This window comes from Bombus vosnesenskii, unplaced genomic scaffold, assembly GCF_011952255.1.
Source record: "Bombus vosnesenskii isolate JDL3184/JDL3185 unplaced genomic scaffold, Bvos_JDL3184-5_v1.1 scf7180000013883, whole genome shotgun sequence".
NCBI lineage: Eukaryota > Metazoa > Arthropoda > Insecta > Hymenoptera > Apidae > Bombus > Bombus vosnesenskii.
In genome coordinates, this window is record NW_022883264.1 from 1,073,846 (window position 1) to 1,218,024 (window position 144,179).

The following is a 144,179-nucleotide window of genomic DNA, read 5'->3' on the forward strand; positions in this document are numbered from 1 at the left end:
ACACTCTAATGTACGTACCATTTCCCTGAAATCGACTGACGATGGCTAGCGGCCATTGCGTAAAAGTATCATGTATATTTGTATTTCAATTTTAATCAAATATTCATAATCGCATATGTAATATAATCGTGTATATATCGTGCAAAGATATGATTTTAATAGATCATTGTATCTTAATCAATGTAATTATCATTGTAATTCAATACGTACGTTCATATTACTATTTATAATGTATTGTACGTATGTAGTAGCATTGTTACTATTAATCGTAATTGGATTCACGTATTTGTGAAAATTGTAATGAATAGTAAAATCGACGCAATTCCACAGCCTAACCATACACACACACACACAGTGGAAAATACGTCGTGCACGACACACTAACGCAACGTCAGTCGCTAAAAGGTCATTAAGCTTATCAACTAGTCATCATGCACATTGCCTTTCTCCCACTCAAGTAGCACCTGGGCACGTAAGTGGGGTCCTGGCAATGAACATGGAAAGGGTTAAATCTGAAAATCCTATGCCAAAAGTATGATTAACAATTATATTTTGCATCTAAGCGGATAATGCTCTCAAATTTGATCTCAGTTTTAATAATTTAATTGAATTAAAAATTATTAAATAAATTTAATTAACAAATAAAAATTACTTTATTCTTCAATTACTTTATTAATTTGCAAACTTAATAATGTTAATGTTAAACAATAAAACAATTAGTTTAATTTGTTTGAAATAAAAAAATAATTTAAGATACTCGAAATAAAAAATGTGACTAATCTTGTCTATCTTTGTCTTTGTACTCTTAATGAATTATAAAATTATTTAATTCTATTAAATCACGCACTAATGACGTTAATATTACGAATTGTGTGTAAGAAACTATACCGATTAAATACTAAATAAATATTATCAATTATTCACTAAATACGTCCGCCTTTAAAAAAACTATCAGGTTGATCATCAAACACCGCGGCGTCCATCCGAATTTCGTGGCATTCTTTCGAATTTCGTAGCGTTTCTCTAATAGCTTCAAGTTCTCGTAATCAAACAATAATCAACACAAAAGAAGGCCAAAACATTAAAATAAATGTATAAAGAGAATAAATTATATTAAAATGAATCAACGATTAAATTGCTTCTAATAGTTTATTGTACGAGATAGCGATAAATACGACAATTAAAAAGATGATCGAAGAAAAGAAAATAATCGAATAGTAGATTATAATTAGATTATAATAAATTATTATATAGAAACGTACGTTAATGAAACGAAGTTGTAGAAGGACCTCTGGCGCGCAGTAATACGCAACGCACGACCGGTCGCTCCGTTCTCCGTCGATACAATGACACCGCGCGCCTCGATCGACATAGCAGTGTTCGATAGAAGGGCGGGGAAGAGTGGGGAGGCCCGCCGGCGAGTTCGAACCTGCACGAAAGTATGTTACAATCTCATATTACTTTATACATATTACGTATTACATTCAACATAGTAAACAAATAATACGACGCATTGGAAAGGACAAATACGCGTAAAAAATATATAAACACGAGCTGATGTAATCTAGACGAACAAAATGAAAATAAAACATCATAATATTATTATTACCGTAAAATTTACTTTTTCCTACCAAACAATTATTGTCGAATTATATTTCATTAATGGGCATAGTTCGATGTATGGGGAAACAGAGAAAGGAAGGAAAAAAAAAAGGAAAAGAAAATAGAAAACATAAGAAAGGGATTATCAAAGTAAAAGAAAGGGAGGAAAAAATGCATTGGGGAGTAAAGAGGAAAAGAATTCTTTCAAATAATACGTGATTTGTATTCCTCGATACAAATGATTTTGATTGAAAACTAATAATCGTCTATTTACAAACGAAAAATCACTGTAAATTGTACTACATTATAAATATAAAACGAAATGAATTAAGATTCTCACCATTTTGAAGCAATGACTTGGTGTTTTATATTAAATTTTTCACATTCACGACAAACTCTTAGCAGTTGCTTCCTCTTTCGAATACGACACCGCGCGAAATGGTTTAATTTCAAATTTTTATTAAAAAATTTACCACCAGAGTGCGCTTAGTTCAGGAACGTATCACGTACTATCAGTACCCGGATATTACTCGGATTTTCTAGAAATTTATTTCGATATCCATCTATTTGCATGGAAATACGATAAATCTCTATAAATTGTGTTAACATATTGCGAACTAGTCGTTTTATTGCTAGCTATTCCCAGGATATAATTAAATAATTTATCCTTAAATGACAACGATCAAAATAACGAAAATTTTTATGATCGGCTTGAAGCATTAGAATAAACACAAGAATTCTCACTAACGTGATTCGTCCGTAATATGTTAATAGCTGTGAATATAGAATAGTTTAAATTATGATTCTCACCATTTTGAAGCAATGATTTGGTGTTTTATATTAAATTTTTCACATTTACGACAAACTCGTAGCAGTCGCTTCCTCTTTCGAATACGACACCGCGCGAAATGATGAAATTTCAAATTTTAATTCGTATTTCTGCCATCAGGGCGCAGAAAGCTCAGGTACGTATTATATTCTATTAGTACCCTGATACTGCATTTTCGCGAATTATTTTCATACAAAATTCTATAAATCATGAAAAAATTTGACCTTTTTTCTAATAAATTATATATACTATATTACAATTAAATACGAGGTTTTGTAATAGTATAGATATCTTATCGATGAATAGTACTAATTTATGACGTAATTGAAACTTAAAATAAAAAAATGGGGAAAGGAAGGAAAGCAAACGCTTTAATTTTCGATTTACATAATAAAGAGTAAATTTATACAATCAATTACAGTATCATATAAATAGTGACGACTATACGCAACATTACAAGTATTACAATATTCTTACGCGTGTAGTAAAAAACATCATCTGCACTATACTACACTTACACGATACTTATCGTTAATATTTACAATGCTCCGAAGCGAGCGGAATTTCTCTCATTTTCATCGAGAAAAACGCTTAATAGCTCCAAAATGATTCGTGGAATCATTTGACAACCATAAAATGTCAAGATATTCAGAATATCAAGGCTTTTATCAGACATGCCGACAATTTATAAAAGATTAGAATGTGTAACACGGTCCATGGATAGTTACGACAATATTTACTAGTTATTAATAGTTATTATTTAAACTAATAAATTGATGTTAAAATCACGAAAAATGAGTCTTTATATCATTAAAAACTTTATATAATGTTCGCCAATAGAAAAGACTGTCTAATCTTTCTTCTACAAAATTTTCCATGATTACCTTTACATAGCAGTACATTATTTTAATTAATTTCATATTTTTTCTTCTGTTTATCCATGTACTATGTTATGAGAAGCAATAGATGACACTGAAATCCTAAGAATATAATATAAATTAAGAATCGAAGTACGAAGTGCTACCAGAGCATCCATAATTATTCAGGTGAACGTACTCACGAATGCAACACCATCAAATACAAAAATATCATCAATGAATTTTTCCTCGCTTGACACCGAGAGATCTGTATTTAACGATCATTTCTACGCAAAGGCACGTTATTCGAGTAGACATTATGCGCAAGAATTAATATGGCAAGAAGTTTATTAAACAAGTCCTTGTAAAGAACTAACAGACTTTTTTCTACTTTCCTTGCAATTTATCACTTTTAATTTAGTAGATTTCGTTGATTAATTTATTCTTTGATCGTTGATAAATTATTCCCTTTTACGCCAGAGCATTGAAGACAATAAGGAAATACTGCTGATGATAGTAAGAAAAATTGCAGGGAATACAATTCGTTGTTATATTGGTTAAGGCACTAGATACAATTGACGCTCATACTTCATTACAATATCGATTTTCGATTCCGTAGCAAGTGATACAAACATATTTTTATGTTCGTAATTATGATATTGTTACATTATATTTATTTATTGACAATAATTTTTGTGCAAAAATAGTTTTGTATCTCATCTATGTTTATTTTCGTATATCAAAAATAATCATTTTTATAAGCTTTTCATTACCAAAATTTCAATCTAAATTCCATTACAAAGTGATAAACACATTGTATGAACGAAAAGAAACTTTATCCACAACCTTTATTTGTAACTGAATAACTAATCAAACGAAAAGAACCTTTGAAACCTTCCGTAATTGAAGAAATATCTACTTGAGACAAGATTAATTTGTTCTTTCTTCACCTACTAAAGTAAATGTCTTCCAAATCTTACGATATTCATTTCATAAACTACTCGCACAGTTGGAATATTTATAAATATTTTTTGTATAATACGAATAGATCACATTCCTAAGTATAATATTACAATATGTTTCTTAAAAACAACCATTGTACACTTAAAAGATTGCAACATAAAAGATCGTGATTTTCATGTTTGAACCAGTACTCTGTCTTTATATGATGTCTATGATATTTGAAAACGAAATTTTTTTTAAAAGCTTTATGATACAGATCACAATAGAAAGTTGTTATACTTGAAAATATGTATAATCCATTATACAAATACTTCACATCTACGATCAATTAACGTAATACTTTATATTTGATAAGAATATAAATATTTATATAGTTCAAACAATAGCATATTTTGCAACCTAAGTAACCAACTATACATCGTAATATAAATTTGATAAAGTCAGTAACTACAATAAGCGTAAATTGATAAAAAAAAGTAATAGTAATGCAGACCTGCCCGCGGTCCGATACATGTATCAAAACACTTTTCCTATTCCATAATTTCATTATAAAACTACGATGATGGCCGTAGCTTTATATTAAGAAACGCTGGTATGTGAAAAGCATGTGACCGATATCAATGCTTTTAACGAATTTTAAATTTTACATCATTCCCTTCACTTCAAAGCTAGTAAACAATCTTTAACTTTACTACGAATGAGGGAAACTCATAGCATTAAGCGTCTTATCGGTGGACAGGTCTGTAATAATTTAATCCTAATAAACTATGGCTTTTTATAAACATATGTATAATCTAAAGTCTGTTGTTTTAAAAAAAAATATATCAATATATATATATATATATATATATATATATATATATATATATATATATATATATATATATTGATATACGTTTCTTACTTTTCTTTTACCACATCTTTTGAGTTTATTATAATACAATTATATTCTTAGAAAGAAAAAGATAAAAACATTATACTGTACTGTTATTCTAAATTCGAGCTTCTACATTTCCAGTGATATTATATCATGTACAGTTTTATTCAATTTCGACATTATGAATCGTTTAAAGAAACTGCAATCAGAAAGATTTAAATTGGATAAGAGCAAACACAATAAACTAAAGACAGTATAGCCGTAGTTATACAATTCATATTCATAGTTTAAAACTGCAATGATACAAGACATGGCAGTTGAACAAAAAAAATGTATCATTAATATTAATTTAATAGATTAGCATTACATTTCTTTAATTTTAAAAATGACGAATTATCTTCAATTTTAAAAACGACATATCTTCAGGCACTGCAATAAGGTCTGAGTACATTTTACAGAACAAGATTAAATGGCACAAAATTGATATTCGTACTTTCAATTCTAATAAAATGTATATAATAATAAAATTTGTGTTATATACCACTGAAAATATAAATGTTTTTCCCTTACTTTATCTTAATTTCGTTTGTCCTTCTAAGACAAGAGTTTTAATTATGCAAGTATGATAGATTAAAGTTAACGATTAATATGGTATTAGGTAACATATATCGTTAATATATGGTTATAAAATTGCTTAAAGAATAATTGGCAATGTACAATTCCTTTTTTGTAAAATTCCTTATGGTTTTTCTATTGGCACATGACAAATTTTGTATTCATTTGCTGAAGTTTATAAATGTGCTCCTCCGCATTTACCCTTTGTACGAACATTTTACTATTTTCTGAATTTTGAAGATTAATACTTAAATCATATTGCAAAGATATATCTTTGCAACGATATTCATATACTTTATATTTTCACATAAACATTTTACTGATCCCAAAGAAAAAAGTATGGTATTGTTGCACACTACTCATGCCCTGCACTTCAAAGATCGGATTTGTCCTGCATGACTTCCTCTGAACAATTTCTGGAGGATAAATAAAGTAAGGTCAAAAAGACTATAGTATGGAAACATATATATAAAGCTTAGATAAATACACTAACTCTTTCTTACAAATAAAAGTCAAGTATGCTTCTAATTTTGTATTTCATATTGTATCTAACATTGAATAAATTTGCTAAGATTTCGAAATATTATTAACCGAGTTGGTGGAAAAGTATGATGAAAAAAATTATTGATGACAAATAATGGATAAAAGTATTCTAAATCGGAAAATGTAGCAAGCGAAGTTGCCCTGCAGCAAATCAGCATAAAAATGTAAAGAATAAAAATCTACTATTGTTAAATAAATATGCATTAGTTAAGCTAAATATTAAATCATTATAAATGTTAACCATCTAATTAATGCTACAGGCACTAAATAGGCACAATTATTAGTATCATTTTGACAATACTTTAAAGTAAAACTAGGTACTTATGAATGATCTTAGCCTTAAAGAACGGAACAGTGGCGAACATTTGGTACAGCATGGACTGCAACGGACGATATAAATGAATTCTTTTCACAAAAACGTATATATACATTACAAGCACGGATACTAGCGAAGAACATAGAATCAAAGTGATTGTAAATGCAGCACTGTTTTTGCAAAATATGCAAATTGTGCTATACATTATGGTCGCCTTAAAACTCGCCTTAACCAATATGAGTATTTCAATCCATTACGTAAATTATAACAAGTATCCATAAATTTCCGTTTGAATATTTCTGAAACGACGAAATTTCCACGACACATTTACATGCATTGTATTTAGTAATGGTAATTTTTGCATTGCGCTAAACATATATATATATAACACTAGAAATTTCAATCCAGTCTTTACATTCATGAATGAACATACCAATGTATGACATATTATTTACGTATAAGGATCTCGCATATATGTATATGTAAATGTTTTCCAACACTAAACATAAAGTGAAGAGAGTTTAAGGCACATAAACAGTAGGCAAGTTGATCAAACATAGTTATGCAATGATAGCAAAAAAGAAAAATTGCATCATTTCTGATATACTAATTACAACCTTCTTAACGAAGCCATACTGAGGGAACTGCATTTGGCCTTTCGTGTCGGCTGAACCGACATAGGTGCTACTAGAACATCATCTCTAGATGGCGAGCCTGAACCACCATTACCCAGCTCCTGGAAAGACACACGAATATCCATTTATCCTATTTATATATACAATTTTTCTGTACATATATACAATACCAGGAGGGATTAAAACAATACTGATTTTACATTAATCACATTGGATAAACAAAACAATTTAAACACTTAAACATTTAATTCACACTGGAAGCAAAACTAATAGAGAATAAGAAAGATACTTTAATATGAAAAATAACATCATGCAACATTTGTAGGTATCATGAAGAAAAAATACTTCATACTTTTTTCTCATTGCAAATATATTTTACAAAAAATCCAAACAAAGAAAAAAGAAAGGATTCCAGCCTTGTTGATCTGTATAGCATGTGATAGATATATGTAAGCAGTAACAAAAAAAAAAAAAAAGAAAACGAAAATCTCAGTTAATACAAAATGCCTCTAATAGGGCAAAGTTAACTTAATAAAAATATAAATTTTTAGCTTTTCTAGAATCCATTTTAAGAGAATCATCTTAATCATGAATAGCATAAAATTAAGTTTCTCTATTTAATTTGTGACACGAAGTATTTTGATCCAGTCGAAACACTGTGTGGCGTCACATTCCTAAAAGGAATTTTATCTGTTGAAAGTAAAATTCTAGTAACCCTCCTCTCTACTCCCTTTCACGAGAGGAGACGTTAAATTGTATTAATATTTCCTATATATTCTAGAGCGAATATTAGTAAGCACTTCAATATTATAATATTTAGCTAATATTTAATAAAATAAACGCAATACGGTATACTTACGTGATAGAGTATACAAATTTATCCACTAACGTTATTTCCGCATAAGTAAAAAACAAATATCGTGAAAAGGACATAATTCGCACACATTATGGATGAATTAACGTATCTCATAAAATAAGAAACCAAATAGAACAACAAATTAAGATGAATATAAGAAAATGATGTATTATGTTGTATATACAATAAATTAATCTTCTCCAATATCTGCATAAATGTCTTAAAATAATGAAAATAAGAGATGAAATAAATTGTTTCAATGTTATAATATCAGATATTTACATAATATTTTTATAGAGATATACACAAGAAGAAAATATTGTAAACGGCAAAATGATCTTACAATTATGCATTCAAGCAAACTTCTATAAAAGCGATAGAAATAGGACGTGCAATTCGAAATTGAACGCGTTAATATTATATATATATATAAAAAAAATTTGATTAATATACTGAACTCATTTCAATATGAACAGATCAATATGAAAGAGACAACAATCTCCTGTCGTGAAATGAAAGTAAATAAGGAGAAAAGAAAAAAGAAATAGCATAAGCATATAATAAAGAAAGATGCATGCGATAATAAACTGTCAACTAACGTTAATATTGTTGCAACTAGCAAGCCGCATCTGTGCAAGTTGTTGACTCGCCGGAGTAAGGCTGTTAGTGGATCCGAATGGTGACATCATTGTTGACATTGCTCTCTTTAATTTGCTTGGAGTTTTATTAAAACTAAACGCCCTGCCAACTTTCATCCGAGTACGAGATGCGAACCTGAAGAAAAACAGTTGTTACAAACTCATTTAAATTTTAACATTTGCACAAAAAACAAAAGCGATATTGAAATTTTATTTTCCTTTAATAATTTATTCAAGTGCATAAACTAAAACGACTTCTTTCAATAATATAGTAATATTTAATATATAATTAAATGGAGGAAAATAAATTTTCAAGCAAACAAAGGAATTAGCGAACTTAAATAAAATCCCAAACCGTAATAAACCAGTTCAAGTAAATATTACACCATAATAGTTACTAATGAGCATGCAAAAATTGAATTATAGTAAGTAATTTTTTATTTTGTTCATGCTAAAGTATTACATCACAACTATAAATCTATATTACAAATGTAAGAGTAATAAATATAGGGCTTAATTGCGAGGTTACAGAGTCTTTCCAAATTATTAAAATCTTTTATGGCTTATAAAATAAAAAAAGTAATTATAATTCATTAATGATACATAATTAATATTAAAACTTGTACCACTAAGTAGGTGGTGCTGAAAATTTAACCCCTTAACGACTAAGAAAAATGGAAACTTAACTATATAAATAGCAACTATTTAGATTCATTACTCACTAAAAAATATATCTTTCTTGGTCCAATATTATAATTAATAAAACATAATTTAATATGCAGCAATTTACGTATATCAAAACTTAGGAAACTAAGAAACTGTAAACTTAGTAGTCATATAAAATATATCTTTACTTTGGTTCAATGTCTATTGAAAAACGTAAATACTGCATACGATCGTAGATATCGCTATATCACAGTCAGTAGTGCTACCAATTGTCTTAATTTAGGATTTTGTTGTACCATAAAAGCTATTACAAATCCTAAGGAAATTACATACAAATAAATAGCAAACAATTTAAAGCTAAAATGCCATTCAGTGTAATCACTAATATGTATTATTCTTTTATTAATCAACATGTAGAAAGTCTGATGTTCGTATAAAATATGAAATCATCGAGGGGTCAAATAAATAGATATTAAATATTTTAATCGCATATTAATGATTTTAAACAGGCTGATAATATTCAATATTATGCTTGAACTGGTGAAATTTTTTGTGAAGTTATTTAATTTTCTATATTTTTGCACTAAAGAATGCGATTGATTTATTTAAACAAGCGGGGAACAAAGGACCAAAGCGAGTAAAAAAAAAGATAATCAGCCTGGTGCGAAAACTGACGGTAGTGGGACATGTAACGTGGTTTCACACATGCTATTGAGTAGGAACACATACGGGTCCATATACTCCAGGTAAAAATTATGAAATAGGCTCCTGCAACCAAACGAGTCGTCGCCCCATTATTTTTTGTTAACATGCAATACAGGAGAAAAACAGTTTAGAACGACTGATAAATCTTCCCCTTTACAAATATGCATATTTTTTCTATAAAAATGTCTACTTTATCGAATAGATTCATACCAATTTTTGTATAACATATAATACAGATATAGAACACGCAAAGATCTTATTTTTAGCATATCCTAAATATGAATATAATAAGAAGATTCTATATGAATATGTGGACTATAGTTCAGCAAAACTTAATAGCAATGCAAAAAAGTATATTATAAGCTAAGCTATTCTAGGAGCATAATACTAATTAATTATATATTTATCATTCTTATATCTAATAAATTTCTTTAATCTATTTATATGAGAAGATCATCTTTTAGAAGTGCTTCTCTACAAAAAACTGTAAGTACTATTTTTATCATATCTACAAACACCGTTTTTATCTTAAATAATGTTTCATTTACAATATAATTTCTTTTAATTTTTGTTTACAATAAAAAACGGACTTACAGTTATAAGAGAGATACTATCGTATGCGATGTTAACGATATACGACAGGTACCAATTAAGTTTCAACTACTTACTTAAATGCTTTACTTAATGTTCCTAATGCTACATCGCTTGTATCAATTTCAAGTTGATGCGAATCAAGACTTATCAGGAACGTATCCTGCAAATATAGAAATAAAAATACTATTAGTAATAAGCTGCAAACAGTAATAATATATAAGCAAGATGAATACTAAAACTTACCGCATCAGCTTTACACACTGTATTAGCCATTTGTCTACACAAGGTTCGTAAATAATTTGTCTTATTTACTTCCTCATCAGTAATTGTAAATGAAAATAATTTTTCCTTTAACTCTTGATTACTTCTCACCATTAAAGCAAACACTTTATGACATTCTAAAAATAATATACATAAAACAAAAAGTATATTTTTCATATTTGCTCTATCTTACTTTATTTGACATATACATTTTAAACTCTTCACAAACATTTCATAAATCTTTACATGTACGAAATATTTGATAGTGTTATAAATTTTGTAATCATGTTTTTCTTGTAAAATAAAAAAAAATTACAATAAAAATAAAAATAAGAAATTTATATCTATTACATATTTAAACACAATTTAGTTCATTATTAGTTTATAATATTGTTTGTTATAAACTTACCATCCGTTTCTCGAATATCAACAACCTTTTTTATCGTACTAAGTGATAACATCTTAATATGTTTATAGGGTTTTCCTTGACTTAGTTTAGTTGTATGCAATCCATTTGCTGTATTAGGACTTTTTAACGAATTAAAAGCCTTTGACCTTTTCTTGCATATTTCGAGAGTATCGGTAAACAAAAACAAAACTAAATGATCCCCACGTCCACTTAAACCCTCACCAAGTTCCATCACATCGCATTTGCCAATAAATGATCGGTGTGAAGAAACTAAATGCGGTGGACAGTTGTCAATTTCGTTAAAAATATCAAACATAACCAATTGACCTTCAGTTTTTCTTTTATCCTCGTTTATATAGGTCATAACTTCTTTAATACTGCTAATTGATAACTCCAAAGCGCTATGATCTGGATTATTTTTATTTGTATGTTTAAGGATATCTGCAAAACATTAATATGTAAAGATATTAATTACTATGCAAAATTTATTACTATCTGAATTATTTAACTCGTTCGGTATAAGCATCAATTACAGTCAGTAATTGCTAAATCTACAATCGAGTGTCGACTTAGATTCACTCGCATGAAATGCATATGCATGGCAGAGTGTTGACTACAATGGACAACCGTAAATATATGATGACTAATAGTGATCAAATATTAGATAAAAGTATCAACCATGAGATAACACTATGCCACAAACGATCAGAAGAGATAATAACTTTAATAAGTACGTATACTTGCCGTTTAATAACAAACTAATACTGGGTAACCTTTGTACTGGTTTAATTAACAGTTCCTTTAAACTTTGTCTGCCACATTCAGGTTTCGTCTGACAAACCTTCAGAAAAGCATGAAATCGTGGTTTGTTTTGATCACATTGATCGAGCATTTCCTTTGTATTTTCGAAGAAGTTGACATACGGTGGATACGCCTTGACTAGGTCGGGAGCGAACTTCAGAAATATATTACCTATACTATTGTCCTCCATCCAATGAGTAGTGCTGTATCTCAGTTCTTCCAACATTTTTTTATGAACTTCATAAATAGGTGGAAAATTGCCAAATATAATTTTAGCTTCTGTGCAATTTAATAACTCGCCAGTTGTATCTATAAGATCTTCTAGTGGAGATTTAAACAGCTAGAAACATAAATAACGTTACAAATATGTAATATTATATGTATAATGTTAATTTATTGTTTGTTTCAGCGTAATATATAATGAGACAGATCTTACCGTCATAATTGTACTGAGAATACCAACATAATTAGATTCTGTTTGTACTAATTCTAAGAAAACTTGATGACGCGGAGATAAATTTTTCCTAGAGGTGTCTGTATTAACAGCTTCCACTTCTGGAATATCTGGCAGTTATTAACAATTCAAATTTATATTATCTTCCCCTTCATATGGTTCATATTAGGTATTATCAATATTTAAATTATGTATATTGTTAGTATAATCGTGTTAAATGAAATATAAAAATACAATACTTTATTTAACAAAAGAAATGAACCACAAAGGAAGGGAAGATGTACTTAGTAGGACTGTTAAAAAAATATTAAAATAATTGTAATTGTTAGTTGTAGGATATTTTTAAACTACATTTATCAAATCTATAATTATGTTTTATAAACAACTAACCATCAAGTAATGGTTTGTCTGGACTCGTTGTACAATCAAGAAAGCTTCCACTAACACTTAAATGTCCTGCATCACTGATGCTGGATCGTCTCTTATGCAATGCTGGAGAATCTGCACCATTTTGAACCAGACTAGATAAAGTTTCTGCTAAGCGTTTACGTTTTCGTCTTGTAGATGCTGTACTTGGAGTAGCAGCTTGTTGACTATCACGTCTAACTGATACAGTTGGTGATAGAACGGATTCCAAATACTAAATGTAAAATAAATAATTGAGAATGAGAAATATATAAAATATTTTAATGAACTTACATCTTCAAATAAATATTCCTTTTCGTCAGCTGCACCCTCATTCTGTACAGACGTCCAAAACCACTCTGCTTTTACGATATGTGCTCTCACAGAAGCTAAATCTGGTAATGCATTTACGTTTGATTCATCTACAACCTAAGATAATAGTAACTTATTATAATTCTAATCTGTTTATATTTACCATGCCTAATTAATACAAACAAATAACGTATATATATATTGAAACATATAATACACAAATTTTATTTATTTCTTTTATAATATAACAAGGACATATGCTATATAAATTGTTAAACATTTATAAAGGACGAAATACTAATTATGCAATTCGTTATTACTACAGATTAAAGGAACACACTCTAATACATCACAAAAACAACACAAAAATAACATTTCTCTATACTTAAATTACTATATCCTAGTACTATATATAACAAAACATTCATAAATAATTTCTCTAAAATTAACAATTTCTATTCTTGCTAATTATAAGTTTTTATTTAGTGTTAAAATACCCTAATAACCTCGTCCCTACATGTCTACAACTTGTCATTTAGTGGAGCAAGTTATTCCATAATTTAACATAATACCCATTAAAAAAATAAAAGTACCAAAGATAATGGTTTGTCCTTCTGTTTGTCCAATTTTATATGATCATCTTTCAGAATGTGACTTTTAGGAGACATATTTAAATAACTTTCATCTGATGCAAAAGAACTTCTTGAGCCATATTCAGAAGTTGATAATTTTGCTACCTTAGCAGGAATGGGCAGGGGACTAGGTAAAGGAGTATATTTTTGCTGTTGATGAATTTCTGGAATTTGCTTGCATGGATTAATAACCACATACTGTTTAAGCATTGGAGAAAAATTTAAATGACTAAGTTTTGACAAAATGGAAGAGTTCAGTTTACATGTACTCAAAAAACCTTTGTTTTTTGTCATTGGCATAGATGAATCATACAAAAGAGAATCATTAAGTTCTAAATCATGTTGTCTTAATAAATTAGGATGAGAATGCATTCTTTTTAATTTAAACTTTTCCAGAGAACAAATTTTATGAATTGTAATACAAGATTTAGCTTTTCGCCACTTGATATACCGTTTAGGAGATATAATCTTTTTGTTAAGAAAGAAGGAATTTCGTGCACACTGTGTATTCTTACAAAACTGTAACAAATTAGTTTTTCTAGTAGAATACTGCTTGTTTACATGTTGAGTAACCTTCTTTTTACATAATGTAGAAGAGTTAAAATTATATAACCCTTGTTGAGTGCACACATTTTTATTACCAGTGTTATAATTAGAAAAAGCATTAAACATATTGTTCTTAATTCTTTTATCATTACATAGAAATGAAGATGATGAAGATAAAGACATAGAATGCATATCCAACATAGTAGATGTAACAGGGAAATTGCTTTCTTGTAATGCATTAACGTCATTTGTTTGTATTACATTAGACATACTAACACCAGAATCAGCTCGTCCTATAGAAAACTCAGACATAAAAGATTCATCTGACAAACTTGGGTAATCATATAAATTATCATCCATACAAATTGCTGAATCCTGACTAATATCATTTAATATAGAATAAGCACACTTATTTTCTTTAAGTTCAAAATGTTGAGGAACATAAGAACAGAAACAATGTGAAAAGTGTCTCGTACTCAGTTTTTTGGTTAAATTTGTATTATTAACATGGAAAGTATGTGAAGAATTTATCAGTTTTGTGTTAGGAATGGTATCAGTGTATGGATTATAAAAAGTGAAGGAAAATGGTTTTGTTTTTAAATAAGGATATGGAATACAATTAGGATTTTTAGTATATGGCAGCGTGTCAAAAGTATTGTTTGATTTCTTGTACTGACGACTTCCTAAATCTGTTACCTAAAGGATGTATTACATATGTTTGTTTTACATATTTTATACTTTATGAAATATGTAAAATATTGTATTGTATAAACTTACCACATGTGTGCAATTTGGATCATCAATTTCTGTAGATTCACCTCCTTGTTGTTGTAAAACCTCACACATATGACGTTTCTCTTCATCAGGAAAACCAAAGAAACATACTTTTGCACCGAAAAATGGTTTTAGCTTATAAGTTGTAATCTGCACAAAAATAATTATATCGTATATTAAATGTTATATATATTAAATGTACCAACGTCATTGGCAAAAATAAATAGTAAGAAATGGACAGTAAAATATTTGAATATAGTTATTAATATAATTATTACCAGTTCTTCATTATTTCCATAACTGGAAATATCGTCTTTGGCATTCCATAATGCTGTCACCCACTCCATAGACATAATAGGGACCCGAAATGTAACGGCATATCTATACTTATCTCCACCACAACAATTAGCAATGAGATGCGTCACCTTTGCACCCATTTCTTTCCTAATACTTCCACCCATATTGTGAATCATATTAATCAACTTGGTCTATGATATTAAAAATTAACATCATAATATTTCTATTATCGTAATATGTAGATCATAACCTACATTATATCAATTAATAAGATGAAACTAACCAATTCATCCTTTTTCCTAAATCCAGTAAACACTACTACTGTGCCTACCATGGCTTGTGTATACATTGGTCTAGTAATACTAGGTAATGAGTCCTTTTTTTCTGCCAACTGCAGAAGTGCTGTTGGTCCCAATATTCTACAACGTGTTAAATTAAACCAACCAAAAGTCAGATTCTTTTGATTATGTTTCAACATGTTACAAATTATATGAAATTAAATATGACAAACCTATGTGCACTTTTATGAAGAGCATCATATTCAGGTCCCTCGAACTTCTTTAATATAAAGTAAGTACAATATGATGTATCTTCTACATGTTCTAAACCAGTTTCAGATTTGAGAACAGGTACGCTAAACTGCTGAGCAGCAGCACCAAGTGCAGGATCATCACCAGCTGCACCAATCAAGCATATCCTTTTCTTACGTGGTATAATCAGAGCTGAAATTTAAACAAATTTCCAGCTATCATTAGTAAAATTTAATGAAACAATACTACCAATAACATTTTGGGTCAAGGTTTAATATTTTACAAATATTTCATCATTTACATAACAAAATCAATAATTTAAATTTAAAAAATTTATTTTTAAATTTAAAAAATTTATTTTCAGTTACAAAATGTATTATGAATAAAATAATTCAAATTAAGAAAACTAAGAAAGAAGTAATTATTTTTATGAAATTTAAATTATTAATATGATATTATTGATTATTATTTATTTGTTTATAATTCGACAATAATTTCACTGTTTAAAATATTTTAAAGACCTAAAGTCAAAACACACAGTGATTATAGCTACAAATACCTAAATTTATGTGTGTATGAATCCTAACTGCAATAAATACACAGAAAGGGCAATAAATATTAATGGCTTCTGTACCCATAGATAAAAGGTGCAATAAACCCCTATTGTCTCATGCCTAATCTCATTTCATATAATACCAACCCCTATTATCCTATATTATATTACAATAGAACCACAAATAATTGTATGTAAATAATGGCTAATCCTATACAAGAAATATGACTAGAAAATGCAAAGCGTAAATATTTTCCCTATATCTATAAACTACTGATACAGAAGAAATACTTGGAAAAGATGTACTGAAATACTTTTGATGATTTCATTTTGAAAAATGTCTCAAATAATTCTGTTATTAAATAATAATAAAGAGAATTTTATTTAGTTATTTATTATTTATCCATATAATTAATAATAAAAAATATTAAAAATGAAGTGAATATAACTAAAGTTTTGTAGAATAAGTAAAATATAAATAATTGTACTAGTAAACAATGAAAATAGTATTTAATATGTAAAAATTAAATTCTTCATTTATTTAACAAACAATCACTGACTGATAACATAAGTTTAATCAAAATATTTTTAAACGATATTGCTTTCAAATATGTGTCTATATATTCTATTAGTAAATAATGAAAATAATTCGTAAGATGTAATGTATAATAAATAATGTATCTTAGATGACAGCAGATGATTTTAACCTTAAAATGACACGAAGATAAATATTAAAGATAATTAAATTCAAAACAAGTATATAACGAACTGTAGGGAAGCTCATAAAGACATTTCGGACTACCAAATTTCTGACGTAATTTTGGAGAATAAGTCAAGGCCAATTTTATAAGAAACCGTTGACATTCATCCCGCGTAAAATTCAAAACACAATATAAAAGTGTATAAGAGAAGTAGAGGATATGATACGTCGATTTATCTATGGATCAGAATGAGTGACAGATATAAGACACAAGCATTGTCGCGTGAGTTTTGATAAAGAGTGAGGTAGGGTTAGTCCATACAGGTGCCTATGGTATATGCAACGATTAACAATGTAGATCAATAGCTAAACATAATAGTAAAGATGAAAATATTAGCGAACTTACGCTCGCTTCTAACTGCCTCTTCACTATTTATATCACTGATACTGCTGTGAACACTTTGCTCTTCCATTTTGGCCGTTAGTTACAACATCGTTCTTCTCGTACGCTCTTCTTCGTACTGATCATTGAGAGCGCCTCCTACGGGCTACGAGCGAATCCAGTGAGAAAAAGGACCCGGAAAAATAAAGAAGAGCAGAGCTTGATGGCACAGCATATAGCGCCCTTGAATCTTATAGACAAAACACAAGTTCAAATCCTGAACAGGGTTCCCTTAGGTGTATTATTTTCACGGACCCTACAGTACATAAGATTCCTCAGATCTATATATGTATACGTATACATGTATAAGCATATGTATATATATTTGGATATTGGCACCAAACGACACTTTTTACCATCAGCATTTATTTAAAATCCATTATGAATATAACAGTCGAATAATCCACGGTTCTTCTGCTAAATTCGCAAGTGTCATAAAGTGGCACAGAAACGTAATTATCAGTAGTGCCGTGATTTTGCTACTTATCACCGTTTCTCGCTCGACATTCTTCTCGCATCTATTACTCACTGATTGCCGAGATTCTGTTTCTCTTTTCCTTCCTGTAACGAGGACACACAATAAATTTCACTCACTTCAGATTGCTATGCAAAATTCGCCTTATCTCTTACAAAGGGATTGATAAGTTCAAATTGAAATGAAATTTCAGTGCGGTATTAAACTATGATTTATAAGATTCAGAAAGGATTACGTATATAAAAGAACCTAAGATGGGAAACAGTGGTGTAAGAACATTTCGCAATTTTAAATATTGAAAACTAACAATAACTATCAGCTAAAGACAACACGCGCTGTTAACACTGCTGATATTAGTGTGAAGTTGATGATTATACTAGATCTCTATATATCATTGCGTATCGCGTAATACCAATTATTTTTTTACTATCGCATTCTTAAATTGCACAAATAACAGCAAATTGTAAATTATATAATGTTTAATTTGACAAGGGCGCAATATAAATTCCAATTTAACAAAGAAAATATTGCAAAATTAAAAGTAATTTAGATTATGGCATTATTAGATTTCTTTCCAAATGGATGGTAGCATTGACAAATTTACGCTACCATTTTTCAAGCGTTTAAACTTCTGAAACAGTAAAACTATAACGATTAACTATAATTATAGCGACTCAAAAGCAATATTCAAAGAAATAACATACAAAAAATGATCGACACAATACAAAATAGTCAATACAATTAATGACCTATTATCATTTTATCATTTATGATATATATGTACGTGTAAGTAAGATGACAGAGATCATGTACCTTTTTCCGTAAAATACGTAAAAGTTTTGTGTAATAGTAAAATAGTGCTACCACGCAATTTTCATATGTTTTGCGCTAGTATACGCAATAGATTAAAATATATTGCACCATAACATATAATTTATGCAAAATGTTATATTGTATTTGCACACTTTTCTCTGACAATGTTATATAAATCATTCACATTGTTGATAATCTTTCAGTTCTTTGATTTTATCTTATGAAATCATTCTAAGAAATGTATTAAAACGTGCGCCCTCAATGTTCGCCGAAGTAGTTAACATGTTAATAAAATAGAATAAAATAAAATAAATAAAAGTATAATGATATCCGTCGCTAGATTCAGTTTCCTCTTCCTACCATTAACTACCTTCATTCACACATTTATGCAATACCAAATCTTTATGTGGCCTCGTGCATATCAATCTACACGTGCATTCTAAGAATCAGATAATCAATCCTACTATCGATAACTTCCGTTTAATTCACTGTCACCTGACACGGATCTCTCATGGAAATTCTTCGCTCTTCCACATTCATACGTTGTATCATCGTGTCTATGTGCATGTCATCATGTGGATAAAAAATATTATCTTTTATTTATCTCTTTTACTATTCTAGATATAAATACATTATATTGTAATATACATTTATACATATATAATTAACATGTATATTACCTTTTCCATGAATTAGAGTATTGCGACATATTTATATTAAAGGATAAAAGAAAAATACAAGTGCTGGAATCAGACAAATTTTTAAACAATATAGCAATCTATATATATACTAATATACAAAACTTACAATTATATATTATATAGTTAATTAGTATTATTCGATTTAACTTACAACTTGTAATGTTTCATTGAACAACTTTTACTTTTTCTGTTATAGAAATAATATGGAACATTACTACATCTTGCATCTTCATTTAAGTAAATATAATTTCTGTCAATGTGGATACTAGATTTTCGTTTCAAAAAATTAAAATGAACCGTCGAAATTACATAAATTCATTTTATCGATCGTAAAACTGTGCGTGTCTAATCATTCTTGAATGTATTCGTTAAAAAAAGATATCGAAAGTATGCTACATCTTATCACATATCATTACATGTTACTAATTTATGCATCAGTTACATTGGGAAGCAAACATTTAACATACTTAAAAATCTTCTATGACATACTTGTGATGTACTATTTTATATGCATTTAAATAAAAGGTGTCAAACTCAGGCACGATTGGTACTTCTTTAAGAAACAGAAGCGCTTAAATGTATACGAATTTATATACATCTCTTGTTTTTTAAATCTTTCATACATTTCATGTTAAATTTCAAATTTATATCTAAAATCCATCTAATACATATTTTATCCCTGGAACTATATGCTATTAACAAACTTCCTAATTTGCATGTTAAAAATTACTTTATTGTGGATGCTACATACCGAAAATAAGAATAAATATCTTTATCATATATTTCATTTATATATTAAAAAAATATTTTATTCAAATATTTCATAAATATAAGAATATTATAAAACTACGTTATGGTTTAAAAATATAAAAGTGGTTGTACCATTCCAGGGTTATTATATCTGGATATATCCAAATAAAAGCACCATCTTCAAAATGATTTCTATGTGGTATATTCTTATTCAAATTAAAATCCTATATTCATTTTGATTAGTTTTTATTCATTGATTTTTATCGAAATCTTACTACATATTTACTATTAAAAATAAATTGCAGATTTGCATCTTTCTTTATAAATATTCTTTGATTAAACAAGAACAATTATTTATAAAATTAATATATTTGAATTTGTATAATCCTATTCAAATTCTTTAATACCCTTAATTAAGTTCATATTCAAATTACAAACAAATTAAGTTCATATTCAAGTTCTTCATTTTCTTCATATTTTCTTACTGGCATTCTACTAATAATATAAGGTTTATGATATAAATAAATATTAATTTCATATAGACTAACTTTTTATAAACAACACTAAGTATGTTCAATAAAAATATGATTTAATACTAATTACAGCGAAGGTACTCACTGCAAATGTATAGTACATAAGTAATTAATTATGAGGTAACATGTATAAAAAATGTTATATAAAATTAGTAACAAAAGAATTGAAAATTATTAAAAATTGTTGACAGAATATTTGAACCACATATTTTTTTGCACGAGGTGAAAATATGTCTTTTAACTGTTAGTAGTTCTTATATAGCATGAAACTCAAAATGAATGATGAAGTATCGTTCAGAATATAGGAACTTACTAATAATACAACAATAACGAAACTCTTAAGAATAGTTGCAACGAATGTTTTAAGTTATCTGTATGATTTCTCAATATTCGTGCATATATATAATTTAATTAATATATAATAATCCATGGCTGGATTGAATGAAAACATTATAACAGATAATTTTATATCGTATATAGTATGAAATCATACCATAAAAATACTATTAAGCATAATATTATAATCCATATCTTCAAATCACATAGACGCAATAAAATATTCTTAAACATTTTTTGGGACATTGCACGATATTTTTGGTCAAAATAAAGAATGTGTTTTTGAAAAAAAGGATTATCATTTGGATTGCAAATTTTCTTCTTCATCATCGCTGTAATCATCGCTTAAATAATAGTTACTCTGTGAATATTCAAAACGGCCAGTCTTTTTTGGTGGTGGACTGCAACATAAATCATATAAATTAATTACATTAGTTTGGATTAATCATTAAGTAAATAACATTTCCATATTTAATATTTACCACGTACTCAAAAAAAAAATATTTGTGATAATACCAGACAAGTTATGAACTATAGATATATTATGTACACAGAGAAAAGGAAGAAAGTAAAACACATTTTTTTACAACAAGCATTGGTTAAATTGTGTGTTATTGCTTAAAATTTATCTAATGTATTTAACAGTGAAATTATATACTAACATAACATGCTGCAAATGGATGGTGTGAAGTATTGAAGGTTTTCATATAGAAGCAGTACAGAATGAAGTGGTGTTGCATGTTAGTCAATTGACTCGAATGCTGTGATGTACCTTGTCTGATCTTCATCATTATTGCTGCTATTACTGCCATTCGGACTACCATCTCTTTTTGGGCTTGCAGGAGGAGATAATGCTTGCATCAAACGTCCTTTGCTTTCATTCCAAATCGTTGACTGCAAAAAGAAAGAAATTAGAAATTCATTAAAATTTGTATGATTCGTAGTTTCTTATTCTAAGAATAAACAAAAAACATTAGATTAAATACATATATATGACACCATTGTATATAAACTACAAATGTACAAAGAAGATATTTTCCTCTATACTTATGCACATACTGCATTGAAAAAAGCCTTATGAACAATTTAGGTTAAAAAGAGTAATTATATATCAGTTAATTTAAATATTATTTATTCTTTTATAATGGATATAACTCTATAATGCATATCTCACAGTATATCATTAATACTGAGTACAAAGTAATTATCAAAATAATTAATCCATAAATACTACCCACCAATCGACCTTCTCTTCCAAACAAGAGTAGAAAAGCATCAATAAAGTCTCGAGACTTTTCTTCCCATTTGCTAATCATATCCATACGTTTTTCGCCAATATTCTCCATCACCCGTTTACCTTTATCTTTTAAATCATCAAACTTATTTTGTAAGCGGAATTTCTTTTCCTGTAAATATATAACTTATTCGATGAAATATCATTGCTTAAAAAAGATATTGCGTTTAAAAAATATATACTTGCATTGAGAAAAGAAACATTAAGTTCTTTGGCACTGTAGCCTCGCGCAAGATTTCTTCTTACATAAATGTCATAATCTTTAACTATTCTTGCAACAATATCTGACGTTGATACTCCTTCTGTTCTTTGCGTAGCCACAAACATACCTTTAGCTTTCAGGCCTGCATAAACATCTGTACTATCATCTGTCATATAAGGTATATCATCATGAGCAACAAAGTCAATCTGAAAAATGTTAAATGTTGAACTATTTTAACATTCGACAAACATGTTTTTAAAAAAATAATTTACAGTTAATTTTACTTTATGTTTTGTAAGAAATTCATCATCCAGTTCCCAAGGTGCATCCCTAACCACCTCATCTACATAACGACAATGTCTTACTGCATCATATCTCTCAACATCTGTCATAACTGTCCTTCCCTTTTTACTATGTGTTAACTGATCATTACAAACTAAAATAATAAAAATTGTTTTTATTAATGTTATGCAAAGTTCATGTTACATCTCAAAATTTTGAAATTTATTTCTTTACCTCCCACAATAAGATACACATTAGGGAAAATATTTTTTGCTTGTAAAAGTTGTCGTGCATGCCCTTGATGAAATAGGTCATAAATACCATCTGCATAGACTCTGATTTTCCTAGGGGCTATATTATTACAGATTATTAGCATTATATGTATTATTAAAAAATTCCTATTACCTAATTTCACAAATATCTAATTCATTTCTACTAACCTTTACTACTTCTTGCCATTTTCAATGTAATACGAATATTATAATCACATGCATTTCTTTCGGCAAGTGCTTCTGGATCATCACTAAAGGGAGCCTCCTTACAAATTGACTGCAATAAATTCAATACAATGTAAATTATACAATAAAAATGAAAGTGAGGTATGAAACAACAAAAAAAGGGATATAGAAAAATTCATAGAAATTTATTAAAAACATTATTTCAATTACGTTTTTGAAAAGTTGAATATAATAAGTAACAAAAGCCTACTTAATCATAGATCTTTAATTTGTTTGATTTTAATAATAATGAAGACAAAATACTTGTATTTATTTTTAGAAACAAAATAAAAAATAAAAATTTAATTGTATTACATATATTAACATAAAAATTATTAAAAAAAAAAAAATGTTTGACTCACTGGAAGTTCTTTGTGGGAAACAGAAATTTCGCTATTATACTTTTTCAGCGAAAATTGACCTGACTCATTATTTGAATTCCTGTTGGTCCCCCAAGTCATTGTCACTAGCTGTTAATATTATGAAAAATAAATTTTCCATAAAAGAACAATACGAGTGAATTTATTTGTCAGATATGTATACATATGTATAATCTACCTGCTAAATTTCTTTAAATACAGATTATTTTAAAGATCTTGATGTTTCTATTAGGAGATTAAAATACTTTTTAAAATATATATAAAACTTTTTCATATATTAAAAAAATAGATTTGCATTGAATTTAATGTTGACATACTGTCTGCTAAATATTTCAGTACAGAGAATATGTTTCAGAACCTATCTTCACATACTTGTTCATGAAGTATTTCGATAAGACTATTTAAATAATCAAGTATTCATGGTATTATATTAAGATAGATATGCTTATGATCTTGCATAATGTCATACCATTATCATAAATAATTTTTGCTTCTATATTATCTCTTCATGATTAAAGATAATCCCATAGCCCCAGCAGAATTTGTATGTAAACTTTATTCGCATGTACATGTGTAACTAGCACATAGGTATATGAGATATGTATTTCATATATATATATATATATATATATATATATATATAAATATATATATATATATATATATATATATATTAATATAAAATCTTGAATATAATAAACATTATATTAAATCGGTAAAATACCAATTAAATGATAACGTAGTACAAACAGATTGTATCTTCCTTATTGAACAAGTACACTTTCAATAAATTTTGATTATAAGTAATTATAAAAATTAAGTAGTACTTACAGGATAAACAGGCGAATCTTTCTTGGAGCAAGATGCATCCTCTCCATTTTGAATATTTAAATAAGTTGTAGAATTCAACATAGTTTCTTCTCTGGCACGCTTTCTAGACATTTTTTATTCTTTCAGTGTTAAGTCCATACAAAACCTATTGAACAGAAATATGCCAATTTTTAATGATCCTATTGTTAATAAATAGATCACGTGTACATCTTATTATTGCCATTAGTGATGTAAAATGTTACATAAATGATATATGTTATATTTTACATCTGTGTGTAACAAAAGATAAGTATGAACTTTAACAAAAGTCACAGAATCGTATGTACATTAATATTCTATCTGAACTAAATAAAAATATATTTGCACATACTTCTGATAATACTTTGTAAAACTGTAATATCAAAATTAAAAATAGCACTATTCGAATTCACTTTCATAAGCACTACTGTATTTTTAATAATATTAATTTATAGATATGAGTTAATAATCTACACAGAAATTGACAAAAGTTTACCTGGTTTTCATTAGTTACATTAAAATTATTGGTCAATACCATTACTATAACTTTAGATTACAAATCACTATGTTTATAAAATATTCATGAATACTCGTATAATCTCCAAGGAATAATTAGAGGTGTGCCGAATTATTTCTGAGCTAGTCATGTTCGATGTTATTTCATATTATTATTTAAGAAAATTTTAGAAGTATAGGTTTAATGCCTGTAAAGCACTAGCATGTTGCTAAACTGTGTTTAAAGGTTAAAAAAGGAGAATACAGAAAACAAAATATAACCAGAAACAACGAATCAAAAATACAATATTTATAGCGTAATTAACAATTTAATCATATGATAATCGTGTAGAAATAAGTAACTTATTCATTGGACTTTCTAGAATTCATCGTTATGTATACTGTCTATCTTATCATGTATTCTCTTTTTAAACTTTTGTAAATTCCAATTGAACGAACGAACCTCTTCACGCCCTAATTTCTGTACACACGATGGTAGACTAATACAATAAGGAATAGGATATGACGAAAAATCGAAGAGTTCCGCCAAAAATTTAATAAACTCGTAAGGTCTGTTAGGTTTCTCCGTGTAACTTTTACAGCAAAATTTAAGAAACAAATTTGTAAAAATATTTAGAGAAATTTCACATTCTATGCTAGTGCCATGTACTACTAAATGGCTAACGCAGCAAACGCTGGCCACGATACTTGTGGATACTCTGCGCATTGCATGCGTTTCAGTATGCAATCAGGGGCGGTATAACAGTACTATGAACCCTAAGTATAAACGAGATGGTATTTGTGCGTGCGTGAGTTCTATATAGAGAATAGAGAGTACGGGAATTACGAACGAGGACAAGAAGCCGTACCAATATCTTTATTTAAATCTAGTTTCCACGATTACCGAAAATAAAACCATGAAAATTTATGCTCTAGATTATTTTCAACCGGAATTCTTTTTTATTTTTATCTTTGTCGCGAACGTAAAAGTTGTACATCAAATTTCTAAAAATCAAATATTCTTAAATCTAATTATTAAGATTGATTAGGTTTCATTAATACTAAGTAGTATTACTGGAAAAATTAATTCTCGACTAAAACAATTTAGTTTGTTAAATATTATATAATGTCGATATTAATATTGTATTGTAATATATTATTATGATTGATTAATTTTGATTACTTGATTGGGATTATCGACATTCCGTGTATATAATCATCACGTTATGAAGAAGTATGAAGAATAAATATTTAACAAAATATTTTTTTTAAATGCGCGCAAAATATGGTCTAGAAATAGAAGACATAATTCGCATTTTATTTTATAAACATACGTTTTCAAAATGATACTATACACTTCTCGACTGCCAGAGGAAGTAATTGATAATTATAAATTTTTAGAACACGATCAATTAGAATTCAGTTTCACACAATAAATATATCACTTGTAATGCATAAATGTGCACCGAACGTGTTTGACGATAGAATGAACGCCGGTATGAAAATGAAAGGAGAATAACGGTGACGTAATATCGGATGATCACAACGTCATACAATCATACTCTTATTATCACATGAGTACAAATACATTTCCAATTCTATACAATTATTTCCGACAAATTTAATTGTTTTAATACATATCTATGAACATAATATTAAATTAGTATATTATTACGATACGAGATAATTAGTTATTACGAATTAAGTTATATGTATTTTGTAGGATAATTTAAAAAGTTATAATTTTGAATTGATATCTTATAACTGAAATGTTTATTTATATTATACATATGTAAATATATAGTTCATGAACACATATGTAAATGATACAAATTAAAATAACGAAAATTTCCACGTATCGAATAATGAATAAATTTGTTGTAAATTCATTGTATTCATCGTTTATTTTTTGATAAAATCAAATATTTAAAAATAATATTCTGTTCCCTTCGTTTTATTTCATAGTCTAATGTTTCTTTATATAGTAATGATTGATTCATATACGTATATAGTATATACATATATAATGATAATTGTTTTACATACGTATGTACAAAACTTTTGCGTAATGTAATCAAAAAATTAAAGATTTAATTGTATTTATCATTATCGCATGTATTTTATAAACTCCTAATTTTTTAGTTATTGAATTTAATAAAATTTTCTGTCATGCAATGTTTATAACATGTCCAATATATAACATCAGTCGAAATATATCAGCCCTGAAAAATTTTGTCACTCAAATACTATTTATGAGTGATTTATTACATAAGCGGAACATTGTAGATGAAATATTTGGAAGAGATTGAAGTAATAGACGTAGTATCTAAATTCTGATAAAATCGTAAGGGAAAATTACTCAGTAATTAGATCATATATATATATATGTATTACTTACATTTGATTATTTTACGTCCGAAGTAATTTCCAAAGACATATTTGAAGTTTTCGTTTAGCTTTATATATGTATCATAATAATTATTAAATACCATATAATAAAATGTTTCATATAAAAAAACATGGAATATATTTTGTTTATTTACTTCTAGTACATTTATATATAAACAGAAAGGTATTTAATTAAATAGATATTTTTTAATGAAAATAAATTAACGTTATCACCGTTTTCATTTCTATGTATGATATTATATAATACGTATCTAGATTTAAATTTGATTTTTTATATTGCTAATAATAATCTTATATTTTAGAGTATAAATTATATATGTATAAAATTTAGGCAATGATTTGATTATGTTTTTTTCTGTTAACATAAAACAAATGTAATGTAATGTAATGATGATTATCATTTACGATTTATTTTCACACAATATTATTTTTCACATTGTAAAAATTTCATTTCTATTTCTTATAAAATACATGATTTGAAAGGTAAAGCAAAACAATCAATTAAAAAGCTGAGATTTATTTTAATGAATAATAACTTTAAAATAATCTCTATATAATTATAAGAATTATAATTTTACTTTTTTCATACCGATTTTGCTTCCACATTTTTTTTGTCACAATATGTCGCATAAACAGTCCTTCAATAATTCTTAATGAAATGTTTACAATCGCACATTGCTTGTATCTATTTCACAAGATCTTTACGTTGGTCTTCATGAAATAATTAATAAGGCAGTGCCTACCAATCATCAATAATTACATTTACGTAATTCAACTTTGCGTACTTAGTTTTAATATTCATATACTTTGATATATATATATATATATATATATATATATATATATATATATATATATGTATGTATACAAATAAATGTTCGACCATTCTATTCTCTTATATACCGTAATAAAAGAAATTTTGGAGGAATTTTGTTGAAACTAGTCGCAGATTTTACTTGGAATATATTTTCCATTGCAAATCTGCATGCAATAGTAAATACCATGACAATTATTGTGTACAAATAAATAGCAACGAGAACAGGAAATTGTAACATTACTCCACTCAATCATTTTTTTTCTTTTTTTTTTTTACACCACTGTTCTTAATTCACATTGTTATTACACAATAACCGAAAGAAACGTAATGCCCAGCGTTCATTCCTTTGAACTTACTTTAGTAATATGTCTTGATTTCATCGTCATCTTTTATTTCTAAATGATGCGATAATAAACTGTAAAATTACAGCTAAATAAGCGTAACAAATCAATGTAAATTAGCTGTAAAGTTACAAGATCAAATATGTTTTATGTTAAACTAAAACTTATTTAAATTTATTAAAATTTATCATTCTAATACAATCCATTGAATTAGAATTTAGCAAATAATTTATTATACTAAAACATAAAACATCTTAAAGCAGTTCATTACGTTTCATTTAAAGGCATTCGTATACAGTTCCGTATAACTTCAACGCTGTAATATTATCGATATCATTATTAAATAACATTTACTGTACCTAAATTTAATAATAAAAATACCTAAATCACAATATATTACGCCATCATTTGATGGCAATGAGTTGGTGTTTTTCCAGTCTATTTTTCGCATTTTTATTATTCTGCCAAAAAAGTAGTTTCAGAACGAGAATAATTGGGACGAAGAGATCGCAATGACAAAAGTGTTAATTTTTCGATACTCGTAGAATAAAAATGGAGTTAATGATTACAGATACTATGCAATTTACAAAGCATTAAGAAAAAGAATAAAAGCAAAAAAAAACAGAGAAAAAGATTTTAGCATCGTTCGGCTCGCAATGGCGGGAAATGTAATTTTGTTTTAATCTTTTTATATTAAAAATAAATTCATATCCGTTTGTTACTTGTGTTATTTTTATGAAGTAAACAAAGATAATTAATATAAAAAGTTTCGTCAGTGCGAACTCACTTGTGTGATTTAATGAATTTTATATTGTTAGATTTATATGTAATGTATCACACTTTATCAAGTAATAACAAGTACAAGTTTTCTTGTATGTAATTTGCAATAATTCCAAATAGTACGAAATTATTGTAGTAGAAACTATTGTATTTACTAGTGAAATACAGTCAACAAATATATGAGTTATATCAAATAGTTACATACAATTGTTTTTCTTCATAATTAGGCTGGCGAAATTGTTCCATAGGTATAATGTAGCTACCTAAAATCTGTGATTTCTCCACAAACTTTATTAAAGCAAATGTCTGTGTGTTTTTCGTTTTGTTTTGTTTTATATTAAAGTGTTATGGTTGGAGAATAAAAGCAAATGGCTAATTAGTAGGCTGTGCACGAAGTGCCTCATGCAATGCTTGTTGTTGATCTGCAGTTAATGCATTTATGCATGCCTGGAACATAGACTCGTTGTTCTGAAACAAAAAATAGATTTTTTAGAATGTAAATATGTTACATTAAAAAATGTATCTTGTATAATATTCTTCATGTTGCATTTGCTTATACCTGTATTTGCCTAACAATACTAAGAATTCTACCCATAACAGGATTATCTGTCGATACAACATTTTGGCAAAATGCTTCTGCAAAGAAACTTATTAACCGAGGTAAGTTTGCATTATTTGGTCCTAAAACTATTACATGGTTTGCTTCGATTAAATCACATAAATATCCATAAACATGGGGTGCTTCATCTCTGTCTTCTACCACTGGTAGCCAAGAGACCCTGTAGTGATACATAAGAGATTTAGAAATATTTGATTAATTACGCGTAATATTTATAAATTATCATATGAAAATCAAAACCTTACCAATAAGGTAGTATTTCGTCAACATTGATTGCTTTATTATTATATTTAAGAATTTTTGTAACTGCAGATATAGCATTTTCAGTAGGATTGACATTTTCAGGTGATCTTGATTCTGGATCGTTTATAACATCCATTAACCTAGGCAAAGCCTCTGCGCATGCTTGAGCGAACGCTTCTCCTCCGTACTGCCCTAAAATGCCACAACCATAAGCTGCTGCTTGTCTTACTTCTGCTGATTTATCGGATACGTATTGTATCATTGGTCGTAAGAAGTATTCTTGATATTTTGCACATTCGGGTCCGGCAAATTCTATTATATCGTCAAATACACATAAAGCCCATTGATGATCTGACCAAGGTCTTTCGGGGCTTAACAATTTAACAAAATGTCCACAAATTTGATCAAAGTAAGGGAAGAATGATGACGTATGAGTAGTAAACAATGCGTGTAAAATGTCTGCTATTTTGCTTAGAGTATATACATCTTCACTGTCTTCATCAGCAAGCTGTTCTTCAACAACCTATAATGTGAATATAAACTTCAAGCTATTGACATCAACAGTTAAATTTTATATTAAATCTTTATACAAAGCCTTACTTCATCGTAATCTTCATCTTTACGTTTCTCCAATCTAGCTACTGCTCTTTCAAAATGTTTATTAAGTAATTTATCTAATATACGTAACAATTCAGCCATGGGTTGTGCTCCTAAACAACCGGCACCGAGGGTTTCGATACATTTAGCCAACGAATATAATATTTCTAGCAGAACTTCAGGTTCAGGTTCTGTATCAATTGCTTTCAAGAGGTCGGGACAGATATACGCCCACATCCCTTCAAGATATTGTGGACCTGTAATTCAGTTATTACTCGTAGTTATAATACAAAGAATGAATTATAATGTGAGCAATTAATTATTTTGGACAATTATTAATTAACCTTTTATTTTTGCACAATCTAGAAGATATGGTAAACTTGCAGCAGCTGCTGTTCGAACACCATCATGAAAATAAAATTTCAACAGAGGAACCATTAGTCGTACTACTTCCTCTGCATAATCTGCAAAACCTTCCTTTAATTCACGTGCATAGCAAACTAACATTTCGCAGGCGGAAGCTTTGTCTTCTAAGCCAGCAGTTTTAATTCCGAAGTTTTGTTGTTCACCAAGAGAGATGAATTCCCAATCAACATCTTCTAGACCTTCCATATCTTCGTTATCTAGTACAGCTACTTCTGGTTTCATAGCTGCTGTACGTAAAACTGGACCCATTACCAATGGTAAATATTGCTCAAATTGTTTACCTAAAGAAATTAATTTTTACTATTTAAATATATCTTAACATACTAAGATCAACATTTTACCAGTTCAGATAGAAGTTTAATAAAATATAAAAGCTTAAACTTCATACCAAGAATTTTGCAAATTCGAGCCCATGCAGATATTAAATAACTAGTTTGTGGATCATCATCTGGAAGATCTCCTTCTGAGTGCGTTTTTAATAACATATCCATAACTTCACTAGCGTCTGCAATAAACTATAAAACCATAAAAGGTTTAGTTATATAACAATTTTATAAAAAAGTAACATTAAAATATTTTATTATAATTTGTCAATAGATTTAATATTATATCATATTTATTATACCTTTTCAGGTCCTACTGCAAGTCCTATAAGACTCACACATTCAATGGTTTTACCACGTAACATTTTATGTTCTTGTTGATTAGCATTTTGAATAATGTATTTTAGACATGGCATTAATCTATCATAATATGTTACAAACTGTTCTTCACATGTATCAGCAACAGATGCTATAGTTGTAACTACCTATAAGGAAAATAATAATAGTTTACAATTATACATGCACTATTCTAATTTGATTATATATAATCAATATGCTTACTTGTTCAAGGACAAGTTTAGTGCCTTTCTCAACTAACTCTTGAAATTTAGCAGTAAGAATCGACTCCAATTTAGCCATAATAGCATCTAAATATGGTGTTAATATATTTTTTGGGCAATCTTCACTGAAGTTTACGAGGGCTGCACCGGCATGAGCCTGAACTCTTGGATTCGCATTATCATCCAACACCATTAATAATCCAGGAATGACTTTGTCATGAAATTTTTTTTCGAATACAGGTGCAAAATCAGTTGACATTTGACCTACTGCATTACAAGCTGCGTATCTTACACGAGGATGCTAGAAAAAGTATGTAATCAATAAACAAGAAAGGGTGATCTCGTGCAATAGATAAACATGATGTATACGTATTACATATGGAGTGTGTGTTCCATGACTATGGTTATTTAATAATAAATAACCAACTCTCTCCCGAGAACTTCGAAGGAAGTATATTAATAAACATACTGTCAGAACGACAATGTATAAATACCAAATCCTTCGTTGTACTCTACCATGAACGTAACGCTATTATATTTATGTCCTAAATATAACTGCTGACTCGATTCATGGCGTTTAAAAAGGATTTCATTATGATCAAACTTACAGGATCTTGTAAATATTGTATAACTCCATCCATGATTTGAGGTAATATTACTTCCATTTGTTTATGACAACCTTCACCAACAGCTGATATTGCCATAAGAGCAGCATGCCTACGAAATAAATTTTTGGTAACATTTATTACTATAATTTCATAAGCTATACTTAGTAGATTTTCGAAAATATAAATGTTTGTTCCATGCCTATGACAGTAATATTGAGATATTACTATCAACTCTCTTATTTAAGAACACCCATCGAGAATCTCGAACTTCATATATCAAAACGATAGACAAAATTGAGAATAATCCCGATGATTACTCTATCACAGATGTAACGCAATTATATGCACGAAATACACAATTGCTGACTATTCTGTGATAATTACAAGTATTGAAATTAAATCAAAATATTTTTAAAATATTTACCTGTACTTCCAGTCACTGTTATTTAACATTGACGGAATATTCTGTACAATTTGTGGTAACATAGTTTTACCACCTAAACCACATGCTAATCTGTCTAAAGCACTTTCAGCAACGACATTATTACTGTCATTGTCATCTTCAACAATTTCATCCGAAAAACTCCATTTTTCATCTTCTTGTATATCTGTCATCATTTTTAGCACCAATGGTACTAGAGATGCAATATATTTTCCACCAACTTTACGTACCATTGCAGGAGCAGTTTCTGCAAGTGTAACTAATACTTCCAATGCTAATTGTCTCCATGAATCAATCATATCATCATTTGAAAATATTTTCATACACATTTCCATTATAGTCTCTAATTGTAATCTCAAAAATTTGGGTGTTGATTCCGCTAAATCGATCAAAACTTTTAAAAGAGCATCATCTGTTTGTTTTTCTACCGATTGAGCAATTACTTGTACAATTGCTGGTAGTAGTTCTGAGAAATGATTCTGTATATTGTCTTCTTTATCATGAAGAACGATAAAGGCTCCAATTGCTCTTACTGCTTGAAATCTGACCTATAGTAAATATCATTGGTTATTATACCATTGAAATAAAATTTATGAAATAAAAGATATTGTGATTCTATGTAATAACATATGAATTAATAAAAAATGATACAGATAATATAGAGTAAACAAAATTTCAGTTAATTTTTGTATGCCCCGTATCTGTCTGTAAATTAAAACTTAACAAGTTACAGTCATCAGAAGGCAATCTTCTTATAGGAAGAAACTATGACGAGGAACTTAGCTATTTGTATCCTGTGTATCATTCTTCCATATGAAATGTTGAAAATATAAAATGAATTTACATTTACATGCAGAAAAAAAATATGTTTTACATTACCTCATAATTTGCAGAGTCCATGATAGATTGCTGCAACATTTGTTTAATAAGATCAAGGTAATTAGCTTGTTGATTTCCAAATACACCAGGGACGGATCTATATATTTGAAATATGTATGATTTATATTATACAAATTATAATCTAAAATGGCATTATTTTTACAGTACAAATACGATAAACTTACGTGAACATTCGAAGAGCATTTTCTTTCAATGCTGGTACAGGACTATTTGCACATTGGAATAGGAACTGCAGAAATTCTGGCCACTGATTATTACCATCTTCATCAATTAAATTTCGTGCAACTTCAGCTGCAACTTCACAAACTTTACGTCGAATAGTCTCCGTCTGTTCACTTTGAACAGATAATAAAATTTGCTCTCTTAATTGAGCTTGTGCTTCTGGTGGAATCTAGGCAAAAATATATCTATATAACAACTGTATTTCCACAAGTACACAAAGACGCTGATGTTATATACATTATGAAAAGTAAATTGTATACTATATGACATGTGTGTAACTACTTATTGGAATACTTCATGCAAAATATTTCTGATGTTTATTATAATAATAAGTTTAAAGCTAATATTATGAATTGTCTGTTATTTGATGTTTTAAATTTAATCTATGTCCTAGCAATGGAAATATTTTATGCAAATCAATGTATCAATTTTGATAAGTTGTTGGAACATTTATTCAAACAAACATAGATTAAACCTGAAAGACATACATAGAAACTTCAATATCTTTCGTTAGGAGAACTAGAACTTAAAAGTTATAAGATATTTTAAGGCTGTATTGTTTTATTTAAACTATATTTTTCAAGTTTTATATACATGTAGTAAACATCTAAAAATTATTTTATTAGGTACTTTTAACACATTCTGTTTAGTACTTGTTAAATGCTCCATTATATATATAATATATATAATATATATATGTATATATATATTATATTTTATACAAATAATATCGATTTAATAAGTGAAATAGGTTTATAGTTCATGACATACAATAGGTCACTTTATCATTGGCAGTAGTTGCTGGCATAAACTACAGAAAGTATTATATGATTAGAAATTATTTTAGTCAACAATTTGCTATATGTGATAGTAGTAAGAGTAGAACAATATCTCATACATTCATATAAAAATGTAAAAAATGTATTTATTCCAAATAAAAAAATTTTGTTTCAAATGTAACAAGCCTTCTTCCATTTTCACAAAAAATAAATATTCTATTTAAAATAAATACAAGAAAGGCATAATTACTTTAGGATAAAAATCCATAAATTCAGAAGCAAATAGTCGACGTAGCAAGACGGCAGCCATAGCACGCATTTCTTCTGTAAGGGTGGCATTGCACAAGGAGCTTAAAAGAAATGTCACCTTACTATCCACTGGGAGGTTGTTGTATGCCTCCTATAATATGAAATATATATACATATAGGTATGTATACACATTTATTACATAATCTAATTTGTCACAAATAGACTTTTCGGCTTTAAAAAGGAAAAGATAACTTATTATATTAATAAAATATTCATTCATGTTTAATAATTACTGCTGCATTTATAACTTAATGTTAATGAGAAATTACGGTAGTTATTTAGTGACCTATGCTATATACGTTAATAGTTAATAATTACCAAGAAAAAAACTTTAAAGAAAAAGAAGCACATGGCGCCTGATAATGACACGTTTTTTTAATGTTCTACTATATACACGTGTGCTAAATACACAATAAGAAAATTGGAAATATTATAATTTACTTTTAGTAACTATCTTAATATAGCTATAAATGCATGAAAGATTAAAAACGTTCGTCTGAAAGAAGGTATTTCTTCATGATTCAAACAGGTCCAGAAATGCCGGAATTCCAGTAGAAAATGAACGCGTGTAGGCGGGAAAGCGAAATATAGAAATTATGAATCCTTCTAGGTAATTGAGCTATATGTTACATGTTATTTAGTTTCAAATTAGACTGTTTTGTTTCCTAGTATTATAACAAAATTATATAAACATTGTGAAAAATCGTAAAAAACTTTGGTTAAAACGTGCATTCGTATCACGTTGAAAGTGACACGGACCTACGTAAAAGGTTCGAGGGGTGCATGCTACCGCGCGACACCATTTTGGATTTTATTAGGTTGTTCTAAACACTTGTCAGTATTCACTACAGTTACTAATCGTATCTACCACGCAACTGTTTGTATTAATGCTACATAAAAGTATTTTATAATAAAATCCAAAATAAAACAGTGATTTAACAGCAATGACCATCGAACTGCATCCACATGCAGATTCTGACAACACGTTGGCAACGTGCTCGAGAAACGAAGTATCCCGTTTTCTAGTATTTACGTTTTTCGGCAAATTGATATACGTAAAATACGCGTATGAAAATTAGGAAGTATATACGCACCTCTGCTTGCTTTCTGGTATCATTATCCGTGCTAAGAAGTGTGTTTAAAAGCTGTTGAAGCTGATCAAGGTCTGCCGCCATTGTCGCCGAACGAATGAAGTTACAGCGCACACTCGTAAGAGTTGATCGTCAATTAATGTTACCAAACTAAATTACTAAAATATTCCCAAATGTTTGCTGCCAACTTCACCATTTTTTTTCTAATTGAAGATACTATGGCTAACTAGATTTTATGTCACTAGAATCAGTTCTTTTAGAAAAGAATGAATTTTGATTGTTTGAAAATATTACTAAATTGAATTTAAAATCATGATTTCAGAGTATTTACAAAATTTCTATGTAAAACATTAAATAATATTTTACATTGTACATTATTTACATTGGATATCCTAACGATAGAAATGTGATGTACAAATTAAGATATTGTACAATTAAGTTATTTTGTTCAATAGATGTTTTCGTGTCAAGTAAGTCAAGAAAAGAAATATACTATTATAACAAAATAGAAAAAAATAAATACGGAACTAAAATGTTGCAATACGTATAAAGTTCATTAGGATGAATTTATTTTTATTTCTTTATTCTAATAACTAATGTGATAAAACCTTTTTTTTTTAGAAAACAGGTCATACAATTTTTGATACGAGATAATTGCCTACTGGTATCTACTTTCGTGTAATAACGAAACTGTTTGCAAATTTTGCAAACATTTATGCAATTAGGTCGATTTAAGAGGAGAGAAAAATAACGTGAAGGTAAGAACAAGTTTAATATTTTGTATAATGTGTAACAGATCAGATTTCGTGAAAGATTGCAGGACATTCAACAAGAAATGTATTTTTTTAACAAATTATTAGCATCTATCGTGTTATATGTCTTTTATATACGTTTTTAGAGGAAGTACATCGTTCATAAAATTATCTCGGTATTCTCGCTTTAATTATGATCGGTCGGATTTATTTCTAAACATTTCAAGTAGTAATTTAAGCTATGAAGAAAAATAAGAAAAATGTGTGCGAGCCAATATTTTTTGCAACTAAAATATATATTTAATCGAGTTATTGTAAGTCAATGCGAACTTTGGTTTCTGGAAAGTTGATTAAAATCAGATTAAATCAGTTTGATGACTATGTACAGCTAACACTTATTATTCAGTTGTTATAGTTCAATAGTTCATGGTTGCAGAAACATAATGCCATCAGAAAAATTGTGGAAGAGAAGAAATAACGGAAGAACAACGAGAAATAAACAGAGCACCAAGCCAGATATGAAAATTAACATTCATTTCATAAATATTAAGGACGGGAAACATGAATCGACGTTTTTTATTTTATAAACATTATGTTTGAAAAAACTAATCGGGAATTATGGTGAAATATATTTCACGGCGTACCGTCCGTAATGTTTTAATATAACGATAAGTATAATCATCTGAAATAACTTTTAAACAACTTAAATATTCTGTATGATATCGTACTATATATTAATATAGTATAAATTTTAGCTACTACAGTAGGAATCACAACTACTACAAATAGGAAATGTTTTCATTCTAAATATAATCACGAGATATGTTAACTATGATATTTTAACTTATATATACTATATATATAAGTATATATACTATATATATAAGTATATATACTATATATACTATATATATATATGGTTATATATAACAGTAGATCAGATCACATAATCACGCTACTGCAAGTTTTTTGGAAATGTTTCTTTCAAATCCTTCATTTGAAATGTCGGTACAATGTACGCACGTAATCGAGATACTTAATTTATGATATGCACATCGCAACACTACACATAGCTGTAATTGTTCGGTTTCTGGAAATATATGATTTATTATCATTTTATGGTATTAGAATTGTAAATCACAGTCTATAAAAGATTTGCGAAATTGCTTTATCACTGCATAATCTTTCCACACGTCGGATCCTCGTATATCGTGACCGAACGTAGCTCAATTATTACATCTATTTATTAGTAATTGCTGTTATACAATTCAACTGTATTAGAAGCTGAATAAGTAAATTTAGCATCATTCAGTCAGTGTGACTATATCATCTTTAAAGAAGCCGAAGTGATAAAATTGGTAAGAAAAGGGGAAAAAATGATTAAACAAGAAGGAAATCGACAACTAAGCGAAGAAAAGAAAAATTGCGGAAGTCAGATACGGAGATTTTATGCTGGCAAACAGATACTGCTTACCGGATGCACTGGTTACCTTGGCACCATCATTTTGGAAAAAATCCTGCGCACATGTACTGAAATCAGTAAGATTTACGTTATGATTCGAGAGAAAAAGAACATGGAAGTTAAAGAGCGATTGGAAAAATGCTTTGCAAATAATGTAAGTAGAGTAACTGAGATACAATATCAAAGAACTACAAAGAACTACATGACACTAGAGGGTGATAATAATATTGAAGAAAATCATTTAACATTTGTAAAAAAAAAAGTAGCATTCGTTAAAACTACCTGCTTTTCAAGCTGAAGTCCAAAAAGTAACAACTGTTACAATGAAATTATTTAGTGCTAAATTAAAATAGACGAAACACAGGATCTAGTCTGTGGTATAACTTCTACGCGCATGACATTATTAAAAACAATTATAAATAAATCAGCTATATAATTGCAATTACAAAATAATTCATATATCCTCGTACTATTTACAGATATTTGATACATTACGTGAATCAAATCCGAATTTTATGGAAAAGGTCGAGCTGATCTACGGTGATCTACAGGAAAGCGACTTAGGTTTATCGCCAGAAGATCGTCGGCGTTTGCTGGAGAACGTGAATATAATAATTCACAACGCATCGAACGTGCGTTTTGACGCAAAACCGTCCTATATTTTCCGAACAAACGTAATTGGCACGCAAAAGCTATTGGAACTAGCGACGGAGTGCTCTCGCTTGGAGATATTCGCTTACGTTTCGACCGCATATTCTAGTCCTTATAATATAACAATGGAAGAAAAATTTTACCCTCCTCCGGCTGATATGAAGCTGATCAAAGACGTGATAAAGGTCGACGAAGAAACCAAGACTGGACTTTCAGAGGCATCAATACGCGATATCGCAGGAAGCTGGATAAATTTATATCCCTTTAGCAAAGCCACCGCCGAAGATCTGGTCAGGACTTTTGGCATAAGAAAGTCGCTTCCTTGTATAGTGTACAGACCTAGCATCAGTATGTCAATCGCTTTATAGTATTTACACTCCTGCTTAAAAGTATCCCAGAGATTGAGAATATTTAGATTACTTACTAGTATTATTTATATCTTCAATAGTCATAGGTGCGCACAATGAACCAATCGTAGGGTGGATCGGAAATAGGAATGGTCCAATACTTGCGGCAAGGGCAGTACGAGCGGGTTTCATTAATGTGCTTGAGGTTGATGTGAATGGTTCTAGTCTGGATCTAATTCCGGTTGATATGACGGCTAATGGCCTTTTAGCAGCGATATGGGACTACGTCTTAAATAGGTATTTTATACTATTAAAATGACCCAAAAGATCGATAAGTAAACAGTATTTTTCATTTCTACATAATGAAACATTTAAGATGAACATGAATATTTCTATTAACCTCTTCTTCTTCTAAAGGGAATCGTCCGAACCACGAGTGTATAATTTTGCAAGTAGCGATTGGAATCCTGTTAAGAACAGTCTGCTGACAAAAACTTTAGTAACAGATGCACGCAAATATCCATCGTCCGAAATGATCCGCTATCCGTTCCTGATATTTGTTAAAAATGTCTATATTTTCGCTTTTCTCCTTACATTATTTAATGTTATTCCTGGTTTACTTGCTGACGCGTACTACGTATTTCGATGGAGGAAGCCAATGTAAGTCCTAACTTCAAATTCCAGTTTCTAGTTTTAGATAAGGACATCTTCCATGTTCGATCATGGTATACTTAATTAGATTATTTGTACACTCGTCCTTTTAAGGTAATACTATTAGATCGTCCGAAAAGATTCTTCCGTTTTATAAGGAAATAATGGATGCACAACATTTTCCGTTTTATATTATTTTATCGAATTACGTATAATCCATTTTGTTCTATCAAAATAAGGATCACAACGTTCGACCGATTAGATTTCATGCTTGTATAAAGATGTATCGTTGTAAACGACGTGTCTGTAAAAGAAAGACATATTTCGGACAACCTAATATCATCCTAAAATGATACTACTACTACTACTAATAATAATAAATGGTATTTGTTTGCACGTAGGTTTATAAGGCTGATGAAAAAGGTACTTTTAAATTACATAGACGGGAAAAAATTTCTAATACCTGATCGACATATAAAAACAGATAATACGAAGAAGATTTTAGCACGTATGGATGAGACCGATTTAAAAGAATTTCGTTTTGATTTATCAACGATAAACTGGTATAGTTATATAAATAAGAATTACATCATGTTACGAAAACTACTGAACGAACCACCACAGCCGACACCGGCGACAATGAAGAAATATCGATATTTGATGACATTACATTACGTCGTTGTTAGTTTAGCTGTACTTGTTTTCTTCTACTTTCTCTACTCGATAACATGTAACATCTTCTCATTCATAGGATAATAAACACAACACGAGACTTTTGTTAAACATGTCTTCTTATTTTTTTTACTTTCGCACGTGCTAAAGTATCGCACACTTTTTCACTGTATTATCGCGAAATAATAATGTTAGACTGGCTAATGACCTTGCACAGTTAATACGATTATAAATAACAATAATGTTAGATATCTCATAAAGTTATAAAATGTATGTTGACGTTAAATATGGGTTAAATTACTCGTCTTTAAAATGGGCAGAAATGGTAATCTTTGAAAACTGCTGGATAGTAGAGGATTTTAAGGATTGTAAAATATAACGCATAATTATATATAGAATAATACTCTTTATTGTTTTTGATAGTTTTTGTTGTTGTTGTCCATATCGTGCGTTATCCTCTTACTTCTCTTCAGGTTAATCGTTTTTTTGCGCCGCAATTTGTTGTTTGCATTCTTTTTCTGTTGCTGCTGATTCATTGCTGCTCGATATTTTGGTAAAACGGTACGCGATACAACGACACAACTTTTTAAAACAAAATACGAGAAACGAACGAAGAAAAAAGAAAAGATACACAACGTGTCCAACCACTCGAGAACCGTGCAATTCTTCGCATCGTGCACGCGCCGACCACTTAGGACTAGAGTAATTGCGATTCATGCTTCTTTTCTCTTTCCATCACATTTTTCCGTTCCTTTTTTTCCCTTTGTTCTTATGGTAATTGGCAAGCACGCGTGCAAACTAACGAATCGCGCACGCGGTTTGTATCAAGAATCCTGTTGTCCTTCGTCCTTGCGCTCCGTTTCCCACTAACCGCGTGAAACGCGCAACTATCGCCTCGCTTTCTCTGTTTTCTACTTTGCTTTTATTTTCCCTAAAGCGTGTATGTTTTCCTCTCGCGTTTCCGTTTGTTCGACGTTAGCTCAACTTTCCCTTTTTTTTTTTCTCCCCCTCTTTTTCCCCACATGTGTTTTCCTTTTTTAATCTAAAATTAAAACGTCTAACGCAGTCTTGCGACACGATACGAAAGACGGTTCGAGTGATCGGCGCACGTCTCGCAGATACACGATCGTGCATCTTAAAATTTGTCCTAGCTCTATTAAAGTGGCCGCACACGCGGCTCGTATGGCGAACGTACACCCATCGGGATACATCGATTTCAGGCGATTAACGACGCTAGTTAATTTCGAGCAATCCTATCATCGATACGACGACGAAGGAGCATTTTCGCCATGGAAAATCGCATCTGATACCGGAAAACGGCTTTATCGCATTTCCATCGATTCCTTGCTTTTTAAAATTTCCTACATTCTGTACTCGCCTTAGAATCGAACATCCCTCGGGAACGTGCATTCGCTTCACGCGCCCGGCGCCAATTCATCTTTTTCTTCATTTTTTTCTCTCTCTCTCTCTCTCTCCCTCGCTCGCGCTCTCGCTCGCTCTCGCTCTCTCTCTCTCGTTCGCTCGCTCGTTCTCTCATCTCATCTTATCCTTCTTTTATCTTTTAATTAATTAACTCTGTCTTTCTCTGTAACCGTCTTCTCCGCGCTACTATTTACAATGTACAATGTTGTGTGTTCTTTCCTCGTGTCCTAGGTTTGCGGTCACGGCGGGACTCTCGTAAAGTCTCGGAGATCCGTTACGATCTAGCTCTGGCTTGCCGTCACCCGTCCTCGTTTCTGCTTCTTTTCCCTCTGTCGCCCTCTTTTTCCCTTTTTTTTTTTTTTTTCATTTTCTCGTCGGCTATCTTTTTGCTTTTCAAACGCTGACCGCGGCGTCGTACAGCCTCGTTCGTTCGCGTTTCGTCCGAAAGAAAGGAAGAGACCGTTCTCTTTTCGCGTTCGGTTAAGGCGTTCGGTAAAAACGATCGATCATTAATAGTATCAATAATATTAATGGTATTAACGCTAATGATAATAATAATAATAATAATAGTAGTAGTAGTAATAATAATAATAATAATAATAAGAATAAGAATAAGAATAATAATAATAATAGTAATCGCACAAAAAGAAAAACAAGAAAAGAAATAGGAGGATTCGAGGACGTTGCGTTCGCAAGGTGGCCCACACGAGAACGCTGCTGTCGCTGCACTTCATATTTTACTCGTTCGCTCTGATCGTGTAGATTGCTCTTTTAATTGATTCTTCGTTAGATATCGTGGTAATAGGAACTTAAATCGTACATCTTCGCGACAGCCGAATTCCATTAACTCTTCGTAGGACAATATAAAATTTACATTTATTAATATTTAAAATAATAATAATAATAATAATAGTAATAATAATAATAATAATAATAATGATGACGATATAACAAAAACGTATGTATTTCTCTTTTTTTTTTTTTTCTTTTCCCTTTCATGCTAACAACGAACAGACGCACAGAAGAAAGCCGGATACTAAACGCTCTACAACCAACCCACCGTGTATACATAAATAAATTCGACGCAGAGAACGATGCAACTTGTCTGTCTCGTAAGGAGCGAAGAAACGCAACATTGCCGGCACTGTCGGCTCTGCATTCTTGTCCGTATCTAGCTGTCGTTATATACGTTACGCGCGGCTCATCACTCTTAAACGCGACGAGTGACGACAAATGGAAAGGGAAAGATCGACGGACAATGAGAGGAGAAAGAATTCGCGGCGATATGCGTACGACGATCGGACGCGATTATCTACATTGGATGCATACACACGTGAAAACAATCTGGAAGAGCATGTATCGTATGGGAAAATACGGATGACAAGAACGGAGTGGTGGTGTGTTTTTTCCGTGTGTGTATGTGTGTGTGTGTGTGTGTGTGTGGTTAGAAAAAGAGAACGAGATGTCTGGCGGGATATGCGTCTTACGAGCAGAAATGAATTTGAACAGGAAATCGTTGCGTGGGCCAGCCGCGAATCACAGCAACATCATCCGAACACGACAACGAGATTGCGCGAGTCCCCGTCACCGCTTTTTGTATATCACTTACCACGGTAAATATACATAATAATCTTATATATATACTTCTTATTTATATATAATATATAATAATATCTTATATGCGTATATTTTTCTTCACATTATACCTATTATATCATCTTTTATTTCCGCTTAAACGTACTTCTGCGCGTGTACTATTTATACTATTTACAACTTTTCATCTTTCATGCTCCTTTTCTTCCACGTCTTCTCCTTCTCGGTCGCTCGTTTCTTTTTACTTGCACCTCCCATCGGAAGAAGGTGTTCGTCGCACACCCATTTTACGTCATCCATCTTTTTTTTATCGCTTTTTTTTCTTAAAACGTTTTAACATTAACACGCACACCGGCGCACTCGTCGAAACGTACGTGTATTTAGAACTCGTATCGTCGTTCTCTCGCACGGTCACGCTTTTTCCTTTTTCCCTAAGCTGCGTCACGTGATCCACGAATTGAAACGAGAAAAAAAAACGAAAAAAAAAAAAAAGAAAAAGAAAAGAGAGAGAAGAGAAACGGAAAGGAAAAGAAAAACTCACGTCCTCTTTCGCTCTTCAACACGCTCGCCACTCTCGAACGCCGAACTCACAGTCACTCCTTCGGCACCGAGTCTTCGTTACGTGTACATGTACTGTCTGTGTAATCGCGTGTAACTTAATGTCGCGTTCGAACGCAGCGATGCTGCGTCTCCGTGTAAAAAATACGAAATTATTTTGTCGCCTCCCGAGTTCCTTTTCTTTTTTTTTTTTTTTTCTTTTTTACTTCTTTAACTCTCGAGAAGCGAGTCTAGTGTCGCGTAACGCGGTGCTTGGCATTCCGTTAAACGATCAACTCGACCGAACGGGATACAAAATGTTGCGATCGAGGGGCATGAGTATTTTGTTCGCGTACGCGTAACCAGTGCGCGGTTTTCTTCTTCGTATTAACGAAATTCGATACGTCAGTCAACGCCCGTTTCTCACATCTATCCGGTAGATTGGCTGGAATTTTGTTTTATCGGCGAGTACAGCGTGTATCGAAAGTGAAATTGTAAGGCGTCCTCCTCGTCACGGAACACCAAGCCGATGAGGTAGCGCTTGCGATCGCAAAACACGGAAAGGCGCATTTGTATTTGGAAAGATGCATCAACGCGATGGACGAATTTTTCAACGATGTAGCATACGTTGATGTATCTCGTGTACGTACGTCGCGTGTACGTTCACGCCAGTTCCCATTGGTACACCATGCAAGAAAACAACACCGACCATCTCCCTGAAAACGCTCCGCCGCACATACGCATCGAGCGCAATCTCGCGCAACGTGCGCTTTATCTGTGTGTGCATCTGTGTTGTGTATGCCTGTGTGTCCACGTATCATGTACATATGTGTTTCTCGCGTTTTAACATCTTACGCGCGGTCGTAGATAGGATGGTAGAACTCGAGCGATTCGTAATCCTAAGAGACGCAACAAGCTAATGAGAACACATCTCCTCTTCTTCCTTCTTTACATCTACTGACCGACGACGTTTGATCGCAAATTGTTACTTTCTACTATCGCCCTTCGTAGTAAATTAAACGTCGCAGTCTTTATTCAACTTTTTGGTTCCAACGACTTTCCTTTCATTCGTGTACAATTTTTCTTTTTTCTTTTTTTTTTTCTTCTATTACGTACGATATTCGTTTTTCCGATAATATTTACAATGCGATCACAGTATAAACAGTTGTGAATGTACAAAACGTTTGATCAAACACCGGCCTGTATGACGATCGGGAAGAACGATGTTCTCATTGGCCGTTTTGAAGGAAGCTTGCGAACAGCTCGAGATCGATGCACGCGTACACGTTCTTCTCCTAGATCCTTCGCGCCGTTCAAGTAATATTGCTCGTTGTTTTCTTTGTAGGAAATAAGCGAGGAACGAATGAACGAATCGGATAGAGGCGAGGCGATTGGCGTAGCGGAAAGCAACGCGGGATAACGGCGTCGAATCGAGTACAAAAAGGCGTCGATGAAACGCGCGGGAGCCAGAAAAAGATTCGAAATTGGTAATACGACGATGGAGAATGATGGAAAACGAAAGAAAGAAACGATCGTCGGAACAGGAACGAAAAACTGAAAGCTGCCGAGGGTTGACGGTTCGTGTTAATCATTATTACACTTAGCACGTAGTGTTGCATCTCTATATACATTCAAGTACGTAGCGTATCTCGTGTATAAAAGTGTCCATTTGTGTGGTGGAGGTGTCGCGCGTGTACGTACGAGTTTGCTGTAACGGTATGTGTAAGTGTCATACATCATCGTCGGCTTAACACTCGATTAATTACGGTATAAATGAATTCGTGTGGCGAAACGTTGCCGGCTAGAGCTTCCCTTTCTTCGTTACTTGAATCGTCTTCCGTCTTCTTCCTTTCTTTGTCCGCTATCTCGCAAGGTAAATCAGTCGATTTATAAATTACTTTTTCTTATATTCGCTTTGTCGCTTGTTCATAGATTTGCTTTACACGACGCTTATCTTCGATTTAAGTATAGCTGCTCCGTTGGATTTCAGTTAGTGGACGTTGAGGACGAGATCGCGCGCGGATCGCCGTTCCTCTTCGCGAAGTGCGTATCGTCGAGTTTTACTTTACTTTATTTTACTCTTTTCTTTCGTTTTCTTTCTATCTTTTTTCTTCTCCTCGCTTAATAATCCCACCGTTCCACATCGTTCCAAATGAATCATTGGTCGCCTTCGTTCACTGCTCGTCGGCCACACTCTATTTTACAATAGTATTATAGTACATAATTATTAACGAGAGATCAGTGGCGCGCAGTGGCCTCCGCGCGACGACACGAAGGGACCGAACATTTATCCCGATTTCTAAAATGCAGGTACATTTGTTAGCATCGTGCGCCAGAACACAGTTACGCGTCTCCATCCAACGTATTTTCATCCAATGCTCGCACGTCCTCTGCAAGGTACCCGAACCGACAAGCCATATAGCTCGTACGAAGAATCCTGATGGAAATACGTTGGATCACGGTGTGTCCTGTTCACGACGTCAGGACGTATCTAGACTTCTTAACGAAGACTGCAGGCGATCCGTGCGAACTTACGCACATGTGTCTCTGTGTGTACAGAATTAAGCACCAGGGTGTGATCGTCCTAGCACCATATCGACTTTTCCGTGTACGAATCTGTATCTCTCTCTCTCTCTCTCTCTCGCTCGCTCGCTCGCTTGCTCTCGCTCTCTCTCTCTCTCTCTCTCTCTCTCTCTCTCCTGATGTACACATATAGTATCTATGTACGTGTATAAGAGCGTATACGGCGTGTACATGTGGTGCGTGTACGTGTATTAGTGTACGATATAGGCCACGGCGGTTATGTCTTACGCGTGTAAGTGTATCGTTAGTGTGTCAGAGTGTATGACATTAATTTAATCGTCGGCTGGATAGTCTTTCTAATCCAAAAAGAAAACATCGATCGATGATGATGGACACTCCCCGTTTCGATCGGCTGTCGCGAACGACGCCGGACGTCGCCGAAGAGTTCTCAACGTCAGCCGGCTAGGCGAGCGATATACGCATATCACGCTGTGCCGATGTTACCAAAAACAAGAGAAACAAAAATAGCGAGAGTTAATACGGTAGAAAGAAGAGAAGGACACTTTTCTATCGAATGTAACAATTAGATTATATTCTGTGTGCATACGTAGGTCTCTGTCGGGGTTTCGTGCCGCTTTATCGTCGTTGTTTTAAGGAGCCGAAGAGAAGGTTACCACCGATCCTCTGTACTTGTCCTATCGCCCGGCCCGGTGGCGTGAACATTGAAAGCTCTGAGACTTTTCCAACCCTTTCTCTCTACCTCTCTTTTTCCCTGTCGCTCTCTCACTCGCTTTCTCTCGCTCTCTCACTATTCTCTTTCTTTCTTTCTTTTTTTTTTTTTTCTGTTTTACTCTCTCACGCTATTCTCGCTCTTTCGTGTCTGACGTGCCGCCGGTGACGACATTTCGAGCGACTCGGGAACTGATATGCGCCGCTGAATTCGCAGGTGCAGCTGCAAAAACACATCGTTTCGATATAGTATAGCCATGCTCGTTTTCGAGGTGGTTGTTGATGACCGAAGGAGAGCACCCGACCTCGCGTTGTTCCATCGTATGAAAATTCGAATTTTTCTAATATAATTTGTACGTTCAAACGCGTGAATGTATATATATATACATATATATATATACATATATATACATATATATACATATATATATATATATAAAGTGTAAAACTTTTGAAGGAAACAGTTTCATAAAACAGTCTCGATTAATTCGAACGATTTCGAATGAAAATCATCCCGAGCAACGTGATATAAGGTATAAAACGTCGAATCGTAGTGGATAATTGGAACAACGCGAGATCAAGTTTACTCGTCGGCTTATAAATTGTAATCACCTCTGGTTGCTTCGCATTTGAAGCACTCCCGATGGGCCATGAATTCCGTGGCGGCTGCACCTGCGAACACAGGGTAACGCGACGCGTACCCTTTCTCTCTTTATTTATCTCTATCTCTCTCTCTCTCTTTCTCTCTTCCCTACAATCAGTAGACCACCCATGCTGGTTATCGGTATGCTACAAGTAGAATGTAACCGAGATAATCGATCGGTGCGTAATTGACACGAACGGTAATAAATAAGAAAAAGAAGACCTCCTGGAGAAACGCCGACCAGGCGTCGCACATATCGGAGAGGCGGGCGAGTACCTCGTTTCTGCGATTTGTGGTTCATTGCGAGTTTGTTGCCGCGCTTGTTTTTTTTTTCTCTTTTTGTTTTTATTTACTCTGCGGCATCAGCGGGTAAAAATCGATGAGATGACTCATCGATGTCAAAATCGGGGGCTATGATCCAACGCACATTAACGATTCGTGCGTACTACTGCTACTGCCAGTGCTGACGCAGGCGTTTCCGACGTTGCTACTAGCGCAGCTGCCGCTAGTTGGAGCCAGATGTTGCTGCTGCTGCTGCTGCTGTTGCTGCTGCTGTTGTTGATGATGATGATGATGATGCTGTTGATGCTGATGATGCTGCTGTTCCTGTGCCGTCGTACTTCTAAGGATATCGTCCGCGGACAGGGGCGTCAGCTTCCATCCAGGCATAAAGTCTAAATCTAGGTCTGGACCGATATCGACATCCAGTAACTCGTTGTTGTTCAATGGATCCAGCGGCGACTGACTCGAGAGAGACAGCACGCTGCCCCAATTGATGGAACGGCTGTCGTCGCTATCACCGATGCCGGAATCGACGTCTGTCTCGTTCGAAGACGTTGGTGGCATCGGGAACGGTGTTAACCTGCCCTGCTCAGGAGGTTGAAGTTGAGCAATCGGTGCCGGTATAACCGGCTCCATGGGCGGCGGACTTCTGTCCCTCTCCATCTCGCGTTCTAGATGCCTCAGTGTATTGCAGATGAGAACCGATCGATGAAGGCTCGGATCCGGAAATTGGCGATACCTCGCCAGCTTGCACATCGAAATATTTAAAACGGCTAGTCGCCTTTGTCTGTAACACGCTCTACCACGTCGACACCAGCTTGACCTCGAACCTTCGCAGCACCTCTCGTTCGCTCGATAACTAGAACCAAGCTCCAAATAACTCTTTCCATTTTCTTCTCGCCGTATCGTTGGCGGCTCGTAATGATGAGGTGCGCCCCACTGCGGCTGAGGCCTCGACAGTTGGCTGTAACCGTTGTTACCGACCGGGCTGCTAGGTCCGCGCTGATGATGATAGTAGTGCTGCGGATGATGGTGCAGATGCGCCACCGTAGACGGCGGTGGCGCTGACGTTGGCGTCGACGACTGCGGCTGTTGCTGCTGCTGTTGCTGTGCCGCCTGATGTTGTTGCTGTTGCTGCTGACTTGCCGATGTCGGCTGACAGGGATTTGTCTGCAGGCAGGGCGAACTCACTTCCATATCGTAATAAGATGCCGGCGTTTGACTCAGCGGGGGCGTGTAACTATCCTCCATCGCCCACCAGCTACCCTCCACCCGGCCTAACTTCGATGGGCTCTCGCCCATATCCATGTCGAACTCCATGCAGCCCACACCTCCCTCCAGTTTACGTTTTCCTGCCGTGGCCTGCAGACCCATCATTGCACAACTCTAAAAATAGATAAATTACGTGACATTAGTCTCTCTGTACAGATTCGTTTTTATATACTTCAAAATAATATAATATATTTTCATACGTCTCCATCTTCTAGCACAGTTCGATATTTGTTAGGACGTAAGCGTTGTAAAATTATACAGGTAACGACAAGAAACGATGATATTATTCGTTTATCGGAACAAATATGAAGCTAGATAGAGATATTCAACGAGAATCGAATCTTGTTATATGGGAAACAAAAATAGGACTTTGAGGTTTTTACGAACGGGGAAAAGTTTGAATAGGCTAGGGATTTTCCCTTCATAACAACTTAGTGACATGATCGCGAAAGACCTTGCCCAGTCTCGATACTCGGTTACAAACAAGAGTGTAGGCAAAACGACATGACTGCATGACTCAGAGGGTCGGCTCGCTGACAGACGTTGGAGAATGACGTCAGGCATCTCCCTACCCTAGCCTGGAAGAAGTCATCGTTGGAATGGATGATCGAGTGGGTATGGAAGAGAAGGGGGCCACAAATGGCGAAGGGGACAGGGGAGTGTTGTTACTCATGGGTTCAATCAGCAAGCATGCGGGCCCCTTGTGAAATACTCCTCTTCATTTTATCTTTCCCTCCGTCTTTGTTTTCCTTTTCCTTCGTTTCATATCCGTTCAAAGGTACATATATACTAACATATTAAATTTATCAAAGCGAAATTATTTTCAATTTTGAGGTTGATTAGTGATTTTCCTATATCTCTAATACTAAGTCTTACGCGTGATATTACTACTGTATTATAAGAACTAGATATTTTTCATTACTTTCTTTTATATGAAAATAAAATATGTATATACATAGAGCTTACACATATATAAATAAATATCTCTTGTGTACGATCCACAGTGATACCAACTATGAGAAACTTGATCGACCCATGCGACGAAACCCCAAACAAAATGATAAAGCACGTAGCATCGATGATTTATATCCGCGCGCATCCGATTTAACGACTGTACGGGTGAAAGTAAGTATTTACTTACTTAATCGTCTCTCCCTCCCTCAACTTTTGCTTACTGAAGCAAGACTACCAAAGGGGCAAAGAGAGCGACGCGAAAAACTCGAGAGATAAAAATCACGTGGTTGTGGTTGAGAATCGCTGACACTGCAGTTAGTTGAACGTATTGCCGTGGGATGTCACTAGCGACACGTTCGTCATTTTGTCGGATCCACGTGGTCTGCACATGACGTTTGATTTGAGAAAAAAAAAAGCAAAAACAGAAATGGAGGGAATGGAAGTCACGAAGAGCTGACCTATGGGTAGGGGATGCTCGGTGGCGTGAACGTCATTTAACAGATAATCGATGCGTTATGTTGTTCGGCCAATACGACGAGCCGCGTGTGCAACTGGCAAGAACAACGGTGACAAAAGGAGGGGAAAAAAAGTTCCGAGGAAACGAGCAATGCCATCAGAGACGATACCGCGAGCTCATGATATATATCCGTGGTTATGATAAAGTAAGTAATGCAATTCAACGTTTTCTTTAATGAAACTTTCGATTAATAGTATCAAAAGTATGGAAATTTGGAATAAAACGAAGAGTTTAAATATATATCTTTTTCGATTATGATGTTATCGGTACAAGAAATCAAATTACCTTTCATTAAAATAACTTCATCATCAAGAACCCTTGAGAAGAAGAAAGGCAGGCTTTCTTAGAAACGATTTATAGATTTCTAGAAGTAACTAGTTAGTACAGCGGCGGCAGCAACAGCAGCCAACGACTCAATCTCGACTCGACAGTGTACATCCGCCGCGGCGGCCTACTTGGAATACGACTCGCTCGCGAAGGTTCTCCTTCCAACAGGGTCGACCAGTCCCGGAGCTCTCCGAGAGACGATTCACGGAATCGCGGGGAAAACAATGACGGATTCGTATCCGCAAGCTTGATTTCGCCTTCCATCACGGTGAAAACGTGATTTTTCTCAGGAAAGTAATTCTCGCTTTGTCGATCAATGCTTTTTCCAATATCCTTATTTGTCACGCTAACAACCATATGTGTTCTACGATATAATATTCGGAATACTTGCGCTATCTTATACTTTTTTTTGTTGAAACACAGTAATTCATTTCATTGATATAGAAGAGCGCAGAAAAAAAGAAAGATGACGAATTTCCAATCTGAATGTTCTATTTGCGAAATTCTACTTTATCAGCCGTGTTATTCAGGTCGCCAGTAGATTTTGTATCTCCTTAAGTTACATTAGGCCGTATTAATTGAAACGTTTGAGATGAAGATTTCAGTGAACGCGCTCAAGAATTCGACCAACGTCCTTACAAACAATGTTTGCGAAACATGGTCCGGGCACTTGTTGAATCAAGACGGCCACCGGGTGGTTGCTGCGGGGAGTTACCGCGTAACGGATTAACTGTGTGTGGTAGAAATGCACGGCTCTTAACTGCCCATAAATCAAAGTCAAGAAGCATCCTCATCCCACTCTCTTTTCCTCTCACGAAATATTTAAGGGTTGCGGTTCGCGCGGCTCACTTTCGCAACTGAAGAATCTTTCGAGCCTCATCTGAGTTAGAGAATCGTGCCACTGATTTTCCGAGGGTAAGTGCCGGGAAGTTGCTTTCATTCGTTTTATATCTCTCCTTTGAAATTTTTACGATGCAACTATTTCGAATAATTCGATCGCGTCAATGAAAATTGCTTCGGATTGTAAAATATAACGAACGTGTTTGGAATGAAAATATTTTTGTACTAAAATTTTATAAAATTACAAACACACTTCCCCGTCTTTTATTCGTATTCGAAACAGCTTTTTTACTTTTATTAAATAACGTTGAATTTTTTCACACGAATGCCATCTACCAGTGAATGCCGTAATTAACTCGCAGAGACAAGTTATTTCGAGGTTAATCAGATAGAAGTACGTTCAAAATAGCGTATATTTCCTAATATCATAATCCGTTATAATATTCTTATTATTAAGCGACTTATCGAGAAACGCGACGAATAAATTATCAAATTTGTTAAATTACGTTTAACTTGAGTAAATAAAGGAAATAATTTGTCGGATTTTATAACAGTGTCCCTTCGACTAATTATCGTTAAATACGTGTCATTATATCGACAAATTACACAGAAAGTTTGATGACAGAGTTTCTATAAACAAATTTGCTCCAATTCCTGTTTTATCGTCAGGAATGTAGGTCAATGGAATAAACGTGAGAGAAGTACCAGAACTAGAAAAGATTCATGACGACTGTGCTCGCAATAAGATAATGTTCACTGCGTGAAGCCTATCTAGACTGGCTAAAGCATACGCATGAGAAGATTAATAAAGTCAGCTTTTGCGTCACTCTTTGTAAAATCAAGCGAAATTCCACTTGACATGTAAAAAAGATTGGAAATGAAAAATGAAAATATGAATAATGGATAACGTAAACAAAGGTAAAAATAATTGCTTTCAATAGGGGAAATAAAGAAATTTCTTTCGGCATACGTATATACAGTAATTGACACGTGTCTGTAATTTGAATAACAGATTGACAAATACGTTTACTTTGAATGAGTTCTACTCCATTTGATTTCCTACGACCAGCCCGAGCAAGCACAGAACCAGAGAAGAATCAAAAGTAGAGGAGGTTTGTTGTGGATCCGGCTATGCCTGACGATGAGGTAATGTTTGCTACACGAGTCAAAGCTATCTAGTCAGCCAAAGAACGAACACACACGAAGCCCCGCTCAAGCCACTCGGAGCCCCGTAGATAAAACCAGTCAGTGTGTGGCGTCGTACATTCCTAAGGTTATATGTGTGCGTGCTAGACATATACAAATACATGGGAACGATGATACTGTAAGATCGAATACTTGAATGCATTTTTGAATTCAAATGCTCCAGAATTTTCGGTACGATATTAGCTTTGCATATTTAGCGGCGGAAAATAGTCGATTGCTCTGCTTCTTTGGAGGTTAGGTCAATAACTCGATCGTACCAACAAGAAATGCAATAGACTCGGTAATCGTTTCGAAGGAGCGCGCGGAAAGAACGAAATACGATCGAATACATTAAAAGTTCAAATGTGGAAGGAGGAAGAAAAAAGGGAAGAGATAATGATACGAGCAAAGTCGAGGCGTAAAATAAGTTCGCAGTATATTATCTTTTATGTTTTGTCGAAGGAGTATCGGTTTAAAAAAATGATCGTCACGCGATGCATCGCGGAAGCATTGTAATTTTGCTCCGCCTCGTATTCGAAATTGCATAGTGGATAAATGTGATCGAGCCGCGTTGCTGCGAAATTTCTGCGCTGCTCGGCCATCAGAAGAACGACACATCGAGGCGACGTTGGTGCCGGCGGTCGGCAGTCATGACAACATGACGTCAACCGGCCGTGTGTTATTTTCGAAAGGGGACTCGAGCGACGCGACGCCTGCCGGCGAGATCGCCAACTACGAAAAACAGCTCGACAACGACGTCGCGCACCACGGTATCGGGCCAAGAAATAACAACGCGTACGATATAGCTTGCCGTGTTATGATTATCGAACGCAATTCCGTCGGGAATATTTAAATAAATGAGAAACCAGCGAGCGTACCCTTGGATAAAAGATTTTCGTTTTTCGTATAGAATTGACGAGCAGCTTTCACATTTCTTTAACGAATAATATTATCGCCAGATATTGTCTACTCTTTATCCGTCCATTTATCAACGACGTGCTGTATTATTTATAGGTATGATATTCTGGATAATTTTCCACGATCAGTGCAGTCGAGCAAATTATTCAAATAATTTGAATTATATTAGAAATTACATTCTAACAATCTCAATCTGACACATTTACGGTACTCTACATTTATGAACAAATTTATTCACAGTTTGCACGATATAAAATTATCTAATAGCATTTCAGCGATCAAAAGAAAGGGAAAAATCGTAATATATCTTCCACGTGAGAATAAACTCTGCTCGGAATGACTTTGTTCGTCTCGGCCGAGTCATTCGTCGAATCTAGCTGTGGCAGAAAATTTTTCGAAATCGAGAATGTTCCTCGTTTCAGCCATGAATTATGCAATCGTCGAATTTCGTTTCGCGATATGGCGCAAGATCTTCTTTGCCGAGCGGCGACGTTTCTTCGAATTCGACTTCGAGTTTCGCGCGTACGATCCTGGAAGCTGTCTGAGCGCTAGCTAGCTTTAACGGTGTAAAGTCCGCGGCAGATTAGCGGTACGCTATCTCGTCGAACGGATAAGATTGTCGGGGAGCAAGCCAGTTAGACTTAGGTTTCAAGGACTCGTAAACCGCGCTCATCGTCGTGAACTTTGAAAAACCTGAGATTGTCGGGCCTGGCGTTTCCGAAATTAGAAAATTTTCTTCTTTTTTAATTTTTTAATTAAACAGAATTTAGAGACGGCGAAGATTTTACTTTTTCGTTTTATCGATATGTAAAAAAAAAAAAAAAAAAAAAATTTAAGAAATCTGATAGCTTTGAAACGGATTTAAATTTCTAGCGCGTTTTACGTGTTGCATCCAGATTTGACTTTTATGTTTCGCTACGTGTATGCTGCATGCTAGTTTTATTTTTATATGCTCGTCTATGTACTTTGGATAGAATAGTATATTGAAACTGTCTTAAAGTAGTCGGATGTTTTCAGGAAATAATCAACCATGGAAGAATTTAAATTCGGACTGAAGAAACAAATGTTACAAAATCTTTACTTTTACCGTTAAATAACAATAATAATTATAGAAAAAGACGACCTGATCGCTGCGTCATATATATCGATCGATGTAACAGAAATATAAAACGAAATGATCACGCAGAACAAAAATGGCGTATCGTTACTTTCACTTTGAATTGCTAATTATTGTTGCGATATATTTTTACAATTATCATAATTGTAGAGAAATGCCATTGAAAAATTGTCACGTCGTGTTATCGATGGATATATAAAGAGAGTGTAAAAAGGGGCAATTATACAGAAACGAGAGCGTTATGAAAGCTGGAAAAAAATGTTATAAAACGCGATGAATATATTTTTATTACGCTATCGTTACGATTCGTCAGAGGATTCGAAAACGACGACGCGTTTAAATAAGACGATCGAAAATCGATACCAGAGAACAGAAGACTGAAATTGTATATAGTGGTTCGCGTGCCGGCCAACGAAAAACCGAAAGCCAGCGTATATCGCGACTAGACTGGAGCGAAACAGGCCACGGCAGGGGGTCAGTTTACGACCTTTAAATGAGAGAAAGAAATACGAGAAGCAGCGATCTAGAATCTACACGACGTTTATTGTAGATGGCCGAAAAGTACGATGAATAAGCGTTATCCTTCGCGAACATGATCCTACGTACATTTTATGCTTGGGGCCACGTGCCCGATTCATTGATAATGGAGAGGGTCGCACAAAGGGGGACAAAGGGTGAAAACTACCTTTGATGCATGTCTGCGCCGATAGATGACGATCTACTCGCTCATCTGTCCATCACCCTCTAAATGCAAATTTTCCTACAATTACCATTGAGCGTTGTACTCGAAGTAGCGCTATACTGTGTACATTCAATGCTAGAGAGTACGTTCGTATAATAAACGTGGTAAAGTACGATGCATAATTTTAAGCAACTTGCACAGAAAAATCTCAAACAAGGTACGTATATGCGCAGTTCTCTGTTCGAATGAACGGATCTGTATGTGAAATTTATAGAAAAATAGCAATTTGAACGAAGCATAAGACGTACAGGTATTTGCGCACGAATATATCTTCTGATTAAAAAATGCTTTGGCGTAGACTCAAAGGGATGTTAATAGCTTGTAATTTTCATGCGAGAATTATTGTTACAGCGTGCTTGGAACGTGGCTAAATTTCCCCCGCCTCTCAACTGGAACAACGATTCGAGCGCTTCATCAACGTCTACAAATTTTTTCAAAAAAAAAAAAAAAAAAAAAAGGAGGCAGAAAAGATCGGCATCGTGGCTACACGAAAAACGTCGCTCCCGAAGAATAGTCCCGCGATTGTTGACCCAGTTTCACGGCGCGCCGTGTAACATTTGCAACCGCGAAAATACGAGTGGTGGTGCGCGCCTATGGGTGTTTGCACGCCGCACGCACAAACACGCGATGCATTTATAGCGCGCGCCGACGTGCACACGTACACGGACGAGTCCTGCGAGTCTTGTAGCCCGCGTATCCTTTGTACGATATAAACGTATATACGCTGCATGTACAACTTTCACGATAAATACACTAGCCTATATACCGTGGTCGTGACAGCGAGAGGAGAACGTACGCGCGCGCTGGTCCTACATTAGGGGATGAATAAAGGAAGGTCTCCGAAAAGGGAGGGTTGCCGCTTTCCCTGCTTGCAAGCGGTTCTCACTACCCCTCGATAATACCGCGTCGTATAACAGAAAAACACCATAGGCTATTCACCGTATCTTCCCTCCCTCTTAATTACGATGTCGTATCTACCAATTCGAAATTGAAACGATCGAAGCGTTTTATCATTCTCATTGGCCCCTATCTGCCTTCTCCTTCGTTCGATTCAACGTATCGTTCGCTCGTTGCGCACTAACTTTGTACCGCCTGTACTCCACGACTTGGGCAACTTCACCTACCAAGGTAAAGGGTAAAAAAGGGTTTTCTCATTCCCATCGGCCCACCTTCGTCTTCCCTCGTTCGATTTAAAACACTTGATCGTTATTCCACGGCGGCCTGTATTCCGTGAGTTCATCGTTACGGCTCTCCCAACATTTCCACGTATCTGGAGAAGCGAAAGAATATTGGGTAGAGTATGTTCGGTAAGGAGGAGGATTTCCTCTTTGGAAAGTAGACGATGGATGGAGGGTAACGCGGTATTGCTCGCGTAGTAAGACGTATCTTCGAGGCGCGCGACTGTTATCGAGGGAAGATCGTTCTAGGAATTGTCTGCCATCTGTGTTCAGTTTCTTCGTTTCCTAACTCCTGGATGTACCAAAGTACAGTAAACTGTAGCAATGGAAAAATAGGATGTAAAATTATACGTATATTCGTAAAATTGTACGCGTGTAGAATTATACTTGGTGCGATTTAAATTCGCGAAGATGAATATGGCTAGAATAGCCAAAGTATCTGAAGTATCCAGTTAGCTCGCACTGTGGCGTCGTTCAAACTTATTCAAATATCACCACACTTGATATTCTCGGCGGAAGGGCCTCAGGAATATCGTTAAAATAACCTCGTGCCTGCGAATTTAAGGATTGCAAAAATCTCCAATTTCATACTCGCACGACTAGATCGCTGATCGAAGTTCCAAACAGAATTAAACAAACAGAACCTAAACGACGATCCATTGGAACCGCTAAGCATTCCCAGACTATCCCGAGTATTTTATACATTTTCGCGAATTGTGCGTACGCTGTTCGTTCTGGTACTTTCGAATCTCAATAGCAATGACCAGACCGCGCACTTTCATGCAAATTCACGCGCGTCTAGAAAGGTAGAACCTTGGTGAAAGACCGCTTTGCCGAGTATTGCCGGGAAGCGCCATGCTTTGCACGTTTTAGGTATTTTCGCACTAAGGCGCGTTCGCTGCGATTTTTCCGCGTATCAGCTTCCTGCGAGCGCGTGGAACTCCTCGGTCCGCTAACGACACGTTTGGTCATTGAAATACGGTGGTTTTCAGATCGGAGATGACTCGGACAATTCGATGGAAATAAAAGATGGAAGAATCGGCGAGGTTGCACCGCGCGGAGCGAATGTGTCGTCGGTTAGGTTTACGCTGCGCGCAGCAGAAGGTTGAGAACCGATGGCACGTAATCTAGCGGGGCGCGCGGCATCTGCGGTGCCCTAAACGAAGGGTCCGGCACCCCGAGCACTCGGAATCGTCGGGAGAAAAAGAGAGAATAGGAGGGGGCGGACGGGGGATGGAAAATTGGAAGAAGCACGGGGGAGCAGAGCGTAGAAAGGGAAATGTAGTTGGCTTCTTAACGTCGCCCCTACCAACGTCGAAATAAAGAGACGAAGAACGAAGAAACGATATTTCAGCACCCTTCATCTGGCCTTCGTCGAGGAATCTGGCTGCTAATTAAACGGAAGGAGAGATTCGAACGGAGCAGCTCCGGCTAGACGCTACAAACTGTCACCCTTTTCTCCTTTTTTACGTTTTCCGATTTTCATCTCGTCGAATAAATATACGTAGCCTCGTCTACCGATCCGAGGAAGACGCTGGCGCTTTGAAAGATGCGAAGCGTTAGAATCAAAGGTGCGCGGATTGACCGCAATTAGGGGCGGATGAGCGTGCGCGGAGAAGACGAAGAGCGGGAGGAAAACGTGAGAAACGAGGCGGGAGAATTTAAGATGAGAAACGTGGAAGAAAAGCGCGAGAAGTTTTCCATCGGCCAACGCGAACATATTCGAATCAGCGTGCAAAGTTCGATGCACCTGCTGGACGCATCGGTGCAATCCTCTTTGAGCTGGTACCTTTCGTCTGTTTCCTTTGAGAGTGGAACATAAACATGATCTGTGTAGATACTTAGCTTTTCGGGTAACGGTTATTACGGGACAAAACTCGGAAGCCTAACTTTAAGGTAATCAGGAGCAGTAGGGAAGCTACGACGCTTCTATTGTATTTACGGAAAGGGAAAGGAAGATACGCGATTGTATGAAAGAGCGCAGTGGTTCGTTACTGCTAAGGATATCGACTATGAATTTGCATCACGTTCGAAAGGCATTCTGTTTCCAGTCGGTTGTTGCTAATCTTATTGGCTCGTTGGAAGAAAAGCACCGACCTCTTCCTGTCTCGACGCGAAAGAACATCTGAAACGTTTCAGCGCCTTGCTAGCAAATTGGCCGTTCGAGGAGCGAATCGGACAAACGCATCGTCGATAAGCGAGACGCTGGCTGGCGGCGTCGAGCTGTTGGTAATGTGTAAAATACGACTGACATTAATCGGGACTAATCGTGAAAATCATATCGCTTTTCCACCGTTACCAATATATATTTAAAGACGGCGTATACTCGGTCGGAAGACAGACAGGATCGCTGGATTTCGATTGCACGGGGAAACGAGTTCCGATAAATCTGTTGGAAACCGAGCTGCAACTCGCGGAACTTCATTTAAATCGGTAAAACTATTCCATTGCATACCTATCCTGCTCTCCGTCGCCCCGCGGAAACCGCACAATCCCCTCGACCGGCAAAAATAGAAATCGAAGCGTTGAACCCGGTGTCTAAAAGCAGAAATTGCAATTTTCAACGAAACCCTCCGCTTCAAATTACTACGAACGTTAAACTATTCCTATCCCTTTCGCGCAAAGTATCCGGACAAAATCGTCTATCGCTGCGAGAAGACGATAGACAGACAGAGGATACGATAGAGAGACGCGTGTACGGAGAGTGGATTCACCTGACGCGACGCTCTCCCGCTGGTTGCTCACTTTTGTTACTTACAACTTATAGCGCAAACAAAAGAGAAAATAAAAAAAAAAAGAAAAAAAAAGAAAAAGGAAGGGAAGAAAGAGGTTGTTCACTTTCGAGGAAGCCGGTAACTACGGGAGCCGCGCGTACAGCTGTAAACACACACGTGCACGCACACGCGGGTGGCTACCTTTGTCGTGTGGGAAGAAAGCCGTACAGGGATGGTTAAAAAAAGAGGGGCCATATGGCAGACAACGGCCAGCACCCTTGTGTGTGGGAGCTCTCTCCCTTTCTCATGCACTTTTTTCACCCCTCCGGCCTTTTTACGCGCAGCATCTTCCTGCTTACACGTGCACACAGTGCGACTCATCGTTCGATCCATTATCGTGGCGTTCTCGCGCGCGGATCTCCATTTCGATCGATGGAAATCGCCAGGCGAGGCGAACGACGTCGTCCTCGATGCGTCCTTTTCCTCTCTTCTCTTTCGACCAGTGTCTACTACGGTTTCGTGTAATTTCTGCCGCGATAAGTAAAAATAGATGGGCAAATAATTAGGGTATTTGAGGGTTAACGCGTTATAAACGTAGGAGGATCAGACAACTAGAAGCGTTAGAATATTATGGCAATTCGTCAAGTACTTTGGCTTCGTCGGTTAGGATTGAAAAATCGTCGACGATTTTGCTTCTTCCTAACGATATTGATCGGCTTCGACGACGCTTGATCGATTCTGTTCGCGAATTCGAACGAATGACACGCAAGTGCGTTTATGCGAGTTGGCAGGATCACGCGCGTTAAAAGTATCGAGTAGATTTTCGTTGTGAGCTGCGACGAATTTTTATGAATGGCCCTCGGGATACTCGACGGGTCGTTCGTAGTAACAGAGTAAACCCGAGATCCTGGCGCCTTGAAATATAAGACGATTAAGCAAACTTGTCCGGCGTTACGAGTTTTTCTTTCGCCTTCGACCTTAGCGATTTCCCACACGTAGAATTTCCTAACTCTGGACTTCTCGTCGTAAATAGTCCAATAAAAAAGCCGACTGGTATGCTCAATATTTTATCGAATATTCGCTAATTTATTCTATTTTTAAATTATGAATTCAGCGAAAGACACATAGGTCGGTGTTTCTTCGATTATTTCGTTACTTCCGTCTCTAGTTTGAAAATGATTAAACTTCCCTGGAAACACGACAGAAACCTATTTAATTTCACAGACGGAGAAGACGCAAGAAATGGCGAGCTAGTAAACGAGACAGGAGTACGCGTCGTTCGTATCTTGGTTGCTACAAACCAAAGTTAACGTTCGCCTAAGTGAACATCGTACTCCGACTGGCCAAAGGACCTGCGGACGTAAACCTACATCTCCTATCGATCTGACAAACATCCACCTGGCTAGACCTTTCGACATTTCGGTCTCAACTCTCACGCCCAAAATAATCATTAGCCTCGGGCCCCTCAAGCATCAGAACTGCCACCGGCTGTATGTTTAGATGACGCCAAAGTTTACCGGCCGTATGTTTGGATGACACCGAGTTTAGATAGGAACGCGCGAAGGCGTGAAAGGGGTGAAAGCGTGAGCGCATAGGACGCGCGAGACGCGAAATCACGTAACCGATTGGTACGCGGACGGAACGCGTTTCTCGAGCGCGAGGTGGAAACGAAGCGAGAGCACGTGCATAAGAATCGCATTGCTGCGAGCGCGGGCTCATTCGCACAGGTGTGAAGTACGCGATCGACCCGATGATAATAATTAGACGGAGCGAGAGATGGGCGAGGTCCGCGAGAGTGGCGAAAGAGGAAGCGCGGCGTACGGTTCGGAACCTGTTCGCGGTGACGAGTGGGCGCGTTGGCTCGAGTTTACGAGGTGGCCATCGTAGGACAGTGAAAGAAGAAGGGAACAGGATGGTTACGACGTGGCAGGTGCCTTCGCCGGCCACGCTAAATAATACACGTGCGTCTCTCTCGTGTGCTGAGTTCGCGAGTGGGACGGTCGCAAGGTGCGCTCGAGCCGAGTGGCGAACAGGTAGGTTTCGCGTGACGAATCCTCCGCGTACGGGCCACGCGTACAAGTTGCAACAGGGTGTTGTAAATATAAATCACGGGTGTTACGGTTAGAAGGGTCGCGGCAACTTCAAAGTTGCACGTCTTACGAGGGTTATCGTTCGACGCCCGCTTACGTTGAACGATACGATGAACGAGTCATCGACGAACGTCTACCCCTGGTTGTTCCTTGTTTTATGCGACGAGTATCGTACGAACTTTCCCCGAACACGTAGAAGACCGGAAGATGTTGGATGTTTTTGGACGCGACCCACTTTTGTTTCCGCGGAGGGTCGACATCCAACTCGTTTCGTCCAACGAAACGAGATCTTTCGAAACGGAGAAGGGACGACGAGAAGGTTTCGAGGGTCGCGAGAGTGCCTCGTGTCCCATACGACGATTTCCCTGGTATTTTCGAACATGTTTCGCTCCTTATCGATCGATCCGTGGAATTAATCGTCGATCACGAGAAGAGACCTCGCGCGAACATCGCGTCCTGCCGATCTAAGAGTTCGGATCGTCCATTCAAGCAGTCTCTGCGACGAGAATATACGGAGCGCGTAACGATCCTCTGGCTCGAATTTCACCCGAAGCGTGTAATTTCCGGGGCTTGCTTGCGTCGTTGCGTAGAAGAACATTATCAGCCGCGATGCTGGCCGACACAGCCGAATAAAGATTACGCGTTAATCAGGGTTATTAGGATTTCACGGAACTGTGTTATCGCGGCGATTGGGAGCAGGTATCGTGGGGGAGCGTGCATGTTTCGCGCGAGGGAACACCGTGTACACCGGCGAGAATTGCATTTACGACGATCGAGAAGCACCTGATCCCCTCGATCGATTCACCTTGCTTCGCCAAGCGGCGGGAATACATCGATGATCGCGTGGCAACGCCATTGTTCCGAGTTCCGACCATCGCGAGCACGCGACAACAGCCCCTGCCAAGCTGCCAAGAGGAAACGGAATTGATCGGTGCGAAAGGCAAGTGACGAAAGTCAACGAATACCCGTCCGCCGATAAGATAGGCTTCTTGATTCAGTTTGAGTCATATCACTTATCTGTTCTACGTCGTACATCTTTGCTGACTAAACGAGCTCGATAAAGAGGCGTTATGCAATGTCCCGCCGCACGGAAATCTGGATCCAGCGAATGTACGTACCTACGTACCGTTTGCTTGGGTCTCTTGATCGGACCTGTTGCTTGACCAGCGACGTTTAATATTAATCGAGTACACGACTCTACACCATCCCCGTCTTCGGCCACTTCTTAAGCCCGGCCGCGATTCTCAGATTCATTAAGAATCCATCTCGTTTCAGTTGCAGCCGAGCAGAGGATCTTTAATGCCCTAACCTGTTGACCGGCTCGTTTCTTAGCCGTTTCTACGATTACGTGGCGCGAGCTGCTCGTCAGATAGCGTTCTACGTCCCCGTAGTAATCGTCGTGTTGTATGACATTAGGTTGTCCGGGAAATTCTTTTCCTTTCTTAAGGGCACCATATATGCGCAACGTTTTTTCCTTTACATGGGATCTGCTTTTTTTCTTATCTCGCTTTCGAATTATACGAATGGAATTTCGTTCTATCGGAACGAAATGGATCGCACGTGATTCGATAAACCGTATAGAACAAGGAAACTGTTGTGCATGTAAAACGAAACGGACAACCTAATAAGTCCTATTGAAGTTGTAGCTTAAGACTCCGTAAAACTAAGTACGAGGGTTCGTCAAACTCCCCGGTTATATACAAATTCGTCGGCCTGGTCTATAATTACGACGAGTATGCGTAAGAAGGTTGTTAATGGAGGGCCGAGAAACTGTCGTTTTGCGCGTTAACCGCGTTAGAATTTATAATTCGACTCGTCCCAGGAAGATCCCTTCGTTTCTCTATCCAGGCAAAATTCCTGAAGAAATGCGTCTGCCGATGAGGGTACGTCCTCCGTTCATCGGAGAGCTTCTTCGTACCTGAGACCAGGTAGAAATCCGTGCCCTGGCCAGGGGCTCCGCGTTGTCGAATGACGAGGGTCGGACATTGGGCCGCATCAGGGAAATCATTGTCTTTCCCTTTGAGAAATACCCTTCGGTTCCGCTACGCGGCCAGTGACTCTCAAACTGCACGACGTTCGTCTGCCTGTTGCCGTATGCCGGTGTAAACGATCGATAATTTGAGCACGATGTTTTCGTTTTATTTTCGATGACCGGTGATCTTGGCGATCTCGCTAAGCCAATTCCTGCGAGGTCTTTAACCCTGCGTTATTTCCTTCACTTTCCACCTGATCCTATTGTTCTATCGTTGGCAAATTGCTCGCGTTTCGAGGAAGCTTTCGGGCAAGTTTTCGTTTCGATCTTTCGGCCAAATAAATTTTAAGAGGAATCCATCTGATCGGAATCGACATATCCCTATCGTATCTATGATATTTCTGGAGGAACGTGGCACGCGCGGACGATCAAATGGACAAAATGATCCGAGGAACATGGTTGAGAAGATAACTCGATCGGCGTTGATAATATGCAGGATGAATCGTGCCGATTGCGAGAAGCGAGTACGAGGCCTGCCGCAGAAGACCGTACGAACGATCGATCGGTCGAAGAAAGGAAACGGGATTTTTTGGAAGAATGGCCTGATTGCTTTGGCTCCCGGAGAGGCCGGGGTTTACGAGATTGCCACCGTGTAGATAATACCGAGCGGTTTGCGGAAGGAAACGGTAGCGAGGTTTTTTGTGCCAGCGGTGTGTGTCCCGAATTTTGTAAGTCGATGTTTGTGCCGAATATCGTACGGAATTATTGCAGTTGCGGCAAACATAATGAGCCAGCAGAAACGACGAACAGCGACGTGGGCTCCAGGAATCAGGCACCATGACCAGTCACGTATTCGTCATAATGTAACGAAGAATTGAATGTAACGGGACGCGTCATCGAGGTACAAACAATGACTATACCTTCGTGGAATCTGACGAAAGCGAAATTTCTCTAACATCAACAATCGACCTACGTTTCCTTCGTGATCCTCCGTTATTCGACTGGAATACTCGAGCCTGTCTACCCATTCTTCGTCTAACTCCTCCGCGAGCGAGAAAAAGGAAACCATAAGTTCTAGAAATCAAACAATTACCGATTAGTTCGCTCGATCGAACCTGATCGAGTTCAAATCATTTCCTATCGTCTTTAATAGCAAACAAGCAAATATACGAGTACCGAGTGTATTTTCCCCGATCGATCTATTACGAAATTTTTATTCATCGTGTAAATCATCCACATATGTATACGCACGAAGCATAAATTGTACGTAATTACGATGAACGATATTAAAGAAGCAGAACTGAAATTTCCTATTTCCGTAATTATCTTAAAGCTGCTCGATTATATACTCGAATAAATACTCGAGCGAAAACTGATATCTGGCAAACGCACAAACCAAAAAACAACAAATTTCATCTGCTCCGTCAGAGCCGAAAATCCAAGACGTTGCCGGTTAATCGTAAAAGAAGGAAAGTAGAAAACGAAACAAGATTAGCAATAGTTGTAGAATTTTATGGACAAGCTACAAAATGGAAAGCAGCAAGACGGGGCCCAAACCTTGTTCCTTGGTCCCTTAGAGTCCCACAGAGACTATTTTTGGCCCGTATTGTTGGATTTGGGGTAAGCCCGTATATACCCTCGGCAGGCAAACGAGGGTTGGAACCTTTTATACGGCATAGGGTCGCCAGTCGACTATCGGTCCCGGTTTCTTTTGTCTGGCTCGTCGAAGCGACAACGGAGAAATTCCCCTCATTGAGCGAACCGACGACCGTGCCATACTTGTCTGCCTGCCTGCCTGCCTGCCTGCCTGCCTGCCTATCCTATGACTGATGACAGCAGGTCAACGCGTACAGGACGTCCTCGGCGAGCGGAAACCAACTTTTACCGACCTTGCCACTACTGTTAACAGGAAACGATTGATAATGACGAGCAGACAATGCGATAGCTCCGTTAGAAATCTCGCGATTGTACTAACTTCTTGCAGGCTGTTCGTTCGGGACATCTGGCGAGATCGGGAAGCTTATCGATCGGCAACTTTGGAAATAATGGCTGGTCGTAGGAAACGAGGCAAATTCTACGAGGAAGATCGATACGAGTATCGAGTTGGCTATCGCTCGTTGCTCATAGGAAAGCAGCGGAATCGCAGGAAAAAGATCGATACGAGTGTGGAAAAAAGCCTTGGAAGAGAAGCGACTAGCCGACAGCGAGGAATCCGTTGTTGTGCGAGTCAGGATCGCGATTACATAATAGCGGCGAGAGCGCGAAGAACGACACGCCGCGTGGCAGCATCGAAACAGGAAAAGATCCTAGAAAATGGCGGTGGAGAGCGCGAGGCGCGCCTGCGGCTCATCAACGCCGGCGCGTCCTCGTCGCGCGTCTCCTCTCTGGCCTCCTCCTCTCTGGAGAAGCCAAGTGGAAGAGTTTACTGTTAGCCGGCACACGCAGTATATATAAGCAGCGTGTCTAAGCGCAAAAGCTTCGTACGGGATATATATCGGCTGTGTGTAGCTGGTCGTGCGACCGGCCAACGAGCCAACCGAGCAACACACAACCAGCAGCCATCGCGCGCGTTCACCAGGCTAGAGAGCCTAGCTAGGCGGCTGGTTGGGTGTTGGTGAAAGGTGTGGCCGCGTTGGCTACACAAGAAAACGAGAATGCGATATTCCGGCTGCTGGTACACGATATTCACCGGCAAATACGCAGAGCCTGGAGAAACGCGGGGAACCGACTCTCCGGGCGTAATCGTTCTCATCCTGCAGCCTGATTGCTACTACCCCTCTTCTCCTTCTTCTTCTTCTTCTTCTTCTTCTTCTTCTTCTTCTTCTTCTTCTATCGATGTCGATGCTCGGACATGCATCGAATGGAAAAGAAGGAAAGGCGAGAGGGCAGAGATAGGTGGGACAAAAGGAGAAAACGGAGAGAGACATCGATCGAAAAGAACGACGTCTATTACACGGATGTACAGGTGGTCAAGAACTATCCAAGGAGTACCGCTTAATGGGATTCAACGACCTCTCGCGTCTCTGTTCAAACGCCAAGCGTCATCCTGTTGATCCTTGCAGGAGGATATGCTTGGTCGGTGTGTTTCGAACGTTCGCTGTATTCAGCGTCACGGTCACCACGTTCTAGTGACGCTAGATGTACGTCGATGGATGGCCTTGGTGGCTGTGATACGCAGTTTTTTGCTGCGTCGTGAGTTCCACCAAAAATCGCTTCTCGAGATGTTCCAAGGCGACCAACGATCGAGCAACTCGCGGCGACTGTAGCAAGCGCGATGAATCGCGAGAGAAACGAATCGTTTCCGACGACTATCATCGGATCCACGAATTCCTGGCTTAATTAGAACCAGTTAAACGCAGAAATTATGCAATACGCTTTCGTCGGAAAAAGAAAGTCTTACGAACCAACATAGACGCGATAGAGGAGCCTTTCGATTTCAATAAAGGTTAATAGAAACATAGAAATTGTGTAAACTGTATGGTCCGGTTTATAAAACAGATGGCTACGAATGTATTTTCGCGTATCAGAGATATGGATATATACACTGTTACTCTGTTAAGTATACATTGTAACCGGTGTATTTGAACAATTCATGTCGGTCCGTACGTCTTTACGTTGGATTATCGCGGCGAAGGCAGACTTTCCGCGTGATAAATCCCTGCGAAAGAAGGAAGAACGCCAATGGAAGATATTCGCCTGTAGCGGTACTGTCCTTGCACGATCGCCTCGAGCAATACCGGCCCGGGTCGTAACTGTTCCCGTATCCTGCCTCGGCTATTCCTAGCTCCGTGTCGAGCAAAGTGCAACTACATTAAGGAGATTATGAGATATTGAAAATGACGACGAATACACGCGGTACAATGCTCGTCTCGCCATTCAATGTCGTTTTATCGCGCCGGTGCGTCCGAAAAATGATGAAAAAATGCAGATTCGTAGATGTTGCGTTGCTCGGCTACTCGGAACGTTTGATTTCGTTATGTCATTCAACTTGGAAATATCGCGATGCCCAAGGTCGCTCACGATATCGCTGACTGATTAGAATAAAAAAATATTTGCATTCTATCGGATTACGCCTTCCTTCCGAAGAGACCAACAAACGTGTTCCCATCGGTGGATATTTCTTCACAGGCTAAGAAATACGCTCGTGTAAACGTTGGCATTCTCGGAATGTTTCGCTGTAGGGTTATCGCAACAGCGAATTATCCAGTGAAATTACGCGTCAACATCGTTACATCGTTATATTAAAATCGATTATTTTTTGAAAGGAAACGGCCAGCTCCTGTTTTCACGTACCGTGTATCGTTTTCATAAATATACCTAATTATACACCTAGATGTTAAAAGATCGTTCTGTCACGACGGTCCTCCTGTTACACGTTGATTTGCATCAAGCGTAAAGCTTGTTCTCGTCTTTACATGCACCAACAACATCTCCGATACTGGCTCGAAGACCGTCGAGTATCGCGAAGTACAGATAACAGCGTATGCGTCAATAACGCGAACATTGATGAAGTTATATCACACGCGAGACCAAGTATCGTTGTATTATATAGAAAAATATATATTTATATAAATAGCTAATAAGCGATATATATTTGAGAAATGGCATCCAGGTTGAAGATAAAAGGTTGCAGGTTTGCTTTCACATTTTACAACAAAAATGACCGACGCTGCAAAATTGACCGAACACCGATATAATGAAGCTCGACTGGAGCGAAAATCGCTTGCATAAGGCGGACGGTCGACACGAACGCCCGAAGAACACGACACCAGCCAAGTGTTTGTTGTCAGCATGTCTACGGTAGCCGATGAACGTAAAAAGAAAAAGACAACTGTCCCGCCGATGTGAGAATTAAAAAAAAAAAAAAAAAAAAGAAAAGGAGAGGAAAACGTTCGTTGCGCTGCTGGACTTCGAATTGCACGATTAAACCGGTAACTAATTTTTTTAGGCGAGACCGATATTTAGATATTCATTTTTCGATATCTGTTAGTCGGTACCGTCTAACAAGACGTCTAAGAGTTATGTACGGTTACAGTTGAGTACACGATAAGTTGGTTTTACAATGTTAGATAAATTATAAAATTTATGTGTAACGATAATTGTATTGTTTGCTCCGAGTAATGCAAGCTTCGTTCAAACCTCTTGAGAATTCACCGCATTTAACGAGAATGCGTCAAGATAATTCTCGTAATGAAAATCGTAAGAAAATGTCACGAGTAATTAAGAAAATAAGTGTTTGAGTAAAAACCCTTTTTACAAATGCCCTCGCATTTCCGTCGTATAATAATATGTTCGTGCTAATTCGTACGATTTACGGAAATATATTAATTCGTAATATCATATAAAAAACTGTATTTCAGAAGAAAGTGATAAGAGATTATAAAAATAGGATAGAAAATCGAAATTCGAGATTACTACGCTAAAAACGTAATAATACGAAGGCTAACCCGAAGGGGTTAAACAGAGCCCTACCTACGGGTGTTACCATCCCAATCGCTTTCCCCACAACTATATACGTAGTAACATGAAACGCGTCTGAGATGCGATTTCTCCGATTTTATAAACACGCAGGCTCGTCGTTCGTCGCTTTTAATCGTCATCATCTCGTGTACGAATTAAGACGAACCGATCGAAAATCATTGAAACATCTGACGATACGAGAAGACACGACTGGTAACGATTCGAATTTACGAGCGTGTCAGCCACGCGCGCAGGGGCAAGCAAAACAACGAGACAACGACGACGATACGAAAATAAAATTCGTCCCATCGCTGCACGACGTTCGCGGCTCGTTCTGACGGCGCAGCCAAGGTTACGTGCGACGACGAACCAACGAGTCTCCTCGTGAAAGTCAAATTTGTAAAGCGCGTACACACATGAGAGAGCGTGTGAGAGAACGTGGCAGCGCGCGAGCGCGCCTTCTCTCCAAGCGAAACGCGAAGCCGAGGCGGCCGCAGCGCCAGCTGGCGGCGCGTGAGCGCGTCATCGTTTTTTCGACGCCGCGACGAAGCAACTCGCCGCCACTGCCGTTCCTTCAAGGCTGCGCCGTTACGGCTGACGTCTCTCGGCCGCTGCTTACCGATCGCTCGATCCCGACGTTGGTTGGCAATTAGCGATGGGGAGTTCGTACGAGTGACGCCAAGAACGTAAATCTTGTGATTCCGGCGGGGAAAAAGCACCTCGCTAGGATTTCGTTGGAGGTTATTACGGGAATGTCTAGTTATTTTCTGCGTTCAACTAGTCGCTTCGAGCTTTTCGTTGTTGATGGACGATCGATACTTAGAATTAGATGCAGTTGACTATGATAAACGCACGTCAAACGCAGGATTAAACTGTTTTCAATAACGGACTCTAGCGGTAACGTTCATCTATTACAGAGCGTCTACGCGATAGACATCTTTACCGTGTACGATGTTAGAACGTGTGTGCAAAAGGTTTAACTTCTTTATTTCGTTAATTTTATCTAATTAGGGAGGCTCGCTAGATTATGAACATATGCCTACGAGTCTGACTTTTATTTTTAACAGAAGAAGCAATTTCACGAACGGCAGATGCGAGGATAAAGTTAAGTACGATAAGTGCGAGTGCTGGACTTCTCTTTATCGTTCTCGTCCCGATAATATAGGCTACAGATATAGTAAGAATATCGCGCGATGTCGTACGTTGGCAAGATATGACGAATGTATCGATGCGAGTCTGAAATCGATGCAATATATCTCGGTATATGGTAATATAGAGAAGTTCTAAGAATGGCACAGATATCGTGGCATCTGTACTCGACTCTTCAGTTTTTGATAGCAATGTTTACGCTCAAGGCAACACCGAAATAGCGTTACATCGTTGTCAATAGCGTTGATAAAACTCAACACTCGATGATACGACTAGTAGTACAACAGTAACGAGAAATAGGCAACAGTAAACGCAGGCAATGTGGACAACGTAGACGCTGAAGACTGGCTCTGTCCCGCTGCTGCTGTTACTGTTATTTTTAACTCGACGCCGACGCGTCGAGTCCGTAGTCTAAAACCGTCTACCCTCCTTCCTCCCTGTACTCCGCCAGATCCAGCAACGAGCTTCTCTTCTCTACTTCTTCACCTTCTACACGAGCACGATAGAAAGGACGATCAGTGAAGTAGGCGTTTCGAACGGTATTTTCAAAATGAGGAATTTTCTACTTTCGGAATTAAGTAAAGATAAGAAACATTAATGGAAAAATCCATTATGGAAAACCACGGTAATGAGTTGCCCTAACTACGTAGTTAGCCAGTTTTTAAAACTTCAAGTTCGAGAAGAGTTCCTATTTTTCTTTATAAGTTGGATATTAATTATATATTAAGCGCTGAGGAAATTACAACGTTAAAAAATTTCCTTTCATGTACGTACATAGTCGCGATGAAGATTATTCCTTATTGATTTCGTTCAATTTGCTAATTCTCTAAGAATAAAATGTAAATGTAATAAACGGGATTACCATATAAAATTACTGCGCAGAAAGGAATTTATTAAAAAGTTTTAGTAGCAACGTTCGCCACAAAAGAGTACCGCGTGAGCGAAGGAAAATTTGTTTCGAAACCCAGTTTTCCCGCCAGTCGACTCGACAACGCTGGGTAACCAGAGAAAATCAAGACAGAACGAAACAGCGCGATACCCGCAACGTGAAGGAAAGAGAGGAGACGAGAAAGAGAGACCTCGAAACGTGGCAACGCAGCGCCAGTGCGTTGTAGACTCGGTTCCGTACTGATACCCACGCTCTGAGGTCTCGCACGATGTCGCTCTTGCACCGAGCAAAATACCTCTACACGAACTTTCTACTCGCAAGAATGGGGTTGTTGGCGCAACAATCGTACAACATATCAAGGGTGCACTTTTTGATCTCTTATTTAATACAAATTTATAATTTCCCCTTCGACCGAATACCATCAACATTTCAAGGTTAATAAAATAATATTTCATGAAGTAATAGCTAAAAATAGATGATAAAATTAACTACAAGTTCTAACCTCATGAAATTATATCATCCATCAAAGACGTTTATTTTCTACTTTTTATATTAAACGTGGATACTTTAACGAAAATTATTCAAATTATTTTACGATATTAATCGAGTAATTTTACTCGTTTCTATCGAAAAGCCTATATACATACTTCGAACAGAGATGTTTCAAATACTAAACGAAATACTTTTCTTCTTGAAAAACAGAGTTGAAATTTGAAAGGCTCTACCCAACGTGTACCACTGTTTCTTCGACGTTGGCTGGGGCAACTTTCTAGTTTAGCTGACGTGTATGTGTACGTGTATGTGTACGTGTACGTGTACGTGTATGTGCGCGTACGCGTGTGCTCCGTCTCACATGGTTGTAGCAACATATGCGTGTACGTTAATTGTGTGCGTATAGGGAGCATGTATGCGCGTCCGTCATGTTAGCATGTGTTTCTTTTTCTCTCTTTCGCGCACGCGCGCGCGCGCACACGCTCTTTTGAGCGTGTGGAGGAAAACTGGTTCCAGGAGAATAGAGCAACTGCGCCTTACCAGCAACAGCACGAGGAACGAAAGCCTCGACACCCTCGCGCGTGAGTTTAACCTCGTACCCGTATATACCGTGATCCTTTCCACTCGTGAATATTTGGAACGTCTGCAAGGACGTACCGCAAGGTGCCTTTCAACAACGGGTCGCAGCTCGACTCCCTAACAGCAACTACTACTGTTCTTGGATTTCTCTCGTCAAGTTTCCCCGTTTCGTAAAAGAAACACGTTATATAATTGTTCATTATACGTAGTAAATATTCTAGACTCTAAAACGATTCGTAAATTCGAAAAGATATTTAAGCTGTATTTCGTGAATGTTGACTCGTATAGTTAACGGTATAAAGATTAAATTGCAAATAGGTGCTGATTTTCTCTCGGCATGCATTTTGCAGTGGAACATAATTTCTGAATTTTTTACCTTAAGATTATAAATTTCCCCGGGCTTCGATAAAGATTAAAAGTCGATAAATATTTCAGGAAATTTTATGCAAGATGATCGGCTACGATATCTTGATGCAAATTAAAAACGAGCCCCAGCCATGGAAACTTTAATAGATATGACTGTTTTACCGACGGAGTTTCTTTTCTATTATCAAGTGCTTAATAGGGAAGCATTTCTTTTTTACATGCTATCATTTTATAGCTCCTCTCTCTCTCTCTCTCTCTCCCTTTCTCCCTATCCCTATCCTTCCTTGCGTGTGCTGATACGTATACATACATGTTACTATATATATTTTATATATATAGCGTCGCACAGAGCGATGGTGCTCTCTCTGCAATATACGTATCCTCGTTTGACTTTGGGGTAGTTTTACCCTCGCGGGCGGCCAACGGGTTGATTGCACTGGCGGCCCCGCGTTTGGCAGCTTTCTCGCTCGCTCCTCTCTTTTTCTCTTCTCATCCTCGTTCTCTCTCTTCCTCTAGCGATCACCCCTCGCGCTTCCCCGCCCTATTCCTTCCTGTTTTACTCTCGTGTTCCAGTATCGTTTTCTCTCTCCCTCTTTCCGTCACGATCCTGGTCGTTCTCTCTCTCTGTCTCGCCTCTTCCTCCACCTCTCTCTCGGCCCACCTTTCACTCCCTCTATTTCTGTCATTTCTTCTCTCTCGCTCGCTCTTACCCTCCGATAGTCTTTCACCTCCCTCTTTCACTCTAGTTCTCTCGTTCTCACCGACGATATGGCGAGAGGGTGGAACGAGCCGAGGTTTCCATGGCAACGCCCCATGCGCGCGAGTAATGCGTCCCTCTTTGTCCGACGCGTTCTACCTTCCCCTCCAAAGCCATCCGTCTCTTTTTCTCCCGCGCTCCCTACTGCACGGCCCCACAATCGCTCTTTCTCGCTTCTTCCTTCTCGTTTCATTCGTTCTCTCTCTTTCGCGCATACGCACGCGTACAGAACACGTACAAGGCACTCATACATACTGTAAACTCCGTCCTCGTCGCTCCAACACGTACAGGCTCGTTCACACACGACCGGCGAGTCCGTACGATATCGAGGCTTCTCGAGGAGGACGAATAACGGGCGCTCTCGAAACGAGGATTCCGCGATGGGCGAAATCGTCGTTGGTGCCGCATGCAAAATTGCAGAAAATGATGGAAGGACGTTAATGGATTCAACGGCGAGCAACGAAATAGCAAAATCGGGGAAGTCTTTTGCCGGTGCTTCTTTTTTCCCAATAATAATGGGCGTGGCAATGTATGTATAATTTCGCAATCGTTGCACGAACGAAAATTAATTAACTTACTCTTAAATCTTTCCAAATCTGTAGTCCTTGATCTATATATATATATATATATATACATATTATCTTCCAAATCATTGCACTTAACCTCTTTTTACATTAAACATCCAAAGCGCAAATATTTGCACGCCCTCCATTATTCCCGCGATGTAAGATAGACTTCCCTTTCATCAACATCTTAGTAATTTCCTAAATGAATCTTATCGGAAAAACGGAAACGAAGATTTTTGAACGATCCAGTAGAATGCCACGCTGTGTTCCGGGCTCCCCCCGCGGCGTATAGATTTTCCGTTGTGGCTCAAGTACAGTTGGGTTTTCAGAGAACTTCCAGAGAGGGGGCCCTGAAAAACGCACCTTCCTGAAACCGTCAGAGCGAGAGAAAAGGGCGAGAAGACGCGTCACAACAGAGAAAGAGACGACGACGCCGCCGATATACCAGCGTGGAGGAGAACAAGCGTGGCGCGGTCTGCGTTCATCATGTAACGCGTTGCGTAGGTGTGTTTCGCAAAAGTTTGCTTTACCCTACGGGTAAAAGCGGAATGAACCTCGTTAAAGAACTCTTCCCGGAAAGTTGCTAATTCCTGTTTTAATTTATTTTATAATATAACGTTAATAGCCACGCGTCCTTTCATCGGGCTGAATATATAAAGGGCAAGAGGCAAATCCGCGCGCCGCTTTTAAACTTCTATTCGCGTAATAAACCGGAGAAACGTATATTTCGTTCCGCGTGCTCTGTTTCCGGGTAACATCTCCCTCTGCCGTATTTTCGACAAAGTTCCAATTCGAAAATGATTTTAGACCAAGGGAAACACCGGTTGATGTTCGGATGAATGGCGAGCAGTACCGTGCGATATCTTGGGGGTAATTATTACCGGTGAGTGTAGGGATCATGTCGGCAATTAGAGGGGCTACCTCTAGTCGTGGTGAATCCAACAGCAAGCACCATTAAGCAAATAACCACGAGGCTACTACTACTCGTTACTTGCTGGTTTCGACTGTTAAGAGACCCTTTTCTCCTTAGGGTACTTTATTGCGCTACTACTTTTCTCTGTTCAAACTATGTCCTTTACCTGTGCATTATCCAATATATCTATATGACCGTGGTTTTTAATAATAACGTTGCAGACAAGAAGTCGTTAGTAAGCAGGTAACTGGTCTTGGTAATTAAGCGATATTCTTTATAGAATTGTATACCCCATATTACATAGTATACGGTACAATGATAATCGCTTATGTGAAATTATGAAAATAGCTTTACGAACGAATTCGAATAATATGTGTTATCTAGTGATTAGATTGAAGAATTTTGTACGTCTACGGGAAATTTGAAAGTGAGTAGAATTCACGCGGTATGTAGAAAGGCATGAAACTAAAATATAGTTCTCCGTTGTTTACATTTTTTTTTTATTATATTCATAAACATGTGAATTTGCATATTACAATTCCTAAAAATACTGCGTCTCACGACAAATTAACCGCGGCAAGTAAATTGGCATAAAATAGCACCGGGCGAAAGAGGAAGAGGTAAAATTTTCCTCTCGCGAGGCAACACCGAATCGCTGAATATAGATATTTGCAGGCGGAGTTTGAAAAGATCGGAAACTTACGGCGCTTTCGTCCCTCCCGTTCGAGGTGACCAAGTCAGTTGCACGATAATTCGCGCCAGTCCGGACTTCGAAAATGGCCTTAGAACGCGAGAGAGCCGCGATGTATCCTTGCGTGGTGGGCAAGGGAAGCGAGAAAGGGACAGGGCTACGAGAAAAGAGAGAGAGAGAGAGAGAGAGGGAGAGAGAGGGAGGGAGACAGAAGAGAAAATGAGAAAGAAAGAGCGTAGAGCGAGAGATCGTCCGATCCACGAGGAAGACGGAGGTATCAGTTACGTCCGTGTGAAACTGGTTTGGAAGGATGTGACGCGCGTGCACGCATGCACGCACGCATGCATACTCGTGGACGATTGAAAATTCCTTTGGCGCGCGAGGAATATCCTCTAAGGATCTTATTATAGAGGGTTCATGTTCACGGAAACTTATCCTGGCCTACTCGTCAAATTTAACGAGTATTTTCGATGATACGCACATACCGAGGATCGAGAAAGTCGCGTACGAGGATAACGTGAAGATTTTTGAAGTCTTAAAATATTCCAGATAGATAATCGAAGTGCCGACGGCGAACGAGGAGAGTGATTTTGTCAGGCGCCAGCGTACACTTGCTCAAATATATTGTTATCTCGCGTTGGAACCGCGATCTATATAATACGTATATACATATCGTGTTCATTTCGAAGAAATCGAATCATAAAACGCGCACGATACCGACTGGCAACCGGGTCGCGAAAGATATGCGCGCAAACAAGTTACCGGCTTAACCTGACCGAGGATCGACCCCGTCTCGTCGTCGGGGTCGCCATGAAAATTAAAACACGCGAAATTAAGCGTTTACCGGAGGAGACACGGTAGCAAGATAAACAAGCAAGCATTATCCGGTGACGATTGAAGAGCGGTGGCACCGCCGTTGTTCTCCGACCGGTCGAAAAATTCGAAAACACAAGTACGACAGACGGGTAACGGGGGCGGAGGCGTATCGGAGTCTCCCGACCTTCCTATCAGATTATCCTGTCGTCTGAAAAGAGACTGAAATTCGTTGAAGCGTCGGTAATGGCATAAACTGTATACTTCATGTTCAGCGACTTCTCTCGCGCGATATATCCAGCTCATTCTGAAATACAGCTGTACGACCGCACGTATTCACCTACACGCAAAAGCATCCAGTCTACTTGTATATACGTACGTGTACGTGTGTATATATGGTACATAGAGAGCGCCACACGAGAATCAGCCGTACATGCGGCGCGATATACGCCTCTATATGTATATACGTACATATATATATATATATACATACATATATATGTATATATGTATATATAAATGTACGTATATATGTAGGCACCTATATGTACGTAGCACGTAGCCATAGTTCGGTACGGCGTGTATAAGGGTTAGGGGCGTGGTGGTATGGGGCAGAAGCGAAACGATGGGGGATAACGGGGAGGCAGGAGGGTGAACTCGAAGAGAGGGTAGGGTATAGAGGGTTGTGACGGATAAGGGAGAAGTAGGGGAGAGGCATAGAAAGGGTGGATGAGGTTGGGTGGACGGGCAGATTGGGGATGGCGCCCGTTCGATAGCGAACGCACGTGGCCGCGCTTCTCGCAGCCGCCGTCGTGGCGCCAACGTCCTATTAACCCTCCACCCATCCGCCCACGCGCCCTTTGTCGCCTTCCATCCCCACCACCGCGCAATCCAACTACCACCACCACCTCCTACCACCCTCACCACTGCCGGCCGAGAATTTCCACCGTCGATTCGCGCAGGCGTCTAACTTACTTAAAGGACACTGACTCTCTCTCTGGGGTGGCCCGGTGGTAGGGATCCGTTTTTTGGGGGGAGATCAGCGAAAATAACGCTGAACAATTTCGGGAGGTACTACGGGAAAGTTTCAGCCACCGGGGTAGAGAGAGAGAATGTCTGGTCATTTTCAAGGTGGATGAACGTATTTTGATGATTTTATGTTTTGCGAACGCAGGCGGAGAGCAATTTTTCGAGCGGAACCCGCTGGCACACGGAGCGGCACCGTGCAACCAATCGAAGAGACGGTATCGATAATTGGCGGGTTATTTTCTGCAAAAATTGGGAATTATGCGAACGAATAAGATAAGTCGTCGCAGGTGAAGGGAAGCAACACCGATCGCGAGTACGGGATTATGTAATTTTCTCGCGTTTTCTTCCTGTATGACGTATCGCGCGAAAAAAGACGGATAGAATTACATAAAGCTGCACGTCTTAAATTTTACAGATGTTCTTTATAACCTAAAACTAAGATTTAGGGCAAAAAGATTATTTCATATTCATCCGCTTATTAATTTTTGGGATAAAATATTACAAATTATATTATACATATTATAAATGGTATATTTTATTAGAAAATTAGAATCGAATATTTTTTATATCTTTATTAAAGAAACATATCGTTGAAATAGCGATACCGCGACGCAGTCCCAAAAACTGTTCGCAACTAACTATTTATGTACATATATACTTTACATTTACATCAAAAATCTCGAGGCACTTGCAAGTATATACGTTGGACGGCGTTACGTAATCTCAATTTCCCCGTACCCCTCTACGCCTGCTATGCCACGTAACTGCTGCTCACGCTACTCGAACTTCGAAAAAAGACCGTTCTGCGTGGCAGCAGGTTTTGCTCGAGGATCGATGTCGACTATTCGCCGAGCGTTATCGAACGAGTGACCTGCGACAGCGTCGAGCGCCCTTTCGAAAACGACACTGACGGGGACGACTACGTTGACGTCGACGTACAGTCGGCAACGTCAACGCCGAGGTGGAAAGCCTGATTGCGTAACCTAGAGCACACAGCTGAAAGCATGTTGCTCGTGATAGTCTCCCACCAGAGCGCTTCGGCGCAAACTACGTTGGATGTAGCCTCGTTACGCGATAAGGCGTTCCTCGTGTGGGTGAAACGACGAGCAATATACGCGATTACATTTTGTGTCTCGCAGAAGCCGCACGAGGTTAGATTCGCGATATATTCGATGGAATGTTCCACGATTCGTTCTCGAGTTTCGTCCTTTTGCGAAATTTTCTATGTAATACGATACGAAGACAAATTCTAATTTATCTTATTGATCGTTTACGTTTATCTCATTGATACTTTATCAATAGCAGTTGATGATAAATGTGTAGTAAATCGGTCTGAATCTTGCTTCTTCGTGAACAAAAGTTCTAATTTAATCGAGACGAAACGCTTCACGGGATTCGTTGAATTTTTGAGACGTTTCTTTACAAAAGCGAAAAAGCCATGGGGGAACGAAGAGGAGGAAATCGTAGATAAGCATGCATGCGGGAGACAAAAAGAGAGCATGAGCGCGTGAGTCGTGCGTCGAGAGGAATTCTTGCGCAAGTATCCGGGTATTTACGCGTGAGACAAGAGTAGATAGCGCTGTGTATTGGTAATCGACTGTGTACGCGTTCGCGTGTGTGAGTATAAGGCACCGTACTGTGCTGCCACCTGAAAGGGAGTGCGCGAACTAGCGCATGTGGCTGGCCTTTCGCACGCGATTACGATCCAGTTGCGTGCATTACAACGTGAGAGAAGTTGTCTCGGATCCTGCTAGCATAACCTTCGATGGATACAATGTTTAAACGCAATAAAGTTAAACGTTATAAAATACAACGTACTTCCGACGAATGACAAAGGACGTAATTTCCAAAGCAACTTGTGCAACCTGTGCAACTTGTGCGCAACTTTTACTGCACGTTACGTTTCTATCTCAAAGCGGTACACTATCCATCTGCAATCATTAACGATAGCGATTTCTAACTTTCCTTCTAAACAGCGAACGAATATACAACAACGGATAAACATCTGTACGTACACCTATAGTTTCGATGCGCGTTGCATTTAAAAGAACCCAACTACGAATTAGATTTTGAGAATTTAGAGGAACGATAAATAGGAGAAAGCACGACAAGTGTAAAGCACGTGAGGACGCGGAGAGCCCATGCGGAGGCTCGTTGCTGCCGGTACGGCGGCCCCCGTTGGAATGCATTTATTGCTGAATGGAGAGTTCCTATCTCCTCCGTCCGTACAGTCTCTTTTTACCATCTCCGTCGCACCCACGTGGCCACCTCAAATTTACATATGATAAACAGACAGAGCAGTTCCCTCTCTCTCTCTCTCTCTCTCTCTCTCTTTCTCTTTCTCTCTCGGCTACGCTTATCCCCCCTACATCGTCGCCTCGCGTACAGAGAGACACACGTATCCATACCTCCAAAGGGAGTACTCGTTCCAGTTCGTACATGCACTTGGCAAGAGGGCGGTGCCACCTGTGTGTAGGCACGTGAATTTACAGTTGGCCAGAATGTCGAGGGGGGAAGCTGGGGTGGAGAGAGATGCGCAGGGGGAAACAAGGGATAACCTGAACCACGTGGCGATCTATTTGTCACGCGAAAGCGGCCACCGTCGGATCGAGTTAGCTTCCCGATGCGTCTTCGTTCGCTCGCCATTGCAACCACGACCATAGCCATAACCTATCATCGAATACCGCGTAAAGGACCGTGAATCGAGCAACGATAAAATTTGACAACTACATTCGATAGTGCGGTGATTAAATCTCGAACTCCAACAGAGTTATCTTGCCCGGCATTCTTCTCTACCCGATGTAACTTAAACCTAGTTACACGGCTGGTAAACAAACATAGTACGTCTTGCTCTGCTCATCCATTTCTGTTCCCCAGCGAGAGCATTCTCCTAGAGGAAAATCTGTGTTTCGCGACAATTGCAAGATGTAGACCGGCAGTTCTACGATTTATCGAAATTCAAGCCGACGTACGTATTCGCTGCGTGTATCTCGTACGCGATTGCACGAAGAGAGCCAACGACTGGCTTTCTCCGGATCGCGCGGAGGCAGCGTGGTACAGTCGCAAGTCCGTCGGTGTGGCGTCGCGGGAGGCGACTGACTGTCTAAGATCGTATACCATTCGATTGAACCGAATCGCGGAATCAAATGCGAACGACGGGGGAAGAACGGGGAGGAGAGGGCACCGCTGAGAAGCGAGACAGAGAGATACGAGCAGATAGAGAGATATATAGAGAGAGAGAACCGTGGAGGCACGTGCTACCCGAAAGGAGTGGTGGGAATGTAAGTTATGCGCAGCACGTGATCTTCGGAGATCCGTCCGGGCATTTCTTCGTTGGGGGGACGTTCGCACATCCCCTGCACGTTTCTCTACGTGCGCGCGTGCGTGTGCGTGTACGTGTGAGCGCCGCGACCCGACCGAGCAACAGACAAGGAGAGATGCATACGGCCAACGCGATTAAGCGTGAGTCGCGCCGGTGTGTTGGTAGCCTGGCGAAAATGTATACGTGTTTGTAGATCTATCTTGCTCCACGTGTACCCGCCGCTATATATACGGTTCGCAAGACGTTTCTGTATTTACCGACGTAAGCGTGCCAATTCCTGGCGATCGGAAGAACAAGCGGACTTTGTATCGGCTGTACAGAAGCACGGATGTCTTGGGGTAAAGCTAAGTGTTTTTGTTGCTGTACCGTTTGTTTTTACAGGGTTTATAGTACGAGTAACGTTAACGTTGTTACACGTCTAGTGTGTAAACGCGTGACTTATACGACCATTGCGAAGAGTCACGATCTCTTCTAATAAGAGTTAATAGAATCAAGCACGTTCGACGTGTTTCTAAACTGTATTACACGCGTACGAACGATCGTAATTAGCAGGTATACACGCCATTGTATTTCTATTTCTATTTCGAAAAGTTGACACGTCGCTGAGAGCAATTTCGTGTCTGAGGAACGAGAGTCGTAGCGGCGTTATGGGTAGCATCACGGCTACGTGTTTGCGCGTGTATATTTGAAGAAAGAAGATTAATTGATTCGTACCGAGAAATTAATTATTTTAATACGCGATTCTTACGACACGCCGATCCAGTGTTTAACTCACGAAGGCTCGCGCTCCGTTCTATTTAGACCCACGTCGTCGAGGGTTTCGTCGAACACTTCGAACTGTAACGACAGTCCTCAGCCGGCAAATATTTACCACAGATTCAACCAGGTGTTCTATTTCTATTTACGTGCCGCATATCGCGTATCTGGAAAATAATCACGAAGCGAAGTACTCGGGCGCCTCGCCGAAGAAAGCGGAGCCTCAACGATCTGCACGGTTCCGTACCAACTCTCAAACTTCGTTTCACCACGCGAGCAAAGAAACGATACGATCGTATAAAATATACGAAACACACATGTGTAAACATACGACTAAAACACTGACTGATACGTCAAGCCTTGAGAAAGATGGCGAGCGAACGACGCGCGACAAGTGCAAGCGAGCGTTCGTAAGTCACAACAAACAATCGTCCCAAGCATCGTTGGACGCGCGTACACGTTCGCGATACGAAGACGGTTTAACGACGCAGTCACATAAGCACGAATGAGCGAATCATTGAGACGTGTACGCGATCCTGCACGTTCCTCGAGGAGATTACGACGATCAGTGGGAAAGTGGATCACACACGGTGTACACAAGTACAGCACACGCGACTACCCGCTCGTTCTTTAAAATACAACACACGCCACGTGGTCCCTGACTGCCTCTATGTTTCCCTGTCGTTCTGTCGCGTTCTGTCTCTCTTTCATCGGTTCCCTCGCCCCCGCGGATTTCCACGTCCGGCTTTTTGCCGATAGGGAAGGTAAACAACCGTGGAGAGTGTCACCTGTTATTGCTCGTACGCAAATAGGCTTCATTCACGGTCAACTTCCATACACCGTGGCGTGTTCGCTGTGTAGCCGAGTCCCAAGCATGTACATACCTTGCAAGTTTCTCTCGACGACATTCAAGAGTCTTCCGCGCGCCCTCGCACCGAGAGAAACACGACAAGTTCAACGAGCGTATGTATATACCGAGTCACCTTCTTTATATCGCGAGCAGCCTAAGTATTCTAAGTACGTTTCATCGGCTCTTTCTCGAAGAGTAAAATTGCCCCTAGAATTTACCCAGTTTTATATACACATATATATTGTTGACAATATATATATATATATATTGTTGACATTAATGGAATATCGTAGCAAGGATATTAAGCGCAAGTGTAGTGTACGTACACCGTCGATTGCGATAGGCGGAAGTAAATATCGATATTCTCGAAAACATTTTCTATTATTCCTATTATTTCTATTATTCCATTTATAATTCCTAACGCGGAAAATCGGATCGTTGCACGACTGGTTTGCTTTAGTTTCAAGAGTAGTATTAGGCGACGATACGAACGTGCGAAATGCGAGAACACGCGGTACTCGACGAAGATCGTAAGCCAGGAAAAACAGGGATAATTCTCCCGCGTGAGCGTCGGCTTTTTCCAAGAGAAAAGGCTTACAAGAGGTTGCTGGAAGATCCTGAAATTAGGAAATCTGGGAAAAAGCAGGGGACCACGACTTCGACGTCGAATATCTGCGAAACTACCCAAAAGTGTCGCTTTCCCAAGCCTATCCACTGCGGCGATCTGTTCGGAAGACCGACGATTGCCGAAAACAGCTGTGAATCAGTCGCCGAGCCGATCGATCGACGAAGATCGGAATGGGATCGACGAATGGACGAGGACAAAGCGTATAGCCGGTTGTAGGACAAGAAGGGTGTATGTAGAGAAGCGAGGGGCGCGCGACCAAGTGCACAACGATCTCGCTGTGGTCGAAAGGGATGGAACGAGGCGATGGGTAGTGAAAGGAGGAGGTATGTACACACATACACACGGTGTGTGTAAACCGTTGTGTAGGGGGAGAGTCGACGGTGGTAGAAGAGGGCGACATCACAATGCATCGACGCACACTCCGACGATTCCTATATGTTGCCACGCCGTTAGCCCTCTCTGTCTCTCTCTCTCTCTACCCTTTCTCTCGCTCATCCACGTGTGTTTACATCGTACTTTACGCTATATAGGAACCGGTGGCCCCTGTAACGCGAGAGCCTCTCACGCATACACGTGGATCATCCTGCCTGCCTCCCCCGCGTAGAAAGTACATAAACTGTCCTCGTTCACGTCGATATCGTCAGCTGTTGCTTCCTCTGTTGCGTCGTGCAGACTCTCCTACGCGCCTGTATTATGTATCGCGACCAGTTCCAGGTGCGCACCACGCCGTCTCTCGTCGACTCGCCAGCCATCCACGAGAACGCAGGCACTCGGTTCGCGCTCCCATCGGCCAAGAACAGTCGGCCGACGTCTCTGCTAGCGACTAGCATTTTGCTAACGCTGCAAGTTTCAGATCAACTTGCAGACGCGCTTGGTAAAAAATTAATATTGTAGCGTTAAACATCCAGGTTCGTCAATGTACAGGTTTAAGTATTTTTCTTTCTTTTTCTCGCGCCCGATATTTTCTAGCTTGTGTGTACATTTTCAGATCTGATCCGTATGCGACCAACGACAGAAACGATAGTCGACCGTTGTCACGGTGTCGACGAAGCTTTGAAACGTTTCACTGAACGCGCGTGGTAGAAAGATGTTCGCAAAAGCTGTCTTACGTACAGGTGTGCGAGCAAATATTCGAATACTTTCTCTGGATTCTTACATATGAGCGTGTGACATGGGTGTTCGGATAAAATCCATTTCGTTGGTCGAAGCGCGCATTTATCGTAGCAATGGCTCGAGAAATATTAAGTAGATGCGGCCTGCGCCGGTGCATAGGAGGAACGACGCTGTTAATGGGACTTGGCGATTATATTGCTATCGATTAGCTCGTCGCTATTAGCAATAGGATTGTGAAGAGCGAAATATAGAGTCTCTAATTACTAGATAGCGTCTAATAAAGTTGCATTCGTTCATATCGAGTCTTGGTGAATTAATAGCCGACGAAACGAACGTCGAGCGAGAGAGCTTTTTGACAACAGTCCGGTCAGGCTAACGGTGCGACGCGTTATGTTTCGGCATCTTTGTATTTGATGTAACGGGATCGTATGTATTACGCAATTACATCGCAAGATACGTAAAGTCGACCGAATTGCACAGCGTCATCGCTGCAAAGTCGCACTGACATCACGTTACGGATGCGCCGCCGAGCCTCAGAAGTATTTCTAATACCAGGATCACACGACGACGTGCGTTGCATCATTAGAAACATAAATCTAGCGAATCGTATAACGTCAGAGCGGCGTATGAAATCGCGTCGACGTCACAACGCTAATCTACGGTAAACCTTACAAGTATTTCCGATAGCGGGATCGCGCGTTATTATGATAATGTACGTTGGCAAGATTATAAATCTTGCCGAATCACACGGCGTGTCACAGTGAAATTTCATCGCTAATCATCGAACGTGAAAAATACTTTTCGTGGGAACGTGGCCGCATTAGAAATGCAAATCTGCCTGTTTCCAGATCACCACGATATCGTATCCCCGATTTCTAACTAAACATTGGAAATGTGAATCCGTTGATTCGGATGTTGCTACTGTTACGAAATATTTATTTCTATCGCTGTGTCTATTTTTGGCAGGAAAATCCAGCGACTTTGCGAGGATCGCGTGATCAACGTGCAAGATCCTTGGGATCTCGGTTTGGGTTCGAACTTGGCTTTCGATGTTTTAAGGAGAAATACGTAAGGAAATTATTTAATGGAATTCAGCAGAAAAATCACGCACCTCGTTAACAGTTCTCTCGTATCTTCGGAAAGCTGAAGATACTTTCAAACTCCGCTGTCCTCCACGGTTCTATCTGACTCGCGATGCGCGTGATATTTCGACGGATATTAACACCGCTGTCTTCTTTATATTCCGCTCTTTTTTTGCACTACGAAAGGAGAAAGTTCGCGTACTTTTTGTACCTTCCAAAGTATTCCACAATCTTTGTGAACGGAATAGTTCAAACGAAAGAGAAAAGCCTGCACACGGTATCCAAATTTCGATTCGATGCCCTGCAAGATCTTCGCGAGCAGAATAGCATTTACGAAGATACGCGAAGCCAACGAAAACAGCGTCCGATCAACGCGAAAGCTACTCAGATGTAAGTATTGATAATCGTAGCTGTAGGCTGTAGAAGATGCTATTTTTTTTTCTAATTTAAATGCGTGGAAGAAAAATCCGACTCCGATCGCCGGGATTCGAACCCGGGTCCCGAACGTTCGTAACCTAAGGCGCTAACCACTGCGCTGTCGTCGTTTATTTTAAATAACGTTTATTCCACCAAGATACATTCTAATACATTTGGATATTGACTATGAATTTTGGAAAGATGCGTTAGGCAAAGACACGCGACGGTACGGCGTAGCCATAGTATGTTATGTGCCGGCGTTTTACATTTTTTGTTTTAATATAATCTTTGGATTTAAGCCGCCGGGGAGCGGAGCTTTTATGCGATTTTGCTTTTATTTGATTTTTTCTGTGCCGAAAACTTGGTCGCAAAACAGGACGCTTCGGTAGTCTACTTTTCGACAGCGCTGCCGTCGTCCGGTGTTAGTTAGCGACGAGTGGCGTTATTTGTGGTGTGGAGTGCCGTCACGCGCTACGAATCTGCCTATTATTCGCGTAGCACGCACGCCAGCTGCAAAATGCCAGCAAAGTCTGATCCCTGATCTACGCCAAGCCTAACGCATCCGCCCGCATCCGGAGAACACGCGAGAAATCCGGTTGGCGGGCGGCGTGTAAATGGCCCCGCGTCGCATTGTCCGCGACGTACACGGCGATGTACACACAGTTTCACGTGAGAACGCACACGCTTGGTCGCGGCGCGCGATTGTCAATGCCACGGGGACGCGCGCGACCGCCTTCTATTAAACGCGTGTGCACCGCAGCACACACGCGTCGTCAGTCGGCTGCTACTCGTTTCGGGCGTTTGGCGGGAAGAAAGAGGTCCGTGAACGTATTGCATACGTATGTGCGGCGACACGTGGTCCGGGGACGCTGTCGCGGTCGAGATACAACAGCCACCGAGCCCGTCATTCTACGTTCTACGTGTTTCCACTCGCTCGATTCGCCTTGGTATTCGCGCGGTCGTACACGGCCGGTACAGGCGGAAGCGTTTGTTTGCGAGAGAAATTGTCGGTCCGAGCGGAGAGACGCGAGACGATTTTAGCGGACGACGAGCGCTACACGATGGAGTCGCGTATGGTTGTTAATGGAATCGCGCGGTTCGAAGAACAACGCCGCTAAGCGGCAAATAATTGGCGAATTATCGGTTTAACTTGTCCAAGGCGACCAGCACGCGCAACTTGCTTCGTAAATATCGCAAGTACGGCGACCGGCGAACGATCGTTAGGGAATTATCCGAACCTTCGACAATATCGCTTCAAACTTTGCTGCGTTATTTCCGGCTAAGCGAAATTCCTTTCTCGTCTTTCCAACCGACACCGCGATCTGCGACAGTTTCTCCGCTATAGTCGCGATTGCTCGCTTGCACGGGCCATGTGCGCGATTATTAGGCGTTGGAGGATTTATCAGCGACGTTGTAGATGAGAAACGCGATTCCGAAAGATCGTACGGGTACGCGCGTGTGAATTATTCTTGTCGAGTGTTTTCAAAATATTTCTTACGCAAATATCTGCAAGTAAAAAAAGAAAACACAACGACGATGCTTTCTTGGTCTTAATAAGACTACCCTTAAAGAGGTTAAACGATTTTATCGGTCAGCTGCCGAGTGAAAGGACTAACGCGTGATTCAGGTTAGACGCAAAGTTATAAAAAGCTCGACCCTTTCACCACAAATTACGTATTTTTAGTTCGCAACTTCCTGTTCTATGTGTTTCCATATAAAATTGCGGTATACGCGCGCAAGAAAAAATTTCCCATTCAACCAGACAAATTTATTCATTTCCAGTTACATTTTCTTACAATATTCTTAAAGTATCGCGTTGATCGCGCGCGCTACGAACAACACATCGACGACAATTCCTTCTGCGTACAGGTACGACGCCACTTTATAGACAAACTTTGGACACAGCGTGTTTAACATACGAATAATTCAAATATCCGACGCTTGATTAAACGCATTACACGAAGACGACGAACCAGGGATATCGACGAGAGGTCGAAGAAAACGCGGATTCTTCGAAATTTCGGGCTGGCTGCGACGAGTTAAACATTTGGCGAAATATTCGATTCGTTATCGGCCCGGTGAAACGAGTCTACCGTTTGCTACGGTATTTCGTAGCACAGAGGCTGAAAGCTGCAGCACAGAGTAGATTCGAACGAGGACATATTGCGCGTAGTGATCGAACTATTATCGTGCGAGGAGACTTTTCGTCGTTCAAAATACATGCAACACTTTGCAACGCTTTCACATGCTACACTTTGACAGCTCGATAGAGGCTCGTCACAGGAAACAACCGCGTAATAAATATCGTTGGCTGATACGCTAAACGCGATTTGGCTCTCCCAACGTCTGCAAATTACGTCCAACCTCGTACGGGCTGTCCTCCAAAGAAACGAACGAAGAAAATAACGAACTACGGCGCCGCGCGCTTACATACTCGAAAAGGGATAAATCGCGATAGAAAAGCGGAGAAGGGGAAGGCAACGAAACGGATGGAAAAGCGAAAAACGAACGATCGCTGCGCAAAGGGAATTAAAAGCACCGAGTCGATCGAAATGCGAGAGAAAACGATCGTAAAATGCTAAACACCTCGGTCGTAGGAACAACGACCGCTGCGAGCGGCTTTCATTCATCCGGAAAACAATGAAGGAGGCACGAGCCGGTGATATAATTTCGAACAGCCGGTGAACAATGCCGGTACCGGTAAAGACCAATAAAAGTACAATGTAAGGGTGCTGCTGGTTAAGTGAAAAGGAGAATACAGAAAGAAAGAGTTGGCAAAGGGAGGGGCAGAGGGAAAGAAGGAAGAAACATAGCGGAGGGTTACGCCATGAGGATTAAAGGTTCAAGGCCGAATAGCAGCGGGATAAAGAGAAAGAGAGGGAGATCAGTGGGTAAACGAAGGACGGAAAGAAGTCGGAGAAAAGAATTCAGAGCCGCTGGCGAAACAAGGGTCGACGAGTGACACGGTTGCTAGAAGAGACACCTGCTCGCCTGACTTGTGCACGAGAGGAGTCTACTACGAGGAAGCCGCAATGAGCGGTCACTGGCGGACAGGTGGCATTATTCTTCTTTCGTTATATCGATCGAGCCATCTAAACGTCTGGACAAAGGGAATTTTTACGGGTCGTTAACCTTGTTTGCCGATGCTTCGGACGGTGCCTCGTGTCCAAACTTTTACCAATTATTTTCTGGCGCCGTCGGTCGAACGGATGAAAGTAACAGATAAATCCACTACGTCGGTGTAGGAAGGACGCGGGACGAGCCAAAGGTCGTGGAACGAAGGAGAAGGAAGGCGTGTTCTACGGGAGAGAGACCTTGGAGCAGCGGCCGCAGGACTCCGAGAGACACGCGAGGCGAGCAGCGCGCGATATAGAAGAGTCACGAAGCGAAGAAGCAGGAGAAGAAGCGTCTGTGAACTGGTCGAGAAGGCTGGATAGAGCGGGGAGAAAGGACAAGACAAGTAGCCCAAGCTGTAGTTCGGTTTAGAGCACTTTGGATTAGCGGGATCTAATAAGCAGGTTGAGCCGCGAGTTCTTAGACGCGAGTGCTTGAAGGCGCGTCGGCAATAACACGCGCGATACGAACGAGTCCAAGAAATATACTAGACATCGAGCATAAAGAACAGGAAGAAAAGAAGAAGAGCATATGGAACAGGAGACCGTAGGACGTGCTATTCCGCCAGTCGAGTCCCCTAAGCTGCCCCTAACGTCCCTGCAATCTACGAGTACGCGATGAACAACAACGTGGGCGGTTGTTCGCGATGCGTTTCACCTGACGAAAGCAAGTGTACGACGTAAGTTGGCGAACTAAATTCGCGAGACACCGAAACCGGTGTCCCCGTCGACCACAATTTCCATAGGAACGGAACGATCGTGCGACTCAACGTCGAGACGCTCTCGCCCCGATTAGAAAGGAGACTCTGTGTCCTCGCCTCTCAAGTCTGGTCCAGGCGAAAGTCTCGCAAAGACTGCTGCCTCGTTGCTTTCCTCTGTCGGTGTATTCCCTTCGCAATTACGAAACCATCAGCGGTGGTGGGCGTGAAATTCGCTCGTACAAAAGCTTCATCACCGTGGAAAGAAGCAAGGGACGAGAGAGAATGAGAGCAAGGGAGAGAAAGACAGAGAGGGAGGGGGCATTCTCGCGTCTAACCTTAACCTACCGCAAAGCTGTCTCTCACCCTGACACCAGTTCCAATGGGGCGATATACGCGCGTGGTTATCGGTGGCACCTTTGGGCCGCGCCAGGACGTACAATCGACACGTACGTACTTGTACGCGTACAGCGAGGGCTGTGGTACGTGTGTGGCTACTTGTTAACGGTTATTTTCGGCGGACAACGGTGGTAGATACTTGCAACTAGCCGGTACCGTTAACGGCACGTGGCCGGAATCCTCGAAAGTTAGACACCCGCTGGCAACTTTGATTTTCTTTTCTTCTCTTTCTTGCTTGCTTTTTACGCCGATGCCAGCAGGTTGTTATACAGCCGCAGGCAAGCGGCATTTATTTCGAATACTTCGCAACGGGCAATCGAATTAGACGCGTGAATTATGGCCCCGTTTCTTCGCTAAATCTCGCTACTGTTCCGCCTGGTTTTCGTTTCTACCAGCGAGAGAGAGAGAGAGAGGATGCTTAACCGGGAAACGCGGCTAATAAAGTGGAAAATTGACGCGATATGGTTGTTGGAAACGGAGCCGGGAAGCTTGTTTTCGAACGACGTGGAAATTCTTCCCGTGGTCGATGTTGGTCCGCTGCTACTGTCACTTCGCTTCTATCAGTTAATCACTGGCATCTTTTTTAACAGCCGACACGACGATCGACGGTCGGTTTCGGAGCGACGAATTAAACGTTCGCTTCTGATTTCACTTTGGCTACTTTGAGACGATAACAGCTTCCGCCGCGTTAGGGAAATGCCGCTAGTCAAGTGGAAAATCGACGACCGATAGCGGCAAGTTGTTTTCGTACAACCGTTCTGCAAATGTTCGTCTCTAGGTTTGCAATTGCTGGCTTCTTTTCCAACGCCCCGAACCAAGCGTTGCCGATTCAGTTCAATTAGTCGTTCCACGCTAACAACAGCTTTCGTTACATCGGAAATTAACGAGGACCGGTTGCAAGTCAGGCTGAAAGTTGGGACTATTCGATCGACTAAACGTTTTCGAGTGTTTCAGTCTCAGCTGTTCTTAACGCTTCTGGCTTGGCATTTGTCCTCGTAGCTTTGTAATTTCTACGTTGCCGTTTGACCACGCGATGCAGCCCGTCAGCACGCGTGCACAGCTCGTCTGGCAATTATGAAACCAGCGTAAAATGTACCACGACAAAACAGAAGAATAAACCAACTTTCCACTGGCATTTCGAACGTACGAAAATACGCGGCGAAGCATACGAACGCCGAATGTTTAACGACGACTGTTCGCGAGGAGGTTGGCGACGAGGAAGCCGCTTCGAAGAATGAAATTGCACGTACGCGGCGAACGTTTCATTCAGAAGTAGAAAATATCACGGCCAATAATTACATTACCGCCGAATGTCACCGTTGGCGAACTAAAAAGCGAGCGGGAGATAAAAAAAAAAAAGCTTGGTAATTAGTTTAACTAAACGAGAATACGCGTTTAACGGGCGTGGAAAAAATCTCGTATGAAACTGTTATTTCAGCGATACGGCGTCAATCGCAGTTGGTTTTAATTTTCGTGCGTAGGAAAAAAGACAAAAAAAGGAAGCCGACTCTCGTTTTCATTTGTAACGGCGCGTGACACGCCAACGGTTCCGAGTTCGTCACGTCGATGCGTGAATTACGGCACACACGCGCGCGCGCCACCGGTTGCGAATTTTTCAATCGGCCGCAGGCACGCCGGTAAAACGTAAACAAAACGGGACACAGAGTGCAACGCGGGCTTGTCTCTCTGCGCGTGTACACACGATCGACGACAAACGCGCCACGTGCTACGGTTGTCTTTGCATGGAAAGGGGGACAGTGGGAGACGCCAGACGCAACGTAACATTCGTAATTCGTGATTCAGCGATGTTATCAGCGGCCGCCAAACAGTGGCGTAGGTCATACTTGTATCTCGTCTCGTGAGCTTTTTTCCATAACGCGTGTATCACGCGCAAATCGTAGTGGAACGCAACGGGTCGCGTTTGTTCGTCGGCTGGGAAACACGTGAACCAACAACTCGTTGCTCGGTGTCCGCGCCACAGGTTCGTCGTTCTACCTACCTAAATACGATCTCTTGCGGACGCTGTCTGTCTATTTCGCCATTTTCAATTGACATTTTCACGCCAGCCAGCGGCCAGGCAAGCTGCAACTCGAGATTTCGAGAAAGACTCGCAGCTCTGAACGTCTGTTGCTCGAGCGTAGAATTCGATTGGAATCTGCCGATTTGCTTCGCGGATCGAGATAATCGCGATAAGCGAACTATTTGAAGCAAACCTTGAAGGTAAGTAAATTTGAAATTGCATAACTAGCGACGATTTTCTATAGAATTTGATTCCCGTATCAAATCTAGATCGATATAAACGCAAGCCCTTATCGTATCTCTAATATCGATCGTTCGAGTTATCCATCAACTGCGATCATCATACTCTTACAACGACCAATTCGAAATATTAAATTGATCCTATTCCACTCGTTACGTAACGAGTATCCCATCGTATCGGTAGATAAAGATCAGTTGACGCTAAAATAAGGCCTAAAGTATAGGAACGAAGAGGCTTCGCTTCGACGTATCGCGTAATTCCCAATCTTCTTTCTGTATTTAACTTCCCGTGGCGCTTCCGATCCACTCGTTAAATTCAGATATCGCGTTTTTCCAAAAACCGACGCTATCGCGAAAGACGGAGAACCAAGCGGATAGCCGGACTTCCGATTCCTATTATCTCGTTTCTGCTTGCGCGTTTTCTTCAACGACGCTTTGACGAGGATATCGTACAGAACCGCCGAAGAATTTCCATTTCCCTCGCGCTTCTACGTCGCAGCTCTGAACTTGCGACCAACGTTTCGGTTGGTTAAAGAAATAGAGCGTACTAAAACTCTCCATTTGCTTGGAATCTGGAACTCGCGGCGACTAGACCGGCTCGTACAACAGAAATGCAACTCGCAACAACAGCTGCTACAATAAAAATACACCGACCCTGGCGACGTACGATTTTTCATTCGCGCGATAGGAGTTTAGGATTAACGAGTGAATTCGCTGGACGAGAACCGACGAACGAATCTACCAACGAGTCTCGAGACTCGATTTTTGCCAAAGTCTCTCGGGATACGACAGTTGTACGTGGAAACGTAGGCGCGCGCGTACCGAGTTTCCACGCAGCATCTTATCGCGAGTGCGCTGTTCAGGCTGCATTTCCAGCAATCCGCGACTGTTTTCTTTCGCCAGACTGCTTGGCACTGAATGGCATGGTAACGTAACGCCAGGAATATCGAGTATGAATGAGACGATCGACGACCGATTAAACGACTAATCGCTGGTAGTCGAGTGTCACCGATCGCGGTTATAAACTCATTTTATTTATCTCGCTGTGTAACGTAAACCGATATAAGTGTTTGGAGTCGGTCGCAGGAACTGGCGGCGATAAGACGATGGCAGGATGGATATCTCGAGGAAACGGCAATTATTTTCTTTCTGCCTGGTAAACGATCGAATCACGCAATGCGAGACGCAGAATAACGAAATATAGTTAATAACAACGATAATAATATTTCAATAACTAACGTGGTCGCGTCGGTCTCCTTGAATTTAGAAGCGAAAAACAACGTCCATTATTATCCTTATCTTCGTCATAATCCGTTACGAGGAAATTTCTGTCTGCCCTTGTTTGCGTCCAACTTGCGAAAACAATTTTCCACGAGAAACGCAGACGTCCCGTGCCTCGTCCCTCGAGAATATTCCACGCAACGTCAAACCCTCGCGGCGACCAGTTTTTTCGCCATCAATCCTCGTTGCACGTAAGTCGACTGATATTTCGGTCTTCGCATCGATTAAGAAGCGAATTCCATTGTAACGATCTCGTCGACTCTCGAAGCCGCGTTATCCTTATCCTTCGTCGTCCCTTGCGTTTGCGCGCGTTCCACACCAATTTGTGAAACAAGGAATTTCGGTGAGAACATTGCAATGAGAAGAGGAAATGAAACCTCGTGCTAACTAGTTTCGCGACTGACGTGTGATACTCAATCGCCTTTTATTCCACGCACGTTAATCCTACACTTGGTGCAATACGATGAAAATATTCGTATTTTCCTTGTATCTTCAACACCGTGTCGGAGGAACGTTTCTCCGCTGCGATTTCTCTGCTTCTCGCTCAGACGAGGAATATACCTGCGTCGACGATTAAATTGCATATTTGCCTGTAACAATTTTGTTACGATGCTGCTTAGCTGGCACCGCGTAAACCTACATCGAACAGACACACTTGGAGTCGCTTAACCGGCCAGTTTTCCTACAAGTAACTTTCATTTACCTTCGATTGTTTCTGTCTCGTGCTAATTAACGTCAGCTGTCGTTTTCGTCGGACAAGCTGCTTCGAGTTGCTCGACTTTTGTCTGCAACGCAGCTTGCATTATTTTTCTCTTACTAGCGCTTCGTCGACGTTAACTATGGTTTCTATCGTCTAATCGGCCGAGACAAGATCGGACGCGAGAATCGGATGGAAGAGAATTTTCCTTCGAAGGCGATTTTCCACGTTCGCGCGGAAATATTTCCAAAGTTCCTGCTACGTGGACCGACGAGTGTCCGAAATTCTGGCGAAGCGACCACGTCGATCCTACGAGAGAATCGGACGAATGGTCAACGATCCGCATTTTCACTCGCGGCGTGCTCCAAATTCTTCCGCAAGCCGAACAAGCGCGAACTACTCGACTGGAGACGCGGAAGAAAAATGCGCGTGTGACCAGCCGGTCTCGGTAGATCTGGTTCCACTGCCACGTTGTGCATACGTAAACAGATCCGCGCACAAAGGAACCAACGGATCGCGCGAAGCAACGACAGAGAAGACAGGAGACAGAGAAAGAGGGGAGAAGATTGGGAAGGTGGAAGAGCCGGCGATACAGAGAGATAGAGAAGGACGTGCATACGCACGGTTACTCTGCATGCATTTAAAACGGGGACGCGGCCCGTAAATCACGTAGTAGAGCCTCGGCTCGTTGCGGTGCAGCTCGACGGAGAGGACGTTGCGCGCCACCGCCGCCACGTGGTTTTCGCGGCAAAACTATGCGGCCGCCACACGCCGGGCGAATTTATGAATGGGAGAAGCCTATTGACAGATCGCGCGTCGATAACTCTCTCGTTAATGGCCCGTGATGGTGGGTGAGCGGCTCGATGCGCCGCAGGAGGACGAGGAGGCGGAGGAGGAGTAGCTGCTGGAGGCCAGGCCGACCAAGGAGGGTAACGGGGGAAACTTGGACTCCGCTTTATGCCGCCGGTGCTCGCGGCACACGCCGTGTTCCCCGTTTGCTACCAGTCTTTGTCCTTCGCCCGCTGAAAACCTTCCACCGAGTGGTTAGCCACCGATCCTCCGGCTGGTTCAGCTTTCGCAATTTCTAGGTGACGCGGCGAGTTACAACGGAGATGCGTTACTCGAGTATTCCAGCTTCGGGCAACGCGGCGAGGTCCCTCTTGCGTCGCTCCTATCGCGGTGATTTTACAAGTTTAGGGATAGGAATCGTTCGTAGCAATGGGGAACCGATCCGAGACCCAGCGTCGATGCTTAGACCGCGTTTAAGCTCGAGTGAGACTGTACGGTCGGTCAGATTACGCGAAATCGAGCACTGGCTGAAGTAAAGCAAGAAGAACGTTCACCGTAGGCGGTTTGATCGGGCGATAATACGCTGGAAGAAGCGCGTGTTCGACGCTCGATCGGCGTTTGTCGGTCGAAGCAAATCACCGATACGACCTGTCTCCATCCGGTGCTTTCGATCGTCGTTTTATCTCACAGAACCGGAAAAAGTGCGATAACTAACCGTGCGCTGCAAATTAGGAATCGTTCGTTTATTCCGTACAATTACGACGGACAAGCTCGTAATCTCTTCGCTTATCGAATAATCCGAATAGATCGCTATTTTGAAAACCTGTTGACCGCGGTAGTACCGAGCAGCGAAAAACACTGCAGACTATATTTTTCGACGGAGTTGCTGCGTGCAGGTCTGTTTTCGTCTTGCTATTATCGAACATTCGTTTGATGTGGTTAGAAATCCGTGAAAAACGCCTGCTGCTCCACCGTGGCCATTTAGCGAACGATCGATATTAATCTACTATCGTAGAAAAAGGTTATTGCAGTCTCTCAAAGATAACTTTTCGCGGTAATGGTAAAGCGATGTAGTATAGAACACCGTCGTGTCGCTTTGTGTAGTTGCTAGAAGAAGAAGATTTCCGTCCCGTGTGATCGTGCTAAGTTCGAGCTAACCAACAACAAGATCACCTTACAAGTCTGTTCTATTCGAATCCCGACGAATCTTGGCCAGGTTGAAGAGTTTTTGGCACGTCCGGTTTTATTAAACACGTGCCAGAAATGTTACTTTAGCCGATCGTTCCGGTCGTTGATCTTTGTGCATTCGATCTACGATATCGCATAACCTAGAAATATTTGCGTACTTTATGAAAAATGTATCTTGTACGATCGAGGTATCGCGTTGGTTGTGTTTTGTTACAAAAAAATTGCACCATTTGCGTTAATAAATGGGAGGAAATTAATTAATTAATTAATTATGGACGTAGAGTAGTTGCAGAGATATTTTGGTTAGAAAGCAAATGTCAGAAATTTGTCTGCGTGTCGTGTGAGAAATAAGGAACTCTCGTACGAACATTCTGACGTCTAGGAACGTTATAACGATCAACGAGTATATGAAATATAATGATTAAGAGTAACATTCTACTTCGCAATTTTAAATATGTATGTAGCTGTACGACTATCATGAGAACGAAAGGGCTAGTCGAGAGACACAGGTGTGTGATTCCGAAATGTATAATTCCCTAGGATGAGCATGTATAATTGCGAATAAGTATTACACGAGTTTATGGAAAATCCTTCCACGAATAATCAACCTTATAACGCATTTGCCTCGGAAAAATAAAAAAATAGCCATCTGAATTTGCATCCAAAGCGATAACGATACACTTTGAGTAAAAAAAAAGAATCGCAGAATTATCGCAACTGAATTGAGATACTAATGATTGTAACGTCTGAAAATCGAATGTAGGTGTAAGATTTTTTTTTTATTTATTTATTAAAACTACAATCAATTCTCGCGTTGAGAATTTTCAGTAATTTTTCTGCCGTGGCTCAGTGACATGGCTGATTAATTATAATAAGTTAATACTTATTATACATAAGTATAATTTATAAGTAAGTAGTAGGTGTAAGATGGCCGTAAACCTTCGAAAATAACAAGAAAATGCTACTCTGATGCATAAAATTCTTCCATTAATTTGGATTTTTCCACGGAGAATAAGAAAACCGAGTCGTTCGCGGAAACGACAAGAAAACGTTATCCTTTCGCACAAATAATCGATCGATTTCTTGACCATGTCCGTCGTCGAGATTACGCGTCAGTTTTAGTCGATCGATCGGTCGAGCGTATCGAAAGAAAATATCTCACTTACATAACTGTACCAAGCACTATCTGTCACTAGCAAAGACGTTACTGTTTTCTGCCAATATCTTTGGAATCTCTGCTAGAGCTTCCTTTCAGTTGTAAAAAAGAAAAAATTATCACAATAGAAACATTCGCGAAAACGTGAGAATTTTTTCGTTTCGATTAAACAGTTGGTAGAACTGCCGTGTGACACTGTCCGACGGACGCGTTCGATCGGTACACTCAATCGCACTGGACGTGGTATAACCTCAAAAATACATAAAATCGTAGTACATTGTGTATAAGTTCTCATATATTCTATGAATTATTGAAATTCGACGTGAAAATATTCCAAGGATTGCATGGTGAAAAGGATACCCTTTCGTATACGAACAGAGATCAGTAGAAATAACTAGAAATTTGCGGAAAGATCACGTCGCCAAGATGTCTCTGAATACGGTATGATCCAAAGACGAAGAAATTCTTACGACGCACTTCCTGCTGAATAATAAAACGATAAAGGTATCAAGAACGCTGAAGTCACAGATTCGACCGGTTTTGTCACCGTCGGACAGAGTGCGGTCGTCACGCGAACGCGGCTGTTTCTCGAGATACGCCTATCACGCATTGGCATTTCACTAACACCGAGCATTTTAGAGCATGTTCATAGCTTGTAGGAAAAACCAATCCACCACAGAGATATACCGTATAGCCACCTAACCGATCCACACTGAATGTTCTGTGCTCTAGCTATAACCAATAAGGGGGCCAGAAGACAAAGGTTAAAGTGCAAGTTTTACAAATTCTCTATGCCATGACGAAATATGTTTCTTAAATTTCGACGACGATCCAGCGGTTGGAAATGTAGACGAATACAGTTCGGAAGAGGTTACGGTCGTTCGGTTGATCTAACGAAACCGGGCCATCAAATGCATTACATACATTCGGCGAGTGAGAAGGGAAAAAACTAGTCGTTCCTATCGCCTCCACGCGATCGGTGAGAGAGAAAAAGAGCAAAGGTAAATATATGCTTTTAAAAACATCCCTTAGAACAGAGTCGGGTTGTTGTCGTCGCGGTAACCATGACGACGTTGCCCCCTTGATGGTTGGTCATAATCGTGCCCCTTTCCCCCCTCGCCCGCTGCTTAGTGAACGTCGTACCCTTCTCCTTACTCCTCGCGACGCACAGGCGACGCTAGGTTTCCTCCACAGCGCTGGCCAAGTAAAGAAGAGGCAGCCAGCCTCGGAGCCTCCGGTCACCTTTCTCTATCTCGCTCTCTCTCTTTATCGAGACTCTTTCTTTGTCTCTCATATCGCGTGTGTATATATATACACACATATATATGTATATATACACGTTTCTCCTTCGTGCTCTTATTCCTTCCCTATCGCTGCTTCTTTCTCTCTCGCTCGTTACGCTGCCCCCCTCTCCGCACGTAGCGACCCACGACCCACCGTCGTTACCACAGCCACCTCGACCGTTCCCCACCTCTCGCCATCCTAACTACGCCACCCAGCATCGCGGCCGCCGTCCTACCTCCTCCACCTCTCCACCCCCAACCTCCTCTTACTCTGCTCCGCTGCTGCTGCTGCTGCCGCCTCTATACCCTCCTGCTCCCTCCGCCGCTCGTCCCCAAGCCCAAGGAAACGCGGGATCGCTTCGAATTCAAACTACTGAACACGAGGTTACCACGCGTCAAATCTGACACTTCGGCACGACGTTGATCCGCCGCTGTATCAATTTCTACACCATAGTGGAAATAGCGTCGACGACGTGAGACCTCGCCGATTCTCACGTACACAGAGTTTCCTAATGTTATGCTCCGAAAGAGAGAGGGAGAGAGAGAGAGAGAGAGAGAAAGAGAGTGAGAGAGAGAGAGATGACGAAACACGACGAAAAAATTTGCGGCGATTATTTGTATCGATTCCGACGTCGACGCATGAAAAAAGAATCAACGAACGAGTGTTTATGGTTTTTCTTAGCACTTGAGAATGCCCGGTACGATTCAATGACTCGCAGCCGACGGGCGATTAACACGGTTTCGCAGTATGATTATACCGGTTGATGCAATATTTTCGATCGATTTGTACGATCACACACAGGATGAGAAGAAATCGCAGAGGCTAGGTGATAAAATAGTTTCCACGGAGATTCATCGCTGTGTCTGCCGTTCGTGTGCGCCAGCCTTTCAAGGCGTTACGAGAAGTTAACTTTCAATTGCAAGTTGCGCTCGTCGCTGCGGGACGAGACGTTCTCTTCGGCGGTCAGAGTTGCGTGTAACGAATCGTATATCCGAGGTATCCGTCAACGAGACAGAAAAATCACACACTGAACCACTTGTACTAAGGCACGGTTGAAATACACGGCTCTCGTTCGATGGCTGAGAAACGTCGCGGCGAAACGAGGATAAAGTCCCTTCGCGTAACGAACACCGAACTCGAGGAACGGAGCAACGTATAAATTTTTCACAGCAAGCGACACACAACCACCTCGTAGCCGCTGTGCTGTCGTGTTCACGTAACGCTCTCTTGGCTGGCCGCACAAGAACGTTAGAGGCAGGCGAACACAGGCCGGCACAGTTTTCGAAAGGGGGAAAAAAAATTGATGGAGAAAAAAGAAAAAGAAACTGACGTAGCACTTTTCACTCACCTGACTAACGTCGCACCACATTATTATTTCGCTAGCACTGACGACAGCATCTTGGATCGCTCGTGTACCATACACAGTGTAGCGCAATGGTTTTTTGTTTTCAGTGAAGAAATAGTACGTGAAATCGAAGCTCCACCGTCGGTGTACGCTCCGTGAATACGCTCTGTTCGTTTTCTCTCTCACAGTCTCACGAAATGCACTCTCACGATCGCGGATACATTCGTCGCCGTCCGCTTGTGCTTCACGTTTTAGAATACCGCCTGTCTAGCTCGTCGAGTAACACCACACGATCACTTCGAGTGAACGACACGACTCTCACCGACGAGCCCACTAGTGACTGGTTGGCCATGCAAAGCATTACTGAATACTCTGACAACAGTTCTCGTCATGTACCGCCGCTCGGTTTTCCCCCGAATGAGTGTTCGACTGTTTCCGTTGAACTTCGGCCCACCTGCACTCTAGCACGACGGCACGGCACACAGTGCCGTAGCCTCGTCGCGTCGAGCCCTTTACTTCTCCTCGTGTCTATCTTCGAATCGCTTGCTACTATCTTCTTACATAAAACTTACGTCTTTTCTGTATTAAAAAACCAGTGTATCCACGCTACGAATTACACCGAAGTAGGAAAATAGCGTAAAAATAAAACTGCCCCTACCGATTTTTGCTATCGTAACTTTTATTAAAACAAACTGAATTATTTTTGATTCGTATCGATCGTTACATAACGTATATACTACGCGTAGGGATTTACGTTACATTATTGTTGTATCGTAGGAAATTGATATTTCCTAATGTCGGTGAAAAAAAAAAATTAAGGAAAAGATCACCTCTTGAATGAACGTAAATTAAAGGGTCCTGGCTATTCTCCAGCTTGTAAAGTTGTAATAACGGGAGCGTGGCGGGTACTTTAATGTTCGCGAAGAAAGTTTCAGAATTTATTTTTACACGCTACCGGTTGTCCGCGTGTTGTCGAAGTAACACGCGCCATTGTGTATATTTTGTTCATACAAAATCATGCGGAATGAATTTTATGAATATCGACGCGCGATCATACCGATGATTTAGATGTTCCATCGAATAATTTTTTTTTTTTTTTCGTGCGCAACGGCGCCGCCTCCGACAATACGAATCCATTAGAGCGTTAGCTAAATTGTTTCGATATATCTATCAAAATACGCGTGAGAAAATTAAAATAGTTCTGCGCGTTTCAATGATTTACTACGCCGACCGATTGGATTTCGAATTCAATAAATTATTTTTAAAAGCCATTGTACATCGAAAAGCGAACAGCATATTGTCGACATTCGACCGGTGGTAGATTTCGTACGGGCGGAAGGGTGCGTTCTATTCACGCCACGTAAATTAATTGTATAATTGATATTGAATATCCTCGGATTGTTTATGCCATTCAGGTTGCTCATACAAAGGAAATTCATTGTTTAAATGTATGATTTTGAAATGTGATCAATGCTTTTATATAACCTGATTTATATTCTGATTTATGATGCGTGTGTGACATTAAAAAACCGCAAAAACTAACTAGCATCGGTGGAACGCACTTGTTCAAGGCGGAAAACACGAGGGAAGGGGAAAGAGGCCACGTGCCCTTAAAGCCTTGCCAAAGAAAGTGAGGGTATGGTATTAAGATATTTAAAGTCTCTGTGTCTATAGATTTGAAGACCCTGTATGTTTGCATTTACTAAATATTCCTTTTTCGTCTCTTTCATAGAATTTGGCTTTATTTTCTCTAATTACGTACAAGATTCGTCGGAAAGCAGGGTGTTTTCATAGAAATTTTTTCGTATAAAACTGTTTGCACTAACACCAAGGTGAAAAATTGTTCTGCGCGAGAAAGTGCACGATAGCCTGGTCTCGCTCGATGAAAGTTACGGGAGAATGGATTGAGCTACGATGAAAAATTTGATCCAGCGCAAAAACTCAAAACGACTTAGGCCATTCGATAGGTACTACCGAGAACTATTTCGCGAAGCTCGCACTTCTGGCGTCGTTTATCAGCAAGTTTCTTACGTCGTTGCGGTCGAATCATATACTACTATCGAATGATATAAAATCCTAACTAAAAACCATCCAACTGTATCGTACAATTCCATGCCCCTGTAATACGATAATCTGAAAATTTGCTCGATTTCCTAATAGTCAGCGATTTATCAAAACGACCACATCGTACGATTCAATATTTAAAACGTAATCACGTACACGCATAAGCAGAAATATAAAAATTATACGTGTAAAAAATATTTCCCAATAGTCGCATAACGAACGTGTAAAATTATTTACGAGCGAGAAACTGTAATATTTTTAGCGCGATTGTAAATACAGAAATAATTCAAGCGTTCGATACGCAGTGGAAACCGTGGCTCGATTTCGATTTCGAGGCTACGAAACGGGGAACTCGTAGACACCGGGGCCCCCGAGTACGAGGGAGTCTGCCCAACGCCGTTAGCTTCGAAACCCGCCACTGACTGTCAGCCTGTATACGGCGAGCAGCGTAAGAGCGCTCGAAGGCCTCGGCTCTTGCGAGCCAGCAACGAGCGGCAGACAACGCCGCACGGATACCGCGCGCCACCTTCCATACGGCAAGCAGCCTAAGAAAATTCACCGCGAACATTTTTATTCGGTATCGGGTAAACGGGCCGCATCATCGGGACGCTTCGATCGCGAAACAACGGCGCGCAAACCGGCGCATCGATCGTCGATCGCTGTTGCCCGGTAGGCCGGTTAATTTCGGGAATTTTGCGCGACATTCCGTAAACAGCCCGAGGGGAGAGCGTGCTCGAGGCTCTGTGAGGAGCGTACGGCGGCGTATCGCGCGACGGCCACAGCCGTCGGCGAGGCAGTTCTAAGCGAAGTCGTTTTCTCCGTGAAGGCGCGGTGAAAATGTCTTCCTCCTCCTCGCCAGGAGGAACAAACTTCTTTCTCCCTTCATTGTTGCTCGCTGTCTACTTACATATATATCCGTATCTAAGAGTTAGCAGCGCTTTTCACAGACAGAGAGGGAACTTGGACTTGTCGTTACGCGCGTGAAAGTCCCTATGCGTCTATAACTTGAATTTCGATCGATTCCTTGGCTTCGCGAACGAGGATCAAGGCAGTGGAATTTCTCCAAGCGAGAATTCGTAAGAAAGACCTCGAAGTTTCTTCTCGTCTCGTTCGTGATTGACAACGACGAGTCTGACGACAAGTCAGTCGGTCAGGCAGAGATCGTTGTTTTCGGAGAGATCGAACCGCCGACCGTGACGACTCGTTTCATCTGGTGCTGCCGAGATTCGATACTCTTTACGTCGATCGAAGAAGGGAGAGTCCAGCGAACGTTTCGTCGAATTGTCGCGTGTCTCGTTGTGCTTGATGTCGTTTGTTATTGTTGATGTGGTCGTCGGGCGATTTTAACGCCGCGGAACGAACAGCTATCGAAGGAAAGAGAGGGATGGGAATATCGTAGGAGAGTGGGAAGGAGGAGTTTTAACTGGCGGCTTATTGCCGGCGCGAGAATGCGCCAATGATTCTGACCGCGGAAACGAGCGCGTACCAACCGTTTAAACCCGCTCACTCGCGTGCACCGCCGTATGTAAACGAATATACGTATGTGTAAGCGTAATACCTGTGCCGCGACAACGACGGCCAACGTGCACGAGGACTGAGGACAGTCGAACGCGTGGCTTCACGACGGAAGTAAAGCGCTAGTCGGGTTTACGATTGGTTGAGCATTGCGCGACAGATGAATTGTGGCCAATGAATGTCCTTGCTCTCTGGACGAGGCCACGACGACGTAAGCAAGCCGTATTTGAACATTATGAACCGCTTGCGTATCTACGAGACCACGTCGCCTGCTTCAAAGTTGATTCTAGTTGATTTGAGAAGCATCTGCGATCTTGCTCGTACTTTATGATGTTTCGATAGTAGCGGAGAGATTTTTTTACGAAAACTATATATCACATTAGCGTCAGAACAGCTACTACTTGTTACATTTATCGGAATATTCAAGCAAATTGTATTTTATTCAATATTTTATCTTGCACGTATATCGCGAATTTTTATATACTTCTATTAACGAGGTATTTAAAGTTACAAAAATGCACGCAACATGCAAAAATATTCAAAGTAAAGTAGCTGTTATTAATACTGAACGGGTGAAATGAAACTGTATTTATCTATCGAGAGAGACAGAGTGAGGTCTTCTATTTCCTTAGTTACGTTAATACAAATCCTCGGTTTACTTATAGATCGTATACGATGTGGATAAAATAACAGATTTCCCATAAAATAATTAGAAAATAAAAGCAGGAAGGAGCATCCAATTTGTACAAAATAAATTTTATCACGCCCATGACTCATCCAATGGACATTGATATTTACGTATCGGTTTTCCCACTTTTCATTACGATCCTTTGCATTTCGTGGTTTCTCTTTTAGACTCTTTTTAGTACCGATGATAAAATGATGTCAAAATTGGTCTGAACTTTCTTTTGATATGATTACTAAACTTTCTCATCTAAGAACAGAATGGCAACTAGACGTTGATGGTACTCGCGGTGGGGATAAGGAAACATCGAGGAACTCGTGGGGCGTTTTACGATCGTCTTCGAAAGCTGCGACTTCTGTGCACTTCCGGCCTCGATTCTAGAAGCACCTTCAGGCGGTTTTCTTTTCGCAGACGGGCAAAGATAATTCAGCAACCGCAGAAAATATCTCGATAGTGTACCATTTGATGCGACGACCTTTCTGCCATTATTTTGTCGAGAATTAGGGATCGTGTTATCGTCGTTTTGCAACTGTACTGTAAAAACCGTTCCTGCGATCTTCGTACGTCTTTCGTACGGTTTAACGTTAATCGTTTACCAGTATACGCCGTAAATTTCTTTCTTTAAGCTGTTACGGATGATATTAGAAAATTAGAAATTATTTTATAAATTTTAGAGCTGTATTTTAAGAACGTACGATCCCATCCATATATGCACCTCTTTTGTAACATCCTTCAGGAGAATGAACTTCTTTAGTGATACAGCGTAGATTCATTTGTACTGTTATACATCACATTAGAAATTATCGTATTGTACATGTATTATTTCAGATCTGCTGCGTACTGCGAGAACGAATAATGCAATTTTTATACTTATTCCGTATAATTTGATACTTTTAATGCAGAATTAAATCAACCAACGTATTAGGTATGTTCATTTCTTTAGGCAATTATAATTACGATGGTATTGAATTCAGAGTACTACAAGTAACAGGCAGCCGATTACTTTCTAAGGTAAAAGCAATGGAATGTTGATAAATTGCAAGTTTAAAGGTGTTTATGTTACAAGTCTTGCGGAAGTATGTAAGTGTGCCGAAAAAGCATCCAGGAAAATCGTGTTACGTTAGCAGTGCACCGACCGAGGATGCTTGGAAAGTCGGGACAGTTTTCCCGCTGTTTCCATGCAACCGGAAGTTGCTGCTCGGCCGCATTTCTCTCATCCTTAAATCTCTTTTTCAACCTTCTTCGATTTCTCTCCGGTTGATGCTTTTTATCTTTTACTTTTAAAATATGACTCGTACGCGCTGGCAGTTCATTTATCTATATTATACAACAACGCTATTTATTCTTCTGCGCTAATACACCTTTCTTCTTGAAAACTCAGATAATATTCGAACTTGGATTTCTTACACATACTCTATCGACTATGTTTCACATGTTATTTTTTATTAAATTTATTAATCAACCTAATCAACAACACCATGTTCAACGATCGAAATATATCGCGACCAGATGACGAACGAAAAAGCTGGAAAAACTCGGGAAGCGAGGCTTCCGACAAACGAAATCTAAAATCCGGTCGTTTAATCGCATCCACGCGAGCTAACGAATGCCAAAGGTATAAAATTATAATTAAATAATATCATTATCGATATTACGTAACCAATTATCATAATTAATTGTTAAAACCTCGATGTATTTGATTTTCGTTCTCATGGGCAACAGAAAGACTAAATTTTTCCCAATTATCATCCCTTTATGTTATGTACATATCAAAACCTACATCACAAACTTTCTCTCTCTTTCTCTCTCTCTCTGTATATACATACAGGGTGGTTGGTAACTGGTGGTGCAAACGGAAAGGGGCGATTCTACGCGAAAAAAGAAGTGGAAAATATAGAATACAAATTTTTCGTTCGAGGCTTTGTTTTCGAGAAAATCGACTTTGAATCGTCGCTCGGTACGCGCGCGGTATCTCACGCGTACGGATCTCATTGTAGATCGTTGTTTCGATGGAAAAATTTAAAAAAAAATAGAAATTTTTATTCTATATTTTCGACTTCTTTTTTCGCGTAGAATCACCCCCTTTCCTCTTGCACCACCAGTTACCAACCACCCTGTATAATTAACCGATAATTAGCGTTGATACGTTCTCTTACGTGTTAATTAAAACGACACAGTCCGTTTGTGTAACGATTAAGGTATATGTCGTTTTCTCATTTGTTTAAGCCGAATTTACGGTTAACGAAAATTTCCATAGTTGCATACCGCGCCATTGTATCGGTTTACACGGTGCTCCTGTAAGTTCTGTTGCTCCTTGTTTGATCAACTGAGACAGCCAGTCGCGATCTATCGAAAATCCTTCGAATTCGCGTTGTTATCCAATAGCGGGCAGCCAGCAGCTGGAAGCGCTTGGCACGGCCGAGTTAAAAACACCTGTTAACACACGTTCGGTTCTACGGTGACATCCGGACGACATCGACAGGTGTAAGTGTAAGTTAATCAACTAATTTGACAACTCGTGCGTGCACGTGACTTTCGTATACCTCGTACCCGCCCTAATTATTATTAATGGCCTGCAGCGTATCTCGCGATATTAAAGTCTACGGATGGATACGTTCAACGTTAATCCTAAGATTACCGCTTTAAGTAAAACACTCGTTAGCCTGACAAGTGGTCATCGGTCGTATCTCTTGCGATCGAAAAATTTACGGAGAATGCCCAACAAGTACGTACATTCGAAAGAGTAAAAGACACAGAGTACAATCGAGCGATGCAAACAGATCATTTATTTTCCTATCGCTGTCGTCGTTACGCGTAATCGTCGTTACTTCGTACATTACCTTCGTCCCAGATAGAATTTTTCGCGCGAATTTTTCAACTTGGAAAATAGATATCCTAAGATCGCTTTCCGCCGCTCGCCGCATCGGCACCTGCGACGATCTTCGAAATGTTCATTCACGTAGAGACTCTCTTCCTCTTCGACCTTGCCTCCAGACACGAGATCGCAATTAATCGCGATATGCAGCTAATCGACAGAAAGTTGAACGACCGAACAAACTGGTCGCCGAAGCACGCCAATTAAGTACCAGAATAGATAGAAAATTTGTACTCCTCGCAGGCGTCAAGATCCGCCACGGTTCAGACTCTCACGGTTTATAAGGTGGCGCGTGGGCCGACCACTATAAATTTGATGCAGGATCGTGGCCAGCAGCATTAATACGGAAGGACTCTAGCCAGGAATAAGAGGAAGAAAATGGCCCGCGGTGCGGCGCCGTTCAAAAGGGCGGTCACGCTAATAGCGACGATCGGATCCTCATTACGGATTCCGATCGTGGGTATCGATAAAGATCGGCAATAAGATCCCCCATTCCTCTTCAACCGGCGATCCCTTCCGCTTTACGAGCAAGTGCCACGAATTAATTCGGACCGAACCGTTTCGGATTAGCCCGGTAAGAAGCTTGGCAACTTCGCCACGGTTATTGACCGAGTGAATACTGTGTTTACATAATAGGCCCGGTCTCGGGATTCGGCTCTTTGTTCGTTCAATGGCCCCACATAAACAAATTACCGTGTGCATACAGGGTATGTAAAAGGGAACACGTCCAAAGGTGTTCATCTACGGACACTTAGATCGACTCGCCTGTGGAAAGTGTGGAAATGCCAGGTACCTTGAGAATGGGACGAGCTTTTCGAAAAATTAGGAGGATAATATGGCACTTTGGAGAATAATAAAATTTACCACAAGACCACTACCGTGATTCGTCTTTGTAGAGAAATCAAGAGGAAGCAATTCATCTCGTAAACAAAGTCAGGTAGAACGTGTGTTTACGAACGTCTATTTTTGTTGCTTTTACCGAATGGCGTGTAATCAGCCGTACGAAAGATCTCGAACAATGTAGTGTATGAAAGGAATTTCTTTCTACCCCGCGTCCTTTAATTATCCTCGTAAAAGTATGAATTTGAAAGTTGGAAAACTTGGCTAATAACATTAATTGGGCGCAAGAACTTGGGTCCTCTGTTCGAATTATTATCGCGTACGAGCTGCTGTTCCAGAAATTCAGATAAATGCAGCTCTACGTTAACTCGCGATCGGTATCAGATTTATGCAAATCAATAAGCCATTGCTCACGCGGCGCTGTTATTAGTCAGCCTGTGATAAATGAAAAATAAATATGGAAAAAGAAGAGAAGGAGAACGGCCGGCCGTGTCATTGAACGTGAACGAGCGGCGGCATGCATATAATTATAGGAGACATTTATTAATTCTTTACGATCGACGTAACACGAATTCAAAGCGATCGCATGACACAGGTCTGGCTCGATGAGACGCGCGCGCGTACACGCTCCGCCATTCATTCATGCGTTTCGCCAAGTAACATGTACCTATCGATAAAAGCGATGCAACTTATTATTCATTAATTGCTCATTGTCACGGACGATCGCGTAATTCCGCGGGGATCCCGCTTATGTAACCTTGTCGACGACCCCGCGGTTTCGCGATTAATTAATTCTTAACAGCTGGCCGTTAATGAGGTAGTAAAAGAAGCATCGCCATTGCCACATAGTCGACGGAGGAAACATATGGAGAACAAAAGATCGTTATTCCATAGTTTACGCTTAGAGAAAATTGCGAAAGATTTCGTGAAACGCGATCGTTTCAAACGCGGCGGTCTAAGTAAAGCGAATTAACGAAATAAGTGAAATGCGAAACGCGTGAACGTTTCATCGATCGCGCAACGCAGCGAGAGATTTAAGGACACGAAGCTTGGAAATTTCGAGTTAGAAACGTAATAGTTTATGCGTATCTTGGATTCGATACGGCCTCCGTGGAAAAATATAGAATGCCGCGTGCGACCTTGGACGCCGTTGCATCAATCGGTGCCGCTGCTTGATGCTTTAATTTAAGACTTCGCTATACGTGTACGTTGCACGGACTATACCGAAGGAGAGAACTAGCGCGATCGCGTCTTATCATTGTAACAAGGATGATAAGGAAATCTTTATCGCAGATAAGATTGTTGGCGAGTCTTTCAGTTGAAAATTATCTCGAATACATCGCTTTAAACGATTGCCAATACGTTTGCGGAATACGTTTATCGAAGAAATGAAACGCGAAGTTGAGTAAAATTTCTACATAGCGTGAGAATAAAGAGAAGAAGAAGAAGAATCGCCCGCACCGAAAGACACCGTTTTTTTTTTTCAAATTCTTCGACAATTTTGTAACAGCTGTTCGAAACAACGATACACGAATATTATTTATCTACAAATCGACGAGGTTGCGTTGCGATCGATCGGAGTTACGAGGAATGCGAAGTCTGGAAATTTATAGTACACTGACCATGTATTTATTTTCTCGTTTTGTGTAGAAGCTATAGGCTTTCAATCGCAATATTTGTATGATAAATATTTCCGCGCGTACGTGTACGAAAGTTGGATAATTCGAACGAGGAGAGCACAACGGATAGGAATTTATCAATTCGTCCGATGATTATCATCGTCGATCATTTAACAATTACCTACTCTTAAGCATTACGTAAATCTAAACAGATGTGTCATTGGCAAAGATGACGGTATAAATAAATTTTACGATGATGGCTAAACAACAACGTGTCTCAAAGAAAATAACAAGCACACGGTGAGATAAATTCGTATCGTCGATATCTCTGTCCTTTGGTTTCGATGTATGGGGAAGTCTCGATAAAAATTTTCATCCACGCATTCTATATATGACAATAGGAAAAACTTTGAATTTTTCTTGTCACCGGTCGCTTCAAGTGGTATTTTCTCGGCCAACTCATTAGGTCATTTTTCATCGTACTTTCTGCTATCACGATAAATGTTTCTTCACTCCTGATACGCATTATATCGACAGTACTCGAGCGTTATCAATATTCCGATACTGAAATTATAATTCAATATTGACACTAACTAAAGAGACTTAAATGAGAATTTCACTTGCTAAGTGTATATACTACGATGACTATTTCACTTCAGATATTTTGCGCACATAGTTTTGCATGCTGCATGCATTCCCGGCATTCTTATACTTTTAAATTTCACTTGTTAGAAATTCTTTCGTTTATTACGATATTTCGCGCGATACGTATCACGGCTTCTATAAATATTCAAGCGGCTGTTATACAGGGTGCTTGGTAACTGGTGGTACAAGCGGAAAGGGGGTGATTCTACGCGAAAAAAGAAGTGGAAAATATAGAATAACAATTTTTCGTTCGAGGCTTTGTTTTCGAGAAAATCGACTTTGAATTTTAGCTCGGTACGCGTGCACTTTATCGAGTCTCGTTATAAAGGATCTCAGTGTAGATCGTTGTCTCGATGGAAAAATGAAAAAAAAAAAAATTTTATTCTATATTTTCGACTTCTTTTTCGCGTAGAATCATCCCCACTCCGCTTGTACAACAATTACCAACCACCCTGTATATCGTATCGTATTTATTTGTATCAGATGGCATAGAAACCGGGCTCGGTTTTACGAACATAGTTTCTAAACATGAAACTAAGCTTGCAAAATTAAATCGTCAAGGGCCAACATTATTTATTTCCAATCTTTTCCAGTCAATTTCAATCGTCGTATCCGCGTAATATCTCTTAACGTGGTCGTTTCTTCCGCTTAGATTCTACAACTTTGTTCCATTCGAAGAAATTCAAGTGTTCGCGACATTATAGCAAACTGTGTGCATAAATGCTTGGCGCCTAACGCGTCACAGATTCTGCAATTTTACTCGATTTGAAGAAATCGAGGCGTTCGCAACGTCAAGCAATCTACGTACACGTTGCTTGACTCTTACTGACCAAAAACGATCGCTACGTAATAATCGATCCGATTTCGATCTCGCTGCCGAGAAACGCTCGCAATTTTTCTAACCGCGAGATCCTCTCGCTCATCCCTGCGTACTTTACGCTCGTGTTATCCTTAACCCAGTTGCTGCACGCCAGCAACGCGCAGCGCACACCAACGACTATCGAGCAGAAATTTCCACGCTGATAAACGCGTAGCAGGTGGGAGATTTTTGCCGCGGACTCGAGACGAGAACAACGGGGATGAAAGTGAAAATTGGCGCGAAGAGGAGCGCAACCGGGACGAGAGACGGATCGGGTTCACCTAAATGCCGGTACCAATTAATTCTGAGCCGGCGGAAGGGTCGACGTACCGCGCAAGGAGAGGAATCGTAGCCCCATAAAACAGAGTCTCGCTTCGCCTCTTCCTACTCCACCTACTCCGCCGCTCGCCTCTCTTTCCGCCTCTTTAACCCTGACCTCCCGTAAAATACACGGAGAAAAAGACTTTTCCAACGTGTACGCACGAGCGAGCTGGCCGAACTCATGAATGGACCCGCGGCTCTATTTACGAGCGCGCGACCTGCCGCTTTTATCGTCGTCTCCAGCCGCTCTTTTGCCACGGTTTTGCCGCTTTTGGATGCGCCACGGGGCCGGCACTCGGCTTTCGTCCCGCGCCAAATGCCACGGCGGCCAACGATGCTGTCCACCGATGATTCACCCTTTCTTCCGGCAGCGGCAATATCTTGGATCGGATTTCGATCGGACGTTTCGGACTATGCAGCGCTGTACGCGGATGAGCGACGAGGTTTGCTCACGGTGTTCGTGCCAATTTTCCGACGGTGTGTCGTTAACGCCACAACTATCGCACCAGTGGAAACGACCGGTTCTACGATTTGCTAATACGTGTTCCTTCTCTTGTTTGTTTAGGGATCACGGTCCCTGATGAGTAAGTACTACGAGAAATGTGCTAAGTAACACGGGATTGTTTTCGTAGCAAGGTAATAAATCAATAAACGCACAAATATTCTACCATTGTTGGTAGAGATATCTTTAAAGACCAGTCGTTTTCACTGGTTGTGGTCGCTTTGAAATAGCTTCCTCTTGACTCTGCGATCGCAGCGATAATCGTACTGTGCCGAACAGGTGAGAGACCTTCTCCTCGATTCCCGAGGTTTACGAAATTCTACGCTAACTGTGCCGCGTTGCCAACGAAGAACAGCACCGCCGTGGAAGCAACGTGGAACGTAGAACGCTACGTATAACAAAAGGAAAATCTTCCGTAGCCACTTGCCCGTTGGAACTGCGCTGCTGCCATAAAATGGTCGTCCGTTTCGCCTTACATCCTATCGTGTCGTCCCGCGAATCTGCTCGAAAGATGCATCAAATATCGTTCACGTTCGACGTTCGAGCTGGCGGAGAACACAACGACTCGTCGAACGAAGTTGCAAGCTGCCGGGGCGTGTTGTACTTTCTAGTCGAACGACCAGAAGCCACATCCACTTCGACGATATATATCCTGACCACATTGTGCGCACGTAAATCGCAAGGAAAGTGGGCTAAGGTGGAATCACCGTTAACGCTGCAACATATCGTTGCCCATAAACTTCGATCTGCATATCGTCAGCCAGTGCTATATTTTCGACTTCTTTTTTCGCGTAGAATCACCCCCTTTTCGCTCGTACGATCATTACCAACCACCCTGCATAATTATTCACAGCGTCGATAGCTCGTGCACGAGTATAACAGTTACACAGAGTCAGACATATTCTCGCGTATCACGCGCGTCTCTGGTTCCGCCTGTTAGTTCGCCATAAACCACCAGCCCAAGCGAAATTCCAAAGAGAAGCTGTTCGAAAACGCGTTGAACGCGTCAGCGCTGTATCAACTGTCCTAAAACGAATGTTCGAAGCTAACGAGCGTCTTGAGGCTGGCTATCGAACTTGGACGGCCACCGGCGTTTATTTGGCGTCGGTTTCGACTTGTCAACGGCGCTCGATACGAAAGTTCATTTACACGAGGCTCGAAGAGGCAGAAAGGAAAGAAAGAAACATCGTATTTTAAATATCCGTGTTGGCAAACGTTCGACACGAGCAACACGGCACAGCGGGGGTGGGGAAACAGTGAAAAGAAACGAGTCAGCGATGATGTGTCGGACGTCGCGCACGAACGGCCATTCATACGTCCGCAGAGAGATATTTATTGGGGAAAAAGAGAGAGCGAGAGAGAGAAAGAGAGAGAGAGAGGAAAAGAGGGAACGACCAGACGAGGATTATGTAATTTGTATCTGGGAGATTAGTTTTACGACACTTCGGTTCCTGTTACCGGACTCTATCCCCACTCGTTGGCGTTGCGGCGTACGCACTGTCGCGTGGGCACGCGACGTGAATCATTGTTCGTCGGAATAAATTAATGATCCAGACTGATAGCCGGAGCGTAAAGAGGCGCCGGGTGTCGTCGAATTTGTCGTAGGTCGGCGACACGAGCGTCGACGTCGCTTCAACGCTGTCTCTGTCGTCGTTCAACGAATCACTCGGCTTATCTTTCGCGATTTCTTTCGCTTTGCGGAAAAAAGGAAACAACGTTGATTCGATCGTTGTTGGCCCTTCGACGGGCGAACCTCGCAGCGTGACTCGGCCACGGTGTCGCGTGGATTTCGTCCAACCCTTCTACACCGTCGAACGAAATTAGAAAGCAGATTTTCTTGGCGTTGTAAGATACGCGTCGCATCGACACCTGGCTGCTGATCAGCGACAGTCTCGGCTCGTTATCCTCGCGTCGGATTTCGTGCAGGAGCCGAGGTAATTCTTCGAGGTAATTTGCAGCGCCTTCGAGGTAATTTAGAGCATCGTAGAGCAGGCGCGATCCTTTGATACGGCGAGGTGATTTCCATTGAACTTGTAGTCGGCATACGGTACAGCGTGTTGGCTTAACTTTTCTCCCAACTGTTCCAAACGAGGAAATCGTATCGCTTTCTATCAACGACGTAAACGCGCATCACAGAACAGATGCCTCGTTGCTTCCTATAACGTTTACTATATTCGCATCACACGCTTTCGACCCACGTTGTTCCGCTTTGGACAAGCGCGTTTAATCGCACGCAACGCCGTTTACCTTTTACCCACGTTACATCCTCATTTCCACTTATTCCATGGACGAGCGTCGAGTTAGACGCGAGTTGGAGAAAATTCCCGCGATGACGCAATCTTTTAATTCCTTCGGCCGAGATTTACGCCGAATTTTACGCTGCTGCGATGAAAATAAAGAAAGGGAAAATTAGAAGAGCGGCTCTGACGCGCTTCCACGCTCGTACACGCGCGCGTACGCGCCGTGGCCGTGGAAAGAACGCGAGGAATGCGATGGTAACGACGCGGCTCGCATAATCGGGGCCAACTTGTGCCATTGGAGTTTTCTAGCGGGCCGAGCGAACCCATTGTTCGCTACCGGCATAACGATCTCGAGTGATAGCGCCGCGTGAACGAACCGCCGTCTCGCGGCGCGGCAGCCGTGAAATTTGACGTAGGTCACGGCGGATCCTTGCGCGCTGACGCGCTCGAAAAACACGCTTGCCCCCTCGCTCGGATTGAATTATAACCGGGACGTGATGGCATTTCGCAGGACTCTGAATACCTGGTACGCAAGAACGCGACTTCTTGCTGGCCACTTGGCGCGGCTCTCGCCTCTTCTCTTTCTTCTTCTTTTGCCCTCTCGCGCTTTTGCAGTGGAATTCGAATTTCGCGCCCGCGCGTGGAATACGCTGGTAGATCGCCACGTTGAATGAAAGAGAAGCACAAAGACGCGGGAATATTGGGCGAGGCGAGAGCGGGGACGTGTCGCGCTTACACGCTCGTCGCTATTCTTTCTTTTTTATCAACTTCATTAGCGAAAATTGGCGTTTTCACTGCGAGTATTATTCACACGGACGAGTCGTATGATTGGAGCGCTCTATTCAGATCTACTTGCTCCAGCTTTGGTTGCTAGTAAACTTCTGTTTACGTTTGTCGAGGTGCTCGTGCAGAGTTCCTAACCATCTCGTTTAGATTTTCATCGCCGTGTTCCGAGTTTTATAACGCGGTGTCGTTCTCGTTTCCATGGTCCAAGAGGTTCCCAATTTTTGCAGAAAAATCTCGGTACAGAATCAACGCGCTATACCAACAACGATTCTTTCGTCAGTCGAGTTCCTTCGGAAAGCGAAGAAATCGACAATTCGATTCGCGAATTTCTCGGACGATTCCTTAACGATTTACCTTCAGAAGTTTATTTATCGCAGGGAGATGGTACAAACAATCGTAGGTTTCGGTGAGATTTTTAAATTTCAAAAGAATAACTCTTACAACGTCGTCACTTTTCTCTATTTTTTTTAGTGCACGTACGTCGCCGATTATTTGGACAATTCTTTTCAAAATACTCACGATTTCACCTACTTAATATCGCGATGTAGCAGGTCCCGTGGTTGCCAACTACGGTACGAAACAATCGTTCATCTTCCGGTCGCACGCGACGCGGAATACCATAACCAATTAATCGGAATGCATTAGCACCTTCCTTAAACGGCGATTACCAAATCGGCTCGTACAATGGCCCGTGCCTTATTTATTGCCTATACGATCGATTCGTCCCCGGTGAATATACACACGGGCCATTGTGCACACGCGTGCTGCAACGAGACTGCGATACCGGCGACTCTAGAGAACAAAATGTCCCGTGCCTTATAAGTGCCCGATACAAATCACCTAATCTCTTCTGGCCTCTCTATCTTCCCATTTCTCATTCCCTCTTTCGTCCCTTCGCTGCACCATTCTTTAGGTACAGTGGCTCGCCAAAGTATTTCGACGATTACTATTCTGCACGTAGGAAACATCTTTTTTCTCTACGTATCGTTCGTGTTATGTAAAACATTTGAAATTGCATCGCCACTGTCACGAGACACGATCATCTTCGTTATATCGGTGGAATTTCAAACCAATTTGAAGATGAAGATACAAACCAATGTATCAATGTACATACATGATACTGATGAATGTATCAATGTATATACATAATACAAATCAATGCAATAATGTACATAATGATATTGATGAATGTATCAATGTATATACATAATGCAAATCAATGCATCAATGTACATAATGATACAGATGAATGTATCAATATACATACATGATACTGATGAATGTATCAATGTATATACATAATACAAATCAATGCATCAATGTACATAATGATACAGATGAATGTATCAATGTACATAATGATACAGATGAATGTATCAATGCACATACATGATACTGATGAATGTATCAATGTATATACACAATACAAATCAATGCAACAATGTATATAATGATATTGATGAATGTATCAATGTATGTACATAATACAAATCAATGCAATAATGTACATAATGATATTGATGAATGTATCAATGTATATACATAATGCAAATCAATGCAACAATGTACATACATGATACTGATGAATGTATCAATGTATATACATAATACAAATCAATGCATCAATGTACATAATGATACAGGTGAATGTATCAATATACATACATGATACTGATGAATGTATCAATGTATATACACAATACAAATCAATGCAACAATGTACATACATGATACTGATGAATGTATCAATGTATATACATAATACAAATCAATGCAATAATGTACATAATGATATTGATGAATGTATCAATGTATATACATAATACAAATCAATGCAATAATGTGCATAATGATATTGATGAATGTATCAATGTATATACATAATACAAATCAATGCATCAATGTACATAATGATACAGATGAATGTATCAATGTACATACATGATACTGGTGAATGTATCAATGTATCTTGCACATACATAACACAAATGCATGTATCAATATCTTCTGCACATACATGACACAGATGAATGTATCAATGTACATTGTACGTACACGACGCAGATGAACGAATCAATGTACATTGTACGTACACGATGCAGATGAACGTATCAATGTACATTGCACGTACATTACGCAGATGAACGTATCAATGTACATTGTACGTACATGACGCAGATGAACGTATCAATGCACATTGTACACGCATGATACAAATCAATATCACGTATCAATGTACGTGCGTGATCAATCGATATATCATGATACAAATCACGTATGTACACTACGCACACGTGCGCGATAAAAATCCCCTAATCTCTCCTGGCCTCTCTATCTTGTCATTCCTCATTCCCTCCTTCGTTCCTTCGCTGCATCGGTCTTTAGGTACAGTGGCTCGCGAAAGTATTTCAACACCGACTGTACGAAGCTTTCCTGTTTGTATCGTTCGCGTTACGCGAAACATATTGAAATCGTATCAGCGCTATAACGAGACACGACTCTCTTGATCGCATCGATGCAATTTGAAACCTGGAAACAGAGGCTGCATTGATATTAATCAAAGTCTAAATACTGTTTGCGTTCCAACAAACGATCGACACTGTTGTTCTTTCCTATTAGAGAACTAGTAAAAATAACAACAGTAAGAAATAAACATTTTTCCCTTGAACGTCTCGTGCCGAGTAAAATTCATGCACCAGCTTCGACATATTCAGCTAAGAAATTTCGCAATACAGCTTTCGCGTCGTACGAACAAACTGCGATCTACGTCTTCGACTTATTTCTCGCCGTAGAATCGCCACCTTGCCGATCGTACCGTAGTTAATGGAACAGCTTGTACATTCGTAAAAAGCGACCGCAACCGTTCGAATACTTTCGCGAGTCACTGTATCCTCGTTGGCGGAATGGTTTGCGCGCGTTTCCTCCGTCTCTATCTTCGTATCGTTGTTGCTCCTCCTCTCTGTGCAAGCTTCCGTGGCGGCACGTTTGTGCGCGACCTGCCCCAATGTCTCTTGCTCTGCCTCTCCTTTCCCTGGTGATGCCGACGAAACCCGCCGGTCGACCATTCGATCCTCGTTCATCGGCTTTTCCTCTCCTCCCCTCACCCCGGCGGGTGTCGCACGCGTTCATGCATTATAAATATCTCCAAATATCTCGTGTTCCTTATTCGATCGAACGACGGAGACGGAGGATGGCGAAGAGCGCGGAGGCTGCGCGAGCAACAGAGAGACGACGACGAGCACTGTTATTCGGTCGATGCCTTCCACGTTTATACGGAGGAGGGCCAGTGTGCGTGCACACGAGCTCGTTGCAGCCACAGAATGGATATCGATGCATGGCCACCACGTGGTCGCAGATCCATCCACGGATCTTTCATTTTCTTTCTTGGATCTGATTCAATGGAGATTCGGCGTGGCGAGCCGAATGAATGATTCAAACAGCTTGGCTCGGCGATGCAGTCGAGCAGCTTTTAACGGTTTCGCAACTAAGCAATGCGGATTTTCTCATTAGTTGACATTGGCAATTGCAGTTGCATCGTGTCGTTGCAAAAAATTACATATTCTCGCGAACTTTGCGAAGTGGACGATAAATTCGTTCCTGAACGAACATTCCTCTCGTCTAGCAGATGCTCGACGAGTATATTCGACGTATCGCGAATCTTCCTTTCGTCTTTAGGGTATCTTGCCTACATTTTCTCTCCGTCTTACGTCCACCGGATTTCCATCGATTCTCTTCACGGAGATTATTTTAGTTTAACTCGATTGGAAAATCCCCCTAAACGCGTTACGCGACGATTATCGAAAGCGGATGTTATCGATGCAGGATTTCGTTTTTTTCTTTTTGCTTTAGTAGCAAAAAACGATTAAATACTTTGACACGATAAAAATTAACGCGGATAGTAAAAATCGTCGGGGGGTGAATGGCAACTGTTGTTTAAAGTAACTGGTACGTATAAAATAACACGTACGTGTAATTCGCGTTGATTATTATTGTTATTATCATGATTGTACCGAGGAAAATATTTTATACAAAATATGTACGTTTCATCGTATTCGAGCAAACTCGTTCTATCTGTTTATATTTCGAAATTATCAGTATATCGGGTGACCTCGGGCTTTTTAAAAATAGCGCCGCACTCTTTGGCAGGGACTCGGAGCTAACCTTGAACCTTAAAGCAGGACAAATATGCATCGGATGTAAATGTACACGTATTTTGATATAAAGTATCGCAGCTTAAACCCGTAAAAATCAATGGCTAAAATAAGCAAACTACCAATATCGCTCGTGTACCGTGTATAACACGAGCGTGTGCCTTTAATATTTGCTTTGCGACAGATTTTTATACCGCAAACAATACCAAAATTTTATTATATGTAAATAAAATCGAGTGGCTACGGTGTTTGATTAGTTTTATCTTTCTAAATCCCGTTTTATACAATCAGTGAAAATCGAAAGCTCGCGCGAAATAAAGAAAAAAAAAAAGGATAATTTCAGACGAACAGAGCTACGGACATAACGAAAGAGAATTCGTTTTACAAATGTTCGTCCCGCATATTTTATAACTCGATGGCATTTGATTAGTTTTATTTTCTGTCTTTTTTTTTTTTTTTTTTTTAATCGCCCTATATACGAAAAACATTTATTTTCCAGAGTATATTTGAAACGAATGGGAAAATAATTACGATCGAAGGAAATTCGCTTGGAAAACGTTCGCTCGGTTTATTTAGCGTTAATGATGTTTCATCATTATTTCTATTCCGTAAACATTTTTTTTCTCTTTTTTTTTTATTGCTTTATGTAACACGTGGGACAGGTTGAGGTTCGTTGGAGATGAAAAATCATTCGAGACACGAGATGATCACAATCAACGCGGATTTGTTTCGAAAACATCCGTCTGCTGTATACGCGCGTATAATTCATGTTGATGACGTATTTGTAAGTTTATTCGAAATTGACAAATCGGCGTTGATCGATAGAAAAAATGATTACGATCGAAGAGCTTTCTCTCTTAACGATACTCGTTGTTGTTATTATCATATATTGAACTCTTCTATCGCACGATTGCATAACTATTGCTACTTTTAATCATCAATTGAATTCTAAAGCGCGATCAATTAACTGGCCGAGTTTTTCACAGATAAAAGCAGATTTTACAGATACCGCGACATTGAAAAGTATCAACAAGCATAGAATTATAACTCTGAAAACGAATAGTCGACGAACAACAACGCCGCGTTCTACTAATTCGAAAACATTGCCGTCCAATTCTTCTACGTTTGCGTGTCATCTTAATCCAAGTACGTTCCATTTCATCGAGAAATATCGAATGAAAGAGTCCACGAAACAATAAAAGAAAAAAAAAACAATTCGACCTTGTAGTATTCAAGATTTCTAATTCATTTACACCAACGCGTACTATGTATTTATCAACACGTAGTTATTATTACAGTAGTCGACACACATGCGTCAACATCTAGTGCAAACTATTTACTATTTATAATAATATGCATTAGGTACTTAATAAGCGGTATCGATAGACAGCTGATTATAAGCAAATAGTACGTCAACGAGCGCAACGTGATGCAGAAATAAGTGCAATTATCGCTTCGAATGTTCGTCTAATTCGAGGATGGCGATGGACGAAAGTCCGTTCACACAACGAGGAAATACCACTGCCAGCGAAAGATTATTATTATTTTTCCTTCTGCATCTTTGCCGCTACGTCTGCTGCTCTCTCGTTGCACGACCATGATACGTGGCGAATGTTAATTTCCCTGTGGCGGATGATACGGTCGCTGGTCACGGATCAAAGAACACTAGGGATTTTTCTAGTCGCGCGATCGATCAACGAGAGTCGCCGAGATCAATTTATACTCGCATCGAATTAGCGCAACACGATGCAACTGCGGTGACGCGTGCGTCTGACCACACACCGAGCCGATACTACTGTCGACATTACCTACTTGTTTACCCGTTTATCAGGGCCCGGGCGATCGTATCGAGAGCCTCCTTTCGGTTGTTTAGCAGAAGCCCATTAACACGCGTATGGGATTGCCGCCAACACCCCTACGAACCTTAATTGCACAATCGCTTTCAGCTTGGCCAAGAAAAGCTCATCGATCTACGGGACGCGTAATGTTTTAATAGCGCGGTCAGTTTCTGTTACAGTTACGTTTTCGTTTCTCTGGCGACTGGCAGGATGGATGGAGGAAGCGGAAGAATTATCATCTATAGGCAGGGAAATCGGTGGAAATATCATTCGCGCGAAATGCGTATCATCGGTTTCCGCGAAAGTTACTTGCTGTATCATTTTTTAATATTGGTCTTTTGTGCCTAAGTTAACGTAATTACTCCGTGTTATCTGTCACTTTATTTAATTACTTGCTGTATCATTTTTTAATATTGTTCGTCTAACGCTGTTGTGCTGTATCATTTTTTAATATTGTTCGTCTACGCTTTGTGCATTGTTCTAATCGGTTCAAGTACAGTTTATTGTCGAGTTACTATCAAATATAATTTCGTCGCACGAGGGATACGAGCGTATCGATGGGAATATTTTCGTACGAGATGCGAAATGTATTTTATTTCTAAATTCAAATTCAGAATTTGCTATGTTGTTTCGTATTATACTTTTTCTATATTTTGCGCGTACGGTGAAAATATCATTCGCGCGAAATGCGTATCATTGGTTTCCAAGTTAACGTAATTTCCGTGTTTCTGTCACTTTATTTAATTACTTGCTGTATCATTTTTTAATATTGTTCGTCTACGCTTTGTGCATTGTTCTAATCGGTTCAAGTACAGTTTATTGTCGAGTTACTATCAAATATAATTTCGTCGCACGAGGGATACGAGCGTATCGATGGCAGTATTTTCGTACGAGATGCGAAATGTATTTTATTTCTAAATTCAAATTCAGAATTTGCTATGTTGTTTCGTACTCTACTTTTTCTATATTTTGCGTGTACGGTGAAAATATAATTTGCGCGAGATACGTGTTATTTGTTTCCCGACTAACAGTTTCTACGTTGCTATCATTTTGTTTGTTTATTCTCTATATGATTTTCTATACTGTTCCTGTGTATTTTTCTATATTATTCTATTAGCCCGCGTTATATACGTACGCTCTACCACATACAGAGGCGAGCATATAGACAGCAGCATTTTCATACGAAATATGTATTATTTACTTCTAAATTCATATTTTCTATCTTTCGTATCATTTTCTATGTTATATCCTCCACTATTTTCCTACGTTTTCTATATCTTTCTGTTAGCCCATGCTACGTATGTACATTCTACTATATACAGGGGCGAGCATATAAATAGGAACATTTTCACCTGCGACGCGTATTATTTGCTTTTAAATTAACATCTTCTATGTTTATGACATTTTGTCTATTTATTTCCTACCTTATTTTTTATTCTATTTTTCCTGTGCCTCGCGCGTCATTCTACCAGCTCGCACAGACGCGAACAGATATTATTTATCATTAGTTTATTATATATTAGCTTCTTATATATCTACCTCTCCTCTTATCCACTCTATTATATCGCACACCCTTAATTATTCTGTCTCCAAAACTATGGCAACTTTTCGGCTTTTGTCTCCTTGACGTGCTTCCTTATCGTCGTTCCTCCCCGTCTTGTATCGCCCTTCGCTTCTCTATTATCGTTTCCAGTTCCGCTAGTCCTTCTGCAGTCTCGTTTAGTATGTTTTCTGTGTCCTCTGGTCCTCCCGTTATTTCGCATTCTTCCATTACATGTCTCGGGCCTTCTTCTTTCCCTTCGCATCTTTTGTCTTCCTCTTCTTCCCGGTATTCCCTTGCTCTGGTCTCGTTTGCACATCCGAATCTTGCTAATACGTTTCCGTCCTTCCACTTCATCCTCCCTTCTAAGCTCTAATTTTGATAGCTCTTCTTTGGCGATGACGTGAACAGATAAAAATGGGCACGTTTGCACGCGTTATTTCTTTCTAAATTAATAGTTGCCACGCCGTACAACACTCGAAACACTCGAAAACGCGCAACGAATATCCAAGGGATATTAGGAGGAACTAAACCTGCAAACTCTGTCAAGTCAAATGATCGAAACTATCGAACGCTATTTATGCGAAAAGAATAAATAATCGTGGAATAAAAGAAAACAACTTTGCACCGTTACACGCGCGTAATCGCTCGTTAGCGACATTCGCGGTGAATCGAGAAGATTAAAAATTGTAATCGCGCTTTTGCACGTGCTAATTTATATCGGGTGAAAAACAAAAAAAAAAAAAAAAAAAAGGAAAGGAAAAAAGCGATATCACATTATTCAATGTTTCGCAGAATTTATCCACGTTGCAAGATGAGACTAGAACGTTCATTGGCCATCATTTTTTGCTTCTGTGCGTACGGCAGACACGGCAGACGTTATCAAAGATCTATAATATTTTTCGGGGTGCTCGTTTTATCAAAATCAAAACAGTGAAAAGCGTGGCTACGGGCCTGCGTTTATTTACGGCTCGTAAAACATTTTTCCCCCTTTCTTTCTTTTTTATTCTCTCTCTCTCTTTTCCATTCTCGATACAAAATACGTCGCGTTGACAAATACGCCGGACGTACGGTTTTCGATATCGTTGTAGGTGTAACAACGCATTATACAACAGCACCTTATTCTACGACAGCCTGTTTTTATTCGCCAAGTATCAAGATTAATTTCAATATTGCCGGAGAACAGCGATCCGATATCGATTCTGTCTCTCTCTCTCTCTCTCTCTCTCTCTGACTATCGACTCGAGATAATACGCCACGCTTCGAGATTTTTATATCGACCATCGCGTCCACTTTAAATCGCGTCGACGAAAATTACGGCGGTATCGTAATGGAAAATAAAAAATGGATCGCTTAATCGTTCCAGCCGGCGGATTAGATTCCTTTTCGATTCTACAGAGGTTCGTCCCTCCGATCCCGGTTTAAAGACTCGGGTCGCGAATTAGATTTCCGCGATGTCTAACGTAATAATTGAAATAGTCGAACGTATCGCGATGACTATGACGATAATAATAATAATAATAATAATAATAATAATAATAATAATAATAATAATAATAATTTATCGCGCGCTTGGACCTGTCGTTTAGCGCAAGAAGGAGGTTCCCCGGCACGGCGGCTCGCTTTTCCTGCTATACATTTTCTTATCCTATTAACACAGTTAACGTAGCTTTAGAAGACACGTTAGGCGCGAACATAAGCTGGAGTAATAATATACCGCAAGACGATAGCGGTGGAAAGAGTATTTCCAACGATTTCACTCGCTTAATGGGAAAATTCATTTTTCGTTTATAGGATGGTACCCCATTGGGGGTAGCCAGCCACATGATGATCAAACGGATAAAAGATTCTACCAAATGTCCAAATTGGACAAATCGCGAATGTGAAATTTTAAATAAAAAAAAAATATCTTTGCTTACGTATTGTTGGAACACCCGTTGGAATTTTGCAGATTCTTAATGGCACGCGACGTAGTAACGTTAAGCTGAGAGTAAATAACATATACAGGGTGTTCGCGTCGTTAGTCAGCGCGTTTCTCGTAAACGTTAAGTGGGTGGAAAAAAGGGAAGGAAACGAATGGTTGAAAGTCGACTACATAAACGCGATAATATCTTCCTGGCAAGTGCGAAAACGCGTGTTCGCAGCTGCGCTGTTCTTTCGAACGGAGCCTTCCTTTTCGATGCTTTTCATTTGCCTCGCTTCTCTGTCTGCCTGCAGTTTCTTCTTCCATTGCGTCGAATGTCCACTGTCGTTTGCCGAAAAAGCACAGTGGACTAACATTCGTCGAGAAGCGATTAGCGAATATCTGAAAGATATTCCGAGTTTATTAGACGCAAAACGAGGAGGATCGTAGTACGAGATCGTTTTATTCGTATTTCGTACGACGCTGTAGTTAGCAACGTCAAGGTAGAAAATTTAGGGAACGCCAGAGAAGACGATGGAAATTAAAATATAGCAAACGATACAGATAGAATAATACAGAGAAATGTCTCGAATTACTCAGCTGGGATGTATGACACGGACGAAGAGGAATTCCCAAGAGCGTGTCTAGATAAATTGAAGAAGCTGCGTGCTGGTACAAAGAAAGAAAAAAAGAGAAACACAAAATTGGTACGCTCCGTTGAAAGATAAATGAACAGAGAAACGACAAGAGAGACAACAAGTTGCACGAGCAACCGGTAAACAAGAATTATTAAATCAATTGGCCGGTACATAAGCAGCGCGGTGGGAGCTAAAGTTCTCACAGAGGGTCGACGAAGAGCGCTAAATTCTAAACACCGTGGAATTTGCAAATACTATCGCCAAGATCCAAGAACGCTTGAGATTTCGCAGCCAAATAACACACATACCCCTGTCGAAAAACGAGGAGAAAACGTAGAACGAAATTGGCGTCGCCCTCGGCTTAGTTTTCGAAGAAAATCGAGTTGGAAAATTGATCGAGTACGCTGGAACGTGGCTAATTCCGCACCGAGCGGGAATAAGTAACCGTCAGGAGGTCGTTCTGGGTGGGAAAACAAGTGGAAAATGTGGAATAACATTTTCCCGTTTGAGGGGCCTCGCTTTCGAGGGAAAGGAGAACCGATGAATTTTCAAATTTATTTTTCTCGCGAACGAGGCGTCCCGCGGCGGAATCTTATTCCGCGTTTTCCACCTATTTTCACGCGCACAACCACCTCCCGTCGATCGTTTGGTGCCGCTCAGTCCGCAATTAGCCACGTTCTGCCGAATTCGCGGACTCGATCTGCTCGAAGACCAGGGACGCAACGAGCGAATTTTACTTTTTCCTTATTTTCCCGCGTGGAATCGGCCCGTTGTCGCTTTCGCGCGTCGTTCCATCGGACTGCGGATTTGCAGCTCGGTCGAGACGCGAAGACGCGTTCAGGTTAAACGACTCTGCGCTTTTCCGACTTCGCAGCACGCAGAAAGAGACAGAGCCGAGAGTTCGATGAATGTAGAGCAAGGGAAGAGTGGAATTTCCCACGAACGCTGATTGCAACGTTCAGGAAGCGAGAGAAGTCGGCGCACTTTGTCCACCAACGAAGATAACGCGGTTGACATCGGATCGTTAACAGCGTCGTGACCACTGTTTCCTTGGCAAGTAGGCTAAGATTCGAGGATAAAAACCTACAGAAATTTATCATCACGCCATGAGTTGGCAACTTGCGACGAAGAGACCAGCGTCAACTTTAACGCGGACGACTGTCGATACACGCCATCCTGTACAAGTATTTAGCAAAATTACGCCCAACGTTCGAATCAATTCTACCGATTTACTCATCATAGTTGTCTTCACGACGTTATTCTGCCACGACGTTCGCACGATATCTGTCAACATATAACATTGGCAAAGTTACTACAAAAATAGATAATAGAACACCTGCGTATAACAGTCAAGATCGTTCAAGTGGTCACCACTTCTAGGAAAACTCTACATCTGGTCTTTTTAGTTTTCTCAGGCACCGAAGCCATCGACAGCTACAGCATAGACAAAAGACTGCTGCGAAGACAGACCATAAACAGGGTAGACAGGCGACGTTGACTTGGAGGTTTTCAGCGATAGGGTAACGCAGCTAGCGTGCGGATCTGCACCAGCTCAAATTGTACTCTTACTTATGATCACACTTCCATTTAAATATATTTTCCGCCTTACAATTTATCCACGAGTTTTCTCTGTTTACACATCGAATAACCTCGACAGAGATAATAATAAAAGGAAGAAGTGTTCGACGATCCTGTCTGCTGTCTGTCTTCCTTCGCGGTGCAATCTCTTTAATATGTTTGTTTCGTGTAGGGTTTCGCGTCTCTATACCTTTTTCGGACGAGTATCGACCATCGAGGATTGGCAAACACGAGAGCAGACGGTGATCAGTGGCCATCTCTGCGACGACTTTCTTATTGAATATTATAAACATTGGCGGCATTGTCGAAGAACAACATCGAGATAGCGGGACAACGTGATTAATTGATAGAAGAAGGCGAGTGCGACAAAGCAGGCTGAATCTAACGCGCGATAAATAATTTATTTGTCATCGTGACTGTCGCTTGATGTAAAAAGCAAAGTGTAGGAAAGTAGGAAAGACGGTAACGCGAAAAGAGAAAAAAAAGAGGAAAAAGAAGGAAGAAACCGTATAGAGAACAAGGTAGAACGTAGTTTCATTTTGGAAAGCGGAATACAGACGCGCGATATCATTTTACTGTTTTTCGCCGTATCACAGCGGCCACGTAGGATTTTTGCGAGTGCTGCTGGGACAGCTGATGCCGGCAAACCACACAAAATAAGCGGAATAGACTTAATACCATTAAATTCATGCATCGTCCGCAATGTAATTCCAGCGTACGCGTCTAGCCTGCTCAGGGAAGACTGTATTTTCGAGCGTACACCGCGGACAGCGAGAAAGAAAATAGCGCTTCGTCCCCTGCCCTGCACTTCAAACGTCTAATTATTTTCCGCGTCTAACGCGCTCGTTTAAGACGCGGTTGTACCGCGTTACGCGAGTGTGGCACCGTTGCGATTTGATCGAAACGTCGAGGCGATCGCAAGCCGTCGCGACGCAAATTCCCGATCTTCTTATCCATCGATCTTCTATTTCTAGTTTCCGTTGTAAAGAAATTACAGTCGGACGATCCAGCGACCAGTTGGCTGCTGCGATCCCTTCGAAAAGTAAAATGCTTAAACACTGGGTCACGGTGACTCACGAATTCCGAGGGAACATAGTGTGGCGTGAGCGGTGCGGTGGAAAGATAAATCTAAGGAAGGAAAGAAAATGAGAAATAAGCGAGACAGAGGAGTACGCGTTTCTTAGAGGCGAATTTCATTTGGGAGGACCAGCGACGATCCTCGATAGCGTTTAATTATTGTTTAACGCGTACGAATGGGCATTCGTATTTTAAAGCGACGAAAACGATATGAATAGCGAAAGCCGTGCGTTTAAGGGGGTGGGGGGTGGGGGTGGGGGGCTAAGGTTAATTCGTACAAAAATAAGGCATGTATTTGTGAATTATTTGTAACGACACAGTTAAAATCTCTTTATTAAAAGCAATAGTACATTAAAGTATGACACTCGAAGAATATTGTACAAAATTTTCACGGAGAAATATTCAAAAATACGGCAATGGCAGCGATTATTCGGACGTGTCTCGGAAAAAAGTAGAATTGTTCATAACTTGGTGCTGGATCGTCTGAAATAAAAAAATCAAAGTTCATTCGTTAGGTAACAGTTTTCCCCGGGTAACGTTGGCAGGGTTTTTCGAAAATTTCAATTTTTCACCTTTTTGGAACGCTTTGAAATTAGCCGCAAATTTTTCAACAAATTTTCGCAAAATCGGCTAATTCTCCCTTCAAAGTGTTCCAGAAAAGTGAAAAATTGAAATTTCGAAAAACCCTTCCAGCGTTACCCGGGGAAAACTGTTACCCAACGAACGAACTTTGCTTTTTTGATTTCGGATGATCCAGCACCAAGTTATCAGGGGCACCGCAAGTCTACCCTTTTTCTCCGAGACACTTCCGAATAATCGCTGCCATTGCCGTATTTTTGAATATTTCTCCGTGAAAATTTTACACAATATTCTTCGAACGTCGTACTTTAATGTACCATTGGTTTTAATAAAGAGATCTTAACTGTGCCCTCAAAAATAATTCACAAAAACGTGCCTTATTTTGTACGAATCAACCTTAGCCTTCCGCCTGTTTGAAACTCGCCGGCTGCTGTACAAGCGCAACGAAAGGCGAATTTGTCAGGTTAAAGCGTAATCGATAGAAGTTGCGTCTAAATATTTATCCGACTTGAAATGATTAATATTTACGCAGCCTGCAATTTGAAATGTCGATATTGGCCGATCGAAAGTTGCGCCGATTCCTATACACGCATTAACGCGATATCGCTTCGTCTAATTCATTATCGTGGCCAGATATTTCATCGCCATTATTATTCGAACAAGTTGCCGCTGAAGTTACGCCGTGTACGATCAGATAGGGAGAGGGTGCAGCTGAAAAACACGATACGCCATATTTTCCGGCTTTTATGCGCGAACGATTCGAAAATTCAATATTTGATCTGGATAGTCGGACGTTGCGGAGTGCGAGCCGGCGGACAAAGTTGCCCGTAGAAACAATCGGCTCGTTCTAACGCGTAACCAGCCGTGTATCGTGTTCGGCTAACCCATTAATCGAACCAATTCTTAACCGGCAGCCTGTATAATGGCGAAATAAAAAATCGATAAGCGCATTGCCGTGTCAACGACGGTGTAACGTCGAAGCTCGGTAAGCTGCAACAACAACGACAACGATGCTACAACGAAGCAGAAGCGACGGTCACGAAGCAACGCTCTTAGCTGCGAGCTCGTTGACTCGAACCTCCAGGGCGACGTTACGATCTTCTACTTGCTATTTTCCACAAATATAGCGACACGGGTGTCGACCTATCGAAATCTCTGCGAGCAGAAGAGCTTTCGCGCGAAGCGAAATTTGGCGTTGGCAAAATTTCGGCCGGCGGAATTTCTCCAACAGCCGCGTTCCACCGATTTCCTCGTCAAGGTCTTCGAGGACAACGATCATCATAAAGTCGTAAAAGTCCGCGCGACGATCCACGACGACAGCTGCGTCTTGGAAGACGCGTCACGTGGCTGGCGGCTCGTCGACGAAGCGGAAGTCGCCAGGCGAGGAGCCGAGCGCGCGCGGTTCTTTTTTTCGCGCGCGCGAGCATGATTGACGGACGAGGAGGAGGAGGAGGAGGACTGGAAAACGATCGACCGACAGAGTATCGATCGAACTTAAGAGCCCTCGATTGGCGTACCTGCCGACAGAGGGCATGTGGCGAAAATACAACCGCGTTATTCGCGGTCGTTGCGTTTTCACCTGACAGGTGAATCGATCAAATTCTTCCGGCGTCCGCCCCGCCGCGCTTCCACGGCACCGCAATCTCTTCCCGTCGACGCTTCCAAGAGAGACTTCGATCGCGCCGCGACGGCGACATCAGCGCTTCGCGTGCTTCCAGCGAATAAAAAGAAATTCTCTCCTTTCTTTCTTCCTCTTTTTCTCTTTTTTATCTTCCCCTTTCCATTCCACCCTCGTTCCTCTCTCTCTCTTTCTCTTTTTTTTTTTTTTAATAAATAACGTTTATTAATGCGTAGTCCCGTCACGCTACGATGTTTCCTCGCAGATTAAATGTAACTGGGTCTGAGAATAGAAAATCCAGTTTGAAGGAACATTACGAGGTTCGAAGTTTTAGTATTGTTTATAGTTTACACGGTTTACGGAGGTGCAGGAGGAATCGCGATTTGCGAAGAATAGAGAATAGGGAAAATGTGTGCTGCGTGTTGCAAGGCTTAATTGAAGAGATGATTTCGTCATTTTGTTTCGCCCGTCTGCGTAAGATGGTTTTAATAGCAATGTTTTTCAGAGTAGAATCAAATCAGTGATAGTGTAAGTTAATCGCGTTACAACCATCTATGTTCAAGTTGGAATACTTCTTTTGTTTTATAATAGTGCAATTATCTTTATGGTGTTACAATGGTGATAGTGGTAATACGAGAATTTTATTTCTGGCTGAGCTTATTTATGGCTGAGATGTAAACTCTTCTTTGTTTTTCATAATATACAAGACTTAACAAACATTTCTATGTCCACGTTTCAGAACAGATCAAATACCTTTTTGCCAGCTTCTCTAAACGCGTTAAACGAGTCTTTGAAATATTTCCAGGTGCTCTAAGTATGCTAAACAAATTTTTTAAATATTTTCAGCTTCTTTAAACGCGCTAAAATAATCTTTGAAATATTTTCAGGCGCTCTAAGTGCGCTAAACAAATTTTTGAAATATTTCCAGCTTCTTTAAACGCGCTAAACAAATTTTTTAAATATTTCCAGCCTCTTTAAACGCGCTAAAATAATCTTTGAAATATTTCCAGGCGCTCTAAGTGCGTCAAAAAATTTTTTGAAATATTTCTAGCTTCTTTAAACGCGTCAAACAAATTTTTTAAATATTTCTAGCCTCTTTAAACGCGCTAAAATAATCTTTGAAATATTTCCAGGCGCTCTAAGTGCGCTAAACAAATTTTTTGAATATTTCCAGCTTCTTTAAACGAGCTAAACAAGTCTTTGAAATATTTTCAGCTTCTTTAAACGCGCTAAAATAATCTTTGAAATATTTCCAAGTGCTCTAAGCGCGCTAAACAAATTTTTTAAATATCTTTAGCTTCTCTAAACGCGTTAAACAAGTCTTTAAAATATCTCCAGGTGCTCTAAGTGCGCCAAAGAATTTTTTGAAATATTTCTAGCTTCTTTAAACGCGCTAAACAAATTTTTTAAATATTTCCAGCTTCTTTAGACGCATTAAACAAGCCTTTGAAATATTTCCAGGTGCTCTAAGTGCGCTAAACAAATTTTTTAAATATTTTCAGCTTCTTTAAACGCGCTAAAATAATCTTTAAAATATTTCCAGGTGCTCTAAACGCGCCAAAAAATTTTTTGAAACATTTCCAGCTTCTTTAAACGCGCCAAAAAAATCTTGAAAATATTTCCACCTTTCCTAAACGCGCTAAACGAATCCCCGAACTATTTCCAGGTGCTGTAAACGCGTTGAAAAAATCCTCGAAATATTTCCAGCCGCCGTGAACGCGTTCAACGGACATTTCCGACATTTCTAAACGCCTGGAACGCGAAATTAGAAAAAAGAACTAGTTTCAAGAACACCGTTAGCACGTAACGAGAAGGAACGTGGATCCCTGCAAGGAGAAACGTTTCCTTCGGCGTGCATGACCGCGATTTCCTAAAGGGCCGGCCGTTGTGCGATTCGAGTACGTGTGAACCCGGCTTCAGGCACACGGCAGGTTGACTCGCACTACTGGCCAGCTCAAGGCTGCCCGCTCGGTCGCATTCCAACTTTTCCACCGGCGTCACTTCTCTCCTATGCACCAGGCACGCGGCTGCCGCTACGTCCGCGTGCAACACGCTGCAACTCGTTGCAGCGCACCGCAACGCGACGCTTCGCGTCTCCTCGTTACATTATGTCGCCACGTATAATCGGCGTGTGCACCATCGGTTGCGTTATCCTTCCACGTGTGCAACCGTGTGCAGCGACGTACGCTCACGTTGCCAACGTTTCTACCCGCGCAGCTTTTCCATTGTTTTTCCAAGTTCGCAGGCCAATCAACCTGATCGAGACACGCTCAAGGTGATTCAGCTTGTTTCGGCGAAATTGCTCGCTCTTCCTTTTTGTCTCTTCTCTTTTTTTTTTTTTCAGATGGGACGGGGAAAATGATACGGTTCTCGGATACTTTTTAGCGTAGTATTATTGGTACTGTATACGCATTATGGAGTAACAGGCATGCAAATAAGATACCCTCGTTTCCATAATTCCTACCAGATACATACTATTTAGTTCAAAATTACTATTGTCACTCTGCGAACAGCGAAATATTAGGCAAATACGTGGTGCTGTTTCGCACAAAATATACACGCGAAACGTATGGACAAAGCTAATTTTACGTCGTTATAGCTGCTTATTTGTTCGCCGTTTCTTATTATCCTTGCGCACATCTATCGATAGTATACGACGCATGTACGAAAATTTTTGACCGATCGTCGAACGCGTCGTGTTCATTTCCACGTCCCATCTCGTCGTCTGTCGTGAAGTATCTTTTAGACGGCGGAAAATTGACTGCACGGCGTGTAAGTTTGATTGTAATTAGCATACAAGTGCAGGAAACAAGAACGACGAAACGTCTTTCTGCCTTGTATCCGATATGTCTTTTCTGTTACTTCGCTTCATTCTTTAAGCATCCTTAATACAGAAAACAGATCACTGTCTAATCTCTACTTTTCATTCACGTTCGCCGAAGTATACTTCTCCGAATACATACGCAAGCTATCGATAAATTAATTCTTCTTTAGCTTTCCAATTACGAAACTTGCTCGTTAAAACCACCCGCGATATGCAAAAAGACGCGAAACGATGAAGCAAACGTCCGACTGAAACGACCGGTTACGATCTTCAAAAAACGAAAGAAATTTCTCTATGCAACTTGCACGCTCCAAGCTGTCCGCGTAAAGGTGTAAACGCATAAGAATGTTGTCGAATGTAATTGAAATTGAAATGAACGAATGTGAAAAACGTAATTGAAGTTGAGCACGAATCTCGCAGCCAAGAAGCAACTCGGTTAACGGGCCAAGAAGAAAGAAGTAGAACTATCCGAGCACATGCGGTGTAATGTACTGGTTGTAATTTCTGACAGGTGAAATCGAGCTTTTGGAAGCTGCGTGCGTACAGGTAGAAAGGCGTAAAATTGCTCGTACAAACGTTTCTAATTGCGAGAATCTTGTCAAGTTGCATCTGGATCGCAGCCAGACGAGCAACATACGGCCGCATGCACACACCTGTGCACGATTCTACCATCCCGGCCATATTATATCGCCGCGTATATATCCCGTGACGCGTGTCTGGTGGATTAAACTGGAGCGCGCGCGCGGTCGCTCACGTTCACCCCCAATACCGGGATATATACGGCGGCACAGGTGAATGTGCGCCCCGTGTACACACGCGGTGTACTATGTTGCATTATGTACGTGTGCGTACCTATGGACGTATGCCCGGATGGATTATCAGGGACATGTGTGCGCACATGGGAATATACGCGCGAGCGGTAACAGAAACACGCGCGCCTGTTAACAGGGACGCGTATGTGCGCGTGTGCACGTCGGTGAATATTCATGCCCTCTCTGTATCGGATCATGTCACGGGTAATGTGTTTCTTGCGGATTCTCGAAGAAGTTAATGCGACCTGTCTGTGAATATGATCCTTCGACTGCGCTCGTTACGCTCCACTCCTCCTCTTTATCGCCGCGTCTTATCGCCTTCCCACTTTTCCATTCCTTCTTCCGCGCCAGCAATTAGCATTCGATGCGGTTCCAGCGGTCCAATAGGTTAGGCACGGATTAGCTTTCGGTCAGGTTAGGTTTGCTTTGTGAAACTCGCGCGTTTAAGTTTGTCGAGGCTTGCCGAAGACGTCCATGCGAGCTGTCCGTCGACATGATCCTCCACTCTTCGTCAGTTATCCTTCGTTCTTCGTCCTCATCGTCGTCTTATCACGTTTCTGCTTTCCATTTCTTCTTCCGCGCCAGCAATTAGCACTCGATGCGGTTCCAGCGGTCCAATAGGTTAGGCACGGATTAGCTTTCGGTCAGGTTAGGTTTGCTTTGTGAAACTCGCGCGTTTAAGTTTGTCGAGGCTTGCCGAAGACGTCCATGCGAGCTGTCCGTCGACATGATCCTCCACTCTTCGTCAGTTATCCTTCGTTCTTCGTCCTCATCGTCGTCTTATCACGTTTCTGCTTTCCATTTCTTCTTCCGCGCCAGCAATTAGCACTCGATGCGGTTCCAGCGGTCCAATAGGTTAGGCACGGATTAGCTTTCGGTCAGGTTAGGTTTGCTTTGAGAAACTCGCGCGTTTAAGTTTGTCGAGGCTTGTCGAAGACGTCCATGCGAGCTGTCCGTCGACATGATCCTCTGCTCTTGGTCCTCATCGTCGTCTTATCACGTTTCTACTTTCCATTTCTTCTTCCGCGCCAGCAATTAGCATTCGATGCGGTTCCAGCGGTCCAATAGGTTAGGCACGGATTAGCTTTCGGTTAGGTTAGGTTTGCTTTGTGAAACTCGCACGTTTAAGTTTGTCGAGGCTTGCCGAAGACGTCCATGCGAGCTGTCCGTCGACTTGATCCTCCACTCGTTTCTCGTTCTTCGTTCTTCGTCCTCATCGGCGTCTTATCACGTTCCTACTTTTCCATTCGTTCTTCCGCGCCAGCAATTATCGTTTGATCCGGTTGGAGAGTGAATGGAGGTTCGACTTGGGTCTGGTTTGCTTTGTGAGACTCGTGGATTTAGCTTTGTTGAGGATTCTCCAAGAATTTAATGCGACCGATATGATCCACCGCCTGCGCTCCTTATCTTCCACTTCTCATCTTTATCGCCTTATCACCTTCTTATTCCTCGACTCGTTCTTCCACGCGACCAATTAACACTTGATCCGTCTTTGGGTTAGGTTAGGTCCGCTTTGTGAAATTTGTCACTTCAACTTTGTTGAGATTTTGCGGTTGATTTACCTTTCGAAGCAGACTCGTCGTGCTTCTTTTTCACGGTGTTTGACGACGTTTGCCAGCCATGCTATTCTTCTTGGGTGTTCAGCAGCTGTCGCTAAAACGTGGATCGAGACTTTGCAGTTGCTTCGGCGTTTTAAAAGCATCCGTCGTGCTTCCTTTTCTCACTTTTCTTACACTTTTGTTATAGTTAAACAACAGCCTCTCGATAAGAATCGCCTTTATTACACCGTGTTTGATATTCGATCGCACGAATTATCGTGCGACGCGGTTTCAAATGCGTTTAGTCGCGGCGAATCAGGAGAAAAATAGAATCGACCGGGCGATTCTCGCCAGTTTTAACAATCGGTTAATCCATCGACGTGGTTTAATGTGTCGATATCATCCGCGCAACCCCCAGCGACCGATCTAAACCTGCACACCACCATCGTCCCACACCAGACGCGTGTTTCATTAAATTCAATCTCCCCTAGTTTCTCTCTGCTCTTCCATTCGCTCGAACCTCCCACAATCTCGACACAACTCATCCGCCTAACGGTCAAAACTCAAACAGAAAGACTTTACGTTGTATCGAACCGCCTTCGAGTCGCAATCTCGATACAGTCGCCACGCTTGCCAATAAACTCGCACGATTCTGCACACGTTGCACGATGTCACCACGCACACACCCACGCAGCTACAGTCCATTAGATTATATTACGAATGCAAAGGTGAGAGGGTGAGGTACACGTGAGACGAGCACACGTACAACCTGTACAGGGTGTCACAAAATATGTGACAGATACTTGTACGTTGATTTCATACAGGTGTCGGTGTTTGGAGCAACTTGAGAAAGGTAAATTTTTGAGCAGAGGCTTCGAAGAAGAGTCTACGTCTCTTATGATACTAATTACAGGCGATTGTTAATTAATGCAATTGCCTCTGACGCGAAACTGATTTTTACCGAGCTCTACGTAGAATCGAACGAAGCATAGTGATCGATATACAGGGTGGTTGGTGGTACAAGAGGAAAGGGGGCGATTGTACGGGAAAAAAGAAGTCGAAGATATAGAATAAAATTTTTTTCTTTTTTTAATTTTAATTTAATTTTATTTAAATAACGCACCGCACGCGTACCGAGCGAAAATTCAAAGTCGATTTTCTCGAAAATAAAAGCTCGAACGACAAATATTTATTCCGTATTTTCGACTCCTTTTTTCGCGCAGAATCACCCCCTTTCCGCTTGTACCACCAGTTACCAACCACCCTGTATAAGACGATAAGAATGAATACAAAAATATAGTACGATATAACATCAGATATACATAAGCTTGCAGCGATGGTCAATATTTTTGCCTCAATATTTCTCCATATATTACACCGCTCAAATATCCGCCACATACCGAAGGCAATAAGATCAATAGCTCGACCGAGACCAGCTGGGAAAAAAGACATTCTACTACGAAGAAGAATACAAGCAAAGAATAGAGAGAGAGAGAGAGACAGAGAGAGGAATTATGCACATCGTGCAACAGGTACAAAGAAGAAAGTGTAGAGTACATATTATCAGAACATCCTTTATATGAACAAATAAGAGCATCGAAGGAAGCGATTGAAACTCGATGGGATTTGAAGGGATTCGAAGGGAAACGAGACAGAGGGAGAAACATTAACAGCGCAAGCTGAAGACGATGCAAGACGACTGTTTAACCGCGCGAAACAAGCAACAAAAATAGGAGCATCCTGCAGAAACGACCGAAGGAATCCGAGGGTCGCAGGACTACGCTGAACGCAACTTCGCGTGATTAGTTGTCACTGAACCGTAGAACGTGGAAGAAACATTTTGCGAAGTGCTCGTTTCATGTCGCTTTGGTGGCACTTCGAACACGGTTCACTGAGACAATCGTCAGACGACAAAAATTGGTCCATTCCACTTTGGACGGGATGTTGTAGCCCATTTACCGCATTCTGCCGGTCTCGTGAGTTCAGATTATCGCTCATTCTGTTCGTTACGGAACTACCTGAACGATAAGACTTTGCCTTCTTTGGAAGACCGTGAAAATGGGCTGTCCCTTGCCCGGTAGCGAGTGAAGCAATTGCACGGCCAGAGGTGGCGGAAGGTCATCGAAAAGAGTACGAGTAAGGGAGGAAGCAGATCCGTCGGTTTGTCCGCGAAGCCGGAACGAACCTCGCGCTCAATCCCAATTACCTACGCGCGAACCTAAGCCGAGCAGTTTTGAGATAAAACGCGAAGCAATCGCGGCAATAACTGGCAAATCGTGGACGAGCTACGAGCAATATCGCGATGAAGAATAGACAAAGCAGCAACAAGAATCCGCAGGTATTTTGCAGCGGCCTGTACCAGCATCGACGAAGAGAGAGGAGCTCGCGTACGCGTGAAATGAGGAGATAAAAGTCTGGCCACTCTCGGCCGGTCTCATCAGCAGCTGTCGCCTCTACTTGTTGAATCTGCTTTTCCTCGCCCTCGTCCCTCCCCCGTGGCGGCATACTAGCGCCAACCACCCACGTCCCCCGCCCCATCCGCTGCCGCGACATTCAGCTGGCCGTTGTTTTGCTTTTCGTACGCCCACGCGCTTTTGTTTCCTTTTCCCTGCGGCGCGATCGACGCGCCCGAGTATCGCCTCGTGCTCGTCCAACCATCGTCGCAAACTGGATCCAACGACGCGTCGCAGCATCGATCCTCGTCCACGTCCGACGTTTCGTTCTCATGTCGTACACGCGCGCACGTGCGCCTGGCCCGGATAATTGACGCGCGGATCCCTGGCCCGCCTCTGGCTTTCCGTAACGGCGAACGTAAGCCGCTTCCGGAACTGGGCCAGCGGATGATAAGGATTAGAAGGCGCTTATTTCCATGTTCCCTGCGTGTTCCTTCGTATCCGCTGGTGGAAGCGCGGATGGTTAAGCTGTGGCTGTTGGCGCGTTTATCGCCAAAGTCGCGCGCCAATGAATAGTCACGGGTTTCTCGTTGCAACCGGAAACTCGTTTGGAGCGAGTGGTTGCAGCAAGGCACTCGCCCGCTAATCGCAAGTGGCCATTTCCATCGATTTTCTTCTCCGTCGAGTCGCATCGATTCTTTTTTATCGATACAAATATACAACGCGTGCCGTGCCCACAGTCAACAGACGCGTTCGCATTTACCGAAAGATGGTCCTTGCGCCGAACGTCACATATGCAGCTATCGTGAAGCTATCGATCAGCCGCCTGATCGTCAGAAATTTGTCGATGGTACTCGGAGTTTAGCAAAGAGAGTACAGCAAATCATTCCGTAGCTGTCGTTGCTTTGGAGTTGTGGCGAAACGCTGCGTCTTTTGACAAGATCCACTCGCCAGGTGAATTTTCGATATGGTCCGCTAATTAAAAGACGAGTGTAGGCTTTAGCGTGTTGCATCGATCGGAACATTGCGACAATGAGACTCGTCACGACGCCTTTTGTCGTAGAATCGAATCGATTCCACCGAACGTTCTCCTTCGTCAGCGTCCTGCGATCGCTGCCACATTTTTCCTCTGACGGAATCCGTCGATCGCCTGGTGCGTGGCTCGAGTTCGAACGTTTTAGCAGTTTTGGACACGTTGATTGATCGTTACGGATACGTGAGAACGTTGGAACATTGGAATATGAAGAACAGGTGTGACGTATGTTTACGTTGAACGTGTTTAGATGCAGGTGGAGTTGAACGGTGAGTTTACTTTTCGTTTTCATTCTAATTCAGTGGAGTTATAAGAATAGGAAGATAGGTTTCGTGCTGCGACTAGTAGATAAGATAAGATAAGATACTATTAATGGAGATGTAATCGGAAGTCATCGAAAGCCGGCAGACACGGATCGCAAATAAACGATAAAAATAATAAATAAATACCGCTTGATTGAACAAACTTATTCTTCGTTAAGTAAACTCGAGGCTGCATTGAAAAATTTGCGTTACTCGTTTGCTACAATTAACCTAATGATCGAGATCGTCTGTCTACTGTCGAGGAGAGAAATAAATGCACAGGTACAGGTAGCAGGTACCAACGAAGCTTGTCAAATTATTACTAGCGTGTCACGTTTCAGCTTTACCTGTTGTGTATCCTAGCAGCGAGTAGGTTAATTGGTAAATAATTGGGATTAATATTTCTACAAATTGTCCACTTATTTTTATCTCCAATTGTGTAGATAAAACAAACCCTCGCGTAAGTTCCATTTCTCTGGGACAATGTTAAGTGTCGGCAAAGATATAAATTCGCATAAATACGCACGATCTATTAATAACCGAGCAACCAAGACGTTTGCAGATCCGACATGTTTATGCAAATTTATATTTTTACGAGCACAACCGAACAAGCGGAACTTACGCGGAGGCTCGCTTCACCTGTTAAACGTCATAACGAGTTTTATATACAGGGTGGTTTGTAACTGGTGATTCTACGCGAAAAAAGAAGTCGAAAATATAGAATAAAGTGTTTTTCTTTTTTTAATTTTAATTTTATTTCAATCAATTTTAATTTAATTTTATTTAAATAACGCACCGAGCGAAAATTCAAAGTGGATTTTCTCGAAAACGAAGCCTCGAACGAAAAATTGTTATTCTATGTTTTTCACTTCTTTTTTCGCGCAGAATCACCCCTTGTACCACCAGTTACCAACCACCCTGTATTTCAGCTGTTTTACATATTTTTCATACAGCGCGCGTTTCGCGTACCTTCGTTTGGACCAGCGGAGAAGCATCGTTGCTGCGTCAACGCGACGTCTAAATCGCGATTTTCTTTTCCGATTAATTTATCTTTCGGTCTCCTCCAGTCAACCTGCTCGCTGCGACGAATTTTCAATGAAATTTACGTCCCTTGCCGGTTTCGCAATAATGGCAAGAATGCCGTACTTCCAGTACTACAACGTGCTCTCGAATTCGAGTCTGGAAACTGCAGATGTGCGCCGTTCCTTAAGCACATTTTCAGCGGTTCGAGTTACTCTTTTCAAAGTACATTAGTCAACCGACCTAACGCGGCAATAGTTTCGCGGTGTAAAATTTGCTAATTCCAGCTGAAGCCAGGAAAAACGGCTCTCAAATCTTCTAGCGAGTTCAGCGATCTTCGTATCCCAATTTGACACCAACTGCGCCATACGGCAGCTTCAACGTAGCTGGAAATTTCGATGATTTTCGACCGTGTTCGTTCGTCGATCGCGATAATTCTACGCTTGTATCGTCGTTGCACGGTGTCGTGGTCGTTTTCCACGGCGCAGCCTCGAATTTGCGAACGGCGGAAGAAAGGATTTTATTATTTTAATTATCGAATAACGCGAGTCCACTTGAAAATTGCCGGCGATCTTACGATCGAACGGCTGCTCTATCTCTTCCAGCAGATTTTTATCTTCTGTATCGATTAGCGCGATTTTTCTTATTCCAAGATAACGCGCTGACTTCCATGCCTTCCATGTTTCTCAATCTAACGCAATGAAATTTATTTCTCGATGAAATCGTACAATCGAAACCGAACCTGGTCGGGTTAAGCAGCAGTTGAGCCGAGCTTCAAAAAGCAAGATCTCCCGTTTCATATTACTTCGTTCGATCGTAACAGAACGAATTTTCAAACGATGGGACGTTACTGAAGATTCTCAACGCGAGAATTGATTATAATCGAGAATAAATAAAAAAAAGAAAGTGATGGGACAAAGTGCGCCATACGTAATTCGATGAAATAATATAAACGAAAGAAACGTCTCGTCTATGATTCTCTCGTAAAACGAAAGAGACTTCTCGCACGAGCCAACAAGCTAACACGTTACGCAGGCTAATCGTACGGACGATTGGCAACAATTTTGTTTACGAGCGTACGTTAAGCGCGATCGGGCCGCGCGACGTACAAAGACGAAGAGAAGGTTTGTTCCGCGTGTTCCACGGCGGATTCCTGGCTCGCAAATCAGCCCCCAAGTAGGGCATCCCGTACAAGCGGAACGTATCCGACGTTTTCGTCGTGCCGCTACGTTACACCGAGCCAAAGTGGCTCGAGCTATTTGGAAGATGCCGGCGCAAGCGTGGCGTCGTCTGTTCCGCCGCCCTCCACGCATGTGCATCGATTATGTGCGTACGCGTGAAAAATTACTCGCACGGAGGCGCTTGCCCCGCGGCCTTCCTCCCGTGCCCACGCGCCGTCAGCGGCCAACGTTTTTTAATAAATACCTGGGTAACCCGATGATGATGCCTCTGGCAGCGGCTCGCGCTTCCTGACAAATTGTTTCTGCCGTAACGCAACGTTTATTCGCGCCGGCTCCGGCTTTATTATTATTGTTATTATCGGCAGCTTTTTCAGCGTCCTATATCATCCGAAGATCGTAGGGTCCAGGCCGATTCTCGTCCAAGTGCGAAACGGTGCAGACCTTCATTTTTCTTCGTTTTTCATCGCCTTGGTCAGAGTTTAGGGAAACGTAAGAAAATAAATTATTCGTTGAGCGCGTCGTACTTTTCGCTCCGTGCGTTCGGAGGCGACCGCTTGGCAGCGAGTGAACTGTCGGACACGCGACAGCGTTCGATGATCAATGGTAGTTGAATCGTTCGAACTACGTTTCACGTAGTCTTGCGAAGATCGGTGTACCGTAAGAACCGCGAGTGGCAGATTATTCGAGTGGCCCTGTAGAGTAGCTGCGATTGGACATTTCACGGCGTTCGTCTGCTTTACATCTTGAAATGTATAAACACGAGAGCATGGACGTACGCGGATGATAATGAGATTTCTTGTTGCATGAAGACCAGGTAGAGCGGAGTGACTGTTTGGTAAATTGCGTTAAGATGAAATTAGACGCGAGTGACTGTGATAGATCTAGACAGGCGTACGTATTTTTATGATTGTCATAGGGCAAACTTTATTACGATTGCCGTATCGTCGCCACGTTTTTACGATGTTGCGTTGTCAGCGCTGCGCTACGCGTAACGAAACAACATCGACGTGATCTAACGTTAATGAAATTTATTGCCGCATGAAGGTGACTCACAGTCGACTGATCTTTTTGTTAGCCTAATGTTGGTAGGCGTAAAATGTCTCGCAGTAACTAGATCGTAAGTTACGTTAAGATGAAATTAGATGCATGCTATGTGGAGTGTTCAGGCGTCACGAACGTGTTACGGATACGAGAAAAGACGTTATATAAATACAGAGGCATCGTGAAGAAGCTACGAAGCGAGCACAAAGCGAGACTTGCGATTATTGTTATAATAATCATACAGGGTGGTTGGTAATAGTTGTACAAACGGAGTGGGGGCGATTCTACGCGAAAAAACAAATGGAAAATATAGAATACAAATTTTTTTCTTTAATTTCTCCATCGAGACAACGATCTACAGTGAGATCCGTTACAACGAGACGCGATAAAGTGCAGGCGTACCGAGCTAAAATTCAAAGTCGATTTTCTCGAAAACGGAGCCTCGAGCGAAAAATTGTTATTCTATGTTTTCCGCTTCTTTTTTCGCGTAGAATCGCCCCCGTGTACCACCGGTTACCAAGCACCCTGTATTACAACAAGCGGACAACCGACTTAATTTTCAAGTACAAGAAAACCGGCCAAACTGGCACTTGCTTAAATTTATCCTTTCGATTGTATTTTTCTACCGACCGACGTTGCGGAGAAATTAGAAATCGTCGGATAAAGCCGAGGGGAAATTGGAACGCGCAGGCGGAAACAAAGTTGCGAATAGATGAAACGGTAGAGAAAGAGATACGCGATGAATTTTTCATATCGGATTCTTGTTCGGTACTTGTTGTTTTTTCTTTCCAACTTGCCAACGCGTAAAAGTGTAGTAGCGTGACATCAGGCGATCTTGCAGGTCGAAGCATAATAGCTACTCTTGCTTTCTATCGTAGCAAGCGGCGCAAGTTCATTGCCGGTCCCTTTCTACGTTCTATACTTGTTAGTATTATTTAATGCACGACACGTGCTTGTGTAACATCTTTTCCCTGCTTATATCCGGGATAAGTAATTCCTATTACGATCGTGATATTTATAGCGCAAGTGGAAGCTTGCAAAGTTTGCCGAGAATTCGTAGTAAAAAAAAAAAAAAAAAAAAAAAATAGCAAACAGCGACATAGTA

General features: G+C 40.2%; 5 protein-coding genes, 1 non-coding gene and 1 pseudogene across 27 annotated transcripts; 2 read left to right on the forward strand and 5 right to left on the reverse strand.

Annotated features, from left to right (window-relative positions):
• Positions 1-5,863: 5,863 nt before the first annotated feature.
• Positions 5,864-18,749, reverse strand: LOC117239193 (protein ECT2). Of its 12 annotated transcripts, none has more exons than XM_033504596.1 (18): positions 18,595-18,748; positions 17,777-18,373; positions 16,099-16,309; positions 15,871-16,006; positions 15,569-15,778; positions 15,294-15,440; positions 13,932-15,212; positions 13,321-13,455; positions 13,012-13,261; positions 12,604-12,731; positions 12,111-12,507; positions 11,367-11,807; positions 10,940-11,094; positions 10,771-10,856; positions 10,073-10,165; positions 8,693-8,867; positions 7,220-7,338; positions 6,117-6,159 (listed from the first exon to the last, which is right to left on the reverse strand). In XM_033504596.1, the coding sequence occupies exons 2-18, from the start codon at positions 17,841-17,843 to the stop codon at positions 6,117-6,119; spliced, it is 4,074 nt and encodes a 1,357-aa protein (XP_033360487.1). In that variant the 5' UTR covers positions 17,844-18,373; positions 18,595-18,748. The 12 variants fall into 12 exon arrangements, with proteins under 12 accessions (XP_033360489.1, XP_033360491.1, XP_033360488.1 ...); XM_033504595.1 differs by having other exon boundaries at positions 18,537-18,748; XM_033504593.1 differs by having other exon boundaries at positions 18,443-18,748.
• A 2,372-nt stretch (positions 18,750-21,121) lies between these two features.
• Positions 21,122-26,931, reverse strand: LOC117239194 (choline-phosphate cytidylyltransferase A-like). Of its 10 annotated transcripts, none has more exons than XR_004494382.1 (11): positions 25,883-26,134; positions 25,421-25,638; positions 24,907-25,051; positions 24,058-24,165; positions 23,639-23,747; positions 23,433-23,549; positions 23,189-23,352; positions 22,901-23,122; positions 22,659-22,826; positions 22,083-22,314; positions 21,122-21,821 (listed from the first exon to the last, which is right to left on the reverse strand). XR_004494382.1 is itself a non-coding variant. In XM_033504612.1 (11 exons), the coding sequence occupies exons 3-11, from the start codon at positions 25,015-25,017 to the stop codon at positions 21,719-21,721; spliced, it is 1,224 nt and encodes a 407-aa protein (XP_033360503.1). In that variant the 5' UTR covers positions 25,018-25,051; positions 25,421-25,638; positions 26,754-26,931; the 3' UTR covers positions 21,122-21,718. The 10 variants fall into 10 exon arrangements, 9 of the variants coding, with proteins under 9 accessions (XP_033360503.1, XP_033360498.1, XP_033360497.1 ...); XM_033504612.1 differs by lacking the exon at positions 25,883-26,134 and adding an exon at positions 26,754-26,931 and having other exon boundaries at positions 22,193-22,314; XM_033504607.1 differs by having other exon boundaries at positions 22,193-22,314; positions 25,421-25,628; positions 25,883-26,131.
• Positions 26,932-29,432: 2,501 nt separating this feature from the next.
• Positions 29,433-37,035, reverse strand: LOC117239080 (importin-5). The gene is made up of 14 exons (XM_033504356.1): positions 36,890-37,035; positions 35,736-35,885; positions 34,649-34,875; positions 34,464-34,560; positions 33,567-34,132; positions 33,143-33,251; positions 32,536-32,835; positions 32,277-32,459; positions 32,040-32,166; positions 31,570-31,932; positions 31,229-31,482; positions 30,631-31,151; positions 30,326-30,545; positions 29,433-30,234 (listed from the first exon to the last, which is right to left on the reverse strand). The coding sequence occupies exons 1-14, from the start codon at positions 36,968-36,970 to the stop codon at positions 30,139-30,141; spliced, it is 3,294 nt and encodes a 1,097-aa protein (XP_033360247.1). The 5' UTR covers positions 36,971-37,035; the 3' UTR covers positions 29,433-30,138.
• LOC117239195 lies at positions 34,269-34,396 on the reverse strand. Its single transcript, XR_004494383.1, has one exon.
• A 1,979-nt stretch (positions 37,036-39,014) lies between the features above and the next one.
• LOC117239039 (fatty acyl-CoA reductase wat-like) lies at positions 39,015-41,532 on the forward strand. Its single transcript, XM_033504300.1, has 5 exons — positions 39,015-39,254; positions 39,580-40,099; positions 40,200-40,395; positions 40,516-40,758; positions 41,151-41,532. The coding sequence occupies exons 1-5, from the start codon at positions 39,015-39,017 to the stop codon at positions 41,503-41,505; spliced, it is 1,554 nt and encodes a 517-aa protein (XP_033360191.1). The 3' UTR covers positions 41,506-41,532.
• Positions 41,533-44,277: 2,745 nt separating this feature from the next.
• LOC117239041 (basic-leucine zipper transcription factor A) lies at positions 44,278-101,470 on the reverse strand. 2 transcript variants are annotated; one of them, XM_033504301.1, is made up of 3 exons: positions 101,061-101,470; positions 48,838-50,536; positions 44,278-48,448 (listed from the first exon to the last, which is right to left on the reverse strand). In XM_033504301.1, exons 1-2 carry the CDS (start codon positions 101,079-101,081, stop codon positions 49,280-49,282), a joined length of 1,278 nt encoding a protein of 425 aa, XP_033360192.1. In that variant the 5' UTR covers positions 101,082-101,470; the 3' UTR covers positions 44,278-48,448; positions 48,838-49,279. The 2 variants fall into 2 exon arrangements, with proteins under 2 accessions (XP_033360192.1, XP_033360193.1); XM_033504302.1 differs by lacking the exon at positions 101,061-101,470 and adding an exon at positions 52,179-52,371.
• LOC117239042 lies at positions 50,751-57,269 on the forward strand (annotated as a pseudogene).
• Positions 101,471-144,179: the final 42,709 nt, after the last annotated feature.

What these genes read in the sequence shown, in the direction of transcription:
- LOC117239039 (XM_033504300.1), top strand. Translation starts at nt 39,015, where the DNA reads ATGATTAAACAAGAAGGAAATCGACAACTAAGCGAAGAAAAGAAAAAT. An exon ending in TGGGACTACGTCTTAAATAG is followed by an intron (nt 40,396 to 40,515) that starts GTATTTTATACT and finishes CTTCTTCTAAAG; the next exon opens with GGAATCGTCCGAACCACGAG. An exon ending in TTTCGATGGAGGAAGCCAAT is followed by an intron (nt 40,759 to 41,150) that starts GTAAGTCCTAAC and finishes GTTTGCACGTAG; the next exon opens with GTTTATAAGGCTGATGAAAA.
- LOC117239193 (XM_033504597.1), bottom strand. Translation starts at nt 17,843, where the DNA reads ATGGAAGAGCAAAGTGTTCACAGCAGTATCAGTGATATAAATAGTGAA. An exon ending in ATGGAAATAATGAAGAACTG is followed by an intron (nt 15,441 to 15,568) that starts GTAATAATTATA and finishes ATTTTTGTGCAG; the next exon opens with ATTACAACTTATAAGCTAAA. An exon ending in CTAGTTGCAACAATATTAAC is followed by an intron (nt 7,339 to 8,692) that starts GTTAGTTGACAG and finishes GTGTCTTTCCAG; the next exon opens with GAGCTGGGTAATGGTGGTTC.
- LOC117239194 (XM_033504611.1), bottom strand. Translation starts at nt 25,017, where the DNA reads ATGTCTAGAAAGCGTGCCAGAGAAGAAACTATGTTGAATTCTACAACT. An exon ending in TTAATGTTTCTTTTCTCAAT is followed by an intron (nt 22,827 to 22,900) that starts GCAAGTATATAT and finishes ATATATTTACAG; the next exon opens with GAAAAGAAATTCCGCTTACA. An exon ending in TTGGAAGAGAAGGTCGATTG is followed by an intron (nt 22,315 to 22,658) that starts GTGGGTAGTATT and finishes TTCTTTTTGCAG; the next exon opens with TCAACGATTTGGAATGAAAG.
- LOC117239080 (XM_033504356.1), bottom strand. Translation starts at nt 36,970, where the DNA reads ATGGCGGCAGACCTTGATCAGCTTCAACAGCTTTTAAACACACTTCTT. An exon ending in AATGCTCTTCGAATGTTCAC is followed by an intron (nt 34,561 to 34,648) that starts GTAAGTTTATCG and finishes TCAAATATATAG; the next exon opens with ATCCGTCCCTGGTGTATTTG. An exon ending in CTAAACTTGTCCTTGAACAA is followed by an intron (nt 32,460 to 32,535) that starts GTAAGCATATTG and finishes TTTTCCTTATAG; the next exon opens with GTAGTTACAACTATAGCATC.
- LOC117239041 (XM_033504301.1), bottom strand. Translation starts at nt 101,081, where the DNA reads ATGTGGTGCGACGTTAGTCAG. An exon ending in TGTGGTGCGACGTTAGTCAG is followed by an intron (nt 50,537 to 101,060) that starts GTGAGTGAAAAG and finishes ATCTATTTTTAG; the next exon opens with AGTTGTGCAATGATGGGTCT.